This window comes from Odocoileus virginianus, chromosome 1, assembly GCF_023699985.2.
Source record: "Odocoileus virginianus isolate 20LAN1187 ecotype Illinois chromosome 1, Ovbor_1.2, whole genome shotgun sequence".
Taxonomy (NCBI): domain Eukaryota; kingdom Metazoa; phylum Chordata; class Mammalia; order Artiodactyla; family Cervidae; genus Odocoileus; species Odocoileus virginianus.
Window position 1 is genome coordinate 25,282,018 of NC_069674.1, and position 141,064 is coordinate 25,423,081.

Consider the following 141,064-nt stretch of genomic DNA (forward strand, 5'->3'; position numbering starts at 1 on the left):
GCTGTGATTATAGGTATATATGCATGCATACATTAATACAGTGTACTTGAGGTTGCCGATTGGGTACATATAAGTGGTTAAATACATGTGTGGATTCACACCTCTGTGGACACTGGTGTGTCCCTCTGCCTCCAGGTCTGTCATGGAAGTGAGGAAGGGAGAAAGGGAAAGAACATTTATTGGGTACCTGCTCTATACCAGATGCTTTACAATGTTTATCTTCTTTAATCCTCACAACAACTCTGTAGTATGGATGTTGCAATCTCCATTTTACAGATGAGGAAACTGGGACTCAGGACCTTTGGTAAGGTGCCAAAGCACATTGTTATAATTTGTGTTCCCAGTAACAATGTTTAATTCATGTCTGTGCTACTGTTTCCAAGATAGGACTCAGAAGTAAAGTACTGACTGAGCCCAGTTAAGAAGAAATATTAAGCAATCAGACTCTGGGTCAGTTCAGACTGAATACATTCGAATCCTATCTCTGCATCTTCATTGTGTGACTTGACATTATAGTGGATGCCCTGGGTGCATCAGCGCCTTTTTTTCAAAAATGTTACAAATTTCCCTTTACTAAGCAGTCAGGTCCAAACAACTTAATATTATATTCGAAAAGCATAGCCATTTGGAAAAAACAATGTATATAAGCTGAAAGAGAAAATATATTAACTCATTCTTAAATCACCACAGTTACTAATGGGGTATCTGTTGACTGTTGGGCCTTGCATTGCTTCTCTGTGAAATGAGTGAACATCACATCATTAATTTCATGTCAAAAAATCCAGTTTTGCAAAAAAAAAAAAAAAGACATCATTGGAAGGAATGTAGCACCATCTACTGTGAGAATGGTGAACTGCCTTGAACTAACAGTTCACATGATGCCTGACTGAGGTCAGGTTCTGTTGGATCCTTGAAATATTTTGAATATCCTGTGGAATCTCACTGTGGCAACTTGGGGCACTGTGGCACATAGTTTTTGCGAAATTGTGGTATTAGGGGCTATCCAAGGTCAGTTGGACAATTGACTTATTCTTTCTTTTTTTTTTTTTTTGATCTTGGAGTCATTTTAATGTATCATAATTTTGCATCATATTTTCTTACTTAAAAAAATCCAAATTAACTTTTAAATCTATCTTACAAATATTTTCCCAGATATCTTATTTCTCTTTTTTTTTTTGTTTTTTTTTAAATTTTAAATTTTTTTATTTTTTATTAGTTGGAGGCTAATTACTTTACAATATTGTAGTGGTTTTTGTCATAGATTGACATGAATCAGCCTGACTTATTCTTTCTATGCTTTGATTTCCTGTAATGTGGGGAATGACACCTAGCTGATAGGATTGTAATGAGGTATTTTTTATAATATTTGTTTTTCTTTATTTGGCAGTGCCGGGTCTTACTTGTGGCACACAGGATCTTCGATCTTTGTTGCTGCATGTGGGGTCTCTGGCTGTGGCATGCAGGATCTAGTTTCCTGACCAGGGATCAAACCCAGGCTCTCTACCTTGGGAGTGTGGAGTCTTAGACACTAGACCACCAGGGAAGTCCCCATTATGCTGTTTAAATGAGGTGTTTGTAACGCACGTACACAATGGGATTTGACATTCTACTTTGTGCTACTTTTGGAGTCACCTGGGAGAGTTAATATAACTCATGGTTGCCTGGAATCCTACCCACAGAGTCTGATGTATTTGGTTGGGGTGGGGCCCAACATGCAAGTTACTTTTTTAAACACCCCAGAAGATTTTAAAGTTTAGCCAAAGCTGAGAATCACTGACCTAGAACATAGTAAACAGGCTCTTTTAAAAATAAAAGTAGGAGATTCTCTGGTGGTCCAGTGGTTAAAACTGTGTGTGTGTGTGTCCACTGCAGGGGGCCTAGGTTCAAATCCTGGCTGGGGAACTAAGACCCCTCAAACCTTGTGATGTGGCCCAAAAAAAATAAAATAAAAGATAGTATTCTTGTTATGGTTAGGCAGAAAGAAGAGAAACCTAGGCCTGAATTCTAGAATTTCTTTCCCATTTAGAGTCTGTGTGTTCTTGGGCACATTACTTGCTATCTCTAAACCTCTTTTCTTCCATGTAAAATGATGAAAACGTTTGTCCAGCATTAATTCACAGGGCTATTATGATGTGTGAAGCAACGTGTGTGAAAGTGCTCTTTAATCTGTACAATATATATCAATGTGAGACATTGTGGGGACGTGGAGTATGTGATCTCTTTCCTCAATGAACTCCAGGACTCTTGAGGGCCACTGCCCTCTGCTGGTCTGTGCATCATGGTGTTAGTCATTCACTTGTGTCCGACTCTTTGGGACCCCATGGACTGTAGCCTAACAGACTCCTGTCCATGAGATTTCCTAGGCAAGGATACTGGAGTGGGTTGCCATTTCTTTCCCCAGGGTATCTTCCCGACCCAGGGATCAAATCCTGGTCTCCTGCACTGCAGGCAGATTCTTTACTGTCTTAGTTCAATTCAGTTCAGTTGCTCAGTCATGCCCAACTCTTTGTGACCATATGGACTGCAGCACGCCAGGCCTCCCTATCCATCTCCAACTCCCGGAACTTGCTCAAACTCATGTCCATCGAGTTGGTGATGCCATCCAACCATCTCATCCTCTGTCACCCCCTTCTCCTCCTGCCTTCAATCTTTCCCAGCATCAGGGTCTTTTCCAATGAGTCAGTTCTTTGCATCAGGTGGCCAAAGTATTGGAGTTTCAGCTTCAGCGTCAGTCCTTCCAATGAATATTCAGGACTGATTTCCTTTAGGATTGACTGGTTTGATCTCCTTGCAGCCCAAGGGACTCTCAAAATTCTGCTCCAACACCACAGTTCAAAAGCATGACTTCTTTGGCACTCAGCTTTCCTTATAGTCCAACTCTCACATCCATACATAACAACTGGAAAAACCATAGCCTTGACTAGATGGACTTTTGCTGGCAAAGTAATATCTCTGCTTTTTAATATCCTATCTAGGTTTGGTATAGCTTTTCTTGCAAAGAGCAAACATGTTTTAATTTCATGGCTGCAGTCACCATCTGCAGTGATTTTGGAGCCCAAGAAAATAAAGGCTGTCACAGTTTCTATTGTTTCCCCATCTCTTTCCCATGAAGTGATGGGACTGGATGCCATGATCTTAGTTTTTTGGATGTTGAGTTTTAAGCCAGCTTTTTCACTCTCCTCTTTCACTTTCATCAAGAGGCTCTTTAGTTCCTCTTCACTTTCTGCCATAAGGGTGGTGTTATCTGCATATCTGAGGTTATTGATATTTCTCCCATCAATATTGATTCCAGCTTGTGCTTCATCCAGCCTGACATTTCATATGATATACTCAGCATATAAATTAGATAAGCAGGGTGACAGTATACAGCCTTGACGTACTCCTTTTCCAATTTGGAACCAGTCCGTTTTTCCATGTCCAGTTCTAACTGTTGCTTCTTGTCCTGCACACCGATTTCTCAGGAGGTAAGTCAGATGGTCTGGTATTCCCATCTCTTTAAGAGTTTTCCACAGTTTGTTGTGATGCATACAGTCAAAGGCTTTGGCATAGTCAATAAAGCAAAAGTAAATATTTTTCTAGAACTTTCTTGCTTTTTCGATGATCCAGCGGATATTGGCAATTTGATCTCTGGTTCCTCTGCCTTTTCTAAATCCAGCTTGACCATCTTGAAATCCAGCTCGGTTCACACAATGCTGAAGCCTGGCTTGGAGAATTTTGAGCATTACTTTGCTAGCATGTGAGATGAGTGCAATTGTGTGGTAGTTTGAGCATTCTTTGGGATTGCCTTTCTTTGGGATTGGAATGAAGACTGACCTTTTCGAGTCCTGTGGCCACTGCTGAGTTTTCCAAATTTACTGTCTAGGCATGGTCAGAAGCTGAGATAGAGTGAGTTGGTAGTTACCAATGCAAACATATAAATGCAGTTGATTGTGGTTAAAGGAAAAAAAAATACTGAAAAAAAAACCACTAAAGAATTAGAATTGATTTAGGGAAATATATCATCAAGAACCAAGGTGACACTCAATTCAAATTGCATTTTGGGAATTATGCTTGAATAAGGAGTCTATCCAGAGCTTTAGAAGGGGTCTTTATAAGACGTGTGCTATTTGAGAGGGAGTCTGGGCTGCCCTCTGGGGAGATGGGAGAAGACCAGCTTCTGCTTGTGGAACAGGAGCAGCCATCAAGGTATTTAATGGCTGGTGATTTTTCTTCAAGATTATGTCGCAAAATCAGTTCCCCTCCCCTGAGAGAAGCAATAATCTAAATAATGAGTCTCATTTTAGAATTTTCTTGGGAGTAAAGCATTTGAAGACATTTTCATAGAAATTGGGGTGTGGGTGGTGGTTATTAAATAAGACCACACAAGACAGTTCTGTGTGCTGTGCACCATAAGGGACTTTAGATCCACAGCTGAGAGGGTGGGAACACATGGGCCCCTTCTCAGCAGCTGTGGGAGGCCCACAGCCTCTTTATGGAATCACTGCAGTACCGGAAAATTCCAGAAGGGAGCAGCCTTGTCTCAGCCCCATATGGGTTTGCATGTCACCAACAGACAATTTGTTTTGGAAAAGTTGAAGTGAATATTTACAGATTTTATTTATTTTTATTAGCCACTATACCACAATGCATAAAGTAATTACAAACTCGAGAACTAAAATCCTAACAAAAATTTAAAAACACATGAAAGCTAATCTTTGCTTGTTTGTGGTTCTTGGGCATAGATCTTAGCAAAAAGTTTCTCTAGATCTTTTAATCACAATTTGGACTTTTACTGATAGCATCTATATTTATACTGGGCTTATATATCAGCCATGCAAATTAGGTGTGCCTATGTCATGAAAAGGATGGCATTGAAATAGTTACTTTGTTAGGAGATAAAGCACTGGTTTTAGCCAGTTAGCAATAATACTTTATACTTTCACTCTAAACATACCCCAAGGTCAAGGGAAATTAAGTCCCAGGCCCTCAGAACTCACTCACTATAGACTCAGTATGAAAATGCACAGAGCTTCTTTTTAGCTCCAAGTATCATAATGGGGCTTCCCTTGTGGCTTAGCTGGTAAAGAATCTGCCTGCAATGTGGGAGACATGGGTTTTATCCCTGGATTGGGAAGATCCCCTGGAGAAGGGAAAGGCTGCCCACTCCAGTACCCTGGGCTGGAGAATCCCATGGACTGTCGCATGTATGGTCCATGGGGTCGCAAAGAGTTGGACATGACTGAGTGACTTTCACTTTCACTTTCATCATGATAACAGGTTTCCCAGGTGGCTCAGTGGTGAAGAATCTCCCTGGCCTGTCTATGTAGTAGACACAGGAAACACAGGTTCAATCCCTGAGTGGGGAAGATCCCCTGGAAAAGGAAATGGCAACCCACTCCAGTATTATTGCCTGGAGAATCCCCATGGACAGAGGAGCCAGTAGGATACAGTCCATGGGGTTGAAATAAGTCAGACACAACTGAGCACACACAGTCCCACACCCACTGTGATGATAATAGCTACTATTTATCAAACAAGTACTATGTGCCAGATGCTTCATTTATAAACTGTTCCTCATAGCACATTAATGGAGGTCATGATCATCCTCATTTTCCAGATGCAGAAACAACTCAGAGAATTTCTGCCCATGTTCACACAGCTGATATTGGGGGGAAAGAGAGAGGCCTCCTGTCTGCCCAGCTCATGATAATTCAAGACACGACTTAGCTGTTTTAGTCCTGGTAACTTTGTCTTGGAGACTCTTTGAGGCCTAGTCCCAGGCCTCAAGGCAGGACGGTGTAGAGGAGGTATCCTTTCCCATAACTCCTGCTCTATCTCACATGAGCTGCCCTGCCACTTTATGACCCTGAAGATCAGTGGGTACTTTGCACCCACTCCCAGAATGAAGGGCCTTGTCCATAGTCACAAATCAAGGGGAGTTAGGACAGGACTGGAATAACAATGTGAATCTGAGAGGTGAAGTAAGGGACAGAAGGACTGGATTTTCAGTCTACTGCTGGACCTTAATGGAAACTATGTTTTTATAAGTCACGTGGGCTCTTACTGAATCCAGGGAAAATATTAGCAGAGCTGCCTGCCGGTATAGTGGCAGGGACTCTGTACCCAGCCAAGGCTTTCTGCAGCACCTGTGAAAAGCATGTTGAAAATCTTGGATAAGACTAGCCTTTTGAATAATGTGATGCTCTATATGAACCCCTTTTCATTTACTGTTACCCTGCATCTTCTAAATTATCAATAGTTATGTGTTATATATATAGTAGGTATTAAAGCTGTTCACCAAATTTTTCCTCCTTTCTACCTTCTGGCCACATGCTAGGATTGCATTGCCTGGTCTCTGGTCCCTAGTGGTTGGGAGTGGCTATAGACAGGTTATCGCCAATCTGGTAGAAGTGGAAGTGATGGTGTCACTTCCAGGCCGGAGTGTTTAATTGCCTTTGTGAGCCCTTCTGAGCTCTCTTCCCCTCTGCACAGCAAGTGGCAACACTCCAGATAGTGACTGCTCCTTCAGCCTTAGTTTGGAGTGAGGAGAGCTTGGAGTAGAGGTCCCATTTGATCCACAGAGAATATGCAAAATAAATGAGAAAGAAACCTTTGCTATTTGAAGTCACTGGTGATTGGATTTTGCTCTTATTACTGCAACATGATCTGTGCTGTTCTGGCTGGCAGAGTGGATTCACAGGCCACTTGTTCTGAGTCAGGGTAGAGGAACTGGCTTATTTAAGGAGCGGTATGTATAGAAGAAGAGGAATGGATATTTGGAGACAGATTACAAATAAAAGGTGGTGCAGTGGTAAAGAATCCATCTGCCAATGTAGGAGACGCAAGAGACACGGATTCCTTCCCTGGGTCAGGAAGATCCCTTGGAGTAGGAAATAGCAACCCATTCCAGTATTCTTGCTTGGAAAATTCCATGGACAGAGGAACCTGGTGGGCCGTAGTCCAGGGGGTCTCAAAGAGCCGGACACAACTGAGCAGGCACATGCACACATCAGCTATGCCACTTACTCTAAGCATGATTTTAAGCAAATTTTAAAGCCCTCTTCATACGTATTCATATTAGAATGGCAAAAAGATAAGCAAGCAAAAACCCCTGACCATATCTAATGTTGGCAAGCATGCAGAGCAGTTAGAACTAGGGATGGAAAATTATATGGCCACTTTGGAAAACAGTTTAATTTCTTATAACATTAAACAACGGTTGTTGTGTATCCCATCAGTTCCACTCCTATTTACCCAAGAGATATGGAACTTTATGTTTAACATAAAAACCTGTAACCCTCATCCCTCAGTATCCTCAGAGGATTGGTTCCAGGACACCCTGCAGATTCCCAAATCCATGCATGCTCAAGTCTCTTACGTAAAATGGTGGAGAATTTACATATAACCTAGGCACATCCTCCCATATACTTTAAATCATCTCTAGATTACTTAGGTTAAGGAATACAATGTAAATAATTGTAAATACAATGTAAATACTATGTAAATAGTCTGCATGTGGCAAATTCAAGTTTTGCTTTTAGGAACTTTCTGGATTTTTTTTTCCAACATATGGATATCCAGTTGGCTGCATACTGTGGATACAGAGGGCGACTGTCATGAATGTTTGAAGTGAAGTGTTAATCACTCAGTCATGCCTGACTCTTTGCAACCCCACAGACTACAGCCCACCAGGCTCCTCTGTCCATGGGATTTTCCGGGTAAGGATACTAGAGTGGGTTGTCATTTCCTTCTCCAAGGGATCTTCCTGACCCAGAGATCAAACCCGGGACTCTTACACTGCGGGCAGATTCTTTACCGACTGAGCTATGAGGGAAGCATAGAGGTTCATTCATAATTACAGATGATTAGTGAATTAACAACCTGTGGTTGCAGGAACTCCTGATATAGGCAACAATCTGGATGAATCTCAAATGCATTATGCTAAGTGAAAAAGGTCAGACTTGAAGAGCTACACTTGTATGATTCCACTTCTAGGACACTCTGGAAACAACAAAGTCATGGAAACAGAAAACAGATTAGAGGCTGCCAGGGACCAGAGGTGGCAGTGGGGGACCGCTGGCTACAAAGAGGCAGCATAAAGTAATGGGAACTCTCTGATGTTTTTATTGTATTAGTGGTTATATGACTCTAAAAATAGTCAAAACTCAGAATTGCTTAGCAAAAAGAGTGAACTTTACAGTATATAAATAACATGTTTAAAGTGAATTGAGGGACTTCCTGGTGGTCCAGTGGCAAAAACTCCACACTCCTAATGCAGGGGGGCCTGGGTTCGACTCCTGGTCAGGGAACTTGATCCCGCATGCCACAACTAAGAGTTGGCATGCTCCAACAAAATAAACAAATAAACGAAATCCCGTATGTCACAACTAAAAATAATCTGCATACTGCAACAAAGATTGAAGATCCCCATGTGTCTCTGGGACAGTGAAGACCCAGTGCAGCCAAATAAGAATATAAATAAATAAAATATTAAAAAAAAATAAAGCAAATTGAAAGTTAGATAGAAGAGGCCCCATGTTGTTTGATGCCATTTATATGAAAAGTCCAGAATGGGAAAATTTATACACTGAAAGTAGATTAGTGGTTGCCAGAGGCTGGAGGGAGAGCGGAATGACTGTTAATGGGTGTGGGGTTTCTTTCGGAGGTGATAAGAATGTTCTGGATTTAGATAGCGGTGATGGTTGTATAAGCTTGTGAATATACTATAAACCACTGAATTGTAGACATTTTTAAAATTAATTTATTTGGAGGCTAATCACTTTACAATATTGTTGTGAGTTGTAGACTTTTAAATGAGTTTTATATGTGAATTACATTTCAATTTTAAAAAGTGAACTTAACCCATCCTCAGCCAGTTTCCTCATCTATAAAATGAATATTTATATCTGATAGGTAGCTGTGTGGAATGACTCAGTGCAAATAAAGAGTATAGCATGGTGGATGCTCAGTGGACAGTTAGCTTCTGCCAGGATGCTAGGTCCAGCTGAACCCCTTCGTGTGGTCTTGGAAAGACCAGTTCACTGCACTGAGCCTCATGTTTCTCATCTGCAAAGTGAAAGAGCTGGATCAGATGAACTCTCAATCCCTCCCAGTCTGGCAAGGACTTATGACACTCATTGATAGATGGAAATACTAAGAATAATAATGTGTTTGTGCAGCTTTTGACATTTGTCAAAGCACTTTCAAGTAACTGAACTTCATTTGTTATCTCACCTAGCGTTTAACATCTTCCATCACAATGACAATCAAGCTTCAGAAAAACAAATGATGAAGAGGCAGGAAGCAGAGGCCAAGATGTGGTGGGCTGGGGAGTGGACATACACTTATGCAGACAGGTCCCCGTTCAGCGTGGCTGCAGCAGCTACCACCTGCTTAAGCTGTTACAGGCATACTGCCCGGGGCTGGGACCAGGTGCCAAGGCCTGACTCTCCATGCCAGCCCCCAGTGAGGCTATGGCAGAGCTGTCAGTGAGCTGGCCATAGGCAGAAACCCACTCTACTACAGATCAGTGGTGATTTAAGTTTTCGAATCACTTCCTAAATATGCTCTTGGTCTTGGGAGAGTTCTTTTTGTTGGCTGGAAGCTAAGCAGAGCCTCTCCAGGCTTTTTAGGACCACAGATATGATGCCCCTTTTCCTTTTGTCAATGTATATAGGGAGAAGCCTAGAACTTCTTCTCAACTCAACCTCACCCTGGCCTGGGGTCCTCAGGCCACCTCTGCACCTTTGAGAGGAGAGGGCTGCTGCCTCCCCTTCTCACCTCCAAGCTTGCCTTCTGGTCCTCTGGTGCCTTAGCCCTCCCCAGCCAGCGGCCCTCAGCTGAGCTGCAGACGCACCTAAGGGAAGGGAAGGCAGTGCTGTGGATACAGGGCCTGCCTGTAGGTAACCAGGTGAGGCTGAAGCTTGTGAGGGGCCCTGGGGATTTGCCAAGGGGCCCAAGGTTTCAGAAGAGAGCTGGGCAGTCCTCACCCTGAGGAGGGAGCTGAGGTGGGAGCTGGAGTGCTTGGGGGGAGGGGTGGAAACAGGAGAGCAGATAACTTCTCTCCAAGCATCCCCCAGAGTGTCACTGGGGTGAATGCGTGGGGCAGGAGGGAGTCTAGCCGGTGGGAATCAGCAGGGTCTCAAGGCCTGGGAGCAGGAGGGAGGGGATGACACGCTCAGATGTGCCCTTGGATGAATTAGGCAAGTGGGAGGCTATGCCTGGGGATGGGGGGGAGGCTTGGAGAGGTGAGGTGGGTCTGGGGCTACCACTCCCCTCTCCTGTGACTGGGTCCTCCCCCTCATCTTCTTTCCCCCCCAGTATCCAGGCCTTCCCCCCATGGAGTAGGTAGGGGCCCCACTCACCTCTCTCCCCTGCTCTCTGTCCTGCAGCCCACTGTGACCTGGCAGGAGTCAAGACGCAGGGGCTGGCAGGCAGGGAGGCGGGGGTGGGGCTCTTTTCAAACTTGGGAAAGTTGGGCTCCAGCCCCCTACTCTCCCTGGAGAGGAATAACCTCCCCTTCCCACCTTCAGTTCCCTCAGGACACCCTGGGAACTGACAAGCACCCACAGTAGCCATTCCCCAGGCCAGGCAATGCAATGAACAGGGTGGGGGCCTGCCCTGGTGCCCTGGGCCCACGCTGACCCTACCAGTGCTCTGGGTCCCTCTGCTAGAGCCTCAGGCAAGAGGCAGGAGTGGGCTGGGGTGAAGGCCGGGGTTTGTTATGGCTGTGATGATGTCAGGGCCTCCCAGGCAGGAGAAAAGTGCAGTTCGCACATTGCTTACATTTTTCTTATGCAGCCAGGCTGGGAAATAGTTGGAAATAAAAGCATGGGAAGGTGGACAGGCTGTCCTCAAAGAAAAGCTTTTGGTGCCACCTGTGCCCCTTCAGGCGAGGGCATCTCAATGGGGGATCTGGTGCAGAGGATGCTGTGGGCGTGGGCATGAGGAGTTGCTGTGGTCTTGGCATAGATATTTACTGGACCAGTGACTTCTACCCACCACCGCAGCTCACACTCCAGGCTCACTCATACACCAATCCTGAGCAACAAGAACCTCGTCCTCACTGGAGACACAAAGGCAATCAATAACTGGGTGACACATGGCAAAGCTGTCAAGCTATTTAAGCCCTGGAGGCCAGGACTGGGACAAGGAGGGATGAGAAAAAATAGTCATGAGACCTTCATGTGGGTTGCACCTCCTCCCATTGGCCCCATCCTTGGATGTGGGTGGCTGGCAGGGGTGGGAGAGAGACCCAGGTTTGGACCTCTAATCTCTCTAATCTCCGGGGTGCTCCTTCTTCCCTGACCTCAGGCCCCTCCTTCTTAACATCTAGGGCACAGGTAGATGATTCCTTGCCATTGCAAAGCCTGCAGTTGCCTCTGGCACCCCGCAGGGTGCTTTCTCCAAGTCCAGGCAGCAAGCCATCTCAGCCAGCCGAGAACACCTGCCTTCTGCTCTCCTTTCCACCCTTTTCTGCCCCTGCTCCTGATGTTTTGCCTCCAGATCTTTTCTTCCCTAAATGTAGACTGGAGAGGAGAGACTCCAGGCAGTTAGATCAGACTCAGGAACAGGCTTTGTGATCATGCCTGGGGACCCTGGAACCTCTGTCCTTAGATCAGCGTCAGCCATCATCCTCATTGGACATTTATGGAGTGTCTGAGTGCAAAACTCGTGGTTCTCTCCCTCCGCCAGGTGAAATTTCCTTTCCATTTCACTTGCTCTGACAATACGGAAGATGTACCTGTCCCTGTTCCTCCCCTCCCTGCCCCTACCACTTTATGGTGACCTTAGCACAGTCAGCTGAAAGTTGCTGTTTCTATTGAACCTCTGGCTTCTCTTCCCCTAGTTAGTCTGTTGACTGATGCTGTTAATTTTGCGTTTGTGTTCTTTAGAACCTGATTCCATTTTCTACCAAGCTTTCTCTCCTTTTCTAGCTTGAGAAGCATAAGAGTGTGTGTGTATTTAGATTTCTATAGGGAGTTCTTTCAAATAAAGAAATAATGATGCTCCAGAGTAGGACAGCTGGATTCAGGACAGAAGGAAGTTTTCCTTTGAGTGATGCTTCTGATGGCAGATCCCAGTTCTGGGTGGGACCATGGCTCAGAGGAGGTGGACTACAGTGAAGACAACCCAGGGCCCGGGCAGCAGGAGGACTGGCTTCTTCTCCAACTCAGAGAGACCATCCCAGGATCTGCTCTCAAGTTTTCTCTGCTGCAATTTTCTCATATGTCACATGGAGATGTGGCACCACCAGGCTGACCCAACCCACAGACTGGGGAGTGGAGATAATGCTCCATCAGGGATGGCCTGCTCACTGTTCCAGAAACCTCCTAGCTCCCTTCACCTCAGCACTTTCCACCCATGCCATATTTCTTCCTTGGGATGTCCCCGCCAGGCCCCCTCCCTTCCTAAATCCTAACTTCTTCAAAGACCCAGGCAGGAACTTTTTTTCTCTGTGAAATTGTCCTTGATTACCCCAGCTATAGTGTTGGGTCTCTGCTTACAACTTCTGTCTGGCATTACCAACGAGCATGTAATTCCTTTATATTGGGGATTCTCAAATTTGGAGCTATTGACATTTTACTCTGGATAATTTTTTATTCCTCTGGCTGTGACAACCAAAAATGTCTTCAGACACCCCAAAAGGAATGCTGGGCCAAGACTGTCTCTAGCTGGGAACCATTACTTTATATTACTGTTTAGCTTTTAAAATGTCATTTTCTTTCAGTGCCCTAACGTGCTTAACACACTGCTATATGCATCAAGTGCTTCACAAATTTCTGTTGAACAAATCAATGCACACTTTGCAAATGTTAAAAGTGCAAGTAGGGAACTCTGTTCAATGTTGTGTGGCAGCCTGAATGGGAGGGAGGTTTTGGAGAGAATGAATACATGTGTATATATGGCTGAATGGATACATGGGTATATATGGTGAGGCTGGACTGCTGTGTACCTGAAACTTTCGCAACATTGTTAATTGGCTATACTCCAGAATCAAAAAGTTTTTTTAAGAAGTACAAGTGGAATCATTATGATAGCTACCTTTAGGATTGAGTTACACTTTTATGGGATGGCGATATTCATATTTGCTTCCAAAAGGTCAGTCCACTCTCTTCCCACCATTAGATCTTGAGGAACAACTGTTAGCAAGGAACTGCGCTATGTTGACTTCAGAAAACTTGTTATAATAAGTGGAGCCCACAATAAAAATATTTCTAAGCTAAACCGCTTATTTCAAGTGATATCTGGATCAAAATCTGAATCACAAAATAATCTACATTCTCTTTTGAATTCCCCTGCAATGGGCTATATACCTTGTATTAGATTCTCCACTGGTGCTGTCAGGTTCTGTACAAGAAGATGAGAGTTACTAGGAAGATATTTAAAAGCTGAAGTGTAAGAATAAACAGGCCCACTATCTTTCCTGGACGCCAGCAATCATCACTGTTTTCTATGCCTGTGGACAAACTGCTTAGTCTCCCTGAACCTTGGTTTCTCTGCCTGAGAAATAATAAATAATGGGAAGCAGAATTAATGAGAAACATATGCAAAGATCTATCCTAGTGTCTGATGCAAATATACTGAATAAACGTTGGTCTTCTCCCCTCCATTGGATTTCGTCCCATATTATAGTTAGAATTACTTTTTCTGCCTTCCCCTGTTGTAGGTAACTCTAAGGTAAGTGCTCTATTGAATTTCTCTTTGCATACCATTCTAACACCTAAGCACAGCACCTTGCCCATAGGAGGTGTTCCACACATTTTTCTTCTTTTTTTCTCTTCTTTGCCAAATGTTTTTGATGAATGGACTATGCACCTGACTTCAGGAAGTCTGGAAGGAAAAGAAATGCAGACACACTAGTACCTGGACTGACTGCCATCCTTCAATCTTATAGCCTTATGTTAATTGCATTCTAATCCTATAAAAGTATTTGATTCATATACTTTCAAGCTTTAAAAGACTTTGTAAGAGATCAAATCCAACACTCTCATTTCTCAGATGAGGAGGTCCAGTAAGGATACGTAGCTCTTTCATGTAACCAAAACCATCCATTGTCCTGTGGCTTTAGGAAAATTTAGTAGTTTTCTTTAGTTCTGATTTCTTCAAATAGTTCCTCTGGACTGGGGTCTCTCAACACCAGCACTACTGAAATTGGGGCTGGAAAATCCTTTGTTGTGGAGGGCTTCCTGTGCACTGTAGGAGTTGAGCAGCTTCTCTGGCCTCTACTCACCAGACACTAGTAAATCACTCCTCCCTCCTAAGTCATGACATTCAAAAATGTCCCCAGACATCACAAATATCCTAGAACCACTGATCTAGACTCTACTACAGGTAAAATCCTTTCAAATGACACACTGAGGCCCTCAGGTTATGGGATTGTCTTAATGACTAGTTGGCTAACAAACTTCATTTTAGCCCACAAGCTCCGGAGAACAGACAGAGCTGCTTTGTAGTGAGCACAGGTCTCAGTCACAGGGGGACCCACTCATCATGTATATGTGTCATTTAGTTTTCATATTCTTTATATTCTTTCATATTCTTTCATACTTCCAGGGACCTTTGAAGCGGACCCTGACATGTCTTTCTCAGAACAACTGACTATGTTCTGTGTGTTGCCCAGGAGTCTGGCCTGTGTGAAGGGCCATTCTGCCCGCCAGAGCCCTTCTTACATTGTGCTCTCACTGCCTGTTTGTCTTTCTGCCCCAGTGGACGTTAAGGTTCATGGCAGCAGAGACAATGACCATCTTGTTCACCATGTATTCTCAGCATCCAGTTGGCACATGGAGGTGCCAAATAAGCATTTATTTAATGAATATATAATAGAAATTACAACATATTTCATTTAGTTGTGGGTCAAAAGTGCAGAATATTTGTAATCATAGCTTACTCAGCTTAAAATTACACAGAATGCTTACCTGTATTATTCCATTAATGGCAAAGCATATGAGATATATATTATAACTCCATTTGTCAGATGAAGAGGGATGTCCCTAGTAGTCCAGTGCTTAAGACTCTAGGCTTCCACTGCAGAGGGTGTGGGTTCAATCCCTTGTTAGGGAGCTAAGATCCCATAAACCTCTTGACTCAGCCAAAAAATAAATAAATACGGAAACTGAGGCTCAGAGAAACATTGACTTAGGTAATTACATAGTAAAAAGCCTGAATTTGGACCAAGGCTCACCTAATTGCCAATCCTAGTCCTCTTTGCTATACCACCTCTCCTGTTTGGTCATAAACCTGTGTGTTGACTCCTCCTGTGTAAAGAATGATCCATTCACAAACAGGGACCAGAAAAATGACTTTATCACTGTGTACGATTTAGATTAGTCTGCTCTTGCCTCTTTGAGAAACCTGTAGGAACATGGTAATAATCTTGTTATACAAAATGGTCCTAGTCCATTCAGGCTACTGTAACAAAAATACCATAGACTGGGTGGCTTAAACAACAGCATTTCCCCCCTTCCCCCAGTCTGGAGGCTGAGAAGTCCCAGATCAAGCAGCTGGTAGATTTGATGTCCAGTGAGATCACACTTCCTGGTTCATAGACATGATATCCTTTCATGGCAGAGGGAGTGAGGGAGCTCTCTGAGATCTCTTTATTTATTTATTTTTTTGGGGGGGACTGGCTCTTTATTAGATTTAATTTTACTTAACTTATATTAATTCCATTTTCTTTTCTTTTTTATTTGCATCTTTTTTTTTCATTTATTTTTATTAGTTGGAGGCTAATTACTTTACAACATTGCAGTGGTTTTTGTCATACATTGACATGAATCAGCCATGGATTTACATGTATTCCCCATCCCAGTCCCCCCTCCCACCTCCCTCTCCACCCGATTCCTCTGGGTCTTCCCAGTGCACCAGGCCTGAGTACTTGTCTCATGCACCCAGCCTGGGCTGGTGATCTGTTTCACCCTAGATAATATACATGTTTCGATGCTGTTCTCTCGAAACATCCCACCCTCGCCTTCTCCCTCAGAGCCCAAAATTCTGTTCTGTACATCTGTGTCTCTTTTTCTGTTTTGCATATAGGGTTATCGTTACCATCTTTCTAAATTCCATATATATGCGTTAGTATACTGTATTGGTCTTTATCTTTCTGAGATCTCTTTAATAAGGACACTAATCCCACTCAGGGTTTCCACCCTCATGACCTAATCACTTCCCAAAAGTTCTGCCTCAAATGCCATCTCATTGGGGATTAGGTTTTAGTATATGACTTTTGAAGAAATACAAACATTCAGTCTATAGCAAAAATAATTGTCTATAATGGCATTCACAGTGGCAAGATTTCATGTATGGGTGAGTGTCAGAGAAACTGTGCTTTGATCTTGAATCTGAGGAGCAGGTGAGTACATGTATAGGAAAAGGTACCAGGCAGGATAAAACCCAAAGTCTTTTTATTGCATAAATTCAATTTCCTTTGTGAAATTGTTGCTGAAAGTTCTGACCCTTGACTCCGCCTCCTTTAAATGCATCTTAAAAAAAAATTTAAAAAATGCACAGCGTTTACCATTTGCTCCCTCAGGTTGTCATATTTTTGTAAAAATATATTTAATAAAACAGATTTTTTTAAACTGCTTATGTTCTATCTATTCTGTCTCCTTAAAGAAATTGCCTGAGGGGAAGGACGCTTATTTTTCCTTGCCAACTCTGCTAGGTGCTCAATTACTGCTGACAATGATGATAACAATTTTGAAAGAGGCAAAAGTATGCTTTTTAGTCAGTAGATGAACAGAGGTTTGCACACCTGTGTGCTCAGCCCCACTTCCTGGTTATGGGGTACCCCAGGCGAGGGAAAACAAGGTCCTTTTCCTTAAAGAGCCTGCAGTCTTATCTGTTCCTTCCTCAGACAATGACAGGTAAGGGCTAAGGGAAATCTGTATTCCTCCTGTCTAAGAGACTGTTGAACAGGCGAAGGGCTCGGTAGGCAAAGGCATATGGATAATCTCCCAGCCTATCTCGCCCTCCTGGAGGGGGGCATGGCAACCCACTCCAGTATTCTTGCCTGGAGAATCCCCACGGACAGAGGAGCCTTGCGGGGTCCACGGGGTCACAAAGAGCCGGACACGACTGAGCGACTAAGCACATGTCTTGCCCTGTCAAGGTAGGTCTGCGGCTGGCCGGTAGGAGGCGCTTCAAAGGACCGAGCCTCGGTTCGCAAGAAGAGGAATCCACAAAAGACGCGAAGAAAACCCCGGCTGCGCTCTTTTCTATTGATTTTCCCTTAGAAGGGGCCAGGAAAAACTGGAAGGTCCGGACAGCGGGAAAGGGGTGGAGGTCCTCTGCAGTTCAGCTTCCATCTCCCAGCATCCTGTGGCGGATCCGGGGATGGGAGAGACAGGCTGAATTTCGGTAGATGGGCCGGTGGGAAAGTTTTGCCAGCACAGCGGACTCCCTTCCCGGAGCAGACCCGGCCGCAGCACTGGAACCCCGCCCCCGGCGCGCAGGCTCCGCCTCGGCGGCCCCGCCCCTTCCCCGGACCCGACTCGGCTGCACTCACTCCCGAGCGGTGGCCCGGGAGCCTCCAGGCGAAGAGGTTCCCGCCCTCCCCGAGCCGCGGCCTCCGCATGGAGGAGCCGCGGGCTTTGCCAGCGGGGTCGGCGCCGCTCCCGCTGCCTCTGCAGGGAGGCGGAACCGCTGATATTTCGGAGCCCGGAGCCGGGCAGCACCCGGGACACGAGACGGCGGCGCAGCGGTACAGCGCCCGCCTGCTGCAGGCCGGCTACGAGCCCGAGAGGTGACGCCCAGGGCAGAGCGCGCGGGGCGCATCCGGGGCGGGCGCGGTGGCCCTGGGAACCGGGCAGCGCTGCTGGGGAGGGGAAGGACAGGTCCCACCACTCAAGCCCTCTTACCGCCTCAACCTCTAACTTCCTGAAACTGGGGTCAGACACCACGCACCCGGCTTTGGTTGGGGGATGCAGGCGGGCACTCTGGCGACGGCTCAGTGCTGAGTTGCACCCGGGAGCAGGTCGGAAGAAAACGATCCCTAAAATCTTAGCTCGGGGTCTGACCTCAACTACACACCCGATGACGGCTGGTCCAAGTGGCTCCAACTCGGGGGGGTTCAAACCGAACCTGTTGGAGTCCATCTCCAACTTTGCTTACTCCTCCTTAGCTGTCTCCTCCTAGAACTATCTTCAGAGTCTTACTGTCAGGGTGGATGTTCAGACGGATGACCCTCTCAGATCCTGGTGAGGACACCAGCCCCTGCTCCCCCATTCACTGAGGTCTGATGAGACTGCCGGTGCAGCTCACCCTAGGGTCTCTTTAAGATCCAAACCCGGCCCTGTCCTTACCCTGCTGGGGTCTGTAAAGGTCTTTGGAGGAAGAGTGGAGGTGTTGATCTGGGCCCCAGGGGACTGACTGAAAAGGAGACAGTGGCTAATCTCAGGATTGTATCGCAGCTTGAAATGCAACCCACTGTCCTTCCGGTCCAGAGGATTTGGACTTCTTTCTGTGTCCCATCTGTTGGTGCTCAGCAGCTTGGGGAGGTGACCTGGAAGCTGGGTTTTTTTTTTGGGGGGGGGGCGAGAGGGTTGGTGGTCTGGGGGAATTAGCTCTGCCCAGGGGCTGGCAGCTATTATGTAAGAACTTTTAACGGCTTAAGGGGCTGCTGTGTGAAACCTGGCCCCTCCTGCCCCAGAAGGCTGGCTCTCTAGAATTGACTCAGTTTCGAGCACCTGTATCCTTCCTGCCATCCTAGAAACGCAGCTACTGGGTCTCAGGGTCTAGGGCGACAGAGAGAGACATAGAAGGAGAGGGGCCCACAGGGGCTAGAGGGAGGCAGTGCCTCCGTTGGGGGCAGGTGTTGCAAGAGTGTCATTTTGGAACTCAGACCAGGGCCACGCGGGAGCATCCTTTCCGCAGACTGTGCTTCTGCACCTGTGCTATTGCCACCCCCACCAGATTCTGAAGAGCCAGTGTCCCACCTGAGACCCAGCCAGGTGGTGTAGTGAGATTCAAAACCTGCTGGTTAGACCTCCATCTGCCGGCTGTAGTTTAGAAACTGTGGGAGGAGGACAGGGTTCCATCAGAAGTCTAGGTTTGAGGCCAGAGTTATCGCTCCCTGGCTTGAACCTGGGCAAGCTAGGTCCCCTAAACCAGCTCAACAGTGTGAGTGTTAATGCTCCTCCCCGCAACTCCCACAACTCTCCCCTTGGAAGTGTTAAGAGACCTGCCTGGATATGGATGCCTGGCTGGGCACCATTCCCCCTGTGTCAGAGGGAGGGGCTTGATGGGGCTTGGCCTGCTCTCCTGATCCCAGCTGATAGGTGTGGAGCCTCAGGGGACCGCTGGCCCTTCCTCGAGCTGGGGACACCACTGGTTGCCTGGTGTCTCCTCCCTAGGGAGGAAGCAGCTGGGGAAGATCAGGAAGAGGGAGGAGGAAAGCTGAGGGTGGGGGTGGGAGGTGGATTAACAGTCTCTGGAAAAGGACAGCCTAACCCAGGGCTGAGCCCAGCAGCTTAGAGTAATGAGATGCCCGGACACAGGTCAAAGCAGGAGGAGGTGGGGGGCAGCAGAAAGGGAGTGGGGCTGTGAAGTCTGCCATGCTGGGAGGAGGACTCTCCCCACAACTCAGCCTGGTGGCAGCCCTCCTCTCCTTGTTCCGAGTTCGAGGCAAGGGCAAATGTCATACTGAGGTCACCTGAACTGGCAGACCCCAGCTGCTGTCCTGGGCCCCAGCCCTGGGGAAACCCTAGCCATCCATGACCCACGATTCAGGAGACAGTGACGCAGAGCAGACCACAGGGGCAGCCTGTGTGCTGTTCCTGCCATGCCCTTCTAGCTTCATCATTTTGTGGCTAGAAAGGTGCCCAGGACAGCGCTGAATGGCCAGTTGCTTCCTCTAGCCAGGCTCACCGCTCTGCCTCCAGGCAGCTACTAGGAGGTCCTCATGCTGGTGCCCTCAGAATAACCCCCTTCCCCATATGGCTCAGACCCTCTGCAGGAGTCTGTGAGTGCTGAGGGGTCAGGTATACCCTAGGCATTCCTGGCAAGCTGGCCCCAGCCCGCACTCAGCAGAGAACCCCAGCAGGCCTTCCTTCTCAACACCAGAGGGCTTCCAGGGGCCCCCATCAGGAGCCTCCTTCAGACTCCCCAGTTTGAGAGGGAAGCTTGGGAGTCTGTGGCTTTTCTGGTGCCCCTCAGTAAGAAAGAGGGCACAGTGGACATCTGTGAGTCCTCGGCAGCACTCTAGCCTCACGGCCTCATCGCTCTAGCTCTGTGGGAAGCCTCCCCTCCCCTATCACACAGATGGAACAGTCTCTGTTTTCCTGGCAGGGTCCCGGGGAGTCACTGAGGGAGGCTGGGCATCTCAGGGAGTCTCCCTTGGGCCCAGCTGCCACCACACTGGTGAGAGGTAAACAAACCCAGCCTCCAGGGCTGGGGACGGGGAGGACCACAGACAGCCGCCCTGCCAAGGAAAGGACAGGGTCCCTGGCCCACTTTTCCCTCATTTCACCAACAGTGAGCTGTAGGGACTAGAGGAGGATAGAGGGAGGAGAAGGTGGCATTTGGGCCTGGGGCAGGGAAGGGGCTGACATCTGCTTTCTGACTTCTGGTCAGGGAGTAGCATTAGCAGTTCTGGTCACATGAAGGGGAAAGGCTGGCTCCTCCCGTGGGAATCACCTAATCTTACTACCTTCATGTAGAAATCTGGGTATTGCTGGGCATCCAGGGCCACCAAATGTCTGCTTGGGGAAATTCTCAAGACTTCTCTAGCCTCTGTCCTAATTTGTATGTATACTTACTTGCCTAAGCCAGGCCTGTGGTTCTGCCCCACCCCCAGCTTTCCACCATGCTACCCTCCAAATAAAAGCAAACTTTGCTTTGGGGCTAAACCTCCCTGGTATCCACACTACTTTCTGAGCTGGGGATAATACAGGATGTCAGATTGAAGCATTAGATCAGGAACCAGGGGTAGTACCTGTCCCCAACCTCTCCTGAACTGTAGGTTTTGCCTCTGTAAAGCAGGGGTGGGGGGAGGACACCTAATAATTGGCAATTAGTAGATTGTAGAGAAAATGTGATCATTTATGAAAAATGCCTTGTAGACGGCAGAGGGCTCCAAAGCCACCCAAAGGTCAGGGATTGTTATTGTTCAGATGCCTTACCCCTAGGAATGATGCCCAGTTGTGGGGAGCAGGTGGGGGTGCACTGCAGAGAGAGTATACAACCTCAGACTCCAGTATGTTGGGCAGCTGTCGGCCCAAACCAGTTCCTCAGGGCTCTGGGCCCTGATTCGAGTCTGAGCCTTAGTCTTGGGGAAGATAAACCGTGTGAGAGGTTACCCTGGGACTAGGCAGCAGGGCCCCAGGGAGACTCGTGCCCTCGGGGTCGGTGGCCTGGGTGGCCCGGGATGCTGGCCCGGCTGGAGGCGCTGCGGGGAACCCAAGAGGCGGGACTTGGAGCGGCGGAGGGGGCGTGTCCCGGCCTGGCTCCGCCTCCTCCGCCGGTGAAGACACACGCCCTCCGCCGCCCCGGTCCCCAGCGGCCGCTGTGCCATTGCGGGCGGCCCTGGGCGTGCGCGCGGCTGCGGCGGCGGCGGCTGGGCTGGGCTCCGCGGGGCTCTTTGTGCTGCTGGGGGCGGAGGCGGCGGGCTCCTGAGGGAGGGGCGGGAGGAGCGGAGGTGCGGGGGAGGGCGGCTCCCCGGGCCCGCCCCGCCGCTGCCGCAGCCCCCGCCCCCGGCCCGCCCTGCCCGCGGCGGCAGCGTGGCCGTGGTGCGGCGTCAGCAGCAGCATCAGCAGCAGCCTCGGCGGCGGCAGCAGCAACAGCGGCGGCGGGGCGGCCCGCGCGGGTGTTTATGTCGGGTCGCGGTGTCTCCTGGCAGCATGGCGGACTACCTGATCAGCGGCGGCACCGGTTACGTGCCCGAGGACGGGCTCACTGCGCAGCAGCTGTTCGCCAACGCCGACGGCCTCACCTACAAGTAAGCGCTGGGGGCCTCAGCCCCACCTGGGCGCGCGCACTAACGCGCCGCGATCCTCCTAGGCCCCGGCCCTGCACGTGCGCCGCTCGCTCCTGGGTGACGCCCGCGTCCCCGGCCCGATTCGAGCCACTTGGGCAGCGGCGGGAGCTAACGGGGAGGGGTGGGCGGGTGCGGGCAGGGCCGGGCCAAGGAAGGAACGCGGCCGGCGCCGAGAGCAGACGGACGGACGTGGCACAGCGACATCGCGGCCCTCGGTGCCATGCCCCGTTTCTGCCTAGATCCGGGTCCGGCCTGCCCCCTTCCTCTTCCCTCGGGGCATCTTGGCCGCAAGAAGGGGGCATTGGGGGCGTGTGGGAACACGAGATGTGAGAGTTCTGGAGACTTTTCCCAGACCTTGGTCCAGGACACTCTCTCTCTCCCAGCGTCACCACGAGGGCAGGAGTCGGTGCAGGGGGTGGGGGTGGGCGGGGGAGGGGTGCTCAGGCAGCTGCTTGGGTGTTGCCCCCAGGAGATGCCCAGCTGGGCAGTTGGAATGGCACTTTTTTTCCACCCTCCAGTCCAGCCCTCTTTCCACGTGTGCCCCTGCCTGCGTCCAAGTTAGTACTGGTGTTCCCCACTTGGCTGGAGTATTCTTTGACGATCACCCACCCAAGCCCTCCCCACCCAGGATTTTTGAAGAAGACAAGACCATTTGCCTCTGGCTTAGTGTGTTTTTCCATGGGCCCTGGGCCAGTTGTCCTGCTGGCTGCAGGCCTGGTGCTAGCTCTTCTCTTGGCTGCAGGACTGTGTCCATGCCAGGAAAGAGCATCAGGGCCTGGGACTAGGGTGGAGCAGGGATGCTCTGAGCCAAGAGCATCCTTGCCTTGTCCCCTGCTAGCTCCTGCCTTTGCCTGTAAGCACTCCTGCCTGGCAGGCCGTTTCCCTGGACACCAGGATACCCAGTCACTCCTAAGGAGTGTTTCCTCTTGTCTGTGTAGCTGAGATGTGGGCCAGGCAAGGGATATGCATTTCTTCTGCCTCTAAGTGAGCCACAGAGGCCTCTTCACTGTACAGAAGGGCTGCCAGGGGACATGGGCAGTTAAGATTATTTCTTTGGTGGTCTTTGATGAAGTGGGGATAGAGTATATATATTTTTCCATGGTGTCTCGCAGGAACACTTCCCAGGGAGTCGTTCTACACCCTGGGGCAAATTAAAGACCCCACCCATCCCTTCCACCCTGTAGTTTTTCCTTCCTGCCCTGGGGTGCCTGCTGCTTTGCTTAGTCCAGTTGGGAGTGTTCCTGAACACCCTGAGACGTTTACTTTTGGGCGTGTCTGTCAAGGCCCTGAGATTGCAGGCCTCTCAGGGCTCCTGGGCTGTGACCCTGTGCTTTGCGGCATCCAGGCAGGCCTGTACCCCTCTTCTGGGGATTGCTGGGACCATGGCCCAGGTTGGTGTTGGCCACTGCCAGGCTTTGGCTGGGCCTCCTGTGTTGTGTCCCCTTCCTCTCGTTTCCCATCCCAGGCTGTGTCCATTGGTTGCTCCAGTCCAACTGGGCAGAGCGTTAGGGATGCCTGCTCTATTGGCATGCACCCCGTGCTCAGCCCCCTGGGGTCCCTTGGTGCCGTTCTGAGCCCTGTGTGACTCAGCAGCCCCGGCACTGGGCTGAGCAGCTTGCCCTGTGCTGTGTGGTGTTCATGCTGGGCGGCGCTCCTACGCTGTTCTCAGGTGCATTCTGTGTTTATTTATCATCTCCCAGTCTCCAAGACTGAGAAGTTTTCAAGGGCAGGCCCCATATCTGCTGTGTGCAGCCTTATGGGAATGTCTGGGTCCCTTGATGAACTCTGAGCCCTAAAGGCAATGGGTGTTTGGGGCCAGCTGCCCTGGTGGCAACCGGGACCGCAGTTTGTGCCACATTTGGCTCTAGCTCCCTGGGCTGAGGTTGACAAGATACTAGCAGGGGGCAGGAGGGTGGCTCAGTCCTGAACAGGTCACAGGGTTCAGATACTCTGCTCCTCTCCCCACCCACACACTGCTTCCCCTGGCTTGGCAGGCCCTGCCCCTTTCAGGGACCCCTCTTCACCCAGTAACGCTCACTTCCTTTCTTCACAGCGACTTCCTGATTCTCCCAGGATTCATAGACTTCACAGCTGATGAAGTGGTGAGTGAAGGGCAGAGGGGCTGTGTGTATGGTGTAGGACGCTGATCTCTGGCTCAGGGGTGTGGGAGAGAGATTTTTCTGGGAAAGGCGGTGGATGTAGCCATTTGTGCTGTGGGCAGTGGATTATGCCTGATGGGTTAGAGACAGGGATACAGTGGGATCCTGAAAGGTGGGTCTGGTCTGGGCCCTGCAGTAAAGTTTAGAACCAGGGAGGGTGTGGGGGTGGATGTAGGTGTGGCTGCTTTATTACTTACTGAATTTCCTCTGAAGTGCTAAGCAAAGATATCCTAGAAGCCAGTAAAATTATGGAGACTTTGGAAGAGGTGGACAGACTTGTTTGTGGGTCCATGACTTAGAAGAACTGGCGAGAGGATCTGAAGAAGTTGGATTGTGGTCTAAGACACGGAAACAGTGCTTCTCCTAACCAGCGGGGCTCAGGAATAAACTGAGTGAATGACCAATATCCTTTATACTATTAACATACGACAACCCAAATTTCCCTGGTGGCGCAGTGGATGAGAATCTGCATGCTAATGCAGGAGACACAGGTTCGATTATTGGTCCGGGAAGATTCCATACGCCTCAGAGCAACTAAGCCCGTGCACCACGACTGCTAAACCAGCGAGCCACAGCTACTGAGGCTGTGCACCTAAACCCTGTGCTCCGCAACAAGAAAAGCCACCGAAATGAGAAGCCCTCACACCACAGCGCAGAGTAGCCCCTGCTCACCACAACTAGAGAAAGCCCATGTGTAGCAAGGAAGACCCAGCACAGCCAAAAAAAGTTTTTTTAAATAATAAAATTAAAAAACATGCAACAACATTATAGGAGCCAAGAAGCTAAATGCTAATGGGTGTTAGTCATTTCATGGAAAAGTTATCCTATGATGAATTAGTACGCATTTTAAAAAAAGTTTTTCTGTTGCTGTTATCATTAATATTTATTCAGGTTTGATTCTTATGGAACACCAGAGGGCCTGAGTGTGCCCAGATCTTTTATAGGTTGGGGAAGCTCATATCCAGCTTGTGTAGTCAGTGGTGACCCAGACAGATTGTTAAGGGGACATTAGGACTATTCTGGATATTCCCTTTGTGATAGCAACCTGGAAGCCTGCTTGGTTTGGCTGTTCAGTTTCACAAAGTGAAAGTGAGCGGCCTGGCCTTGTGCTGGTGCTTCCCTGGTGGCTGAGATGGTAAAGAATGCCTGCAATGCAGAAGTCATAGGTCCAATCCCTGAGTCGGGAAGATCCCCTGGAGAAGGGAATGGCAACCCCCTCCAGTGCTCTTGCTTAGAGAATCCCTATGGACAGAGGGTCCTGGTTGGCCACAGTCCATGGGGTCGCAAAGATCTGGACACAGCTGAGCGACTAACAGTTGACTTTGTCCCAGATCCTGGGCAGAGTGCAAGGAAAAGAGGGATGGAAGAAGCCCACTGGCCATCAAGGGTCTCCTTCCTTTGGTCTACGTCAGGAGGCTGTGGCTCTTCTGCGCTAGGATAAGCGAGGAGAAGGGGGAGTTTTCTAGACTGCGGGGCCGAGGTTATCGGCCCGGCTCTGGGAATAGACTGTAGGGGTCTTTGAGTCTCCAGAAAGTTACGTAGCAAAGTCTGTGTCTGGGGGTTTAGGGGGCTAGGATCCGTAACTCTTAGCCTGAATCTCGGAGGAGTCTATGCTCCGACCTGATCTACTGCTCACGGGCAGATGCTTCCTGAATACTCTTGCCATCTTGACCTCTCCTTTGAGCTGTGGACAGGTAGTCACCTTCTCCCCTGGGTGGGCTGCCTAATAGACTCCTTCCCTTGCCTCCCTCTCACCAGGCCCCAGAATCTCCCACCTGGACCCGTCAGCAGCCTCCCTAGTGGTGTCTCTGTCTAGACCTTGTCACCCAGAATCCACATTGCAGCCTGAGCGACCTCTTTAAAACATGAATCAGATCGTGTCTTTCTTCTGCTTGTGGTCCTCCAGTGGCTTCTCATCGCAAAGTCAAATCCAAGCTCCTCTTCGAGGCTTTCAAGGCTACACATCCTTGCCCCCCTTCTCTGCCCATCTCTCTCCCTTTCCTCTGCCCTGCTAGCTTTTTCTTCCTTAAATGCACCACAGGAGAACTGGAATCAGAGACAGGGGTTCACACACAGTTCCCTCAGCCTGGAAAAACAGACTCCTGGACTTCTACTTAACTAGTTTCCCTTTGTCACCCCCTCAAGAAAGAGGTTTTTCCCACCACCACATTCTTCCTCCAGTGGTCACTTTGCCTCTTGCTTTTCTTTGGAGCCTTCATCCCAACTGGAGTCATCTTGGATATGTTTTGTGTGTGTCATTTTTCTTTCCAAGTAGAAGGTAAGCTCCAGAGGAGGTAGCAGAGACCTCATTCGCTTTGCTCACTGCTGTATCCCCAGGGCCTCTCCCGGTGCCAGGTACATGCAGGAGCTCAGTAAGTGTTTGTTGAATGAATGATAAAACTTTTCACGTAGACCGTGTCTCCATCCTCAGGACCTGACTTCAGCCCTGACTCGGAAGATCACATTGAAGACGCCACTCATCTCATCCCCCATGGACACTGTGACAGAGGCTGACATGGCCATTGCAATGGCTGTGAGTTGGGCACGTGGGTGGGGGCCGGGAGGACTTAGCAGGGTGGGCCGGACGTCAGGAGGAACTGCAGTCAGAGGTGGGGTTGGCAGAGTGAGAACGATTGGCCCCTGACTCTAACTGTACTTCCCTTCTACCCCAGCTGATGGGCGGTATCGGTTTCATTCACCACAACTGCACTCCAGAGTTCCAGGCCAATGAGGTGCGGAAGGTCAAGGCAAGTACCAGGCCCATTCCCAGGAAGAAGATGCCTTCTGGTGGTCCCCTGCCTCACGGACCCTCACCCCTCCCCAAACCCCCATTGCCAGCTCTGTGGGCCCATGTGCTCCCTGACTGATTCCTGTGGGGTCTTGTCTGGCCTTCCAGTGAGGGCACAGGGCTCAATTCTCATTTCCCCACTGGCTTCTTGCCCCAGTACATTCTGTCCCCTGTGGCCAGACTGTACACCATCTCCAGCTTTCTTCCAGCCTTTTCCTTCCCCTGTCTCTCTCCTCAGAAATTTGAACAGGGCTTCATCACGGACCCAGTGGTGCTAAGCCCCTCGCACACTGTGGGCGATGTGCTGGAGGCCAAGATCCGGCATGGCTTCTCAGGCATCCCCATCACTGAGACGGGCACCATGGGCAGCAAGCTGGTGGGCATCGTCACCTCCCGAGACATCGACTTTCTCGCTGAGAAGGACCACACCACCCTTCTCAGTGAGGTACCTGTGGGGCAGGGAGGGCGTGGCTGGGGCAGAGAGGACCCCAGATCTGGGGCCTCAGGCTGGTGCCTGTGACCAGGGACCAGAGGGAGGCCTGGCTCCCTTCTCTCTCACCTGCCAACCTGCAGGCAAATGTTCCTGGCCCCACAGGTGATGACCCCGCGGAATGAGCTGGTGGTGGCTCCGGCGGGTGTGACATTGAAAGAGGCAAATGAGATCCTGCAGCGCAGCAAGAAAGGTACCAGGGAGCAGTTGGGAAATGCACCCCCTTCCCACCAGAGCCCCCTGTTGCTTCACAGCTTTGCAGGTTGTCCCTGCAACCAGGCTGGGCCTTGGGGAAGGTCTGAATAACCTCAGACTGGAGCTTGATATCCGAGGTCTCTTTCCTGGTTTAGGAAATCCCATCCCTTATTTGGCGTCTTCACAGTATGGTTCTCAAAATAACTAGTTCTGTGAAACACTCATCATGAAGAAAGGGCAGTGTGGTCCTAGAAAGTCGGAAAATGCTTCTGTGTCCCCATCTTGCATAAGGAATTACTTTATCAAGGGCTCTGAGAGGTCCTAGAGTTAAAGTCATTTGACAGTGGGGCAGTTGACATACTATTCATTAGGTCCCTACGGGAGCCACTGGGAAATGCCCCCGTGGCCCAGGCTGGATTGTCTTCAGGGGTGGCAGTGGGCAGGACACGTGTTCCTCCCTGCAGGAGAGCCTCACGTTTGTGCCCTGGCTAGGAGGTTTCGACCACTGTGGCCTGTGGCCCAGCAGGTGAAGGGCTGCCAGTGCGCAGGAGCTGCCCACGGAGCCCGGCCTCGCCACAGGGCAGGAAGAGCTCCAGGAACCGGGTTTCTTTGCTTCCTGTTCGCTGGGCAGAGGGCCAGGTCCCTAGGAACACTTCCTGGGTGGTTGCTGCCACCTAGTGGTGGCTTTGGGTACTGCAGGGTAATGTCTGGCCTGGTCCCCTTTCATCCTCACTACCCATCTTACCCGACCTCCAGAAGCCTGCTCCTTCATCTCACTCCTGCGTTCCTTGTCAGGGAAGCTGCCCATTGTCAATGATCGAGACGAGTTAGTAGCCATCATTGCCCGCACTGACCTGAAGAAGAACCGGGACTACCCCCTGGCCTCCAAGGATTCCCACAAGCAGCTGCTGTGCGGGGCGGCTGTGGGCACCCGTGAGGATGACAAATACCGCCTGGACCTGCTCACCCAGGCGGGCGCTGATGTCATAGTGCTGGTAGGGGCACTGCCCTGGAGAAGGGGTGGTTCAGTAGAATCTGCACTTATGAAGAGCCAGCTTCACCTCTAATTAAGCCCAGTGTCAGAACTGGGAGGGTCACTGGGACTCTGACAGCTTAGAACAAACTGAGGACCCCCTGGGGGCTCTCTGCACTTACATAACTTGACCCTGATGTTTATCGTGCTCATTGAGTGCAATGGCTGACCAGGCGCTGCACTAAGAACTTTATGTAGGTGAACTCAGTTAATCCTCATTGATGTACAGTCACCAAGCCCATTTGTCAGGTGGGGAAACTGAGGTTCAAGAGGTTAAGTAATTTAGTTAGTTGGTGGGAACAGAATATGACCCCAGGTCCCATCTCTTTGCTGTGAGGACCGGTCCATATCGTGGGTATGAAGGGGCTTTGTCTGCCCTGCAACTATCCATGAGTGGTGCTTACCCTTTGCGGGGAAGGCAGGACCCTTTGAGAATCTGCTGAGAATTGTCTAGTGACTGCCCAGAAAAAGAGGTGCATTCTCATAGAGCTTTCATCGGTTTGTCCACTCAGAACCCCCGAAACCCCCCTCCCTCAGTGAGGGTCCTAAGCTTCCACCCCTCAGCTTTCCTGGTCCCCTTCCCACAGGACTCATCCCAAGGGAACTCCGTGTATCAGATTGCCATGGTACACTACATTAAGCAGAAGTACCCCCACCTCCAGGTGATTGGGGGGAATGGTGAGTGCAGGGTCCCTGCTCACATCCTGGCCCGCGCCCCCTCCCCGTGTAACCTCTCTGTATCATTTGGCATCCCCTGGTGGTGGCATTGCTCCTGGCATGGGAGGCGGGGGGCTGCAGAAATGGGCTTTGGTCACAGTAGGTGGGAGGTGTGGGGGGTGGGTATGGACTGGGGTCCCAGGACGCCCTTGGGCAGGGCAGAGGCAACGCATCCTGACACTCTTCTTGCCCTCTGACTGCCGCTCTCCCCAGTGGTGACAGCAGCTCAGGCCAAGAACCTGATTGACGCTGGTGTAGACGGGCTGCGTGTGGGCATGGGCTGTGGCTCCATCTGCATCACCCAGGAAGGTGAGTGTCAGGAGGAGCCTGAGTGGCTGCACTTCGAATGCCCCCCAGCTCTTATCAGGCCCTGGGGCCTCACTCTCCTGCCACAAGTGCGTGCAGAGCGCTCGCTCAGTCAGGCCCCTTCCTGGGGTTCAGAAGTGACCCAGGCTCAGACTGACTGTTTAGCCCCCTGACTTGCGGGAAGACAGGTATCTGAGGAGGTGACCGTGAGTTTTTGGTGTGTATCAGTTTGCTTCTCAGATTCTGGTCTAGGAAGCCCAATTGGCAGGCCCAGGACTGGGATATTTGGTCCCTCTAGTGAGGGTTATGTCTCCCAAATGCTGCTCAACCTGTTTGGTCTTTAAGCCTCTGCTTTTAACTGCCTGGGCTTCCCTGGTGGCTCAGATGGTTAAGAATCCACCTGCAATGTGGGAGACCAGGGTTCCATCCCAGTTTGGGAAGATCCCTGGAGGTGGACAAGGCAACCCACTCCATTCCACCTCTGTATTAGCTGACCTCTGAGGTGAGATGTAGGCTTTTTCTATAAATTAAGATATGTTAATTGAGCACCTGCTGTGTGTCAGGCGTTGTTCTAAATCTTGGGGATGCGAAAAGAACAAAACAGGTACAGGCAGAGGAGACTTCTTTTCTCCTTTATCTAGCCTTGCATCCATTCCCTAGATACAGGCCAGTTTCTTAGAATTCTCACTGAGAAATCGAATACTTAAGACCCTTGGACAATGAAGCTTAAAGAAATGCAAACCAATATCCCAAAGGAGGCTGTGAGTACCTAACCCTAGTAATGGTGAAGGGGAAGCTAGTGTGTGGAGAGAGGTGAGGCTGAGATCAGTACTGATGCAGCCGCTGGCATCCCCATAGGGCTTTTGTAGGTGAGGAGGTCCAGGTTCCTGGAATGACATTTATCCTAGTGCTATTGTTATTTTTATTCACCACGTGAATATCCAGAGCAGTCCTTTTTCCCAAGTGGAGGTTGGGCACCAGGAGTGAGGGGCCTGTAATTGGCCCCCGTTGCTGTTGACACCTGTCTCGTGTACCGTCCCCAGTGATGGCCTGTGGTCGGCCCCAGGGCACTGCCGTGTACAAGGTGGCTGAGTATGCCCGGCGCTTTGGGGTCCCAGTCATAGCCGACGGCGGCATCCAGACCGTGGGGCACGTGGTCAAGGCGCTGGCCCTTGGAGCCTCCACAGGTGAGGGGGCGGGTCCGCTGGGGATGGGGCAGGCCTGCAAGGGGTGGTCAGAGGGCCCGGGGGCTAGAGACACTGACCCACCCCCCCACCCCCCCCGACCGCCGCAGTGATGATGGGCTCCCTGCTCGCGGCTACCACGGAGGCCCCCGGCGAATACTTCTTCTCGGATGGTGTGAGACTCAAGAAGTACCGCGGCATGGGCTCTCTGGACGCCATGGAGAAGAGCAGCAGCAGCCAGAAACGCTACTTCAGGTGCATGCCCGCCCCACCCCCTCCCCGGCCTTGGGCCAGCACATCAGCTTCCAGTCCTTCAGGTCCGCACATACCTTCTGACTTCCCACAGTGGCTCCCAGTCTCCGTATTACAGCTCTGGAAACCGAGGCACAGGGCAACGAGTCGCAGGCCCGAGACAGTGCCGGGGCCGCCTGACTAGGAACGCACGCTTATTTATGCTGTAGCACAGAGAGTAGCAGCTTTAGAGGTCGTTCTGGGGCTTCCCAGGGGGCGCTGGTGGTAAAGAACACACCTGCCAATGCAGGAGACATAAGCAACACAGGTTCGATCCCTGGGTTGGGAAGATCTCCTGGAGGCCACAGCAACCCACTCCAGCATTCTTGCCTGGAGAATTCCGTGCACAGAGGAGCCTGGAGGGCTACAGTCCATGGGGTCACACAGAGTCGGACACAACTGAAGGACTGAGCATGCCTGCTGGCTAGTAGCCCCTCTGCCAGTACCCTCGAGAGGTGGAGTGGGGTCCCCTGAGCCCTGGGCAGTGGGGCTCAGTCTCCCCGCCCTCCATGCAGCGAGGGAGACAAGGTGAAGATCGCGCAGGGCGTCTCGGGCTCCATCCAGGACAAAGGCTCCATTCAGAAGTTCGTGCCCTACCTCATAGCGGGCATCCAGCACGGCTGCCAGGACATTGGGGCCCGGAGCCTGTCTGTCCTGCGGTAAGTGCGGCAGCTCGCGGGCCACAGGTGGGAGGCTAGTGGGAGGCTCCTGGCCCCCTCCCTCGCTTCCTTTCTCTGTCTCGATCTCTCCTTCCTGCTTGCTGCCCCTGACCGGCACCATCTCCCTGCTGGCAGGTCCATGATGTACTCAGGAGAGCTCAAGTTTGAGAAGCGGACCATGTCGGCCCAGATCGAGGGTGGTGTCCACGGCCTGCACTCGTAAGTGCGGAGGCCTCCTGGCCCTGGCTGGCTGGCCCTGGGTCAGGCAGGCGGAGCCGTGGTTTAGCGGCTGAGCCGAGGTTTCAGGGACGGAGGCTGCGGCAGGGTGGCCCCAGCACCCTCTCCTTTGGTGCCTGGCCCACCCTGGAACCCCGCCCTTTAGCCCCCCATGCAGGCAGGCCCTCCCCTCCCCTCGGGTGTCTCATCCCCCTACCCCGATCCGGGCACGGGAGATGTGACCACTTGCCCCTCCCGGCTTCCCAGCCCTTGCTTGCTCAGAAGCTTGGTGGCTGGTCGCAGGGCTGGCAGTGCTGGGCTCTCGCTGGTGGTGGCACCCAGCAGGCAGGTGGAGGCTGGGGGCGCAAGCCCTTGGTAGGGAGAAGGGTAGAGAGACCGATGCCAGGGCCAGCGCTGGGGCGACCGTGGGTGGGGGTAGCGCTAGTTGGCAGCAGTAGTTGCAGGCATGCAGCCCCGCCCTGATCAAGAGGGCCTGTCCCCCCAGGCAGAGGCAGGCATCTAACCTGTGTCTCTTTCTGCCCCATCCTCCCGTAGCTATACCTTTCTGCCGTGTAAGTAACTGCGCTGCCCGCGGCCAAGCGTAGAGTAGAGCAGGGGGCAGTCTGGGTGGGGCCTGGGCTCGGGTGGGTGGCGTTGGGCTGGGGGCGGAGCTGGGGTGTCATCATGGGACTTGGACCCTAGGACTAGCATCGTGGTGGGGGCAGCTGGCCTTGGCCTTCCCTGCAGGGGAAACATCCCCTCCTGGGGTGCAGAGAGGCGTCCCTGACCACAGGCCGGAGGCTGGCCTGTCTGGGACTGGACCCAGTGACCACAGGGGGCTCAGGCCACTGTGCCTGCAGGGGTGGGTGGAGACGTGAGCGGCAGAGCCCGGGCTTGGCCTGACCTCACCCTGTGAGGATAGGCCGTCCTGTCCTGAGCCACCTCCACCCCGGCCCTGAGGACAGACCCTCCACCAGCTGCGGCCCGAGGAGCATGGCTGTCTCTGGGCCTGGCTTGGCTCTTCCGGGAGCCTTGGCCTGAAGTGGATGAACAGAGGCACTGGGCTTGCTTCCCGTCCCTTCCCACACCCCACTCCCATCCCCTCCACCGTGGCTGAGGGGCAGGGGCTTCAGCAGCAGCTCACTGCCTCCCCTGAGAGCCTGGGGGCCACCTGGCAGCCCAGGGCCAGCCTGGGCAAGGGGCTCTGGGAAGGCGGGGCGCGCTTCCCGCTCGCCCACTCTGGGTTTTCGCTCTGCCTTTGTGCCCGCAGTTACGAGAAGCGGCTGTACTGAGGACGGCGCAGGCGGCCGAGGCAGCGGAGGGGGCGTGCCCCAGGGCCCCGCTTCCGGCGCAGCCTCCCTTCGTAACTGAGCAGTCCACAGACTTGCACTACTGGTTCCCCGGCTCCTTTTCCAGGGAGAGAGGCGGGGTGGGCCCTGGGTGTCCACGGCCCTTCCCTGGGCCTCCCCCCGCCCCCGCCCCCCCGCAGAGTCAGGACTGCTCCCGGGCTGGCCTGCCCTGGGAATCCTCCCAGGTCCCCCGTTCTTCAGCCCCCCTGAGCCCAGCCAGCCTGGACTCTCAGGCCCTGCGCCTGCCTCAGGTCTTTCTCGCTGCAGCCTGCTCCGGCCCGGCTCCCACCCCTGGGACCAGTGGCCCCTCCTGGCTTCTCCTTTAGGGCACCCCCACCCCCCCCCACCCCCACCGCAGAAATGGTGCTCTCCTGGCCTGCCTCCGGCCCCTTCCCAGGCTGCTGCGCCCTCAGCCGTGGGGCGCTAGTGGGCTCCTGATCCAGGCCGGAGGGAGGTCTCTGCCCCCTTCCCCTGGCCGGGACTCCCCAGCCCTGCCCCTCAGGCCGCCTGTCCCTGGCTCTGGGGAGGAGGCTGCCCACCATTCTCGACTGGCCCCCATCCCTCGGTGTACCATCCCCGACTTCTCCTCTCAGCTGCAGTCGAAGGCTTTAACTTTGCACACTTTGGGGGCCACAGTCGCGTCATTGTATGTTAAAATAATCTGAATAAATCAAGAGGTTTCAGTGCTTCTGCTGTCCTGTCTCTGTCCCCTGGACTGCTGGCCCGCATCCCAGCGGGGAGCCGGAGCCCAGAGCGCCGTCAGAGCCGGGCTTCGGGGGCCGCCAGGCCGAGCCCCCCCAGGAAGGTGACGAGGGTGCTGCTATACTCCAGGGGGTGCTGGCGCAGGTGGGCGGCATGGCGCGAGGTCGCCCAGGCCTGCACCCACACCGGCATGCCCAGCCGCTGCCAGGCAGCCAGCAGCTCCTGCAGGCGGGCACTGTCGCAGAGGGGATCGTCCAGGCTGTAGAAGACAAGCGTCGGGGGTCTGACCGGTGGCTGCCAGAATGCAGCCACTGCAGCCTCGTAATGCCGAATGGTGCAGCTGGGATACAGGTGGAAGTAGAACATGGCTGTGGCCCTGACCACTGGGCCCAGGGCCTGCGGCTTCATCAGCTGAGACACACCTGTGGGTTCCAGGAGGAGGGGGTTAGCACCTGTTGTCATAGGCAGCTCAGGCCCCGCCTCCTGGGAGTGGGGGACAGCACTGACACATGGACTGCTGAGGATCCCTAGAGCTTGGGGTCCTGGGACAGAAACATTGCCTTCTCTGCCTTTGTTGTAGTTGGTCAGTGGGCACCCAGCTGTCCCGCCTGGTACAGACACTATTCTGGGCAGAGGCAAGGAAGGTGGCCTGGGAATGCTCTAGTGGCAGGAAGGAGCAGAGGGCAGAAGGCCCTAGTTGTGAGTAGTGGAGAGCTGGAAACAGCCCCATGACTGCCAGGCCGGGGTGGCCTTAGCCCACACTTGGCCTGCTGGTCCCTGCCCTCTCCCAGGCCATTCCCAAAAGAGCCATGTGGTCAGGAGCCAGCCTTTCTCTCTGGTATTTTCCAGCTTTGTGACATCTTCAGGAATGAGAAGGAAAGATCTAAGTGGTAGGATTGTTGGGTGGGTTCAGAATTGGTTCAACAACTGCTTCTGGAGTTGTTGCAAAGTGACTGGGTCATTGAGAGTCCCCTGAGGCCTTATGCCCTGGATTCTGTGGCCGTAGTGAGCACCTTGGAGTCTGAGGTGACCTGGCTGGGTGGGAGAAGGAAATCCAGATACCCAGGGATGGTAAAAGGGGGATGGACCAGAACAGGGCCATGGACCTGGCCCTGTCTGACACAGGACCGTGTCTCACAGTTTGTCTTGCCCATTGCTTGACAAAAACCATACAGGGAGCAGTTTGACCAGCAATCGAAATGGAAAAGATCTAAGGGTTTTTAGAAAAATGCCAAGTCACTCTGCATCAAGGGTGAATTCTCCTTTTGAACTAGACCTAACTGGTCAATTAGAACTGACCCATGGGATGGTTTTGTTGTTTAGTTGTTAAAATGAAAGTGTTAGTCGCTCAGTCATGTCCAACTCTTTGTGATCCTATGAACTGTAGCCCACCAGGCTCCTCTGTCCATGGAATTCTCCAGGCAAGAATACTGGAGTGTGTAGCCAATCCCTTACTCCAGGGGATCTTCCCAACCTACCGGATCAGACCCAAGTATTCCACATTATAGGCAGATTCTTTACTAAATTGTGTCCAACTCTTTTGTGAGCAGTTACTTTGTTACTTGAGGTATGCTAGTTACTTTGGTCCTTCTAGAGAAAGTTAGAGCACTGTGGTCCTGAAACTATGCTGTGGATCAGAAACCACCTAGATCTAGAGTTCAGAGTCCCAGGCTCATGGAAGTAGAATTCAGCACCAGGTGATTCTGATACTCACCAGTTTCAGAATCACTGTTTTAGAGGAAACCTGTGCACCCAGTCACAGTTGGCTCTTGAACACTGCAGATTTTAGGGTGCTGACTCTCCACGAGGTTGAAACTCAGAGGTAACTTTATAGTCGGGCCTCCGTATCTGCAATTCCACATCTGAGAATTCAACCAACCTCAGATTGTAGTGCTATAATACATATTTACTGAAAAAAATCCCCATATAATGGACCTGCATAGCAGTTAAAACCCCTGTTGTTCATGGGTCAACTGTACATGATTGCTGAGACTCTTTCCAAAGCTTGTGTCCCAAGAAAAGAATTTCAAAAGGCACCACACCTATCTCATGGTCCCAATGTGGGGATTATGTGAGTATGTATGGAAAGTTACAGGTGCTTAGTAAATTAGCCCTAGTAGAGACTGGAGATAAAGGCGTGCCAGGCTGGACCCAGGCAGCACGTTCACTCTGGGTTGTATTTTCAGCCACAGTGGGGAAGGCCCAGGTGGGACAAGACGACTGATGCTCCAGGTAGGAAGATCACATCAGGTGGGACGGTCAGAGACCCAAGACGCCTCTGGGACACTTAGATCACAGGCCCATTGCTCTGCAGACCTGCCCATGCACCTGGAGTCCTTCCTGGCTTGTGTGGCCCAGGTGCCTCCTCACCCTCGGCCCAGCACACTCACCCAGCGCCATGCGGTCCAGGCTGCCCACCACCAGGCTGTCGAAAATATGGCCCCTCAGGCGCTGGGCCACGCCGCCGTGGTGCCCCAGGTCCCGGCCCATGAGCAGGAGCATCTGTGCAAAGGTGTAGCCGCCCAGGGAGAGCGCGTGCACCACCAGTGGGCGGCTGGCCAGGGCCCCAGACCCCCGCAGCAGCGCCAGCACCTGGGCAGCCCACCTCAGGCCCCGGCGCGGGCACAGAAAGTGGCTCAGCGAGCTCTCCACGGCCAGCACGTCGAAGCCGCGGGCCAGGTACAGCTGCAGGTACTGGCCCTGGGCAGCCGGCCTCGCCCCCAGCCAAGGCAGGAACAGGAGCAGTGGGCGGGGCCCTGGGGAACCCGCGGGGCCAGGCCTGGAGTACAGGTGGATGGAGCGGGAGAACCGGGTCACCGTCACATCGGCGGGGAGCAGCGGGGCCATGGCCGCACCCTGGAGGACAGAGGGAGGAGGAGTGGTAGGTGGGCCTCCACTCGCCCCGCGTTTCCCCCACACACATCCGCTCTCAGATGGCTGTGGCTGGGATTAGCTCTCGGAGGGCCCTTTAAGCTTCTGTGGTTCTAATACCCATCCGGGAGCTGGGTAGTTTGCCTGGAGAGGAGGGGCCAATACCCCAGCTGCCCTCAATCTCTCTCTCAATCTCTCCCCCACCCCTGCCAGCCAACTCTCCTCATACCCAGGAGTTGGGTCTGGAGAGGAGGAGGGGCCAGCCATGGGGGTCGGGGGAAAGGCAGCATCTCCCTTGACTCTTCAGAAGAGCTTTGGATCCCCACCCCTGCCTCTCTGCCTCTCTGCTTTACACACACACCATTTGGAGGTTGAGGGGCCAAGTCTATCCACCCCAGTGCACTCCCAGCAGCCCTTCTGCTGTCAGCTGAGGGGAGTTTGGAGTCAGAGGGTAGTACCAGAGTCAAAGCATGCAGGCCCCCCTACCCCGTAGCCTCTCCCGGGCCCCAGCTCCCCCACTCCGCTCCCCATACCTACTATCCTCAGGGCAGCACCCCTCACCTACAGGATGCGGACTCACCTCTGTCATTCTCCTTTCCCTTTCCTGTCACTCAGCTCCAGAGGGAAGGTGGGAGGGATTGGGACCTGGGAGACCTTTGTCCCCAACCTCCCGCTCCACCCCACCACCCTTAAGCCCACTGGCAACATGAGCTTCTGGGCTGGGAGCCAGGGTGTCTGGCTCACAAGTCAGCAACATCCCCAGCCCAGATAAAAGCCTGGGAGGAGGCATGTGGGTTGCAAGGTGCACTATTCCCCTGGGACAGGTAGGTAGCGACCAGCCTTTCCTTCTGGAAGTGCCTCCGCCTCAATTTTTCTGCTTGTGATCCTAGCCAGGGAAACAGGAGCCATCCACAGGCACCCCAACAGCCTCCTGTCTTTAGATCACCCCCCCACCCCCTCCACTCAGCAGCGGCTCCACCTCACCCTTCACCTTTCAGGGCAGGCTGACCTCGGGATGGCCGGGCACAGGGGCTGTCCTGGACAGGAATCCGACTCAGGAGACCTGGTCTCTCACGGAAGAGGGATTTCTTCTTCTCTGCTCTTCTGCGCTGCACCGAGGATTCCCTCTGAAGCAGGGTGATCGGAGGCTCCACGGTGGGGGGGTGGGGGGTGGGGTTGGTCTGACATGCCGTCAAGGTAGGTAGGCAGGTTCTCCCCAGGGAAGAAAAGGGGAGTCGGCACTAGAGCTTCCCGGGCTGAGCGGCTGGCAAGGAGGAGGGAGCCAGGAGGGGACGTTGCATAAGGACCTAGCTGTGACCTCGCACGTCATTCTCCCACCCCGTGTTAACCTCTTCCTCCCCACCCCGCCGCTGCTCTCGGTGGGAAGCGAAAGAATGAGAAGCAAAACGTGTGTCTGCCCTGCGGAGTCAGAGCTTCAGGAAGTCAGTTAAGGGGAGGGGTTCCCTTCGGACCCCGCACCGCCGGGAGTCCTGCTCCTCGGTCCTCGTCGTCCTCCGGGAAGGACACTGCTCCTTTCACTGCTCCTCGTGGTTCACAGTGCTTCCAGCTCCTTTCCGTTCTTCTGGGCTCTGGGAAAACCTAGGAACAAGAAGTAGGAAGGACTTTTCACGGTGGAGATGCGGGGGCGAGAAGAGGGGCGGGGCAGAGGGTGTTCCCTGCCGAGGGATGCGGGGACTCCCGCGTGTGGGTGCTTTAGGAGCAGTGGGGCACAGTATCCAGCAGGTGGCACCAGAATCCATCGACCTGCTGGACTCCAGGGAACCAGAGTGGGGCAGTTTCCTGGGCGACGGACAGCCTTTCTGAAAGCCCTGCCCTTGGCAACCGTCCCCTGGTTGTCCGTGTCCGTAGTAAAAATTTGGTTTCTGAAGGACAGGCTGGGGGTAAAATAATCTAATCTCAGAAAGGAGAGAGGCTGGCTGAGGACGGGAGAGGACTCTGAAAGACCCACTCTCTGTAGTCATTTATTGCTAAGGATGGGTCACTGCAGCAGGTGCATCCTACCGTTAGCTATACTGTAAGGCACTCACACGTATCCCTGTGTTGTGGATGGGGAGAATGAGGCTCAGAGAGACAAAGTGTCTTGCCCAGGTCACCAGTGATGAGAGGTGTGCCCAGTTAGGAAGCTGGGCCTGCCTGGATGACACTTCCCTTCCACTACACCTCCTGGTCCCATGTAAAGGGTCCAACCCCACAAGAGAAGCTGGCTGTGGGCCGTGCTTCTGGGGCCCAGACCTTTGGGAGACCAGGAGAGAGCAGTGAAGAGAAGTCCACCCCTTCCAGCCCAGCTGTTCTTGCCTGGCGTGGGTGAGGTCCCTCTCTATTCAGGGCTCCATCATCATGTAGGGGTCTCCCCTCTGTCAGAGGACCGCACAGTTGGGAGGGGAGGGGATTTAGGGTTTCTTGGGGGTTATGTGAACCCTCTAGGGAAACCAAAGACAGGTGAGCTCTCTAAGCAGGACACAAAGCTGGAGCCCAGGACTCTTCTGGGGAGAAGAATCAGGAAAGGACGCTTCAGCAGCTGTGCAGAGGAGAAAAACAACTTCTGCTGGGTCAAAGGACAGAGACTGGGGGACTTCCCTTGTGGTCCAGTGACTAAGACTCTAAGCTCCCATTGCAGGTTCAACCCATGGTCAGGGAACTAGATCCCACATGCCGCAACTAAGACCCAGTGCAGCCAAATAAATAAATATTGGTGGGGGGAGGACAGAGATTGGGAGGATTCAATCCAGTGATTGATTTGGCTCTCACTGCCTCGTGATCTCATATCTGTGCCTACTCCCCATCTCTGTCAGGATACAGAGTAGGGTCTCATGCTGAACAGAAGCAGCACCCCACTTCTGACTCTGTTAGGTGTCCAATGAAACAGAACCAATAGGACATATGTATATAGTATTTACTTATGCCTGAGAACCGGGAGAGCCATCCAGCCTGAGTCCAGTTCCGAAAACAGGAAGAGATCTATGTCTGAGCTCGAGGACTTAGGCAGAGAGAGCAAATGCTCTCTTAGCCATTTGTTGCTATTCTCTTCAGGCCTTCAGCAGATTGGGTGAAGCCCACCCACACTGGGAAGGGCAATCCACTTTATCAAGCCTAGCAGATTCAGGTGTTAATCCCATCCAGAAATACCTGCACAAACACCCAGAATGTGTGACCAAATATCTGGGGACCACATGGCCCAGTCAGGTTAACACATAATCACCACACTCCCTCACCATTCTCCCAGACCTGGGTCTCCTTAAACTTACCCCATCTCAGAAAATAGCAATTCCATTTTCCTAGTTGCTCAGATAAACAATAACAACCCCCACCCAAACTGTTGGAGCAACCCTCAATTCCTACACCCCATGTTTAATCCATCAGCAAATCCTGTCTTCACTGTATTCATAATATATCTTCAGTCTGACCACTTCCTCTGGTCTCTCCCATAGCAATGCTGGCCCAGGCCATTACCATCTCTTTCCTGGGTTCCTGCAGTGAGCTCCCATTCTCCCAGCCCCTGGTGTTGTCTCCCTACAGAATCTTCCCAATACAGCCTCCAGGTGATTCTTTTATTTTTTAAAAAAGCTTTTATTTATTTATTCGGCTGGACCAGGTCTTAGTTTCAGCATGCAGGATCGTTAGTTGTAGCATGCAAACTCCTAGTTGTGGCGTGTGGGATCTAGTTCCCTGACCAGGGATGGAACCCGGGCACCCTGCATTGGGAGTGCGGAGTGTTAGCCACTGGACTAACAGAGAAGTCCCAGGTGATTCTTTTAAAACATAAGCCAGAGCAACTCATGCCTCTGGTCAAAGCCTTTCAGAGGCCAGGCCCCCTTGGTGGCAAAGTAAAGCCCAGTCTTTCTTTTTTTTTCATTTCTTATAAATTTATTACATAATAATATTATAATTATTATCAATAATAACATAAGAAACATAGATGACTTGGGGTGTATCACAATGTCAGGTTCAGGAGGCCTCGGGACTGAAGCAGGCAGTGAAATCCCTCAGAAGGAACTCCATAGAAAAGGAGTGGCAAAGCAGAACTGACCCTGTAAAGTTAAAAACCCCAAGTGAATGGAACCCAAAACCCACAGGTGAGTGAGTGTGTGTGTGTGGCAGTCTGTTACAGTGCCGCTGTGTGTGTGGCCTGGTCTGTTAGTGAAAGGGTTCCTGCGTGTGAATCTGCCCAGGGAATGGGGCCAGTGGGCCAGGGCTGGGCAGGTGGGCACAGACAAGTGCAACCCCCGGCACACTTCTGTGCTGTGAAAACTTCTGTTTTTTAAAATTTTATTAAAAAAAAAAAGCTAGAAATGTAGACAGAAACTTGTGAGTGACATGGATGGAGCTTAGGTTTAAAAATATCCCGGGCCTCCCAGCTCACCGGTCAGCGCTGACTGTGAGGACTCACAGTAAGGGTAGGGTGCCCACTGGGGCCTTTGCCTTTCCCCAGGCGGTGGCCTGACTCTAGGGGTGCCTCTATGATCCCCTCCTAGAAGCCCAATGGGAGGGGCCCTGCCTCCCAGGACCCTAGGGGGCCTCTCCCAAGCAGCAAGGCTTCACCAAGAAGGCCCCCTCAGGCTCAGCGAGCAAAGCTCGGTCTACTGTGGCCTACAAGGCCCTGTGTGATCCGGCCCCACGATGCCAGGCCTTGTTTTCTATCCCTCTGCCCTCACCCGCTCCGATCCCACCGCACAAGCCTTGCTATCCTCCAGTGCTTCCACCAAGCCAGAGCCCTTCACTTCCCCAGAAACCCACAGGGCTCACTTCTTCGTGACCCTCGAGTCTCTAATCCAGCTGCATCTTGTGGGACAACCTTCTCTCTGACACCCTATACGGAAGAGCAAACCACCGCCCTAGCCCCTGCTGGCATTCCCTCTTCTTCCTGTGTTGTTTTCATGACAATCACGAACATACTCTCTGCATGAGCGAATGATTAAGTACAACACATATGCATCACCTAATACATACTGGTAAGTAGAAAAATGCTGAGATACAAAGATGGACAGGACACCATGTTCCCCTGGCGGAACTTGGCACCTGGCTGGGCAGATAAACTTGCTGTTCTATCTGTGGGCAGTGGCGTGTATACACATGATAACATATGATGCCCTTGGAGGGTTTGCCATATGCTGGGCACTGTGTAGGCATGTGTTATGTCATTTAATAGCCCCATGAAGTGTAGACTCTGTCCTCGATTCCAGAGGAGAGAACAGGCCCAGAGAGGCAAAGTGATTTGCCCAAGGTCACCCAGCTACTCAACCACAGAACTGACATTGTGACACCATCTCTTGCTCTCTAGCCCCCAAGCCCCTCCTCCTCCCACTTTCCCAGGGATCCCAGGGGTGGAGAACGAAAGAGAGGAGAGGAAGGGAGAGTTTTTTGCCCTACAGGAGAGAAGCAGAGTGGGACTGAGCCGGCAGGGGGCCCTGGGTGACCGGGCCCCTAGTCAGCCCCTGACGGCCCCCCCCCACCCCTTTACTCGTGTGGTCTCTGCAGCCCCGGGGGGTTGATGGGGCTCCCTCCCCTGGCACCAGCCTTCTCTGCCACACCCCCACCCTTGCCTGGGGCCTGGCTACACAGGGATCCCTTTCTGGCCCAGTGAGGCATGTAACCCCGGGCTGACAGGCGTCCGGATGCCAGGGCAGCTTGGCTGGCCAAGGGTGAGGTCACGGGCTGAGCACTCGGTGCACGGCCCTCTTCCCTCCCATCAGAGTCTCACTCCTCGCCCTGTGGGCTGCAAAATGCCCCCTGCAACCTCCCTCCTGCATCACAACCAGATATGGCCTTCCCGGCAAGGTCTGGTGTACTAGTTTACTGCGGCTGCTGTAACAAATTACCATGAATTTAGCTTCTAATAAAACAACACAAATGTTTTATCTTATAGTTCTGGAAGTCTGAAGTTGAAAATGGATCCTCCAGGGTGTGTTCCTTCTGGTTTTTATTTTTTTCTTTTTGGCTATGTTGCATGGCATGTGAGATCCTAGTTTCCTGACCAGGGATTCAAACCTGCATCCCCTGCATTGGAAGCAGGGAGTCTTAACCACTGAACCAACAGGGAAGTCCCAGGCTCTGTTCCTTCTGGAAGCCCTAGAAGAGAGAAAATTCCCTTGCTTTTTCTGGCTTCTAGAGACCACCTGAATTCTTTAGCTCTGGGCCCCTTCCTGCATCTTTAAAACCAGCAGTGCATCATCTTCAAACCACCCTGCCTTTCTGACCTCTGCTCCCACGGTCACATCTGCTCCGACTGACACTCCTGCCTCCCTGGAAAGTGAAAAGTGAAGTCGCTCAGTCATGTCTGACTCTTTGCAACCCCATGGAATGTGTAGCCCACCAGGCTCCTCCGTCCATGGAATTTTCCAGGCAAGAATACTGGAGTGGGTTGCCATTTCCTTCTCCAGGGGATCTTCGCAACCCAGGGATTGAACCCGGGTCCTCCACATTGCAGGCAGATGCTTTACCATCTGAGCCACCGGGGAAGCCTCCCTGGAGGACTCTTGTAATCATCACTCCACCCGGATAATCCATAACAATGGCCTGCCTTGAAATCCTTGATGTGGTCTCATCTGCAGAGTCCCTTTGGCCGTGTGAGAGTCACTGATTCCAGTGACTAGGATGTGGGCATTTTTGGAGGGCCATCATTCAGCTTACCTCCTCTGTGTTTATGGCCCTTTTACCTGAGCCTTGCTCTCTGCTAAATACGACAGACAAGGGACTTCCCTGGTGGTCCAGTGGCTAACATTCCCTGCTCCCAGTACAGGAGGCCCTGGGTTCAATCCCTGGTCGTGGAACTAGATTCCAAGTAAGAGTTCACATGCCACAACTTAAAGCTCCTGCGTGCCTCAGTGAAGATGGAAGACCCCCTGTGCTGCAACTAAGACCCAGTGCAGCCAAAGAAATGCACTGAAATGCAGTGGACACTATGTACCACACCATTCCTAAGAGGTGGTTCCAGGTCCCCCTGTATGATGGAGAGCTTGTAGACTCCAGAGCCTGTGGGATCACTGTGCTCCCAAGGCTGCTTCCCCAGGTTGGAAATGAACCCCTCCCTCATGGGAATTCCCACCGGCCCCCTGCTTTAGCTCTGAGCCCCTTGGGTTTGCATCTTGGTCTGGCCCACAGGCTGCCCTGAAGCAGGGGCTTGTGTCTTAGCTCCTGGGGCGCTGGCATGGGGCATGGAGGAGCAGGCACATGGGCAATGTCAGGATGGTAAGAAGAGAGAGGATTTTGTGGGCTGGGGATGTGGGCTCTGGCAGCCCCCCTGCCATGCATGTAAGGTTGTGTGTCTATTTTTCTGGGCTGAGGGAGCACCGGATTCTCAGAAGGGGGTTGACCTCCGAGGATCAACAAACCCTGCTCTGGCTGGTCCTCACCCACCTTGCCTGGGCTCCCTTCTCTGAAGCAGCCTTCTGCAAGGATTCACCTAGCACCAGGGGCTGAGGCCAAGGAGGCTGTGAGGAGCTGCTGGGATGAGGGTTGGTTCGTGGTGCACGCTCCCCTGCATTCAGTCCACGATTCAGTATTTTCTGCACTTCCACAGTACGGGGCTTCCCTGGTGACTCAGATGGTAAAGAATCTGCCTGCAATGCAAGAGACATGGGTTTGATCCCTGGGTTGGGAAGATCCCCTGGAGAAGGGCATGGCCACCCACTCCAGTATTCTTGCCTGGAGGATTCCATGGACAGAGGAGCCTGGTGGGCTACAGACCATGGGGTCGCAAGGAGTCGGACTCAACTGAGTGACTAACACTTGCACTTTCACACAGGATGTCACTCTCTGCCCTCCCCCCAGTCACCCCCACCTCTCCCCCACTCTCTGTATCTCAGTGTCCACTCTGACTTCCCTTATCACCTCCCAAGCCCCTGCCTGCCCCAAGGCTCCTGGCGGCCTCCACCCTTCAAGTTTTTCCTGTCCTTACCCTGCAGACATGACTTCACCCCCCTATCGGCATCGACCCAGCCCAAAGGGAAAAGTGAGCATTCCTCACAGCTCTGCCTGAGCCAAGACTAGAACACTGCCCTCCCGGTTCCCAAGTAAGGCTTCTTCAGACACATTATTAGTTGTTATTATTATTGTCACTGTTACTGTTAATGATAGAGTTTGATGAATCGCTTATTTCACATTGTGAAACAAGATGCTTGTTATAATCAATCTGCTCCAACTGCCTGAGGCAACAGTATTTCTGATTTGCCCCTCACCCTTGTCCTTTTTCCTAGAATAGTTTTGCAAGGAACTCCACCAGCCCCCCCTCCCACAGGCAACCTGATCAGAGGCTACACCTGTGCTGGGAGTAGGGCCCAGAGTGCAGAAACCCAGAGACCACGGGCCACTTGTACCCACAGCCTGTGTTTCCGGGCGAGGGGACCCCAGGGCATCCAACTGGGCAGCCCCAAGCTCGGAGCCTGTCCCGTCCCTCCTTCCTCACCCAGCCCAGGTGCTGTGGCAGGTGAGGTAGAAGTGAGTTCCCAGTGTCAACTTTACCATTTACATAATGAAGGCATCAGGTCTCAGGAAACAGGGAGGAGATCTGAGATGAGGACAGGAGATTGCTGTGAGGTTCCTCAGCCGGCTGCAGGAGGAGCCGGCCCTGGGTTGGGGCTGCTGGCTTCTCCTCTGGCGACAGAGGTAGAGTAGGGGGCCTCCCCCCATCCACGCTCTGACCAGACCTCACGTCAGTGCTGCCGCGGTGGCTGTGGTCATGTCCCCTCTGCCCCATGGGCCCCTCAGCTGCTTCTCTGCTCCTCCCAGCACCTGAGGGCTGGGGGCATCACCAGGAGGGGAAAGGTGACAGACAGAAGCACTTGGGCCTTGGATCTCCACTCCCCTGCTACGGAAAATGACTGGGTTCTCCTGGCCCTTGTGGGAAGGCTTCCTTCTGTCAAAAACCAAAGCCCAGCTGAGGTTTGCTCCAACCCCTGTTTGTGGGGGAGGAGGGGCCGAGTCCCAGTTGCGGCTCTCAACCTTTTGCCCTCACTGCCCTCTGATCCCGATCCTGGGTGGTCCCAGGGTCTGGGTAGGATGGGAGGGGCAGAGTAGGGACCTCGGCTCTAAGCAGGGCGTGTGCTTTTACACTGGGATGCTAGAACCAGGACACTTTTCCCTGGGGCCCACTCTGCCCTATAAAACTTAAACAGATCAACCTCACAGATGGTATCACCACTCCTACCAGCCGCAACCTCTTTACTTCTACCTGCTGGGAAGAGTGCACCTTGCTGTCCCTTCCTGGGTAGGAACCCTCCTCTCTCAGCCACTTCTGTCTCTTACTCGTTCTATCTGCTCCTGGTACCCCATCCCCCTCCAGTCTCCCCCAAAACTTCAACTCCTCCACTCACCCCAGAAGCTTTGTCAGCCCTGGAACCATAGCACCATGGTAATATGGCAGCAAACAGCTCCACAGTGTTTTGTGTGCCATTTCTATGTATCCAAAGCATTTTGGGGACTTCCCTGGTGGCTCAGTGGCTAAGACTCTGCCCTCCCAATGCAGGAGGCCTGGGTTCGAACCCTGGTCAGGGAACTAGGTCCCACATGCTGCAACTAAAGACTCAGTGCAGCCATATATATATATATATATATATATATATATATATATATATGCATTTCATGTATATGGACTCATCTAGTGGTTCCAGTTACTAGTTACTCTATGGAGGAAGGGTTGTTGTTGTCCCCATTTGGCAAATGAGGAGTCTGAATGACTGGAAAACAGTAAGGTTGAGTTAAGTCTAAGGACTGCGGAAATCAAGGCGCTAGAGAACCCCAAAGCAGACATTTGGCGACAGCTGCCTTGTCAAAAGATGAAAGCACTCTTCTTCTTTTTAAAAAATGCACAGTAATGTGTGCAGCAGACCTCCCTGACCCTTGTCCCAGTCACTCCTAATCCCCAAGAGCTAAAGACACAAAGAGATGAAATGCAGGGACTCGTGGGGGAGGCTCTCTGCCAAGCTGCCCCAGCTCCTCCACCCTGGGGGCCAGTTTGGTTCCTGGAGCCTCCTTCCTCTTACCACGCTGCTTCTCATTTGCCCCTATTTGCCTTCATCTCTCTTGGAGAAAACAGGCAATTAGCCGCAGGCACTGGCCTTCTGGGTGCTGGGGAGGTGTTCTGACTTTCTGGGCAGAGGAGCCCCCACCCCAGGCCTGAAACCTGACTCTTCTGGATGGTTCCTGCTGTGGCCCCTCCACCCTTCTGCCTCTGAGGGTCAAACCAAACTCCACTCTGAGGTGGTTGGCTCATGGCTGCCAGGGGCATCCCTGGAATGTGACCTCATCCTCTGTCTGCGGAGACGGGGTAGGAAGCCTCAGAGCAAGGTTCAGAGGGAGCGTTAGAGAACAGCCGGGCTCAGGAAGGCTGGACAGGGCAGTGTCAGAGGGAAGATGTTAGCCAGGCCACTGGGAGGAGCTGAGAGGGGTCCTAGTGTGGGACTCAGGGAGATTGTAGGATTCTTGGGTGATGGAGGTGTTGAAGGTGTTGAAGCACTTGCCTAGGTGATGCGTGTTGTATTGAATGTGAAAAGCTCTATTTTTCTGGTTAAAAAGTAATGTTTGGACAAATCACCGAGTTTTCACTGAGGGAAAGTATTTGCAAAAGATGTATCTGATAAAGGACTATTATCCGAAATATACAAAGAATGCTTAAAACTCAACAAGAAAAGGAAACAGCTCAATTTTAAAATGAGCCAAAGAGTTGAAAGACATCTCACTGAAGAATATGCAAAGGGGGGAAAAAAAAAGAAGATGCAAAGGAAAGGTGCTCAACATCCTATATTATCAGGGAATCCCAAACTAAAAAAACAATGAGATTCTATCACACATTTATTAGAAGGGCTAAAATCTGAAACGCTGACATCACCAAATGCTATTGAGCATGTGGAGAAACAGGAACTCTCATTCACTGCTGGTGGGAATGCAAAGTGGGAAGACTGGTTGTTTTAGAACACATTCTTACCATATGCTCTAACAATTGTGTTCCTTGGTATTTACCCAAATGAATTAAAAACATATGCCCATACAAAAACCTGCCTATGAATGTTTGTGGCAGCTCTATCATAACTGCAAAACTTGGGAGGTAACCGAGATGTTCTTTAGTTGGTGGATGGATAACTAAATGTGATAATGTGAGAAGGGATGACTAAACTGTGGTTCATCCAGACAATGGGATATCCTTCAGCACTAGAAAGAAAAGAGCTATTGAGCCATGAGACAAGGAGGAAACTTAGACACATATTTCTCAATGAAGGAAACTAGTTTGAAAAGGCTACATATTATATGATTTCAACCAAATGACATTTTTGAAAAGGCAAAAAGTATTTTGACCACCTGATGTGAAGAACTGACTCATTTGAAAAGACCCTGATGCTGGGAAAGATTGAGGTTCGAGGAGAAGGGGATGACAGAGGATGAGATGGTTCGATGGCATCACTGACTCAATAGACATGAGTTTGAGTAAACTCCAGGGGTTGGTGATGGACAGGCAGGCCTGGCATGCTGCAGTCCATGGGGTCACAAAGAGTTGGACACAACTGAGGGACTGAACTGAACTGAATGGAGACAGTGAAAGGATCAGTCATTGCCGGGGGCTGGGAACAGAAAGCAGTAATCTAGGTGAGACAGTGATGGTGACAGATGGTGGTGAGTGGTGACTGAGAAGGGGGCCTGGCTTTGCTGATGAGTTAGATGCAAGGGTGAGAGCAAGAGAGGAATCAGGAAAAACAGTTAGATTTTTGGTTAGTCAACTGAGGAGGGGAAAGTAGTAGTATTATATAAAATAGGAAAGAATGAGGGAGACTGAAGGGAAAGTTCTTTTGGTGGAGAGGTTGGCTGGTGTTTTGTGGGAAATGACTGGGGGAAAGAGCTGTGCTTTGGATATGACAAGAAGCATCTCTTAGTTGAGTAGAGATGTCAAGTAGGTGGTTAGACAATAGGAGTCTGGAGCCCAGAAGTCAGAGTTGGTATTTAAAGCCAAATTACCAGATGAGATTGCCTAAGCAAGACTATCTACCATCTGCGGAGGAGGCTTAGCAGCTGAGGAGGCGATCTGGGCAGGCATAGTGTCTCCAGAGCCAGAGGAGTGAGTGGCAGAGGAGAAAGTGATGGAGGGCGTCTGCTGTTTCAGGGAAGTCAAGAAAGAAGATTCCGGTCCACTGTACTTGGGTATTGACAGGAGCTGTTCCAGGAGTGCAGTGGGATGGAGGCCATGCTGGAGCAGGAGGTAAGGAAGTGGAGGTGATGGGGCAGACAGCTGGAGAAGTTCTGCCGTGAGGAGCAAAGCAGTGGGCCTGTTGCTTGGCTAGTGCTTCTTGCCTGTTGATTTTCTTGCTCTGTTGAGTTACATTAAAAAAAAAAATCATTGTGTATCGCTTACATGTGGAATCTTAAAAAGTTCAACAGGGATCTCCCTAGTGGTCCAGTGATTAAGTGGGTTTGATCCCTAGTGAGGGAGTTAAGATCCCACCCGCCTCTCGGCCAAAAAGCCAAAACATAAAACAGAAATACTGCTGTAACAAATTCAATAAAGACTTTAAAAATGGTCCATATAAAAAGTTTTTTAAAAAAATAAATAAAAATTAGAAGTACAACAAGCCAGTGAATATAGCATGTGGAATTTACAAAGTACAACAAACTAGTGAATATAACGTAAAAGAAGTAGACTCTCAGATATAGAGAACAAACTAGTGGTTATCAGTTGGGGCGCAGTATAGTGGTGGGGGGACTGGGAGGTTCAAAGTCCTGGATATAAGATAGGCTCAAGGATGTACTGTACAACATGGGAAATACAGCCATCATTTTGTAATAACTGTAAATGGAAAGTAACCTTTAAAATTGTATCATTGTAACTTTGTAATACAGTTTAATATTTATGTAAATGGATACATACTACCCGAGGAGCAAGTTTTTGCCATACACCCCATTTGCCACTCCTCTGTCCCCAAAAGTTGTTAAGTATTTTTACCTGTTATTCTTACAGCTGAGCTACAGAATAACTATTTCAAAATTTTAAAAAATCTCATTGATATTTTAATTGGAACAGTACTCAACGTATAAGTCAAGTTGGAAAGAATTAATGCTCTTATAAAACAGTGATAAGTTCTACCCAGAAACGAGATTTGTTTCTCCATTGATCAAGGTCTTTTTCAATTTATTCAGTTTTATTGAGGTACAAATTGACACATAAAATTGTAAGATAGGTAAGCATGTCATGTGATGATCTGGTACATGCACATTGTCGAAGGATTCTTTACAGTCTCTTATAGCTCTCATAAAGTTCTGTAGTTTTATTCACCTAGGTTTCTTCCATTTCCTGTTAAGTTTCTTTCTTTCCTTAATTCATTTTGCCTATATCAAATGGGATATTTCTCCCAAATCTTGTATAGAAAAGCTATTGATGGGGATATTTTGCTTTAACCTAATCACAGTTCTTTCTAATGGTTTTCCAAGTGTTTCACAGTATAATGCTATTTTGGCTTCTCATTTACTCTTTTCCAATATTTCATACTTAAGTTTCTTCTTCCTCCTTCTATTCCTCTTCACCTTCCTCCTCCTTTTTCTTCTTACCTTTTTACATCTCAATTTCGCTACAAATTGCAAAACAAAGTTGTGTTGGAGAAAGCATTGATAGAAGAATCTCTACTTCTAATTTTAATGAGAATTCCTCTTGTGTTTGACTGTTAAGTATGGGGTTAGCTGTTCTTTTGAAATATAATTTTTTTGAAATATAATTTTTATCAATAAAGGTGATATCCTCCCATTATTCTTTTTTGAATATCTTTTGAACATCTAGTAAAATGAGAAAATATATTTTTCTTAGTGGGCCTGTTGATATACTATTTAGTGCATTTAAATTTTTATTGAAAAAGGTATTGGTATCATGTATTCAAAAGAATTATAAACTTATATGTAAAAAAGAAAAAAATATATGTAATATTATAAAAACTATACTAAAATGGACACTCATATATCCGCCACATAAGGTAAATAGAATATGACCAGCATCTCATCTTTTATTTTGTTTTTCGGCCACACAGTGAGGCATGTGGGATCTTAGCTCCCTGATCAGGAATCAAACCCATACCCCCTGCAATGGAAGTGTGGAATCTTAACCATTGGATCACCAAGGAAGTCCCTCCTTTCCTTTGGGAGGAAGGGAGCATCTTAGAAGTTCCCTGAGTTCCCTTCATCCAGTCTTAACCACTCCCTGGTTATGGCCTCCCCTCCCCTAGGAAATGAGTCTCTTGATGTTTAGTCTAATCCCTTCCTTGCTTTTGTTTATGGTTTCACCACATCTGTGTATTTTCCTAAACAGAGCTGAGAAGGAAACATAATCCTAACTGTGAAAGGAAAGGCCAATCTTGCACTCTTCCAGGATGAGAGATGCTGAACAGAGCTTCTGGGTTTTGGTGTGACTTTGGCTTCCCTGAGAGTTTACAAAACCCTCTGCTGGGAATAACTGTGGACCACATCTTGAGGGAGTCCTGAAAAACACAGAGCTCACTGCGGTGAGAGCTGTAGTTGTGAACTAGACCTTGGACATCTGGATGGAATATGGTTAGGGTGGTAGGCTGCTCTGTGATCTCTGCTTCTTCTTCTTTTTAAAGACTTGTTATTTTATGTTGGTGTATATCTGATTCACAATGTCCTGATAGATTCAGGGGCACAGCAGAGCGACTCAGCCATACATATTCGTGTATCCATTTTCCCCCAACTCCCCTCCCATCCAGGCTTCCAGGCAGCAGTGTGTGCTCTCTGCTTCTGAGCTCACTCCCATCTGGTCTCAGCAGGTCACGATGGGACACTTCCTCAGCAGGTGTGGAAGGGTGAAGCCTCACTGTGCTCGGTCAAGACAAGGCAGGTACAAATACCGACTGCGGCAGGCTCACCCGGACATTCTGAGCTGAGAGCCTAAAGATGGTGTAAGGATCTGGGGTCAAGGATCTTGGTGACAACAACTGTCAATGTGTCCGTCTCTTGAGTCTGTCACGCTGCTCTGATCTGAACCCATGTCCCTTTACATGAGGCACACAGCTGACGCCCTGGAATCCCCCTTCACCATCTTCCCAGGAGAGCCCTTTGCCTTCTCGCCTGTGATGGATTTCCCATGCTTTCCAGAAAACCTGCATGAAAGAGAAACTTTTTGAAATCTTGTGTTTCTGAAAAATCCATATATTCTATCTTTTTACTTGATTGATAACTTGAATGGATTCAAATCCAAAGCCTTTCTTATATGTAATCCTTTGTATGTTACTTTTTTTTTTTTCTTTTTGAAAGTTTCTTGACTGTTTTCTTTAATTTGCTTGGGTATGGGTTTATTTTCATCCAACCAACCCTTATAATCCAGTAACTCATATCCTTCTGTTCTGGAAAATTTCCTCCAATTAGTTCATTGACGATTTCCTCCCTTTCATTTGTTTCTTTTTAGAATTTATATTGTTTCTATTTAGATTATTTCTATTATCCTGAAAGTGTCCTTTAAAGTTCTTATCAATAAGAATGTATTGTATAGCACAGGGAACTCTACTAAACCCTCTGTAATGGCGTATTTGGGAAAATAATCTTAAAAAGAATAGACATATGTATATGTATAACTGATTCACTTTGCTATACACCTGAAGCTATAATAACACATTGTAAATAAACTATATTCCAATTTTTAAAATGCTCTCATCTTTCCTCTCCTACATTCCTACATTTTCTATCTCTTTGTATGTTTGTTTTACTTTCCAGGGAGATTCAACCAGCTTTACCTGCCTGTCTTTCTATTGATGTTTTTGTTTCTGTTGTAATGATTTTATTTCTCAAGACATAATTGTTGCTTTTGCTATTCTCTGGATGTTTCTTTGTATAGCACCTTGTTCTTGTTTCATGATGCAGATCTTATCTCTCTAAGGATACTGTGGTCTTTTTGACCCTCTCTTCTCTCTGGGTAATCTGTTTCCTCGAAGTTACTTTTTCTGATTGTTTTGTTACTCTCTTCTGCGTTTGAAAATTCCCTAGATGTCTGGCAATCTTTGGCTATGATCAAGATTGTGGGGATGGGAGGGAGGCTAGTCAGAAACTCTGAGCTCAGAGAGAAGCTGGGTTTGCCACTGCAGCGTGGGCTAGCTGGGCTGTTTCTTATGTCAGTAACTTTAGGTCTTTCCTCTTGGACTGGTGAAATACCCCAGAGTAGTGCCGTCCAGTTTCCTGTCTAGGTCCTACTCCCAGCACTTGGAGAGCCTGATGGTGGCAGAAAGCTCAGCATCTCTGCATTTCACCATTCCATGTGGCAAGGTCAACTGATCCTTTGGATTTCAGTATTTTTCAGTGTGGTATCTCCATTCACAACTGTGCTCCATCCCAGACACCCTCTATCTTATCTTCAGAAGAAAACTCCCCAGACTGTGGCTGGGATATGAGAGGCGCTATTGCCCAGGAGTTTGGAGCTGGGGGAGAGATGGAGGGCTCTAACTGCCCATCCTGGTCCTTATCTTAACAACCTCTTCCACCTTTCACCTCTGGGAATCCATAGGTACCACGGAGAGGTTCTCTATGCCTCTGAGAATCTTGCAATGCAGATCTAGTCAGTTCTCAGTTCCCCCCACCCTGCGCCGTGACAGCTGACATGACTCTTTCCTTGGCGCTGATAAGTCAGTACTGGTCCGCCATTCTGCTTCAAAAATTCTGTGGCTGTTGTCTTTTCCCATGTTCTCTCTATCCTTGTGGGTTTACCTCTTGATTTAAAAAACCTCTTTATTGAAGTTTTAGTGGGGTTTTGGGAAGGAGTGAAAGTAGATGTACACATTCAATTACCATCTTAACCCAGAACCCTAACTTTCCTTTTCAATATGTTTTTAAAAATATAATCCCTGGGAATCACCTTCCTTGGTCATGAAGCGCTGTTATTTTAATGTACCAGGATATGTTTATTTCTGTCTTTCCATTTAGAAGTCTTTCTGTGAACATGATTAGCAGGAAATGAGCCTTTCTATGAGGAGAATTAAAGGAAAACGTCTCTAGTGGGATAACTTTTATTAAGTATATGAGAGAAGCCCAGAGGCTGGATCTCAGTATGTGGTCTCCAGGCATCCCCTAAATGACAAAGGGCGGGGGGAGTTTCCCTACTAGAGGAAGGACCCTATAGCAATCCCTGAGGGTGCATCTAGGGAATGCCCTTGGCAATGTTTTATTTAGAGACTCAGAATAATTCCCAGACTTCATCAGTGATGTGCCCGGGAAGGATGGGGAGTGTTCAGTCAGTGGCCTGGTTTTATCTTACATCAATTGGGGGGATTCTGTGATAAGAAAGTGAGCCCTGGATACTTTTCTGAAATGCTACCCATTGCCTATTTGGGCCCCAGAATCGTTCATTCATTTGTTATTCACTTTGCTAATACACGGTGAGCATGCCCCTGGGCTAAGTGCTATGCTGGCCGTACCTGAGACAGACCTGCCCTAGGTAACTCTTTAAGCGTCCACTCCCCAACCTTACAGAGCAGCAAGTTAGGGGGATCAGGGTAACATCCAAGGCTGTAATCTGGTGACACATTTTCTCTCTATGTGGCTTGTGATGAGGACTAAGTGAGGAGACGCCTAAGCACCCAGCATGGTGCTTGGCACACAGTAGGATGTCTGGGTTTTTCCAGGACAGCTTTATACGGTGCAGAGACCCCACTGTGTTTTATGTTCTCCTGATATTTTCAAATAGGAACATTTTGGGGATTTAGAGATTCAAGTCTACATAAACCAGCCAGTACTACTTAAATCAGTCACTGTGACAGAACCACAGGGTCCCTGAAGTGTTCACAGTAACTGCCCTGCTCTTGAATAATCTTCCACACTGGCTTGGGTGTTCCTATATTCCTGGGCTAACACTTTGACTTCACTGTTCTCCTCTTGCCCCTTATTAGAAACAAGTTGTAAACCACGTCTCACAAGGTAAGAGACATTTCTGAAACTTTAAGTTTTTTTTTTTTCTGAGAACTCAGTCTTAGCAAAAAGAAATATTACACACGGATTGAACCTTGGCTGTTCACCTATGAAATGTTGGAGGCACTTCCAACTGTTGAAAGCCACCAGGTGATGGAGAAGACAGCAGAGAGACTGAGTTCAGGTTGCCAAGCTGTGCCATCTTGAACAAATTCCTGAGTTATTTTTTTCCCCCAAGCCTTAATTTACCTATCTGTGAAATGGGTACACCCACAGAGTTGTTGTCAGGAACTAATGAAACAAGGGGTGTGGACGTGCTTATTACACTTTCCACTCACGGCTTAATAAACATAGTGGTTCTTCTTGCCCGGGTGCCACCATGGGCAGGCTGCCGTGTGTGCGCGCGCGCACGCGTGTGTGCACATGAGTGTGCACGCGGTGCTCTGGCCCGCGGTGTTTCCAGGGGAGGGCATGCGAGTGGTTGTGTGTGATGGGCTGCCCTGGGAGCGTGCGGCTGCCGGCACCAGGCTGAGAGCGCGGCACCGGCGCCCGCCCCGGCCGGCGGGCAGCGCTGAGTGAGTGAGCGCGCGTGGGGACGCAGGCACAGAGGCGGTGGCAGCGGCGGCTCGGGGCTGCGGTGCGCGCCCGCCTGCCGGCCGGGTGGGGGGCGGACCGCGGGCCGCGGGCCGGGGAAGGAGGAGGGGAGAGGGCGGGCGCGCGGGGCGGGAGCGCAGGAGGCGGGGAGGGCGGGCAGAGCGCGGCTGCCGCGGAGCCCGGCGCGGGCGGCTCTGCCGGGGAGCGAGGCTCGCAGCCAGGAGGCGGCGCGGCGGGTGGGAGCGCGGAGCCCGAGCCGGGCCGGGCTGCCCGCCTGGGGCCAGCGCTGCGGGCTGGGGTCGGGCCGCGCCAGAGCGGGGGCCGCGCGTCGGAGAAGCTGCCGTGACCGGGACGAGCCGAGGGGGCGTCGGGCGCTGGGAGCACCGGCCAGACTCGGTGGAGCGTCGCCCAGCCGGGCGCCTGGGTCGCCGCGACCGCCCCTTTTCGGGGGACTTGGCCGAGGAGATCCGCCTGCGGGAGAGGAGCAGGTCTGCCGTCTGGGCACGGGGAGAGGGAGGTGTGTGTGTGTGTGTTCGCGCGCGCGCGTGTACGTGTGTGCGCGCGTGTGCCTGTCTGTAGGGGTGGGTGTGTAGGAATGTGCTTGTGGAGGGGAGTGATGGTGTATGATGTGTATCTGTATTCTGAGTGTGCGAATGTGTGTGTAGGGGTGTGTGTGCCTCTGTGTCTGTGTATACTGTGTGTCTGTGAGGTAGGGTGTGTGTGTGTGTGTGCGTGTGTGAGACAGAGAGAGAGACTGAGCAGGCTGGAAGCTCACAGAGGTTGGATCTGAACCCATGTAGGAGGGAGGGGGCTTGGCAGGACTGAATGTGTGTGTGTTTGTGTGTGTGTGCACTTAGGCGCAGGGATGTGTGAAGGGTGAGTAGGTGAGTGTGGGTCAGGGTGCTAGGTGTGGCCGTGTGTGTGATGTAACTGGTGGATACGCGTGTGTGCCCCCTGGCTTCCCCTCCCCTTCCCCTTCCAGCTGTGTGCGCCTGGGGTGAGTCAGGCGTCTACTGCCGCCAGCCCTTGGTCCAGCTTGCCTGCCTGGCCATCTTCCCTCCAGGAAGCCAGAGATGGCCAAGCTGTCCCTCCCGCCAGTACTTCTAGGGTTAAGGGATGGCGAGCACGCCAAGCCCCAGGCAAGAGGGAAAAGGCTGAAGGGGCAGAGCTTCTGCCAGCCCCGGCCCCTGCTTCCCTGGCCAGAGCCGCCTTCTCCACCTCTGCCATCCTCACACTGCGCTTTATCCCTCCAGGCCTCCCTGGGTCTGAGTGAGAGTGAGGCTGGAGCAGGGGTGGGAGTAGGGGGACACTCATCTGTGAGGGGAGCTTGTTCACAGTTCTGTTACCAGAAGGGTGCTCGACACGTAGTGTGCTCGACACGTAGTAGGCCCCAGCAGACACTCTAGGGCAAAAGGAGGAAGAAGGGAAGAAAGGAAGGGAGGGGATCAGAGTCTAGGAGTCAAGTCCACGTGTTCTGCTATCAGTCAAGGGTGAGGGCAGCTGGATGCAGTCAGACCCCAGGCCTCAGACCGAGCAGGTGGGGGTGGGGGGTGGGCACTTAGGGAGAAGGAGCCTTGGCTGGAACGGAAGGGGAACTGCAGGGGAGAGACTGGTTCTGGGGCCTGAATGTTCAGCAAGAAGCTGGCCACTCTCCTCGGGCAGAAGCCTTTGTGTCTTGCCCCCACCACCTGCTTCTCCTGGATCCGCAGCCTCTCTTGGGGGCATCAGATTCCAACCCGCCAGGGCTCATAGCACCTCTCCTCTCTCCAGGACCTTCGTGCTCAAAGGTGCGGAAGACCCAAGCTCGCGGCCCCACCAGGTCATGGCAGGGTACGGCTATCTGGGGCTGGGGCTGTTCTGCTGGGTCCTGCTTGCTGTTCCTGCGGGCCCCCAGCCTGCCTCCTCTGTCCCAGGGGCCCCTCTCACCACTTTGACCCCTCCACCCCAGAGTGAGGCCTCTATGCTGTCTCTCAACCTGGGACTTAACTTCAAATTCCACCTTCGGGGACCGGCTGCTGTCTGGGGGAACCCTATCACGGAGACCCAGGCACTTTCTCCCAGGCCGAGCCGGGAGCCCAGGGCAGAGGCGGCCGATGGGCTGAGGACTGACCCGCTTTGGGAACTGCTGATGGGCTCTCTCGGAAACTCCCCGCCAGAGTGGGGCTCTGCAGAAGGCAGCTCTACTCCGCGGGCCTCCTCCCCGGCTCTGGAGTCCGCGTCCCTCCTCTCGGGGCCTGCTGATGGGCCCACTGTGCCCTATCGGCCCGGGATGGGCACTGTGACCTGGGACACTGCTCTGACAGCCACGGCAACTCCATCCAGTGCGCCCAGGCTCCGCCAGAGCGAGCTGGAGCTGAAGTTCAATGTGGCGTTGAGAGCAGGCGCGGCCCCCACGCTCGGGCATCGAACGCTGCCCCTGCTGCCCAGCCTGCGGGCCAGCCTGGCAGAGATTGCTGGGCGCCTGGGACCCTTTGGTGAGTACCCACCCCTTCCCAAGGAGAGCCGCTGCTGGGCCATCCGGCAGGTAGGAGGAAGCTTCAGCATGGGGCTCCTTTTGCAGGGTTCTTTGGCACTACACTGTCCCCGCTCCGGAACTTATCAGGCCCGAGTCCCCCAGGCCCAATTACATCCCCAGGCTCTGCCTCTGGAGTTTCAGATTCTCCAGGTGAGTGTCTATTTCACTGCAACAAACGTTTATAGAACATCTCTAAATGGCAGTGCCTCCTTTTTTCTCTGACTTAAGGGGAGCTTGCATTCCTTCTCCCAGGCCCTGGGATACAGCCACTGCTCCCATGGGGAAATGCCCTTTGGTCATACAAAATCTGGTTTGGCCCTTGTAGTTTAGCTTCTGGTATACACGTGGCTGGGCTTCCCTAGTAGCTCAGCTGGTAAAGAATCTACCTACAATGCAGGAGATGCTGGTTTGATTCCTGGGTTGGGAAGATCCCCCTGGAGAAGGGATTGGCTACCCACTCCAGTATTCTTGGGTTTCCCTGGTGGCTCAGACGGTAAAGAATCTGCCTGCAATGTCGGAGACCTGGGTTCGATCCCTAGGTTGGGAAAATCCCCTGGAGGAGGGCATGGCAACCCATTCCCGTATTCTTGCCTGGAGAGTCCCCGTGAACAGAGGAGCCTGGTGGGCTACAGTCCATGGGGGTCGCAAAGAGTCGCTGAGCGGTGAAGCACAGCACAGCACATACACGTGGCTGGGCTTTCTAGGTGGCGCTGGTGGTAAAGAACCCTGCTGCCAATGCGAGATGTAAGAGACGGGGTAACCCTGGGTGGGGAAGACCCCTGGGGAAAGAAATGGCAACCCACTCAGGTATTCTTGCCTGGAGGAGCCTGACGGGCTACAGTCCCTAGGGTTGCAAAGAGTCAGACACAACTGAAGCCACTTAGCGCACACACACGCATACATGTGGCTACAATTCCTGGGACAGTGTCCCCTTTTGGTCAAGCTCTGAGAAAGGACTTGATTTTCTCCAAAGTTCCAGAGGCCAATGCCTGGCTGGCACTCTAGCCCTATGTGCTCCCTTTGCAGGATTCTTTGGCACCACTCTGTCCCTGCCCCCATCCCCCCAGGAAAGAAAGCTCCCAAGTCCAAGGCCACTGGATCCAGCTGCTTCTCTAAGCTCTGCGTTAATTGCAACAGCATCATTAGGTAAGTGTCCAATTCATTTGAACTTGATTATTTATTGAGCACATACTACGTGCTAGCCATGCACTGACATTCTGGGATCCTTGTATTTGACTGTCATCATGATCACCATTCTCTTCATTATCACCATGGAGATGTACATAAATGGTCTGAGAGCAAGTGTTGCTGAGGATGGTCCCACAGAGTTAAATAGCAGTCCTCTGGGAGTTTTGTAATCATAGGCAGAGCAGGATGTAGACAAATGTATCAGGGCAAACAGACTCAGGAACTCCTTCATAATTTCCACAGCCTCAGTACTAACCCTGCCCTCCACTTGAGTCTGCCTGGCCTGCCTCCCACCCTCCCACTCTGAGCTTGGGGCTCTCTCCTTTGCTGTCTGATCTGACATGACATGCTGTCACATGTGGGCAGAGCAGGGCCCCTCATTGGGAAGACATCGAAGAGAAGACCCTGAGCAGACAGATGCCATCCTTGTCAAAGGAACCTTTCAGAACATGTGTAGAGACAAGCTGGTGGTGCAGATGAAAGACCAGGGGCTGTGGAATCTTGAGACCTGGCTTTGAATCCCAGTCTGCTTCCTAACTGGCTAGTCACCCCACCCTCTTTCCCGCTCCTCAATGATGGCTGGACAGGCTATTTAAATTCTTTGAGCCTTAATTTTCTCATATATCTAGGGTTTAGTAATAGTGCCTATTTTGCTATTGTAAAGCTTCCATGTAATGTAAATTTCGGGCATGAGGCTGGTCATGAAATATTAGCTCATTAAATAGTACCTGTTAACGTGGTTTCCCCCACATCGTGTTCCAAATACACTTCTAGGTATTCTTCTCAGACACTGCAACTGTGGCCCCAAAATGTGATGGGACAACACATACTGTAAAAGGCAGAGGACACGCTCCTTGGGGAGGGGTTCTGGTAGGTGAAGCCAAGGGAGACAGGCAAAGGGCCAGCTGTGACTGGTTGCCCCCCCACCCCCACCCCACACACACCAGGAACTGGTGCAGCAAAGGAAACCACTGGTCCCCAAGCTTCTTCCAGCTCTAGACTTAACACAGCAACTGACTGTTGACCACCTGACTGTTGCTCACTCCCTAGCAGTCCCAGCACTCCAGGGCATGTGGGTGGGAAGCCTGCCTTTCCCATCCAGCCCAGTGAGCAGCAGTGGCAGGATCTGCTGTGGAGCTGAGGGCAGGCTCTGTGGCCTCAAGGGAAGGAGGCTGGCTGGCGGTCTGTCAGCCTTGGTGACAGTGCTGGCCAGGCAGGTTTAATGAGTCTGGACAGTATCAGAGGCAGCCCGGCCGGCTGGTGGCCCCACCCTCCTTCCGCCGCCTCAATGATGGCTGCAGGAATCCAGTCTCTTCCTGGCTGTTCCTCCTGGATAAACCTCGGAGGGCTCCAGGCCTCCTGGAGGAAAGGCCAAAGGGTTTTTTGTTCACGCCAGTACCTTCTGAGGGGAGTAATGCCAAGTAGTTGGGGGATAAAGGAATCTCTCTGTATCTTCTCTAGGAACTTTCTAACCTAGGTACAGTTAACCTTTGGCCCTAGGGCTTCTCTTCTCTAGTTCCTCTTTGAACCTGAAAGAGGACTGTGAAAGAGCTGGCTTAAAACTCAACATTCAGAAGACTAAGATGATGGCATCCAGGCCCATCACTTCATGGCAAATAGATGGGGAAAAAGTGGAAGCAGTGACAGCCTTTATTTTCTTGGGCTCCAAAATCACTGTGGATGGTGCCTGCAGCCATGAAGTGAAAAGATGCTTGCTCCTTGGAAGAAAAGCTATGACAAACCTAGACAGCATACTAAAAAGCAGAGACATTACTTTGCCAACAAAGTTTTGTATAGTCAAAGCTATGGTTTTTCCAGTAGTCATGTGAGGGCATCTGAAGAGGCCAAAACATGAGGGTGAGGGAAAGTGTGTGTGTATTTGATCCCACTGCTGTCAGACTGGCTCTGCCCCACCCCATCCCACCAGCAAATCATCAGTTCCAGCTGAATGATTCTCCATTTAATTCACTGCTGTGTCTTCAGTAGGTGTTTGGGGATGGTCAGTCTATTCAAATGGTGTTCTTCAAACAAGGTTCACAGAGTGAGACAATGTGTTGATGTTCACTGATTTGGCTAATTGTTGACTTTATAAGGGACAACAGCCTTTTGTTAGTTAAATCAAGAATGAGTTTGAGGCCCCAGAAATGGTCACACTGACACAGACACACACCAGTGACTGATGGGTGATGAACATTAGCCCATAATGATGAGACCAACAGCAGTTGTATATCGAACGCTGATTATGCACCAGGCTCTCTGAAGAGCTTTGCACACATTGGCCATTTATCCTCATCACAGCCCTGCGCTCTTCCCCATTTCAGACTCGAGGCATGTGAAGGGACAGGAACCAGGGAACATGCTGCCACTGAGCAGGCAGCCTTCTGTAAATATATAATGTTTTGGCAGCTCCCTCTCTGCCCTCTCCAGTTGCCCAATTCTACCTTTCCCTCCCTTCTCTCCGGGACTGCTTTTGGGCCCTCTCACTCCTTTCCCTTGTTCTCAGGACTGCTCAGTTTTACATGTCCTCAGTTCAAGCTGGCACTGCCTGGGGTGGGGTGGGGGGTGATCCTGGGGCCTTCGTGTTTTGTCCCACCGAGGCAGGGCTGAGTATGGCCAAACAGTTGGGGCAGGGGTCTGCTTGTCAAGAGATCCTCCTTGCCTCATCTACACCTGTCTCCTGCACATCTCCCCCTCCCCAGCTGGCTCCCCCATCCTTCACCACGATCTTTCTGCCTCCATCCCTGCCCGCAGCTGTGCTTCTGCCCAGCCTGCTAGGTGGGGGAGGGAGGTTTAGTCTGAAGCGTCTTCCCTTGCTCCTTGGCCAGGAGGAAAATCTTTGGGTCTAGCTCTTTCTCACTCCTCTCTTGTTCCAGGAGAGTAGCATGGGGGATCTTAGTCCTCACACTCTCTTACCTGACTTTCCTTTCCTCGGGGGATGTGTGGAACTGGAGCCCGAGTTAGCCCGAGCCCCCAGGGCACCTGAGGGGCTCACTTGCTAGGATGGCGTTTTGTCCCACTATGATCCCCACAGATGTTCCTTCCTGGGAGTTCAAGGGTAGTCTTGAGACCTAGGGGAGTGATCTCAATGGCATCTTCTGTAAAAGGGGTGAAAACCAAAGGAGTCTTAAGGGCCTCAGACTAACGGCTTGTAGTTGAGTCAGGATGGGGACCATGGCCACTGGTAGGCTGAGGGTTGGAGGTATAGCAGGCAGGAAGGCCAGTGAATATGAAAGATTGCTGGGGACAGGAGGGTTGTATCAGTTCCTCTGCTGTGTGTGTGCGCGTGCACATGTACCCGTGGTGGCCTTCCCTGAAGACACTGGGAGAAGGGGGAAGCTTTTGAAAACAGGCTGGAGAAGCGCCTTCCAGCACCAAGGTGTGATATGGGGGTCAGGGGTGCAGAACAAGAGATAAGCAAAGTAGTATTATGAACTTGCTGTGCCATCAAGAAGAGGGGCTCAAACTGGTGCTCAGATCTGGATTTTAGATGCAGCTCTGCTAATGTGTAACTTTGGACAAGTCACTTTGCCTCTAGGCGCAGCCTCAATATCTTCATCTGGCATGTATTCAGTGAGTATCTGCTGAACACCAACTCTGTGCCAGGACGTTTTAGGGAGGAGTATTTTAGTGAGCAAAGCAAACAAAAATCCTTGTTCTCATGACCTCTCCTTCCTGGCAGGAGGGTTCAGTTAGAGGGGGCTTCTTCTATAGCTCCCTCCACTTATAAAATTCTGTGACCTCTTAAGAAAAACCCTTTTCAGTGGAATCACAGTGTACTGAACAAAGCTGGGAGCTGGGCCTGCATGGGATGAGGGGAGGGGATGAAAGCTGAAACTGTAAGAGTTTGATATGGGAGGGGTGGCCAGGTCCCTGAATCTCCTATTTATGACAAGTCCTTCCTGGATGTCAGGAGGACTCCCACTGGCATACAGGCTACTGGCTGTATGGTGGGTAAGGGGAGGGTTGCACGAATGCCTCAGACGAACATTCTTTGCCCACAGAGTCCACCACCCCCACCTCTGGCCTGGACGACCCCTCTCCTGCCAGCCTTGGGAACCTTTCGGTGCAGCCAGAGTGTGGGCCAGGGTCCTGCAGTATCAGAGAGCGGCCTGAACGCGAGGGGCAGCTGCCTGCAGCCCCCCTGCCCCTCTTCTTCCTGACCCTGGAGGCCGACTGGGCAGAGGCCAAGGCTCGCTGGGGTCTGGCCTGGGAGGCCCACGTGTACGGGGTAGGCGCGCTCTTCGGCCTGGTGGCCCTGCTGGCGCTGCTGGCGCTGGCCCTCCTTCCCTGGCGCTGCCCACCCGGCGCCCCCTGCCTGGCGCTGCTGGACATGCTCCTGCTCTCGGCCGGGACCACGCGGGCCTTCCCGCTCTTCTACGACGCCTACGGGCACCGCGACCGGCTGCCGGCGCTGGCCTGGCTGCTGCTGCAGGACCTCCCGCTGCCCTGCCTGGCCGCCGGCCTGGGCCTGGCCTGCCTGCTGCTGGCCCGGCCGCGCCCGCCGCGCTGCCCCGCCGGCCTGGCCGCGCTGCTGCTCCTGGGGTTGGGGCTGGCGGCCGCCGCCGCCCTCGGGAGCGCCGCCCACCGCCCGCTGCGGGCTCTGCGGCTCGCCTCCCGCGGGCTGCACGCCTTCCTCGCCGCCCTCCTTTCCGGGTTGCTCCTGGCGCTGTCCTGCTGGGGGGGCCGGCGGCGGCGGGCCGGAGCGCCCCTGGGAGGGGCCGGCTTCAAGGGCGCCACGCCTCTCCCGCAGGCGCGCAGCCCCTTCGGCCCGCGCGAGTCCTGGAGGCGAGCGGCGCGCACGGCCCCGGTGGCCGGCACCTTCGGGCTGCTGAGCGGAGCTCTGCAGGGCTACGAGGTGCTGCACGCCCTGGGCTACGGCGGCCAACCTGGCCTGGAGGGGCCCTGGCCCTGGTGGGCCTTCCAGCTCGGCCTGCGCTTAGGCGAGGTGGGCGTTGCGCTCCCGTTGGCGCTGCTGGGCCTCTACCCGGCGCTCTGCAGTTCCCGCGTGCCGCCGCGCTGCTGGGCCAAGCTCTTCCGCCTGTCCCCGGGCCACGCCGCCCCGCTGCTGCCCGGAGGCTGGGTCACTGGGGCTCCGGACAAGAAGCCGCTGGGGAGCTCCATCGCGCGTGGCGACGCGGAACTGCTGCAGCTGTGCGCCCTGGCCGGACCGGGCCCCGACCTCCTCCTCCAGGGAGGAGGCTGCCGGAGCTTCGATGGCGCGGCCGCCCACCCGGCGCCTTCCCCGGCCTCGTCTCCCTGCAGCGATGACACCGTGGACTTCCGCCCGCCCTCCCCCATCAACCTGAGGCGCAGCATCGAAGAGGCCCTCTGCAGCGAAGCCCTGCTGGCGCCCGGCCTCTTCCAGGTCCCGGCCTTCGGGGAAGCTCTGCCTAGCCTTGGCGTCTACCGCACCGCCTCGCTGGGGGCTCAGACCGGGGCCGGGCCCCTTGGGAGGTCTGGGGAGGCCCCTGGCTCCCCGGCACCCCGCGAGCTCCCCTCTTCTGGGACCTGGCCCGCGGGCAGCAGCGCCTCCTCCGGCTCGCTGTGCGGACTCTCGCGGGACAGCTCGTCCGTGCTCCTATGCTCCAGCCCGGACAGGGCCCCGCGCTGTCCGCTGGTCTGCGTCCTCAGCCCTCCGCGGCCCTCAGGAAGCAGCCCCAGCCTCCCGGCCTCAGGATCCTACCAGGCCCTGTCCCCACCCTCCCGCGACTCCCCAGAACCTGCTCCTGAGCTGCAGGCCGAAGAGGCCTTGCTGCAGGAGCAATTCCTGGACGCCTGCCGACAGATTGACGAGCTGAGCATGGGCAGCGACACCATAGACCTGTGAAGAGGTGGCCCCCTAGCCACCCTCGATCGCACGCCCCCTTCTGGCGCCTGTTCTGCCCCCCATCCCCCCACCCGAGACCTGCACACTGTAACCCTTCCCCAATCCTGCCTGGCTCAGATACCTCTCCCGGCTTCCTTTCCCATCCGGAGAACCCTGGATGGGTGGGTCAGCAGCCAGGCTCTGTTGATGGGGAACTATCCACCTTCTCTGGAGCCCTGGGGCGTTGATGCCCTCAGCTGCAATACTAGGCTGGCAGGGGTCCCACTGTCCTTGGCATTCACCAGCAATAAAGCTCCAAGGTGCTCCACTCCAGACCACCACTTCCCACTCTGGTGCTGAGTGAGAGGGGCTGTCCTTAGAAGACCTCAGGACCCACCTCTGTCCCCAGACCCACCTCAGCTACGCCCAGGAATCCCACCCCTGCTGAGTGAGACTCCCATGTCCTCCACATGATCCTTCCCCGTAGAAGAGTCCATGGCCCATCTAGGAGACTCTGCAGCAGTCAGGTGGGAGAAGAGCGCTTTCAGAGTTAATTTATCAATAAAATATTTTCAGAGGAGAAAGGTCTGACCTTCTTGGTAAAGCCTAGGTAGGCAACAGCAGCAGCGGTTCTGCGAGAACAGGAAGAGAAGCAGTGTTTGGGTGGGGTGGGTCCATCTCAGACCCGAGTGACTCCTGACCGAAACGAGTCTGGTCCTCCACACGACCTTCCCCATAGATGGCTCCATGGTCCATCGGCACGAGTGAAGCTCCATGGTCCATCGGCATGAGTGAAGCTCCTGGGAGTGGCCCCTTGAAGATCCTTTTGACTCCCCAGGAAGTGGCTTTTCAGAGATGGAACACAGCCCTGGGAGGTGAGGCAGAAACTCTGCAGTAGTTGGTTGAAATGTCTGTATTCCTAGGGACCTGGCTTCATATCCTGGGGGACAACTGGTTAGGGACTAGTTAGTGGCAAAGTCCTTCATGGAAACGTTGATATGCATCTCAAGAGTATGACCACTTTGAGCTGGGATTCTCAGCAATCTCCCTGACACATACCCAGAGGAATTCACAGAGGCCTTTTGGATTCACAGAAGAAATTGCTCGCTCCATCTTCAAGTCTGCACTCACAACCCTCTTCCCTGGACAACATTCATCTCCCACAGGTGCAGAGCCTCCCTGGGGAAAGCCTGTCTTCCCCAAGCCCCAGCTCCATCCTACCCACCAAAGCAGAACTCACAGTGCAGAGACCCATGAATACATCCAGCCACCAGGCGCTCTGTAATCCCTCCCTTGTCCAGGGCATTTGGCTCTGAGCATTTGTGTGCATTTGTCATTTGGCTCAAACGCAGTAAGTTCAGAGTGGCACTAAAACAGAGTTGTAGATTTTAGAACGAAATTCTGGCAGTGTTTTTGGCAGATGTCCTGCACACCATAGGGAGGCCCACAGGGGCACACATTCTAGGCTTGAAGTGGAAAAACAGGAATAGGAATGGTTTTTCTTCCAGCTCTGCCCATCAGCTCATGAGGATTTGAGCAGGGAAGCAAGGGAGCCAAGAGGGAAGCAGGCTGGGAGGGGGTGGGGGGCTCACCAGACCAGGTCTAATGCTCTAGTGGAAGAATTACAGCACTGCTCAGCTTGCCCCTGAAGCTCTGTCTTGACTGAAAAGAGCGTCCAGGGCTTGGAACCTCAGAAGGAGAAGGGGAGTAAGTGAGGGTCACAGTAGGGAAGAAAATGAGAGGAGGATAGGGCAGGCACTGCTGAGGGATGGGACCCAAGTGGTTCTGACTGTGTCTCCTCCATCACCTGGCTCAGCTTGGCTCAGAAATTCCTGCTGCATCGTCACTCTGGGCTGAGGCCCAGAGAACTGCCATCCTGCTAATTACAGGCATTTCTCACTGGTGTCGTAGTGGCTGTAGTGGCCCCAGCCTCAGAGCTGCTTTGTGTCATGGAAGGAGTGCTTGCTGCTCTGAGAAATTGTTTCCTTTCTTCCCCACGTACACCTCCATCTGCCTCTGCTCATGCTCAACTCCTCTCTGCTGTCTCTCCTCATTGTAATGCTTGCCAGCTGCTCTCACTCACTCTTCCCACCATGGGTCCTTGAGTTCAGGCACACACCTCCCAGCAAAGCAGTCCAAGACCCACGTACCTCCAGTCACTCTCTCTGTCTCTCTCACACACACACACAAACACACATACATACACACAGGCTCCTTTTCTGTCTGGACATTCAGAATGGGGCTGGTGAGTTGGGGGTGGGGTGGGGGAATAGAGCCTGGTGTCCATCAGCTCCATCACTTCTTTGGTTTTCCTCAGTGAGAATCGCCTAAGCCCTTTGACTTGATCAAGAGGCTGAGGCTTTGGTGAGACAACCCTTCCCTTTTATCTCATGCCTCAGCCCTTCCTAACCCAAAGCAGTTTCCCAGAAGAGCCTGGGTAGACCAGGATGTAATATATACACCCTCAGTTCCAGTTCTTAGTGCTGTCGGAGATTGAGAGACAAACTCATTTTCATTCAATCTCTTTAAAACATTTTATTGGGTTCTTACAATGCGCTAGATGCTGGGAGTAAAAAGGGGACCTCGGTGGACAACAGTCCTGAACTTGTGAAGCTGAAGCTCTTTGGGGGAAAGCAGATATTAAAGAGGACATCATATAAGTAATTCCAATAGCACAAATAATTAAATACAATGGTGAAAAGTGCTAAGAATGAGAAGTACGCAGTATTATTAGAATGTTTAGCTTGCAAGCGGGAATGGAGCCAAAAGGATGGAGCTTGGGAGAGGCTGGCTGAGTACAGCCCAGCCCTCTCCTACTTCCTTTCCAGGCTCCTACAAATGATGGATGAGAGAGAGTCCAGCAGTTTATTTCCCCTGGAAGCCACATTGCTGATGTGGTGCAGGGTACCACGACTCGTGCTATTTAATAAAGAACCCTGCATGTGTCCTGGAAGATGAATGAGCAAATATTCCTGATTGAAGAACTGCATGGCCTTCCTGATATGAGTGGATAGGAGAGGATGGGGCTGAGGCTGAGGCTGGGAGACTGAGATGGGGAGCGAGGTCTGAAAGTTGGGAAGAGTACAAAGGGTCAGCTGCACTGTTTTCCTTCTCTAGAGGCAAGGAACTCCTCTGCACTGTGGGTGGCTGCTGCCCTCTGATGGGCACAGGACCACAGTTTCTTTTTGTTCTGTAGGGAAGGTTTGGGTCCAAAGCATCTCCAACTTAACACTGTAGGGGGTGTCCCAAAGGGAAGCTGGAGCAGCCTTCTCAGGATTCTTTCCCTAGTGCACACTGCAGCCAGGATTGGGAAGGTGTCCCCATGGCTATGGCCCTGACGCTGGTAATTTAGACTTTGGGTATGAAATTTTGATTTCTAAGGTGGTGAGGGGGCAGGAGAGGAGGAGAAAATAAAGGAGAAATGTGGAATTGCAAACCCATTTTATTCAAAGGGTCAATTTTCCTTTGTCTATTTGTCTGTCTTTATCCTGGATGGAATTAACCCATCCATACCCTTATAAATCTGTTTCATATTTCAATACTTCCTCCACTGAGTTATGTGTTTAAAAATAACTGTGGCATTTTCTTTCAAGCATAAAATACTTGTAGTTAGGGTTTCATAAATCTAATGTTAAACATTTCCCCTTCCCCCCCATCGCTATCAACCAGTTATCCACCAATCCAAAATGTGTGGAAAGTAGATGGGGTTTGAGGAGAAAGGGAAACCCTTTTCACTGTACCTTTTGTAATTTTGAATGTTCTACCTGCCCTGTGTTCCGCTATACTGTTTAAAAATAATTACTAAAAAATCTCATTGGGTACTTTAGTTCTGTACAAATGTTCTGCAGGGTGCTGCAGTCTTGCACACAGGTCAGTTCCTGAGCCCAATGGGATGGCAAACACTGTGTTCCAGGTTCCAGAAGCACCCAGATCTCCTGGCCAATGAGATTACACATCCTTGGGCCCATCCAATAAGCTGACCTGAGGAAAGCTGTCTCTGGGAAGACCTGGGTTCTAGGTCTGTGTTAGCTGGACGTATTGCTTGTTCTGGGTGTGTTCTCTTGTGATCTTCCATAGTGCAGGTTTTGATTTACTTGTAAATTTTTTTTTGTACTGATGTTTGTCTATGTCCACAAGACTATTCTCCATGAAGGCAGGAGCTCTGTCTTTTTTTTAGCTCATCAATTTTATCTTTAGTGCCTGGCACATAGTAGGAGCTCAGTAAATATTTTTTGAAAGAATGATTATGTATGACCTGTGCCAATTTGAACCTTAATAGCTATAATTTGTCAGCGAAGTGTTAAAGACACAGATACAGTTATTTGTTAAAATGTGACAGATGTCTCATATTCTCTGAGAACTGGAGATTTGTTCGAATGATATATGTGATTACTTGTGTTTACTTGCATTATGACTGTGTTTTATGGACCTAATCTGGGTGCTCCTGGATCCTGGGACACAGACACTTTAGAAAATATTTATTAAATATCCACTATATGTCAGATCTTGGGTTAGACCCAGAGCAAAAACAGCTTCTCCGGCCTGCCTTGCTGAGTTTGGTATCGATCCCCAGCAGGTTAGACTGTAATAAGCCTAGAAACTAAGCGAAGCCAAATCTCCCTACAGAGGCGGGGGCGGTACTTGGGTTAGGGGGTGGAGCCTCGCTCAAGAAGCTCCGCCCTCAGGCTGCACGATTTTTTTCTTCCCTTCCGGAATGGTTTTTCCCTTTCTACTACGTTTTCCTCCGGACTCTTTTGAGTGACGCGCAATTCCGGAGTCTCCCGGCAACTTTAGTAAGCGTGGTCCGCTGCCTAAAGCCAGTTACTTGACTCGCGTGCGCGACGCTGCGTTCCTGCTTCTCGGCCTCATGGCCGGGCTGACCCTGTTTGTGGGCCGCCTCCCGCCCTCGGCTCGCAGCGAGCAGCTGGAGGAGCTATTCAGTCAGGTGGGGCCGGTCAAGCAGTGCTTCGTGGTGACTGAAAAAGGTAGGGGGTGGGGCGATCGAGAACAGAGAGTTGGGGTTCCTGGGAGCCGGATGGGGGCAGAGGACATTCTCCCAGCCTTAAGTGAGCTCTTAAATGAAAGGCCTTGGAAGTTGAATTTCTTTTCCAAACGGACTCTACTCTAGATAAATCCATAGGAACTGTTTATGAAAGTCAAGTTAGCCACTTAAGTTTATGTAGGCTTCCTGTTTATTATGCGCGCTCACAAATAAGATCTCATTTATTATTGAATAATTTAATAAATGGGATGGACAGCGTGATGGAGAGGGAGGCCTGGCGTGCTGCAGTCCATGGGGTTGCAAAGAGTCAGACACGACTAGGCGACTGAACTGAACTCAATAAAACACCACTAAGACTTACTGAGAAGCAGCTGATTGTCAGGTGCGGTGCTTGAGTTTCATCTGTTACCTCTTTTAATTTCCCCATCAGTCTTCTTGGGTGGAGAGTAAACTCCATTTTACAGATGAGAAATCTAGGGCTTAGGGAAATATAGTAACTTCAGCTTAAGTTCGTACTGCTAGAAAGCAGTGGATTCAGAATTTGATCACCAGACCCCGAGCTCTTAACCAGTATGTTATTCATTCACCCATTTATGTATTCCGTAAATGTTAATTGAATGTTTACTAGGTTCCAGGCAACTGTTGTAGATCCTCGGGATACAGTAGTGCACAGACCAAAAGTCTTGCTCTGTGTTCAGGATGTGGAAGACAGCCAGTGAGCAAAATATATAGTGATGATGGTAAAAAATATTGAGGAGAAAAATAAGTCAGGGAAGAAAGATAGGGAGCCTCTGTAGGTGTGTGTGGTGGTGGCGGGGAAGCTGTAGAGGAGTGAAGAATAGACAGGGGAAACCTTACTGATGTGAGAGAATGAACTTGTGTTTCTCAGTGCAAGGAACAGCTTAGGCAGAGTTAGCTCAAGGATACTGAAGAGGAGTGCGTATAGTATATTGGAGGAATATAAACGAGTCCAGGTTTACTGGAGTGCTCTGAGTGAAGGAAAGAGAATTAGCGGGTGCCACCTGGTCCTTCCAGATCATGTAGGACCCTTACAGGCCATCAGAAGGACTTTGACTTTTACTCTGAGATAGGAAACCACTGATTTTGACTTGAGCCACGGGAAGTATTTACTGACTTGTGGGGTACTGCCATATGCCTCTCATTCTATTTGATATTCATGGCATCACTATGAAGGAGGGTTAGCATGTATTAGAATGAGTAAGAATTGTAAGGGTTTTAATTGTAGAAGCATTTGTTCTTCTTACCTAGACTATACTACATGGCACCTGATGTTGCCCAGAACACAAATTTAGCTTCCTTTCACGTCATCAATCTGTCGCTGTAGGTGGCTACCTTCTTGCCTTTCAGGCTAGCAACTGGTTTGAAGTAATATCTTGGGTACCCCTCTTTTCCCGCATTGTACCAGAGTGTGTGAGTAGGCAGGCTAACAGTGTGCTAATAATCACTCCATCGTTATCTTCTGTTTTGTTAGTAACAGAAATTAGATTTAAGATCATTGACATGGCTCTGATTGCTGTACACACAGCTGGGGCCTTTATCATTTTAAGTATAGATATGGGCGAATGAGAGTGCTGGTCAGCAGTGTTTCTTAAACGGCAGATCATTGTCTGTTTGTGGGTCTTGAGTGGTTCATGACTGGAGTTTTTTTTTTTTTTTTAAATGAAGTAGTATATCTATATATGTATGGTAAAGGAGAAGTTTTCATAAGACTTTTTTTTTCCCCCCCAGTATATAAACAACTGGGTCCACTATAAATTACATTTGTTACTGTGGCTTGTCCAACCAGTCTGAGAAACACTGCTCTACTATTTTGATTGAGTTCCAGGGAAGAGCAGGCCTTTGAATGGGAATTCTCCTTTGGGTCCTCGGAATATAGGCTACGTGTAACCTTACCTGTAGCTTATGTACATAGTCAGCATCTTTAACAAAAGCTCCTATTCCCTTTAAACAGCAACAACAAAAGAACTGTGCTTTTCTGTCTAGACAGTTGAATGTGTTGAGTACTCTACTTCCAAGGATGGGAGGGAGGGGGTGGCGGATGAGGTCTTACCCGTAGTGGTGACTTGAACTTGCCACATACCCTCTTTAAGATGGGAATAATTTCACGGTATTGTTGTAACTGTTTATAATGAACAGTGTTTTTGTGAGTACATGCTTTTATTTTGTCAGCAAATTCCTTCACGTTTCAGCTGCTTTTTATTTTTGGTTGTACTGATCAGGAAGGGCCCTGATTTTTCTTGTTCTTGTTTTCTGAAAGGTGAGTGGGCAGGCTTTTGTGAGAAGGAGTTTCAAGGATAAAGAAATACAGTATGCTCTCCTAGTGCCAGGTGTCAACTTTAACCAGTTTATGTGGCTCAGCGTCCTGTGTTAGAAGGCTTGCACGCTAAAGCAGGTTAGGGTATAGTTGTAAAGGAGAGCATGTGGAGTTTTGTTTCTTTTTTGGGTAGCAGGCAGACTGCTTGGTCTGTCTTTTTCTTCTTTGATGCAGTAAATTACTTAAAATTTTACTACACAAAAATATTAAACTAAAAAAAAAAAAGCATACCAGAAGGGGCAAAGGTGGGTTACAGTTGACATTTGCAACTGTTCATCTTCAACGATTCCTTTGGAAAAAAAACAATGACAATATTGGCTTTTCCCTTCTTGGTATGTTCTGACAAAATGAGATAAGAGATTTACAGCTGCTTTGGAAAGGTTTAATTTGATATTGATTTCTAAGGCTTGGTAATACCGGTAATAGTATCTGCAGGCTCCTGAAGCAGTGTTTATTGTTTGAGGTTCTTTTCTCAGGGCCCCCCACATTCATTGCTGATCTGTTCTCTCTTCTGAGGAGGGGTAACTGAATTATTTCATTGTAGGTTTTGAAGCTACCATACTTATTTTTCCTACCTTCTCTGATGATGTTTTGTTCTGTGTGATGTTGAGTTCTTCTTTGGAGGTGTAATGCATATTATGAGTCCTCCATATTCTTGAGATTACCAGGAAAGATGGAAGAAAGGGAGCTAACAGCCAAGACACCACATTAGAAGAGGAAGCCTAAGGAGATGGGGGGGCCTCTCATGTTAATCTTGTCTCTTTCCCTCTTGAGAACTTTGGCCGACTGATAACTGGCTGGCCTGGTTGTATATCTGCCAGTTTCGGGCTGTGAGAGTTTACTGGTTTAGAGATCTTGGCTTACTGTTAATCCTTCCCCTCCATACTGTTCCAGGGAGTAAGGCATGTCGAGGCTTCGGCTATGTCACTTTTTCTATGTTGGAGGATGTTCAGAGGGCCCTCAAGGAGATTACTACCTTTGAAGGCTGCAAGATCAACGTGACCATTGCCAAGAAAAAACTGAGAAATAAGTCCAAGGAAAAGGGGAAAACTGGTGAGTTTCTAGTAACTGAAAGGAGTTTTCCCCCAGGATTGAGGAGACTGTGGATTGGCTGGGGGTAGCATCTAGACTTAAAAGCTTCCTGAATCTTCTTTTGATGTCCACAGTCATCCAGTGTGTTTTGTTACTCATTTTAGTCTTTTGCTTACTTATGAGTTTGGAAAACCTGGTGTTGCTGGGCATTGCCATACTTAACCCTGTGATAAATGCTTTCTGTTGCTAGTACTTCTTTCCTGTGATATTCTGGGCTGAGAGGATCACATAGTTACTTCGTTGCCTGTTATTTTTCAGAAAATTCAGAGTCCCCAGAAAAGGAGCTGAAGCCTAAAAAAGCCAAAGTGGCAGATAAGAAAGCCAGATTAATTATTCGAAACCTGAGCTTTAAGGTAAGAGAGAGAAAACTAACAGTGAGTGTTCTGAAGGCTCTTGGAGCCAAGGCCTGCTTGTTGGTTGAACTCCCCACCGGGGTGGTATAATTGGGCTTCATTCCTCCTGGGAATGAACTTTAGCAGCGTTGAATTCAGAAAATGGGCCTATATAAACAAGAATTTATTGAGGACAGAAAGCATGAAGATGTCTTCCTTTTGTGGAAATTACTGCTGAGATTGGGAGAGGAGGACAAACTCTCTCATGTCTGTCCTTTTTACCTTTTAGGTACAAAGCAAGATGTCCTCTGTTTGGGAATGTTTGATGTCCTAGTCTCAAGATTTTAAAAGGAGTAAAAATACTCAAACTCTTCCCAGTGAACTAATTTAATAGTTGATGTTTTATATTTATTTGCCATGATAACATCTCTTTCTTTCTCACTTTCTGCTTCAGTGCTCAGAAGATGACTTGAAGACAGTATTTTCTCAGTTTGGAACTATACTGGAAGTAAACATCCCCAGGAAACCAGGTACCTGCCAACCTTTTTTTCGTGTGGATTAGATTATTTTACATAATGGTGTTTTTCCATGTCACCTTTCAACTAAGCACTATTTGAAATAGAAATATAAGGTTCGGGTCATACTCTCCAAGCCCCAGGTGATATGATATATATAAAGTATAGTGCCTGACACAGAACAATGTTTATTCCCCAGATGGTGTTTTTAATTAGATCAGAACTCCTTTTAGAAGATGAGTTTAATGCATTGCTCTCCCGAGCCTGTGTCAGGCTAATGTTAGCAGGATAAAGGCTCTTGCTTTGGGCAAGGGGCTGACTGGCTGGCAGGGTTTGAGCCTTCTCGCCAGTCCAGGTTGCTGTATAGTCCTTCTTAGTGTCTGTTGGTCCCTCCTGCTACCTCTGATGTCTTTGTTATGTTTGCACACAGATGGAAAGATGCGTGGTTTTGCTTTTGTTCAGTTTAAAAACCTCCTGGAAGCAGGAAAGGCTCTCAAAGGCATGAACATGAAAGAGATAAAAGGTAAGTTTTCTTTGCCCATACCATTGACTCAGATATTTCTGGTGTTCATGCAGGTTAATGCAGTAACCCACTTTCTACATTTCCGAAAGGTGTTTGCCTTGTTGAGAGTCTCACTCACTGCTAATATAGAAGCTGCTTTAGTGAGCTGTTTCTAGGACTTGATCTTGGAGTTAAACTCGACAGGACCCTTGCCAGCCTTCTCTTTTTCGTTTTTTGGTGATGAGTGTCCTTTAAATCTCTTAATGAAAAACCATCACTGAAATAATCATTGATAAACAGGCAGATTGCTGTCTAGGGGATGTGGGATTAGCACATTCTTCCCTCTTGATTATGATCCCTATTCAGCATATGTGGGCTCCTAAACTCACCTTGAGGTTACTCTGGGTATTGATTTACCAGGTACTATGCCTAAAGAAGGGATTGGCTTGAAGACTTCCTAACTTCTGAGTAACGTGAAGTTTATTCCAGAATGTCTGTTTTCCCTCTTGTTAATATAACTGGAAACTTGATCTAACTGGAAGCACTGTTCTAATGCTTTATTTTTTTAAGTCTATCTTATCCCAAGTGTAGTGACTGTAGAAACACAAAACTTCTGTTAAAAAAGGTTAAGGGTTGAAAGAATAGACACCTACCAGGAGTTTTGTTTTAGGACCAACAGGCTCTGAATCTTCAGTTTACCTGCCTCCTTTGGTTCCATTACTTTCTTTGATGACTAGGGAGTTGTTAGGAAATAGGAATGTTAAAGAGAAGCACGCCTTTCTGATGCTACTTTTGTGCCTTACAGGGCGGACAGTGGCTGTGGATTGGGCCGTGGCAAAGGATAAATATAAAAACACACAGTCTGCTTCTGTCCCAGGTAAGACGCAGTGATGCTGAGTAGGAGGGGTTGTGTGTCCCAACTGTGTGTCAGCCCGCATTGTACCATCTGGTGATCTGGTCCCCAAACAGGACCTTTTGAGTCTAAGCTTACTCCTCAATGTGGATGTGAGTAGTGGGGCCCAAGTTCATTGTCCCTACTGCTTGCTGTCCTTTCTCAGCTTTCATAATACGGAGTGATGGAACATTGTAAATAGGGAAGCTTAAGACTTGAGTTTTATTTAGAAAGCAGTTGGCTTTTAAGCCACCAGGAGCTCAGAGAACAGAACTCACAGAGGTTAAAGCTCATGGCTGGGCTCGAGAGTGTTCCCTGTGCGGGCCTGGCACACAGTGGTGGGCTGTTTGCAGAGGCTCAGTTGCTGAGCCACGTTAACCTTAAGGCTTCTGATGAATGGAACGGCCTCCAAGGAAACCTCAGGGTTGAGGGGTTTTTGTTGCCTTTTTTTTTTTTCTCATACTTTCTCCTGTTGGGTAGAATAAGAAAAATATATGAGCATCTGTAAGACCATAGGAACCAGTAACTTGGGGTGTTAGGTACTCTTGTTTAAATGACCTTGTTTTGGATACTTGATGAATTCCTAACTTTCTTTATTGACTGTGAAGGTGAGAAGAGACCTGAACATCAGGAATTGGGTCAAGAGAATGGCAGGGAAGAAGAGGATATGGAGGAGGAGGAGAATGAGAGTGATTATGATGATGACGAGGAGGAGGAGGAGGATAAAGAATCAAAGCTGCCCAAGCCTGTACAGATTCACAAGAGGTAAGTGGCTCAGTGTGTTCTGAGACAACAGAGGAAGATTCAGGACTGTCCCTAAGAGGAAGATGGTATCTTTCCCTGGCCCCAACGTTGGAGAATTGGCATGAGTGGTGAAGTTGGATAGGACCCCCTCTCAGCCCAGAACCTCAGTTCTGATCTGTGCCGTTGCAGAGCAGTCAGGAGGCCGGCACCTCCAGAAAGCAGTGACGAGGAGCATTCTGAGGACGACAGCGACCTGGAGGAAAGGGATAGTATTGATGGTGGAGAGGACCTGGCTCAGAGTGATACCAGCAGTGAAGAGCAAGAGGAGGAAGGTTTGCCTGGACTTTTTGTAAACACCTTTAAATTTAAAATAGTTTACTGAGAAATGGGCATCAGTTCCACTCAGGCCTCTTTTTAAATAGGACCTTAAGATGTCCTGTCAAACTTGTGTTTAAATGCTGAAAGTGAAACCTTTATATTCCTTTCTTCTAAAGATATTTTTGTTTTTTAAATGAGTTTGGAGTGGTTTTGAGGATTAAAATTCTTAGGGAATTTAAAACCTAGCTTACTGCTGAGGTCTTGCCTCTTTTTCTCTCTGAATTATCCATGTTGAATGAATAACTGGATAAACAGGATATTGGATCCTGCCACCAAAGTAGGTCCTCTTTCATTAAATTTAATTATTTTGTTTTTGTACTAAAATTACATTCTGTTAAATGTGACAAACTCATTTTTCCATCCCTGTTGTCTGTAAACAACAAATTATATGAAGTAGATTTGAAAACCCAAAGAGGGTGTTTTTTCCCTCAGTGATTAAGTGACATTATTTGAAGTGTCTACCGTGTTAGCAGTGGAGAGGGAAATGGCAACCCATTCCAGTATCCTTGCCTGGGAAATCCCATGGACAGAGGAGCCTGGCGGGCTGCGGCTCTTGGGGTCGCAAAAGAGTCAGACACAACACAGTTACTAAAACAACAACAACAACAACATTAGCAAACCCCGGAAACTCAGCTTATTATGTGCTACTCAGAATCAGAGGTACTTGAATCACTGACACCTTCCAAGATGGAGACTAACAACAGCAGTAAAGTAATCCATTATTATAGCAACAGACTACTGAATTCAGAATTTTTTATCTGGAAAAGCTCAGTTCTTTTTAGCAGTCATCTCTGCCTTTTATTGCATGGGCTTAGGAGTCAAATCACATGGGTTCAAGTCCTGACTTTTCTATTTCCAGCTGTATGGGTCTGGTCAAGTCCTTGCCTCTAGTGTCCTCATTACTTCGTCTGTGATTGGATATTAGAGGTCCTCATCTCCTGACATTTAGAAGAGTACCTTCCCTGCAGTAGACACTCAGTGGTATTAGTTGCCTTTGTTGCTGCTGTCTTCTTTTTATGGCCTGCTCCTCCAACAGTTTTCTAAAAAATGTGTGAATCTCATCAAGTTAGATGTGAAATGGCTGCTGATAGAATCTTCTGGCTTTAGCAGTAACTAGGATGGATGTAGAGGCAGTTTTTGAATTCTGCTAACTAGAATGTAATCTTGGCATTCCACTACTCCATTCAGTTCAGCAAAACAAGTCCCCTCTCCTCTTCATTCACTTAAAAGAAACACTTATTGAACACCTACTAATGTTAAACTTTGAACTGAAAAAAAAAAAATCCTTGTTCTCCTGGAACTTTTGATCTGGCTCCATGACTTTCAGTCACAAAGAATTGGCAAGAAAACAAGCAAAGACCAACAAACACTTCTGCATTTGCAGTTTTTTTCTTAATGTAGATAAACAAATTTGGAACTGATGAATGAATGTTATTTCTGTGCATACCCTTCCACATTGTGTGTAAATAAATGCCCATTGCTCTTTGAACTGTTGGAATAGATGCTGCATGTGACAGTGATTTTTGAACCTGTCAGGATAGAAAAATGTACCTTTTCATTTTTAACTGTTGTTCAGTTGCTCAGTTGTGTTTGCCCCTTTGCGACCCCATGGACTGCAGCACGCCTGGCTTCTCTGTCCTTCACCATCTCCCAGAGTTTGCTCAAATTCATGTCCATTGGTGATGCCATCCAACCGTCTCATCCTTTGTCGTCCCCTTCTCCCGCCTTCAATCTTTCCCAGCATCAGGCTCTTTTCCAGGGTCAGTTCTTTGCATCAGGTGGCCAAAGTATTGGAGCTTCAGCATCAGTCCTTCCAATGAATATTCGGGACTGATCTTTAGAATTGACTGGTTTGATCTCCTTGCAGTTCAAGAAACTCTCAAGAGTGTTCTCCAACACCACAGTTCAAAAGCATCAATTCTTCAGGGCTCAGCTTTCTTTATGGTCCAACTGATTTCTCTGTAGCTCAGATGGTAAAGAATCTGCTTGCAATGCAGGAGACTCGGGTTCGATCCCTGGGTCGGGAAGACTCTTTGGAGAAGGGAATGGCAACCCACTCCAGTATTCTTGCTTGGAGAATTCCATGGACGCAGGAGCCTGGCGAGCTACAGTCTGTGGGGCCACAAAGAGTCAGACGCAACTGAGTGACTAACATTACTACTCCTCACATCCATACATCTGACTACTGGAAAAACCATAGCTTTGACTATATAGACCTTTGTCAGGAAAGTGATGTCTCTGCTTTTTAATACGCTGTCCAGGTTTGTCATAGCTTTTTTCCCAGGGAGCAAGCATCTTGATGGCTGCATTCACCATCTGCAGTGATTTTGGAACCCAAGAAAATAAAATATGTCACTGATTCAACTTTTTCCCCATCTGTTTGGCATGAAGTGATGGGACTAGATACCATGAGCTTAGTTTTTTGACTGTTGAGTTTTAGGCCTGCTTTTTCACTCTCCTTTTCACCCTCTTAAAGGGCTCTTTAGTTCCTCTTCTGTTTCTGCCATTAGAGTGGCATCATGTGCATATCTGAGGTTGTTGATATTTTTTCTGATATACACACCTTGATTTATTCAGACAGCAGATAGATATTCAGAATGCCTGCAGTGCTGGATACTGGGTGAACAGGAGTGAATTAAGAAAATAAAACCCCATGATTCCTAGAGATCACAGTTGTAGCTTGTTTAGCAACGAGTTTCAAATCCTGTCTTTGCTCCTTTCTTGAGGTATGACTCTGGGACAAGTTATTTAACCTCTTTATACCTCAGTTTCGTCATCTATAAAATGGCTGTAATAGCCACATAGGGTTGCGAAGATTAAATTATTTGTATTACTAATGACTACCAGTATTATCACTGTTACTGTTCTGTGCCAGCAGTGGAGTATAAACAACAATTTTGAATTGAAATGGGGATAAAGAACCTCCTGGGGCATTTTGTAAAACTGTAACCAAACCATATTACTACTTTCATCAAGAATGTTGGGTTTAAACTCCACTTATTTATTGAGTGAGGCAGGTCATTATGGAATCAAGAGTGGTCAATAAGTGATCCTTTATTTTCTTTTGAGGTTTTTATTCACTAATCAGGTCTTCCTTCTCCCTTTTTTTTAAGTCTGGCATGTTGATTCGACCATATGAGAAATCTGAGGAAATAAACTTTTTCTGTGAGGGGAGAATGGTAGACACCTTAGAAGCAAAGAAGCTCTTACACTGAGAGATCTCAGTTCTACAACCAGATTCAGCTGTCTCTTCTTTCACTTGAAAAAATGACTGATAGACAATAATGAGAGAAAATTAATTTAAAATATATGTATGGTGCAAAAGGGTGTAATGCAGAAAGTACAAGTTCCTCACCAATTCTCCCAGTAGTCCCCCAAAGTAACCTCTGTTATTTCTTTTGTATCCTTCCAGAAATTTTCTTCATATATATAAGCATACATGTCAATTCTTAAAATCAATGAATCTCCCTTAAGCCCAAATCTACAGCCACTTAAGGCCCTTCCCCAGAGACAACCTGACGGGCTATAATCCATGGAGTCACAAGAGTTGGACACAACTTAGTGACTAAATCACCAGACAACCAGTGTTTCTTGTGTATCTGAGGATAGTTAATATAGTACTTCTGTAAGCTAAAACATGAATGTATATGCACTGGTATAAAGTATAATGTATATTTGTCTATGTGAATGTATTTTTTTTTCTCTTCGGATGTTCTACATTTTACATTTCTAGAAGGTTTACCGTCAGACAGTGTATGGGAATCTCTCTCTGTCTCTTTTCCCCCCACACCCTTACCACAATGGATTTTGTCTATCTTTTTTGATTTTTGCCAATCTTCAGTGAAAAATAGTATCTCATTTCTGGTGATATATCTTTCTTCAATTATGAGTAAGTTTGAGCATTTTCATATATTTAGTTGTGTATCCTTTGTTCATTTTTAATTGGATTTCTTCTTAATTTATGTAAGATCTTTTATTTAACAACTTAGCTCTTTGTTGTAAGGCTTGCACTAGTCTTAAGTTCAGTTTGTTGCTTCTTTTTACTTTGGATATAGAAGTCTCAAAGAAGAAGAAGAAGAAGAGGAAATTACCTTCTGATGTGAATGAAGGGAAGACTGTCTTTATCAGGTATGACTTTCTGTCTAGAGAACTGCTATTTCTGTTGCCTTCTAAGTTTTTCTTCTCTTCTTCCTTCCTCCCTTCCTTTCTTCTTCTTTTTAAAAGTTAGATGCATGTAAGACTATCAGCACATCTGCCTAGGAATGTAGCACACAATGAGAAAAGTGTAGGAGAATCAACTATACACAGGAGATAAACAGCAGGGGTCTGTATCTTGTCCTTGTTTAGATTTCATTCTTTGTAATTGGGGTGGCGTCATTGGAACAAATGAATTCTTCAACTGTTATTAATAGAAGCATCTTGCTTCTGGCCTTTGTTTTAGGGTGAGTGCAGGGGAGGGATTATACCTCTTGTCCCAAGTTAATTCTCTCCTCATGTCTGACTGATCTAAAGTCACGTCCATAAAGTGAAGCATCCCATCTGTTTCCTGGAAAACCGAGAGAGGGGGATACTGTATCATGTTGCCTTTGCTGTTTCCATTGTACTGACTACTGTAGATTGGCATTTTCAGGAAGTCGGGATGTCTTTGGCACACCTCAATGGCCTTTTCGTCCTTTCTTAAGTACCATTTTGCTAGGGCTCTGTGGGTCTTATTTTAGAGATTTCTGTTTTATTCTCTTGTACAGTCTTTTAAAGATGGTTTTCATTATGCAAGTAATTTACGTTTATTGTGGGAAATTTAGGAAATGAATAGGCAAAAAGACATACACACAAAATTAACTTTCATCACTACTCAAGGAATACCCACGCTTGTGTTCATATCATAAATACTTAACAAGGATGATTTCAGCTTATACATGCTGTGCTGTAGCCCATTTTCTTCCTTTATAGCACGTCTCTCCATTTTTTTTTTTACTGTGTTATTTGGAATTTCCATATAAATAATTTCATGTTTGTAGAGGATTCTGTGTAATAGGAATGAGGAATATCACACTTAGAAGCCTGTGACCTCAGTACCAAAGATTCCCTTCTTTCCACATCTTTTTAATTTAAAGAGAACTTAGGTAAGTAAAGGGATGGAAGAGAGAAGGCTATGAACACGATGAGGCAAATTAGAAGCAATAATGTAGCTAGGATGTGTCTTATTGCAGAAAATCTTTTTTATCTTGGTTGCTTAATAAGATAAAACTGTTTATAGAGCTGTTAGTTGAGCAAAAGAGAAGTAAAATTATAGATATTTATTTGGAATTCTTTTTCTTGCCCCTGGAAGGCTGTGCATAACTTGGTTAGGAATCTTTACACTGTGTTGAAATTTAGTTGAACAAAATCTCCTTCCAACATTTTTTAATCCCATCAAGGGAAATAGTAGTTTTCTTTCTCTCTCTCTCTCTCTTTTTTTTGTACATAGCTAATAAACTTTACCATGTTTGGTTTTGAGTTACTGTTTTGAAGAGTTTTCTGACTTCTGTGAAATTTTAACTGAAACCTAGATTTCATAGGAGTACAGAGGAGACATTGAGAGACGTTTGACTTCTCATTTGCTGTCAGTCTTTTGGTTGTAAGGAAAACTAATTTTGGCCAATTTAAGTGAAAAACCTGGTTTGTTGGATGAACTTTAGGGTAGCTCACAGAATCAGAGTTGTCAAAGAGCAAACCTCAAGAAGGGACCTTTGTTGTGGAAGACTGCGTGATCCTTTCTCTGAAGACACTCATTCTTGTTTTATCCCTTGTAAGGTATAACATGTATTCTGTAAAGTATGTGTACAATCCAGTAACATTTTTCATATATATAGCCACAGATATACATATACCTTTATATGTGGAGATACATATATATGTTACAGAACATTTTCAGCTCCCCACACTGCTGTTTTGAGGTGAATCTGTATCTACAACTTCTGGTCTTTGTATATGTGTGTTCAAGTTTTATATTCCTGGGAGAGAGAATCTGACTAACAGAGGAGGGTCAGTCGGTTACGGCCGATGGGCACAGTCATACGTCGGTGGCCTGGCTAGTGGGGGTCACCCCTTGGTGCTATCCTTGGGGAGGGTAGTTCCCAGGAACCACTTCAGATGATGTCTGACTCACTCACCTTGTACTGGAACACAGGGTCTCACTTTTGTAATTGACCTCTCTTGTGACCTGATTGTCCTCCATAGAAACCTGTCCTTCGACTCAGAGGAAGAAGACCTTGGGGAGCTCCTGCAGCAATTTGGAGATCTTAAATATGTCCGTATCGTCTTGCATCCAGACACAGAACATTCTAAAGGTATTTGCTGTCATCTGGTCAGGCCCAAAAGGATTGAGACCACTGTCGTGGGCACTGACTAGCTTACATGATAGCATAATGTGTGCCACTCTGAGGCGTCCACCTTCATCCAGGTTTCTGTGATCCGTAGAAGCTCCAAGGACATTCTGAGGTTGTCTTCCAGTGATGTCAAACTCAGCATCTGTCATGGTGCTGCCAGCCATAATTTTGTCTAAGCTTTTTAAGCTCTTGCTTATTTACTTTAGGGTAATGAATTCCATTTGTTGTTCTTTGAATTTCAAATGTGATAGCATCTCATGGGTATTAATCATTCCACAGTGCTTGAAATTACTGAGATATTTTTCAGTTGCTTTTGTTAGTGAGGGAAGCTGATGGAAATTTGTTGCAATGCCAACAGTCAAAAGGAAAAGCAGAAGTGCTGCCTTGGTGGTGCTGTTTTTTTTTCCCCCTAAGCTATTTCTTTTGAGCTTAAAGGTTGACCACTCCTCATTCTGATATACTGTTGTTAGATAGCATCTTTTCAACCCATTCATAATCTTTGATTTTATCAAGTGCAGTTGTTCTGCTAAAGCAGTGACTTTTTAATTCATTCTGGTCCTTGATCCCTTTGAGATCTAGCAAGAACTCTGAACCCTATCCTCATAAAAATGCCATTTCTGAGTGTTTTGGAGCTCTCTGGAGCCTATCTGTGGATTAATTACCTCCATTCTAAATCTTCTTATTTTCCGGTTTGATGAAACCTAATCATTTTTAGTTTTTATATAGCTATAGAAGATGTAAAATTAGGTAGTATAATGGAAAAAAGACTAAACTGCTTTCTGGAGGTTAGGGGTCTAATCCCAGCTAAATCACCAGCTGGGTGATTTTTTGGCACCCATTTAACCACTGTGGGCTTTCGTTCCTTATCTGTAAAATGAATGGGTTCAACTATAGAAATCATTTAAGGTGCCTTTAGCTCTGATACTCAATTATACTTCTTGAACCTTCTCCATTTTTATTTTTCTGAAAATGGGCAACTAGAATTGCATAGAATGTTGCAGTACTGTCCGATACTGCTTGACTCTGATCATCTCTTTTATCTGTTTCTGAGTGCCCTAATGTGTTGAGTTGACGTTTTTAGAATGGAGTCTGTGGTTGAATTGCTCAATCTCTTTCTTGGTCTGTTAATGTTAGCTGAGAGTTAATGGTTTTAATAAGCATAGTTTTGTGTTTTTTTCCCCATGATACATTGTCTTTCCCTAGCTCATATTAGATTTTCCTGGCACTTTTTCTGCCTACTCACACAGCCTTGGCCACCTCCTACCCCTCATCCCTGTCAGCTGCTATTTTACTGCCTGGAAGGGCTAAGTATTATCTGAAGATTTTTAGGGAAGTGTTAAAACTGACTCAGTAGTTACCCTGGAAATTCCCACGATAACATTCTTACCCATTCAGAGAGAAGAACCCACCTTATTTTCTTCATATTAAACTTCTTTCAGTATTACTTGTTGCTTCCTATTGAGTATCTACTAATGGTGGATGTTATGGTAGGTGCTTTGGATGTAGAAACAGCCAAGAAACATGGGCTTTCTTCCTGAGACGTTCAAGTCTTTTGGGGAAGATGCTCCCTGACATTCATAATAGAAATGGAGTGGAGGATGGCTGGGGTAGAGTGCGGGGCAGGGGAGGGATGCGGGGGTTCTTAGCTCTGCCTGCAGGAGGCAGGAAAGACCTCATAGATGAGGCCTTTGGGTTGGCCTGCACGTGTGTCTTTGCAGTTAGTCGGCTGCCATTCATTCTTAGAGGGGCAAAAGGTCTGTGCCTCAGTAGCTCTGGGAAATGTGGCACTGCCTTCCTCTGTGAGGGAAGAATTAAGGTTTATAGGAATGCTAACAAAGTATTATGGAACTTAATTTTTTTTTTTGAGTTTATTGTAAAGTGAACTTTTTTTTTTCCTTATAAAAGCTGCTTTTTATCAAAAGCAAAAGATTTGGATAGTTGATAGGCCCTGCCTCTAACCAGTGAAAGGTATGACTGGAAATTCTATAGCAGGAGTCAAAAGTCGAGCTCATGACTTTCCAGTTCACCAGTATATTCATGGGATAGAGGCCAGGGACTTTTACTCCAGGAGCTGGACCTGCCCTCATCTGATGCCTCCTAAGTGATTCTGATGACAGATCTGTAGTTTCAGGCTTAAGTGGTTGCTGCTGCTGCTGCTTTTTTTTTTTTTTTAGTCCTCTAACAAGCATGTAGAAAGTGATACTGAAACATTAGGCTGGAATTTCTCTAGTATTTCTTGTGGCTATTTCTCATTGCATGAGATGGTGCGACTAAAGTTTCTAAGAAGCATTAGAAAAGATGAAGGAAGTAATAATAAAATTTCATTATGAGCAGGTGTGCTGTCTTGCCGGTCTTGAACCCCTGGTGCTGGACACAGTGCTTTTTAGTTAAGTTTCATTGTACTTAACAAAAGGATGCTACTGCCCCTTCTACTTCATGTCAGGCTGCCGCCATGCATAGTGTTGTCTTTGGCTTCCAGGTGGGCCATGGGAGTTTGGGATCTCACTTAGTTTTGTCTCTCTGTGCAGGCTGTGCGTTTGCCCAGTTCATGACTCAAGAAGCAGCCCAGAAATGCCTTGAAGCTGCTTTTCCAGAGGCTGAGGTAAGGAAGACATTTCCTTTACTCTGTAACTTAGGTGTTAGTAGCTCCCAGGGGCAACAGCTGATATTTCCACAAAACTTTATTATTATTATTGTCAATGATATAAAAATAATAAAGCTAAGACTTATTGAACATATAACGTGTGTTAGGACTTCCTTGGTGTCTCAGATGGTAAAGAATCTGCCTACAATGTGGGAAACCTGGGTTCGATCCCTGGGTGGGGAAAAGCCCCTGGAGGAGGGCATGGCAACCCAGTCCAGTATTCTTGCCTGGAGAATCCCATGGACAGAGGAGCCTGGTGGGCTACTGTCCATGGGGTCACAAAGAGTTGGACACGACTGAGCGACTAAGTACAGCACAGTGTGTGTTAGGCACTGAGCTTTCCATGCATGACCTTGTTTAATCCTCACATCAGCCCTATAGTTGTTTGTAAGGTAAGTAATCATATCATTATCCTTTATAGGTGAGGAAGCAGGTATAATAATCTATATTATGGATCAGTTTCTGTATATCAGTCTCTATCCTAGGCTGATGGCGTGAAAGACTGGGACAAGAAGGGATTAAGGCCATCTATGAAGTGGAGTAAATGTTTGAGAGAGAAAGTGTGTAGGTGATAGAGAATTTTTTGTATATTCTATAACCAAGTATAAATTGTTTTGAGCTAAGTTATCGTATATTGCCATTGTCTCTTAAATTCTCATGAGTAGAGTTATAACTATCATTTTCATTAGCTTTCTTTAGCATACTAAAAATTACAGATCGTTTTTCTTAATTTGGTCCTACTTTGGGACTAATCAACTCCCTGAAAACAAGTGAACATGTGGCCTTCGAGCAGCTGTGCTAAATACTGTTCGGCTCAGTGATCCACTTGCATGTGGCTGGCCTAAAACATCCTAGCGGCAGGGGTCCACACAATAGTGGGGGTTTGCTGTTTTCCCTTTCCTTGGTGCTCCTTCTCAGGTGCTTAGTTTCTACTCATCATGAATTTTAAGAGAGAGGTCTCAATCTGTTTCAGGGTGGTGGACTTAAACTGGATGGCCGGCAGCTTAAGGTTGACTTGGCAGTGACCCGTGATGAGGCTGCAAAACTCCGGACAAAGAAGGTGAAGAAGCCGACAGGGACCCGTAACCTCTACCTGGCCCGAGAAGGCTGTGAGTAGTGGCAGGGAGGGGGGAACCAGGATTTGGAGTAGCTGGCCACTTGCCATGAGAGTGACCCGGCAGTAGTATGTTTGGAGCATGTTTCAAATTAAAAATCCTGCGTCCTCTTTAACAGTGGTATATTATTATTATTCCACTTCAGCAGATGTAGCTTTCTGTTAGAAAGCCTTCACCCAGTTCATGGAGTAGCCAGTCCCCGTTCTCCTTTCTGACTGCCTTTAGACCTCTTCATCAGAGTTTATCAGGGCAAAGAGGGAGGAAAAACCCAAATTACCTTTGTCCCTTGTCATAATTTCTGATGGGTTTTCTGAAGGAGTTAAAAATTATGACTAAAATTACTCTTTTGGACTACTCATGGATTTTAAATATGCACTGAGTACCTTTCCCTTAGTGTCAGAAAGATAATCAGAAATTAGCTTTAATTAAGACAAAAGAGAGAATTCCTTCCTTTGGGTCACACAGTATTGCCACCTGCTGCACCTTACCGCCCAAGCTAGCAAATGGGAGGCCTTTAGCCTTTGAGACTGGGCCCTGTGTTAACAGTGTGGCTGTTCTCTTGGTTGGCCTACCACGCCGCTTAGCAATGGCTCCCAAATACATGAGCAGGGAGATTTCCAAGGACAGGTCATCGGTAGAGCATATTGGCATTCCAAATGCCTAAAATGTACTTATTTCCAGAACTTCCTTTAGGCCTTCCCATCTGACTTTGGGCACAGCATGAAATTTTTTGAAGGGAAGGAAGAAGAGGAACAAAATCACAAAATGTTCAGAGTTTTAGTCCTTGAGAGCAGCTCATAGACAAGAACTTAGCCCTGTAGCCTATTTCTGGACCTACCCAGATACCACTGTGTCCTGGCCAGCATAGTCCTCTGGGCCCTCTTCAGAGAGCTTGCATCATTCACATCACATTCCTCTTATTGCTCAGTGAAAATTCCCTTGCTGATGTCTTGGCCTTTTTCCCTCTTTCTGCAGTGATTCGTGCTGGGACGAAGGCTGCGGAGGGTGTGAGTGCTGCAGATATGGCCAAGAGAGAACGAGTGAGTATATTAGGCACCAGCTTCAAGTTCTGCAGGCCTTGATATAAATCGATAAATAATAATACTAAAGGTGCTCATCAGAGAGCCAAGCAAGTATCGGTCACAGGTGCTACTTACACTACTGTTAGAAAGCAGGTGTACGGGTGGAACAGCCACTAACCCGACGTTAAACATAATATCTTGTCAACATATGTACTGGGTCTTATTCTTTGTTTTCGTAATGCCCAACAGTCTGTGTTTGCCAGATAGTATGCTTCTAGATCATGAAATAGACACTTAGAGGCTCAGGCTATATATAATTAGGTGGCAGTATAAATGCAGAATAACATGAGAAAGGAAGGTCATTGTGGGCTAGAGTAAACAGGGAGGGAAGTGTGGATGTGAGTCTTGGAAGGGAGAGATAAGATGTATTTTGGTGGAGGGAGGGCGGTACCTCCAGATTATGAAATCATTTAAGGAAAATCCCATATTATGGGATTTCTAGTGATAACTGATACTGTTGAGTTCCTTTGCTGCTTGGCAATCTTTGTTCCAATAATTTTTACTTTTGCCCATGTTGCTTACTTTCACAAAGCTAAGCCAGCCTGGAAGGGTAAAGATGCATGATCATTAATAGCATTAGCTCTGGAACCTGGAAGTGCAAAAGCTGATGGACAGAGATGAGAATATAGTGACAGCCGGAGGCAGCATGTCTTTTCTGTGTGCAGGTCCTAGACTAGTGTCCTCGACAGTTTTTGGTAGTGAACATCTGGAGATCATGGTATGTGGGGGGCATTGGATGCCCTTTTCTGATCACAATGCGATAGTGACACATTTAATTCTCCTTAAGGTGAATTTTCCTAGCAAAAGGCTCACTCGATTATATGCATTATAGTTAAACAGCGGACACAGCTTTTCCTGGGAGAAAAGTTGCACTGTTGAATTTAAGCATGATAACCCTTCAAATAGCCTTTTTAATATTTGTTTCCAGGGTATTTATTTTGTGAGTTGCTCTAATAGTACCTTTACCAAATAAGAAGTGGCAAAAATGAAACTTGATAAAAGTTTAACTTAAAACTTTTTTCTATCAACTATATGTCAATAACAATCAAGATATATAAAAACCTTAAAAAAAAACAAAAACTTTTTTCTACTGAGCTGCTTTTAAGAAACAAGTCAGGAGAAGAAGGTCACCCTTTCACTTTAGAGATAGGTTGTCCTGGGGCCAGTGCTTTGTGCAACATAGGTGAGGCTCTGGAAACTATTTCTATTGACGTTTCTTTGCCTCAAGGTGGCAGAGTTGAGACAAGACAGTATTCTGTCATGTATTCTTTAAGTAAATCCATTTCCTTTTGGAAGGACTAAATAATGTTTGAATTGGTGGATAGGTAAGGGCTTGGCATAGATGTTAACCACAGTATTATTTATTATTTGCTCTGGGCCAGATTTGAGCTTGCGATTTTATGCATATTGCCTTATTTCAGCCTCACATCAGTACTGAAAAATCGGTATTATATTTTGATCTGCAGTTCTACCCTGTAGGTGAAATTATTGAGGCTTAAAAAGTGTTACGTAACTTCTTGAATTCAGCCCGACTGCAGAGCCCATGATCTTATCACCCACCCACCTTCTTGCCTCCTCGAACCTTTCTTTCCCTGTGTGCTGGGCATCATCAAAAGGCTGCAGTGTGGGTGATTTCCCATATTTTTTCTAGGTGTGTGGTTACTAGATGGGGTCATGGTTCTTTCCTGTTGGAGAATTATGTGCCTGTATCTTTAAAGGGTGGATTGTACTGTTAACAATTTGTTGTTCTTTCAGTTCGAGCTGCTGAAGCATCAGAAACTCAAGGACCAAAATATCTTTGTCTCCCGGACCAGGCTATGCCTGCACAATCTCCCAAAGGCCGTGGATGACAAGCAGCTCAGAAAGCTGCTGCTGAATGCCACCAGAGGGGAGAAGGCGGTGCGCATCAAGGAGGTGAGAGTTGGCCCTTCCCACTCAGGACTTTGGCGCTCATCCTGGGTCAGAGCACATGTTTAGTTCAGGCTGTGGTGCTAGTGGGTTTCCCTGGTGGCTCAGCAATAAAGAATCCACCTGCGTTGCAGGAGACATGGGAGACGCAGGTTCAATCCCTGGATCAGGAAGATCCCCTGGAGGAGGACATGGCAACCCACTCATTCTTGCCTGGGATATCCCATGGGCGGGGGAGCTTGGCGGGCTGCAGTCCAGGGCGTCGCAAAGAGTCAGACACAACGGACGTGACTGAGCATGCACGCTCATCGTGCTAGTAGATTGACAGATTTTCTTTTGGGCTCATTGTCAGCAGACAAGACTAAGTTTGGTGATTTTCTTGGTTTGTGGGGGTTTAAAAAACTTTTTTCCCTCTTCTAAGAACTGTTTTTCACATCTGACCAAGTTGCAGCAGAATGTGCAGAAGTATCTGTGCTCATGACTTAATTTAGCAAGCATCAGACACCCGCTGCATTCTCAGCATTATACCAGGTGCTGTAATGTTAGTTTTCTTGCAGAGAAAATAATCCATGTCCTCTGCTCTTTAGAGGAGCATTTCACTGCCATTTAGGCTCTTGCGCTGTAGGAAGTTCTCAGCACCCTGTGGTGAGCACGGGGAATCACTCGGGTCTTCAGCAGCTGTTAGACAAACTCTGGATTCACACCAGGACTTCTCAGGCTCTGTGTGACTACAGAAACCTCTGTCCTGCCCCCACGGCACCCCTGCACTCCTGCTGTGGCATTTATTACCACACTGTCCTGTGATTGTTGGTCAGTCATTTCTCCCAGCCGCACTGAGCTCTCTGAGAGCAGGTGTCATCTCATTGTTCCCAGTGGTTGGCGTAGTACCTGGCACATAGTCATCTCTTGATCAGTGTTTATTGAATAAGTAGCATAGCCAGTATGACGAATCTGCTTTGCTCTGATTCATCACCGTACACTATTTTCCTACTCCTGGAAATCCTCTTCAAAACATGATATTGCCATTCGGAGAATTATAGGAGAGAATGTGAACATAGCTGATGCCACTCTTGGTAAAACCATTCAAAGAGTTACTGTCATAGGAGTCAGTTGTGTAATTTCTCATCAGCATCGGCAGTACTTAGTAAGAGTCTGCATATCTAACACCTGTCATCGCTTAGAGACATGTATGTGTGTTTAACAGGATTTGCATTATATTGAATTTTCTTTTTAAATCTTTTGTACGTGTAAGTATAGTGTTTCAGCTAAGATAGTAAGCTTTTTGGAGATAAGAGCCTCATTTTATGCTTTTCTTATTTTAAATGAATACCTAATCATTTTACTATACACTGAAAGCTAACAACATTGTAAATCAACTATACTTCAATAAAAGTTTTTTATAAAGCAAGAAAAATCAGTTATATTTCTTTTGAAATACAATCCAAATTTCTTAATCACTAAGAAAACTAAGGAAGAAAAGAGTATCAAGACTCAGTTTCTGTGGCTCTGTTACAAAACATGCCAGATGAGCCACAGGTTAATACAATGTAAATGGTCATCTCAAAAATAAAAGTAACCTACCAGTAGTGCCGAGAGATGGAATATTTAGTAGCATCTCCACTGAAGATATTTCCACATTGTTTTGAGTGTAGAGTTTTAATGTTTCGCTGAGGTGCATCTTCATCACATACCATTTCATTGATGCTGTGCTCAACCAGTCTGCCGTCCGCTGTGGGCCAGTATCTCTTGATTGCCCCTCCTCTGGCTGTGGGTGGTAATCACTTCACCTGCTTAGTACTGTCCTGACTCAGTTCTTTCATTCTTCTACTTTGGTCAAAAGACTGTCAGCTTCTTTGCCTTGGGCATCAGTCATAACTCTGAAGGTCCAGAATAAATCCAGATCCAGGCGGGTAAATTCTCAAATTGGCAAAAGCTGCCATTTTTATGTAGGTTGCTCAGTAGCTGTGGTCCTGCCAGGTGTGCACTGACTCCGTCATCACCTGCTCCCAGAAAATGGACTAGAGGCCTTTGGAATGGTCTCACCATCCACTTTGCCTCTGAGCTTGAAGTCGAGGGTGCTGTGCCATGCTGCATCGAGGCGAAGCCCTGGGCCGGGCCTGGGGGAGGCAGCTGAGGAGACTGGAGGGCTGTGCAGCGTGTCCGGCTGCCTATATGCTTTTCTCGATTTCCCTGCAGTACATGGCACCGTTCTAGGCACACAATAGATACTGGACATATACCAAATGCGGCATCCACATGTCCCCAATACCTAGACTTCTCTATTTCCTGACAACCACAGCTTCCTGGGAGTAAAACCATGTAAATGATCAGTTTTCCCAAAATACCCTACCATTCCTCAGTGCCCCAAGATGCCTGGTACAGCTTAAAGTTTTAGGAGAAAATCATGCCAGAAGAGATCTGAGCTCTGAGCAAATACAACTGAAGCTTCTCCCTGTATTTCTGAGGCTGTTTGTTGGTCAGGGTCTTCCTCATGCCTGAACTTTATTATCTATCAGGCCTTCATCCTTCCCTTCTTCAGTAATATCTCTTCTGAGTGGTTTCTTCATTAGGAGACTTGCAGACAGCACTTCAGGCTCGGTGCTGATTTATACAATCCCAAGTACTGTGTACCTCTCTGCTTGTATGTGCTGTCATGTCAGCAGTTAGCCATTAAAATTCTTCCTTGGGAAGTTTATCTACTTGCTTATTTGGAGGTCTGTGTGCTGCTGCTGCTGCTAAGTCGCGTCAGTCGTGTCCAACTCTGTGCGACCCCATAGACGGCAGCCCATCAGGCTCATCCGCCCCTGGGATTCTCCAGGCAAGAACACTGGAGTGGGTTGCCATTTCCTTCTCCAATGCATGAAAGTGAAAAGTGAAAGTGAAGTCGCTCAGTCGTGTCCAACTCTTAGCGACCCCATGGACTACAGCCTACCAGACTCCTCCGTCCATGGGATTTTCCAGGCAAGACTACTGGAGTGGGTTGCCGTTGCCTTCTCCAGAGGTCTGTGTAGATGTCTGTAAACCCTTAAAAAGCAATAAAATACCTATTTAATGTGTGCTGTGCTCTCAGTAGGTATATTCTAATAAAACAGACATTCATAAGTGTTACTCCAGTAAAACTCTTGTGATGGTGATATAGATGAAGACTGTTTCAATGACCTGATTTCTTGTTGAGGCTGTTAAAGATCTTTATCCTCTAACTACTGATTCTTTTCCTCACTCTACTGGTAGTGTCGGGTGATGCGAGACCTGAAAGGAGCTTATGGGAAAATTAAGGGTCAGTCCTTGGGCTACGCCTTTGCAGAGTTCCAGGAGCACGAGCATGCCCTGGCAGCCCTACGCCACATCAACAACAATCCGGAGATCTTCGGGCCTCAGAAAGTGAGCCTTGTCCTGTGAGGGGAATGTGTCCTCCGGGGGCCATTTATGGGAAGCCCTCTGACATTTGTGTGGTGGGTAAGAGTGGCAAGGCCTTGGAGAAGTGAGCGGTGATTCAGGTGATGAGATGATTGGAGGGAACTCTAAATTGGGTAGTCTGCTTGCAGAACCGGCCCCTTGCCTTTAAGGAGAGGGAAGTGAGCATCACCCTCTGACTTGCAAGCAAGAGGGTAGTGGGGGCAGGGGTGGCAAGCATCTCAGCTCATTGCCTGCAAAGATTAAGAAATCAAATGAATGATAGTCTGTCTCCTCCTGCTGCAGAGACCAATAGTGGAGTTCTCTTTGGAAGATCGAAGGAAACTTAAAGTCAAGGAACTGAGGATCCAGCGCAGCCAGGTACAGAATTGAAATTTTTTTCTTTTCTCTTCGTTTTTTTAATTGTGGTAATATATGCATCACATAAACTCTACTGTTTTTAAGCATACAGTTCAATTTTTTTTCAGACCATATTTAAACTCTTGTTTTGTTCAGTTGTGGTTCTGTTCTCTTGAATTAGGTCTCTGCCTTGCAAGGTTCTTGGTTACCCTTTCCTCTTAGTTTCCTAGAACTCTTCAGGCCGTCTCTTTTCTGCTGGCCGGGCCGGTAATATCTCCACAGAAGGAAAGGGACAGGAGAACCAGCCCGATGCTGTTACCAGTCAGCAGTGTTTGTACTGCAGTGTTTGGTGATGGTACATGTCAAAATTAATAGCCAAGGTTAAGTTGTACATTACCTGTAGATTTCAGCTATCTCTTTTTTCATCTTGTATGCTCCAGAAGTGTGATGCCTGGTAGTTCTAGTACTGTTTCTAATCTAGTGTAATGTAGAGGAACTCTGGGAACAGGAAGACTCATGTTCAAACTCAGACTCTGCCCCTTTCTGAGTTCCTTAGCAAGTTAGGACCCCTCTCAGCTTCAGCTTCTAGTTTATAAAAATAGGTGTAATATCATCTGCGTTTAACACGTGTAAGTTGTCTCACAGACTACACATTAGTACTCATTCTCTTGTCCATCATGCCACAGGACATAGAAGGCCAGGTTATTCTTGATACCATAACTCTTACAGATCTCATCCATATTGTACCTTGACTTGCATGTATACCAAACATTTGATGTGTTCTGGGTCTTTGTGGTGTATATCATGAGCTTGACCCATAGAAGAGGAGTTTCAGTGATTCATCCCATGACCCTAGGTTGAAAAAACCTGGGTTCTGCTTATTATTCAAGGCAGCTTTGTTATTGTAGTTATAGAATTATTTAGTGCCTCAATCAGAGGTGATTCTGTAACTTCTGGCTTTAAAAAAAAATTCAGGTGGCCTTATTTATTATCTGCACTTATGTACATACCCATCTTTCTGTGCCCCTTTCCCCTGACTCAGGGATACATCTACTCAGTTTCCATATTCATATTCCCCAAGTAGCATTTCCCCACCTCTCTCAAAAGAGATCAGACTTTATTATTTGTGCTTTCATGAACTTCCTTAGACTCTTTTTTAGTTTTATACTTGGTTTATATCTCTTTTCTCCACTGGGTTGTGAGTCCTAAAAAGTAGACCCTTCATTCTTTCATCTGTACACTTACCACTTAGAGACTGGCTCATAAGAGGCATAAATTAATAATAGATATTTGTTCTCCCACTATGCCTATTTAGATTTCTGAGGTGAAAAGGACAGAATAACATTCTTATTACTGCATTGATTTCACATGAATCTTCTTTGTCTTCCCCCACTTGTGCAAAATAAATATGCAACATACTTTATGTCCTCCTTCTCATGTCTTTTCCTTATCTTCATTTCATTTATTTTTTTCTCTAAGGTTCTTCCTTTTTTTTAATGTGAATTTGAGTTTCTAACCTATCATTTTATCTCTCTTAATAAGTTCATTTAGTATTTCTTGTGATGCAGGTCTACCAGTGATAAATTTCCTTACTTTTTTTGGAGGTGAGTAGGTGCCTCACCAAGTGGCTTGCAGGATCCTAGTTCCCTGATCAGGAATCAACCTAGGGCCCTGGCGGTGAGAGCATCAAGTTCTAACTACTGGGCCCTAGGGAATCCCCAGATTTCTTTAATTTTTGTTTGTCTGGGAAAGTTTTGTTTTTCCTTCACTTTTGAAGGATAATTACATGGATACTGAACTCTAGGTTGGTGATTCCCCTGCCCCACACACATAATTTAAACACTGTATTCTGTTTTCTTCTTGCTTACATGGTTTCTGAAGGGAAATCCAGTGTAATCTTAACTTTGTTTCTCTGTGGGTAACGAGTTTTCCCCACCTCTGGGGAAAGATTTTTCTCCTTGATTTCTTGCAGTTTGATATGATATGCCTAGATGTACATTTTTTTTATTTGATCCTGTTTGGTGTTTGTCTGAGCTTCCTGAATCTGTGGTTTAGTGTCTGTTGTTAAGTTTGAAAATCTTCAACTCTCATTACTTCAGATATTTCTTCTCATTCCCATTACACCTTTGCCCCATGCTGCTGGGCCTTTCTTGTTTGTTTTCTGCTGGCTTTTGAGTTTAGGGTGTACCTACACTATCCCCTCATTTCTGCATGGTTGTTTTGTGTCCCCTACCCAGTATCCCTCTGTTACGCTGTCAGGGCCTGTGAACTATTTGTGTTCACTTTCTTAAAGTCTCTAACTATTTGGGGGAAGAATTCCCGTTCTCTCACCAGACTCAGTCCTCTTCTGCTGAGTGTTTCCAGCGAATAAATCTCACCTAGTAACCAAGTAGCATTCTCTCGTCTTCTGCAGCAAAAAGTGAAATCCAAGCCTGGAACTGGTGAGCCCCAGCAGGTACCGCCAGAGCCTGGGAAAAAGCAGCAACAGAAAGCAGCTCAGAACCACATGCAGGAGCAAGGCCAGGCCTCCGTGCAGCGGAAGGGGCCGGCGGGCTCTGTCTCGTGGGCAGGGTTCCAGACCCAGGCCGAAGTGGAGCACGTGGAGCTGCCTGATGGGAAGAAGAGAAGAAAGGTCCTGGCGCTCCCTTCACACCGAGGCCCCAAAATCAGGTGAGAAGTGGGATGGCTTCTCAGAGGGTTTGTCTTACTTCACCAGTTTTCCTCTTTGAGGCTTTTGTGTGGATAAAAGGGATGCTGGTTGCGCCAGTCCTGCAAGCAGTATCTCTGTGCCGGCAGTCACTCTTGGACCAAATGGAGGCCAGAACAGGACTGGCGTTGGGCGCCTCAGCAGAGCCTTCCAGGATGGGCTCTCATGCCGTTTTTCTCCTCCTCTGAAGCGCTTCCTCTCGTCTTGATGGCTGTCTCTGAGGCCCACCTACTTGAGGTTTCTGTCTGGAACAACAGATTAATGCTGTCAACAAAAATCAATCTTTAAGAAATTTTTGTTAAGTAAACAATGGTTTTTGAAAGTCCCTTGAGGTTTTTAAGCCAAAGCAAAAGACAAGTATACAAATGTTGAGCCCTAGGACATTTTGTTGCAGTATCCCTTGATTTCTCAGGGGCTTAGAAAGAGCCAGTATAAGAAGAGACATTTTATCTTTTGGGCTGAGAAAACCTCAGGAGTGCCAATTAGAGGAAGAACTCAGGGTGACACTTGACCATGTTGTTTCAGGTTGCGGGACAAAGGCAAAATGAAGCCTCTCCCTCCCAAGAAGCCAAAGCCCCAGACAAACCACCAGAAACAAGAGAAGCAGAAATTATCTTCCAAGAAGGTAAGTTCTGTAGGCCCTGAGGCTTTGGTATAGCACAGCTCTGTCAGGGTCGGCAGCCACTTGAGCCTTGATTAGTTAAGCAAAGGAAAAGGCTTCTTCTAGATTTCAGTTATGTACAGGGCTGCAGATGTGGAGGTATACAGTCCTAAAAGTAGGGAGAAGAATACAATGAACCCCATGTATTTGTCACTCTGCTTCAACAATTATCTTGTTTTACCTACACACCCCCCACCTCATCCTGTGAGTATGTTACAGTGAACTCTACCTCACTTGTAGATGTACCCCATGTAGAAGTGAGGTATATTGCACAGAAAAATATCTCAGGATTCATCTCCAGCTGATCAGGCCTTAAACACATATATGGTGGCTCAGATAGTAAAGAATCTGCCTGCAGGGTGGGAGACCCGGGTTTGATCCCTGGGTTGGGAAGATCCCCCTAGAGAAGGGAATGGCTATCCACTCCAGTCTTCTTGCCTGGAGAATTCCACAAACAGCAGAAGCCTGGCAGGCTGCAGTCCATGGGGTCACAAAGATTGGGACACGACTGAGCGACTAACACTTGCTTTCACTTTAAACACAGATGTACACAGACATATGTTATGCCATTATCACATCTAATGAAATTAATAAGAAACCCTTACTAGCTAATATATGGCCCATGTTAAAACATTCCCAGTTACCTCAAAAATACATATTTTTAAGTTGGCTTGTATAAATTGGGTTCCAAACCAAAAACTGGGATCTTACTTCCTCAGCCAGGGATTGAAGCGGTGCCGCAGCAGTGAAAGTGTCCAGTCCTGACCACTGGACCGCCAGGGAATTGCCTGTACTTGGTTTTTAAATCTCTTAAATCTTTTTACCCCTATAATATCCAGTCTTCCTTACTACACCCTTTTTTTCATGCCATTAATTTGCTGGATCAGCCAGGTCCTTGGCCTTTTAGAATATATTACCTTTTAAATTTAGCTGCTTTCTTCCTTGTTGCTATCATTTAACTTGTTCCTGTAATACCCCATGTTGCTTACAAGACATTAGATCCAGAGCCTTGATTGGATTTAGGTTGTTTTCTTGGTGAGAGTATTTCATAGGTGATGCTGTGTGCTTTCTATTGTATTGTACCATAAGGTGCATAGTGTCTGGTTGCCTCATTTTTTTTTTTTTTTTACTTTTTATTTTATATTCGATTATAGCCGATTAACACTGTTGTGATAGTTTTAGGTGGACAGCAAAGGGACTCGGCCCTACATATACATGTATCCATTGTATACATGGATCCAGGCTGCCACATAACATTGAGCAGAATTCCCTGTGCAATGCAGTAGGACCTTGTTGGTTATCCATTTTAAACAATGCTACAACGTGTGCGTGTCAGTCCACACTCCCTAACTGCCCCATCGCCCCACTCTTCCTCCCTTGGTTCCCCCATTTTTAGTGATGCTCTGATTCATCAGTAGCCTTAGAAATTGTCTGCTTCACCCCTCCATTTGTAAAGTCTCAGCATCCATTGATGATTGCTGTTTATTTAGATCTGTATTCAGTACGAGTTGCAGAATGGTAATTTCTTAATTTTATCAACCCTTATGTGTTTTTTAAGTAAAATTCTAGAAAAAAGAGCCTTCCCTTATCAACTGTTTGGTTACCATGGAATACCATTTGTGTAGGAAAAGAAAGGTAATTGCTTGCTTTTTTTTTTCTTTTTATCAGTTCCCAGAGTAATGAGTTGTTGCCCTGCCAGCCCTATCTGAGAAAGTAAGGTTTTGTAGCATTGGGAATTCCCGAGTTTCTGTGTACTTGACGTGTTTTGGCCAGACGCAATCGCTGTTCTGTCCCGCCTGAGGCCAGCAGAAGCGCTTCCGGTTGATCCTGAGTCCCGACATAGCCTTGCCTATGCTGGTGTCCTTGCTTCTAACACCGGGATTTCCCCACTTACCTGTCACTTTATCAGTCCTGGCATTAGCTTCCAAGGGGCCCTGGCTCGTTTTAGTAGAAAGTGGCGGTCAGACGTTCTTGATCACTTCCGGTCAAATTTTCTTTTTTCCTTGCCTGGTCCCTTTATTTTAAGTGTACAAGATGCATTTGCCTTCTCATCCTACTCAAGAAATCTGTGTCTCTGGGCAGCCTCTGACCCAGCTGACTATCTTATGGAGGTCTCTTTGAAGCCCTGTAATCCTTGGTGAAGGAAAGGGCAAGCGAGACCATCTGGACTCGAGGCTGACTCATCCTTGAGGAGATCTGTGTGAGCATTTGGGAGTTGGAGTGGGAGCGGTGTTTTAATGGGGCCCTTCTCTTAGGCATTCCTGGTCTGTTTTCTCACCGATGGACAATCGTTTTGGGATCACTCCCTAGAAGTCCCTCATGTGGTGGACAAGATCTCTGAACCTAACTCTCCCTTGGCTGGCCTGAGGGTAAGGTAATGCTTAATGCTTGAAACTGATTATCTTATGTTTCCTTTCCTTTCATTTGTAGGTACCTAGAAAAAAAGCTAAAGGAAATAAGACGGAAGTTCGCTTCAACCAGCTGGTGGAACAATATAAGCAGAAATTATTGGGACCTTCTAAAGGAGCTCCTCTTGCAAAGCGGAGCAAATGGTTTGACAGTTGATGATGCTAGAAGACTGGGTAAGGAACCGGATTGTGTGCATCTTGGTAATGCTTCCCCGCCCCCGCCATTTGTCACTTACTGAGGGAAGAAGCCCCCGAGAGCGCTGCCACTTCGGGATGTGAACGTTTGGACTTTGGTTCCTCCTGTGCGTGGTTAGCTAACCACAAAGAGGAATATCAGAAAAACATGTGACGCTTCTTACATATTCTGAGTGAAGTTGTGTCTATTAGTTCTTAACCCATTTTAATTGTGTTTCTCAAATGGAAGCAATTATAAAAAGCATTCTTGACTGCCAAAGTTTTAAGATGTATATTTTGTTAAGTGACTTCTCTAAATGAGATAATTTGTGGCTTTTTAAATAACAGACTCTCATTTGTAATATATGTGACTCCTTTATTATAATTTATAAATGTCTTTAATATTCCCAACTCTCATTCAGTCATGTAGGCTTACATACTGCAGGAATTAAGAAAGAGCAGAGAAAAATGATTTCCAATCTAATCTCTGAGGGTGGGAGAAACTTGGAAAGTAATTGAGGGCATGGGGCCTGGCCAGGAGCAGCGCTTGATAATTGTCTGCCAAGTGAGTGGGGAGTAGCTGGTAGTTAACTTGAAGTCAGTTTGCAGTGGCCCACAGACACCAGCCTGGCTGGTGCTAGCCTGCATTTCCTGTCTTCCAGCACCGCCTCTTGAGGACTCAGAGACGTAGTGGGTAGTGAAGAGAGCAGTGAGCAGGAGGCCAGAGAAAGAGTTGGAAATACAGCTCAGAGTTCTTAGTTCCCCAGTCAAGTCCTGTGCTATAAGAGATGCTTTTTTCAGAACCATTGTTGACCTAGGGATATCACTATTTCATTGCAGTACCATTGCTGACCTAGGGATATCACTATTTCATTGCAGTATCTTGGGAAACCCTGAATGCTCAGAAATGCTCGTAACTGGCTTAATGATGGGTAAAAGAGAGACCATGAAAATGCTGAAAGCTTTTGGAGAGAACTCTGTTTCCAGAGTTACCTTGAGACTGTGTGACTGGGGAATCTGAAACGTCCTGGCAGCAGCTTGTCAGCCCATCAACCCTAGGATGGCCTGTATTCTGTGGGCAGAGTTAGACCTGTTATTAAGGGTGTGTTAATACATAGAATATCCACAGCCTGTCTGTCCTCTCCTCTGTTTTCCCTTGTCCAACTCTCTGCCCACCAGACAGTTTTTCCCCTGTTGTCCAAATATCTATAAATTAACCTTTAAAAATAATCTTAACATTTAGGATAGAAAACAGTTGGTGTTCCTTCAGATAGCTTTGCCAGATTTTCTCAGATCCAGATGTTTCTCCTGACAGGTTTAGCAACCCAGTATGTTTAAAAACATCATTCAGTTGCCTGAAAAGTTCTTTAAAAAGTTCTAGGGTGAATCATCCGCTTTCTCAACACCCAGATTCCTTGTGTGACATCCTCCTCGGGGGCACGTTACCACTGTTTATCTGGGCAGCATCTTATGCTTGCCTTGGGGGTTTTAATGCAAGGAGGATTGTGCCCACTTCTTCACTTCAGAGCCTGATGTTTCATGAAATGGAATTTTCTGAATTAAACATGAAAGTGGACTTATGGACTCCTTGGTTCAAAAACAACATCAAGACAAACATTTCATTTAACATCCAAGACTAAAGGCTGTCAGTCAGGACTGTCAAGAGTCAGTTGATTTTCTGGCTCGATTATACAGCAGCTTGACTCAGAGATCCTTCTCTTAAATAAAGAGTCTTAAGATTGTGTACTGGCTGTTTCTTTGCTTTTTTTTTTTTATAAGGGGGTGGTGTAAGTGGGAGACTCTATTGATGTGAAGACTCCGCTTTGATCCACAATGTACAAGTCCCTTCCTCTAGACTTCGCCTGCGGCAAGGATTCTGCCTCCACTGTCTTGAAGTGAGGTTTGCAACTCCCTCTGTTACAAAGTCAGGGCATGTGAAGTTGTTCTTGGAAATACTTCCAAATGTCCTCTGGTGTGTTTTTGTCTTGAAAAGAGGTTTTTCAACTAAAAATTCAGAGTACAGAACCTCAAGGCTCCAGAGAGCTCCTTCTCACCATGTTTGACCTTCAGTCATCTGAGGAAGCAGGAGGTCACATACGCCTCTGTGAGTGCTGACCACTCAGAATCTTCACTTCACAGGCCCTCTGGCTGACCCATATAGCTAGTTCATTGCTTAATATTCCTGTCACCCGCTTTTTGAGAAGTGACTGACAGGCTTCTGCCAATTTTGTTGTGTATCTGGCGACGCTGCCCACCCAACTTGGAAAGTTCCTGAGACTCTTCCATGGACTGCTCCATCATGGCAGTAGCCACGTCATCAGACTGAGGATCCCGAGGTAAGATTGCATTTCCGTTTATCTCAGGTGATGCTCAACTGTGCTTTCTCTCACTCAGCCAGCACTGGCGCTTAGAGGGCCAGGGTAAGGTTGCTTTGTGACCTTTGGGCAGAGTAAAAGTTCCAGACCTCCCTTTGCCCACGGTTGACTAATTTAGAAATTACACAGATGCACTGTCTTATTTTGGTTCTTTTGTTCTTGTCCTGATGCCTCTTCCTCTCCAGGATTAATTGTGGAGTCCAGGACTGCTCATTGATTGGGATGTTATTCAGTGGCCTGGCGGTGGATGAGTTATAGGTACATCTACAGTGACTTTGGCTTTTGATTCTGAACTGGTGTTTGGCTGCAGACGGGCTTCTGTGTTTGTGGAGTAATATAGTGGGAAGAATGTGAAGGACAGACTGACTTGAGCTCGGTAACCAATTCTGAGAAGGAAACTGCAGTCACCAGAATAACCTTTTGGACCACCCCCAAATAGAGCATCTTGATGGATGGTAAATCCAATTTTCTTTGGGCTTGTCCATGCCGCCCAGAGCCTGCTGCCTTTTGTCAGACATAAGACTTCACTGCTGCAGAGTCGTCCCGGTATCTCCTTCCCTGGCCTTTTGACAGAAGGGAAATCCTTTTTGTCCTTGAGGGCAGGGACTATATTTTACACTTTTCTATATACCCTGCAATACTTAACAATGATTTACCCATAGTAAGAATTCATTTAATTCCATTGAACTCCCTGGAACAGAAGGCCATCTGTTCCAGGGTTTAGCGGGGTTTGTGAAGGACAGCAGAGTCATTTCCTGGGGTGATGTATGTGAAAGGGATCCAAAATACAAAGTGATAGAAAAAGAATAATAAACTGTTGGTCACAGTCCCTTGAGCATGCCACCTGTGTTCTCTTTGCTGTCCCTTGTCTATGCCAGTTTGTCCCTCTCCACTCATATCCACCATTTCTCCCTGGGAACTTCTCTAGCGCAGGGCACTGCAGTCCCTTCCCTGGTCCCTGACACTTTCTGGTTGGTGTCCTACTCTTTCTTCGGTATATGCAACTAGCTTACTTGTCATTTCTTTGGGTCTGACCTCCCTGAGTAGACTGAACCCATGATGGCAATCCCAGCCCCAGGGCATGGCCGATGGTGCCCTTAGTGATTGCTAATAAGGATGATGAAGATAAGGGTACAGCAGTCACCTGCTGGAGTGACCTCTCCCCAGCCTGTCATTTAAAGTATTTCCTTTCTTCTTTCTAGTTCAGCCTTGTTCCTCAGTAGGTGCTCAGCTAATGTCAGTTCCTGTCTCTCATTTTCATCTTCCCTGCACTACTGTCTGAGCCTCAGTCCACCAGCAACCTCCCTCAGATGTTGCTTAATCTGCCTTGTGGCCGGCGCCCATCCCATTCCTGTCCCCCTCTGTGTGAGGGACTCCCAGCCTTTGTGTACAGGGCCGTACATTAAAGGCTGTGTGCAGAAACCCTATTAAGAAGCTGATTCTCAAGTGTCACCTTCTCACTCTCAACCTCACTATTTTCTCCTCTTCTTTTCCTCTGTCCTGGGTCTGCCACTCCATTGTCTGCATGCATTTTTCAACCAAAAGATACTCAGGTTTTTGATGAGGTTTTCCCCTTGGAAGCTACTGCAGGATCGATGCTTTCTATTTTAGCCTGTGTTGGGGAAGACCCTATAGTGGCAGTTGGCACCTCAGATGGAGGAAGAAGTCCAGAACATTGTTCCTATATTACCTGCAATGAGAGGATTTAGGTGTACCCTTCTTATAAGATAGTGTAATATTGTGATTTATAACTTGAAATATATATTTGGTCTTCGTCCCGGTTCATGGAACAGAGGTCCTAAAATTCTTGGAACTTCCTGTGCAGGGAGCAGTAGAGGTGTCTTGTTATAAGGTGACTTTTGGAAAGTCCCTAAAGATGCCAGTGGAGCCAACCCAGCAATCAGAGGATTGGAATTTTCAGGCCTCACCTCCCATCTCCCATCCAGGGAAATGGGCTGAAGACTCAGTCATCAATGGCCAATCAATCACGCCTCTTTGAGGAAGCCTCCATAAAAACCTGGAAGAACAAGGTTCTGAGGACTTCTGGGTTGACGAACATGTGAAAGGAGACATGGGGAGGGTGGCTCACTTGGAGAGGGCATGGAAGCCCCCTGCCCCTTCTCAACGCTTTGTCCTGTGCATCTCTTCCATCTGGCTGTTCCTGAGTTGCATCCTCTTATGATTAACTGGTAATCTAGTTTCTCTGGGTTCTGTGAGCTGCTCTAGCAAATTAGGAGGGGGTCACTGGAACCTCTGATTGGTCAGAAGCACAGGTAACATCCTGAATGTGTGATTGGTTTCTGGATTTGGGGGTGGGGAGCAGTCTTAGGGAACTGGGTCTTTAATCTGCGGGATCTGATGCTCTCTCCAAGTAGATACTGTCAGAATTCAGTTAGAATGTAGGACACCCAGCTGGTGTTGGAGAATTGCTTAGTGGGGAAAAACACACACACTTTGGAGTTGGATGCAAAATTGTAGTTAGAATTATAGACAATGTTCTTTTAAAAGTACCCCAACAAATGCCATTCCTCCAGGAGTGCATGGCCATCAGTTGCTGGAGTATGTGTACTTGTCCTGCCCTCACGATACCGCTGCTGCAGGGCCCTAGGGGGCAAAGTAGGCCTGAATCTTTAGAGGTGGGTAACGCCACAAAGCAAGCTCCGGGAGATGGTGAAGGACAGGGAGGCCTGGCGTGCTGCAGTCCATGGGGTCGCAAAGAGTTGGGCGCGACTGAACAACAACAGTGCCACAAAGGAAAGGAAGAACAACTCCGAGGCAGAGTGCTCGGGCTCCTCTCAAGCCAGCAGGGTCAACTCTGGTGTAACTCCCTCGTTACATCAGACCCCAGACCCACCTTATGTGTTAGGCAGACCAGAGAGCACCGTCTCTTTCAGAGACGGCAAATTGAGGCCCTGACTGGGATGCGAGCCCAGATCATCTGACACCCAGGCCAGTGCTCTGTCCTCCTCTGATCTTTGCTGCCACCCAACCTACTCTGCCCCCCCTCAGGGCCTCCATGGCCCCCTTTGCATAAAGGAGAGTTTTTTGAAGGAACGTGGACTTCCCTTGTCTTGGCTGTCACCAGCTGTGGGAGGATGTGGCCCAGAGGAGCTCGTGACTGTTGAGAGGGGCGGGGCCACAGCCACACGGGCCTCTGGATCAAAATAGTGGAGTGTAGGCAAAGGCAGGGCTGGGGGCGGCCAGTCAACTTCATCCTGGGGCTCCAGGCTTTCTTGGGGCCATCCACCCCATGGGAGTGTGCAGATAAAACCCTAGGGAGAAGTAAAAGGTGTCATGGTGGGCCCCTTCATCCCCTCCTGGCTTGAAGCTTTTCTAATGATGGGGAAGATGCCATGAAGAAAAACATCTCGTTTTTTGGTCCAAGCCAAACAGCAGGTGGGACCCTAGTTCCCTGACCTGGGATCCAACCCGTGCCCCCTGCTGCAGTGAATGCCAGAGAAGTCCAACAAAAACAATCACAACATTTTTTTCTTTTTTGCCTGCACCACTTGACACGTAGGATCTTATCCCCCGCCCCCGCCCCAGGGATTGAATCCATGCTCCCTGCAATGGATGCACAGGGTCTTAACCAGTAGACCACCAGGGAAGTCCACATTGCATTTCTCATTTCCCTTCCTGGCCCTTTCCAGGCAGGGTGAGGACAGCCCAGTCATTTGACAATAGATGAAGCTTGCCTGAGGGAAGGTGGTCTGGCTGTGACAGGCATTTAATTCAGTTTTGCAGCGTTGTGATCATGGCCGCCTTGGTGGTTGCTGGGTTTGGGCATTGCTCCTTTCTCATGAAGACTGGCTGGGCAGGGCTCTCGTATTGCTCATCTCAGGTGATCTTCACAACAATCCTGGCTTGGATTCCCGGGGTGATTGTTCCCATTCCTGTCTCACAGCTGACGGAGACAGAATGACACTGTCTAGGAACCCTTGGCAGCTGAGACAGGACCAGAGCAGGTCTCTGACCTGGCCCAAGGCTCTGTCTCTGGGGACTCTAAAAGGAACTTTTATTTGAAAATACTTTTTCCTGGGCACACCATGTGTCTTTAGGGTAAAAAAAAATGGTTTCTTTTTTTCAAATTACATGATAAGAAAAGGAAGGACTTCTTCATCGTCACACGTTCTTTGGAAGCAGTGAACAGTTTAAAGTCCTTTGCTTCCCAGCTCCTTTCCCCCCAACCCCAGGGCAGTAGACTACAGTCTTCACATCTTTCTGTAGTTGTTTTCCTCTCTCTGTGTCCCCCTCTTCTCTCTCTCTTTGGCTACCAGAAGCCAGATGTACTCGTATACATCAAAACAGGTGAAAACTGTTTTTTTTTTTTCGAGAGAACTTGAGCGCCTGCACTTATTTTATGATTTCTTTAGCAGTCGCCAGGGCTCCATACCTTCTCTTTGCACTGGGGCTGTAAATACCAAAAGGGCAGATTGACTACTCAAGTTTTATAACTGCCTTTCCGGGAATTCTGCAGACATCTCCATTCCCCTGGAGGTCAGATAATGACTATTTATTTTCCATCGAATGAAAACCTCTAGGGAGAGCCATGGCAATTTGACGAGGGCTATTAAAGGGATGTTAGGATTGAAGTGGCTGCGCAGGAAATCACAGACCCTTGCTCCCGTCTTTGGGGACAGCTGCCAGCCGGGCTTTCCTGCCTGTGGCCAGCTGTGTGCGGGTGCAGCTGGCGAAGGGGAAGAACCCTTTGCGCCTCTTTCTCTCTGCAAGAGGATGGATGCACTAAACTCAAATATATAATGGTTCATAGCAGCAGCAGACAATTCGTGAGCACATACTCTGTGTCAGGCATGTACTGAGGATTATCCTGTTGAGTACAATGCATATCCTGTCCCTAGCCATAAGGCCAGTGACAAGAACAGGACAGAAGGGACTTAAATCTGTATAGGAAGGCTAGAGGTCCCTTTCCCTCCACTTGCAGACCTTCTGGGACGGGGAGCTCAGTGTCTGCCACAAACACCCCTTGCATCGTCACACAGCTTGGAATACATGTTCACACTTGACTAATTAGCTGAGAACCCAGGGCACCTATGATGCTCTTCATGGTGCCCTTGAAAATCTATTACTGGGCCAGCCTTCTGTGCTAGGGTGTGAGCTGCAGGAGGGTGGGTAGGGTGGGGTGACTTTCCTTCCATCTGCCCAACCCCAGGCATACTTGGTAGCTAGCAGGCACTTAAGAGAATGCATTGAGGGTGCCCTCCAGAGGTGGCCCCCAACAGGTCCTCTGTCTTTTCAGGAGGCATGAATTTTCTAGGGCTAGGATGGTATTGGGGGAGCATCCACACAACTCTCAGGGCCCTGCTGCAGGGCCTCTGGGGTTTGAGCTCCCTGGTGAGATTTAGGCAATTTAGGGCTTTAACAAGGGACCCATGTTCTACTTTCCCAAGGAAGCAGTGAAAGATCTGAGCAGTTCTAAGCAGGCGAGGGACAAAAGGGGAAAAGATTCGAGGGATCCTCCCCAGAGATTACAAATTCTGGAGGACAGGAAGCACTGGAAAACTCACCCTCTGCCCACCTTCACAGTCCCACTTCCCAGAATAAAAGGCCAAGGGACAAAGGGGTGGTCTTGGACAAATCATTCAGGCTCTCCAGTCTTCTATTTGAAAGTGAAAGTGAACTCAGTCATGTCTGACTCTTTGTGACCTCATGGACTGTAGCCCACCAGGCTCCTCCATCCATGGAATTTTCCAGGCAAGAGTACTGGAGTGGGTTGCCATTTCCTTCTCCAGGGGATCTTCCCAACCCAGGGATCAAACCCAGGTCTCCCACATTACAGGCAGATGCTTTACCATCTGAGCCAGTAGAGGCAATAAAGCCACTTTGCAAAATTGTTAGCACTAAGTGAATGAAAGTGCTATTGGAGGGGAGTGTGGAAGTTGAAGGTGGGGACCTGCAGCATCTGGGGAAGAAGGTCTGTAGGAAGTCTTTTGCCCTCAATGACCTGAGTGAATTCACAGGGAAGAGGAGGAAGGATGATTGCCCCAGAAGGACTTTGCCCACCTCCAGAGAACTGGCTAATTTCCACCTCTCTCCTGCCTGGAGTCCAGAGCCCAGAGCCCACTGCCTGTCCTTACGGGAGGGGTGGCCTCACCTCTGCAGGGAGACCCAGATACGTGGGTGAGGCTCTGCTCTCGGGGCAACCTGCCCTCATTGGAGACAGTCCTGCCTCCAAAATTGCCAGGAGGATGAGTCTGTCTTGTCTGGATGTTTTATCTCTGTAAGGAGTTGGCTATGCCATTTGAGGAGGTCTGTGGGTAGGAGTGCTATAAGGAGACAGAAAAGATGGGGCACCCAAGCCACCCTACTTCCTCTTTTGCTCGGGGCAATCATTGCTAACTCATCATGTCACTCCTGCCATCCAGCCTCAAGATGCTTTTCAACAAAACAGTCCAGGCAACCATATCAACAATTGAAGCTGGCATGTGAGGGGATGCCCTCTTGCCAATTTTGCTGTAAGGGAACAGTCTTCTTTGTCAAAACATAACCCAATATTAGTTATTAATATTGGGTTAACTAATAACTAGCATTATTAAGTTCCTGTTTTTTTCCAGCCATTGTGTAGAGTTTCATGAGCATAAGTGCCTTCAGTCTCCACAAGGTCAGGAGGTGGATGCTGTTAGCATGCTTATTTAATGATCTTGTGAGGCCTGAGAGAGGTCAGACCTTCTTTCACTCAGCAAGTATAAATTGATCACCTCTAGGAGTGACAGATGGCACTGAAGAGAACTGAGCTCCTACCACCATGGAGCTCACATTCTAGACACCAAGCCCCAATTTAAAAGATACTGCTCCTCTGTCCCTCCTAATCTAGGTCTTCAGCAACTGAGTTCCCTTCCCTAGAGGCACCAACATCAGGGTTTCCTGTGGATCCTTCTAGAGAGATTCTGTACTGACAAGCACCTAGGTAAGTACAGTGGAGAACATTGCACTTGGTGATTTCCACCAAGGTTTTTCCTTTTTATGACATCTCTTGGAGACATTCCATTCTTTTTCATGGCTGCTTAGCATTTGATTGTATTTTTTTTTTACCAGCACTTATTTACCCTGCTCCTTATTTGGTGGCAATTCCATTGGTTTCTAATCTTTGCTATTACAAACTGCTAAAAAGAGAAACCTTGCATGTACATCACTGTATTAATAAGGTTTTTAATTTTCTCTGGGCTTCCCTGATAGCTCAGTTGGTAAAGAATCCACCCATAATGCAGGAGAGCCCAGTTTGATTTCTGGGTTAGGAAGATCCACTGGAGAAGGGATAAGCTGCCCACCACAGTATTCTTGGGCTTCCCTTGTGGCTCAGCTGGTAAAGAATCTGCTTGCAACGCGGGAGACCTGGGTTCAATTTCATGACACTTTGACATGCAGGGCTTGATCACCTGGCTTGACATGTGGCATGATCATCCTGCCCCTTTCAGGGTTGTTGTTGTTGTTTAGTCGCCCAGTTGTGTCAGACCTTTTCAGGGTTAGCTGATTCCTAAAGACAGTGAACAACTCAACGGAGAGCATGCCTTTCATATGTAAACCAGTCAATCCAAGCCAACCACCTCCTTGGCCTAGCTCACACATCAAGTCAATATTCCCCCTGCCCCTGGTACCCAGGACCAGGTACCTAACAACTAGGGGCCACCCTTTTAGCCTAGAACCTGCAGAAATTATTCAGACTAGCCAATCGTAACTCTATCTGCTCTGGCTTGCCTTGTCTTTCTCATGGAAACCATAATAAAAGCTTGTGCAAAAAAAAAAAATAAAAGCTTGTGCCCATTCTTTCTCCTCATTCTTGTCTTCTAACTGACCCTGGAGCTTTCTGCATGACCCTACCTGGCATAGCATGCATGCTGCGTCCCCTTGAGAATTGTTAAGTAACAAACTCGTCTCTTAAAAAAACAGTTGTCATGGTAAATGTATGAAGTGATGGATGTGTTAACTAACCTTATTGTGTTAATCATTTCACAATATAGACATATATCAAATCATCATGTTGTATACCTTAAGCTTATACAATGTTGCATGTCAATCATATTTAACTAAAACTGGAAGAAGAAAAAAAGCAATTGTCTCCATGTCTATCATCTCACCATGTCTGATTAAAATAAATCCCAAGTTCATTTAAAAACAGTCCTTTTGTGCATGTGCAGCCCTTGCTGTCAGTTAAAGGGACAATTTGAGCAATTCTTTAATGGCAACCCACTCCAGTATTCTTGCCTGGAGAATCCCCATGGACAGAGGAGCCTGCCCAGAGATGGGCTACAGTCCATGGGCTTGCAAAGAGTCAGACATGGCTGGGGAACTAACACTTGTTTGACTCCAAGGAAGGAGTGCTTATGCATAGAGAAAAGGAAAAAAAAAAGCCAGAAGAGGTATTTGAAAATAAACGTTTTTTAATGCTAAAAATAATACATGCTCAGTAGAAAAAATCTGAAAAATGCAGAAGAAAACTTAAAAAATTAAAAGCAACCATTCGTCAAAAAGTTAAACATGTAATTATCACATAATCCAGCAACTCTATTCCTAGGTATATGCCCCCCAAAAATTGAAACCAGAGACTTAGATACTTGTACACTAATGTTAACAGTATCATTATTCATAAGAGCCAAAGGGGAAAACAATTCAAAAGTCCACCAAAGGATAGATGGATAAACAAAATGTGGCATGTAAGTTACATACAATGGAATATCAGCTATAAAAAGGAATGATATTCTGATGCATGCTATAACATGAATGAATCTTAAAAACATTGTGCCAAGTGTCTTAGTCCATTCAGGCTGCTAAAACAAAGTACCATTGAATGGGTGGCTTATAAGCAACAGAAAATTATTTCTTACAGACCTGGAGGCTGGAAGTCCAAAATCATGGCACCTGCAGATCCCGTGTCTGCATGCTGAGTTGCTTCAGTCACGTCCAACTCTTTGCAACCCTGTGGACTCTCGCCCACCAGGCTCCTCCATTCATAGGGTTCTCCAGGCAAGAATCCTGGAGTGGATTTCCATGCCCTCCTCCAGATGATCTTCCCGATCCAGGGATCAAACACAAGTCTCTTGATCTTCCTGCATTGGCAGGTGGATTCTGTACCACTAACACACCCTGAGTGAGAGTCCAATTTCCTACTGATGGCCCCCTTCTCACAGTAACTTCACATGACTGAAGGGGCGAGGGAGCTCTCTGGGGTCTCGTATAAGCGCACCAATCTCCTTCATGAGTGCTCCACCCTTATGACCTAGTCACCTCCCAAAGTTCCCATCTCTCAATATTACCACATCAAGGGTTAATATTTCAATATATGAATTTTGGGGGGATATAAACATTCAATTCACTGCACTAAGTAAAATAAGCCACAAAAGGAAAATACTGTTTGACTCCATGTATATAATAAAGTACCTAGAAGAGGCAAACTCATAGAGACGGAAAATAGAATAGGGGTTACCAAGGACTATGCAGAAGGGAGCGTGGGAGCATAGGGAGTCATTGTTTAAAAGACATGAGTCTCTGTATAAATTCTGGAAATAGTGGTGATGATCACACAGCATTGTCAATGTACTTAATGCCACTAAGTTATTAACCTAAAGATGATTACATGGTAAATATTATGCTATATGTATATTTTACCACAATAAAAAATTAAAACATCCCTAAATCATGCTGACCAGAAGAGAAGATAAATATTCTGGCTTATTTTAATCCATTTTTTTCCCCTGCATTTCTGTGTTTTATAAAGATTAGTTTATAATATACATATAATAGTGAGCTTTTTGGTCTTAGATTTTTATTGTGACTATTTCATTAATTAAATTGAAATCACCACCTTTAGTGATTGCATAATTTAACATTACATAGTCGTGCAGGATTCCCCTGCTTTTGGACAGTGGTGGTGCAGTGGTAAGGAGTCTGCTTGCCAATGTAAGAGATGCAAGATACACCGGCTTTTATCCCTGGGTTAGGGAAGATCCCCTGGAGTAGGAAATGGCAACCCACTCCAGTATTCTTGCCTGGGAAATTCCATGGACAGAGGAGCCTGGCAGGCTACAGTCCATAGGGTCGCAAAGAGTTGGACACGACTGAGCACAAGGATATTTCTAATTTGTCATTATTATAAATTATGCAGGAATGAACATCTTCAAAGGTAAATATTTGCCTAAATTTGATTTGTTTCCTTAAGCTAGACTTTTAGAAGAATTTCTTTATCAAGGGTATGAATTTTAAATATCTATTTATACCTAGCCTCAGAATGCATTCTTAAAAATGTAATTTAAACTTTGAACAGTATTATTGGGGGCATACAAGTTTACTGTACCCTTATCTGTATTAAGTAGTATCACATGGTTAATTTGAAAGGCAAAATTTACCATCTTTTAATTTATATGAATTTGATTATTAATAGGTTTAAATATTTTTTATGTTTATAGTCATTTGCATTCTGTGAGTTTTCTGTTTGTGTTCACCTGATTTTCTACTGGGTTTTAAAGTTCTTATATATTAAGAATAATGTCCACTTACAAACCGAAAAGACAACCTTCAGAATGGGAAAATATTTGCATATGAAACAACTGACAAGGGATTAATCTCCAAAATATACAAACAGCTCATGCAGCTCAATATAAAAAAAACAAACAGCACAATGAAAGAAATGGGTGGAAGACCTAACTAGACATTTCTCCAAAGAAGAGACACAGATGGCCAACAAACACATGAAGATGATCAACATCACTAATTATTAGAGAAATATAAATCAAAACTACAGTGAAGTATAACCTCACACTGATCAAAATGGCCATCATAAAAAAAATCTACAAACAATAAATTCTGTAGAGGATAAAGAGAAAAGGGAACCCTTCTACAATGCTGGTGGCAATGTAAATTGGTACAGTCACTATGTAGAACAGTATAGAGGTTCCTCAAAAAATGAAAAATAGGGCTACAATGACCCAATAATACCACTACTGGGCATATACCCAGAGAAAACCATAAATTAAAAATATACCTGCATCCCAATGTTCATTGCAGCATTATTTACAATATCTGGGACATGTAATCAACTTAAATGTCCATCAACAGAGGAACAAGGAAGATGTGGTACATATGTACAGTGGAATGTTACTCAGCCATAAAAAGGAATGAAATAGTGCCATTTGCAGCAACATGGATAAACCTAGAGATTGTCATAGAGGGAAGTTAGCCAGAAAGAGAAAAACATATATAGTATAATACTGCTTATATGTGGTATATGTGGTGAAAATGTTTGTCAATCAGTCATGTCCGACTCCTCGTGACCCCACAGACTGTAGCCCGCCAGGCTCTCTATCCATGGAATTCTCCAGGCAAGAATACTGGAGTGGGATTCCCTTCTCCAGGGGATCTTCCCAACCTAAGGATTGAACCCAGGACTCCTGCATTGTGGGCAGATTCTTCATTGCCTGATCCACCAAGGAAGAAAACTGGTAGTGATGAACTTATTTGCAAAGCAGAAATAGAGACACAGATGTAGAGAACAAACATGGTACCAAGTGGGGAAGAGGGGTGGGTGAGATAAACTGGGAGATTGACATGTATACACTACTATGCATAAAATAGATCACTAATGAGAACCTACTGCTTAGCACAGGGAATCCAGTCAATGCTCTGTGGTGACCTAAACAGAAAGGAAATTTAAAAAGGAGGGGATACATGTGCACATAAACTGATTCACTTTGCTGTGCAGTAGAAATGAATGCAGCACTGTAAAGCAACTATACTCCAATAAAAAATTAAAAAAAAAGAATAATGGTCACTTATGTTGTAGCAATTATATCTTTTCCTAGTTTGTCATTTACCATTTAGTTTTTGGTAAAGCTATTTTTTATGTTTTTAAGTTTTTAAATGTATAACAAATATTGATTTTCTCTTTGGATTTTTTTTCCATCACTTTTATGCTTATTAAGTCCTTATTGCTTTTGGAAGCACATGCATTTTTCACCTATATTTCCGCTAAAAATTTAAACAGTTCTAGTTTATACACGATGTTAGTTTCCTTGGGCTTATGTAACTAAGTACCATGAAGTAGGTGGTTTATTTTTGTTTGATCTTTTGGTGTTCATGGCACCATGAACCATGCAGGATCTTAGGTCCCCAACCAGGGATTGAACCTGTGTCCCCTGCATTGGGAGCTCGGAGTCTTAACCACTGGACTCCAGGGAAGTGTCAAGAACTGTCTCACAGTTTTGGAGGCTAGAAGTCCGGTGATGGTAGGGCCACACACCCTCTGAAATCTCTAGGGAAGAGTCCTTCCTTGCCTCTTCCTGCTCTGGTAGCCCCAGATGTTTCTTGGTTTGCAGCTTTGCATAACTCCCATCTCTGCTTCTGTCTTCACATGCCACCTTCTTGTAAGGATACCAGTCCTACTGAATTAGGGACCCATCCTACGCCAGTATAGACCTTATCTTAATTAATTACGTATGCAGTGATCCTATTTTCAGACAAGGTCACATTCCAAGGTGCTGGGGGTTAGGGTATATATGTTCAACCCATAACATTGAATTCTTTCATCATCTGGAATTTACTTATTTGGATGAGTGGTGTGAAAGAAGGTATAACTTTTCCTCCCGAATAGTTAGTTAACCAGCGGTCTCCATATTATTTATCAAATGATGCTGCCTCTTCTGACAGGATTGCAGTCCCCTTGACCTGTCTGCCAATTCTTGCATTATTTCAGCTTCATTATGTATTTACTAGCTGGTGGGACGAGATTCCTTTTCATTCCTCTATACATTTTTTTCTTAACTGTTCTTGCCTATGTGTTTCTTCTGAGTAAACTTTAGGATGAGTCTGGCATGTTTAACAAGAAAATGACAAACCTCCTTGGACTTTTAATTGGACTGTGTTTAATTTATAGGTTGAGCTTTCGGTACAGTCACTCTTCTCACTTAGGAACATGTCATGCCTTTTCTAACTATTTCATATGTGTTAGAAAAGTTTATATATTTTTAAGAACTAGTTTTCCTGTTTCCCACACTTGTTGGTAAGGTCAATCTTGGGTGTTTTCATTACTGTTATTGTTTTTCAACTGATTTCTCTGCTCCCTCTATCCATCCACCCTCATTGTATTTTCTAATTGGTTGTGGCTAGTTGATGAGGAAGCTATTGAATTTTGCATGCAGCCACTTTATTAAATTCGCCTGTTAGTTCTAATAGCTTTTCCATTTATTCTTGTAGGCTCTCTGGAGTCTTTTGCACAGACCAATTCAGATGAATAATTAACTCTGTAGCTGAATCAATGACCTTCCCTAAATTGGGTCTCTTATAAATTTAGGAGTTTGACTGAAAGAGAATGCTGTTTAAATTCAGCGTGAATAGGGGTCTTAGAATGTTCTGGTAGTCTCTAGAAAACTTACATTCTTTCATTCATAATTTCACTGCTCAAGATCTGTCTTAAAAAGTTATTATAACTGTGAACAAAAGAATTTAGGAATCAAGACATGCATTGCAATGTTTTTTATTTATCACAGTGAGCAGGGAGGCAACTAAATGATTAACATTTGCAGGTTGGTTAGGTCAATGCTTACTTTGTTTCCACCTGTCTCCTAATCCTCTTATTCTACCCACTCCACCTCTTGCTCAGCTGCAGCTTCTTCAATCCCACAGAAAGCTCTGATTGTATTTCAGAATCTGTCTACAGGGATACTTGCCCTGCTCAGAGTTCAGTTCCCGCTCAGAACTCAGCCTCTCCCTCCTCCGGCTAGGTCAGGCTGGTGGGAAACTCTAGAGACAGAGATCTGTGTCTGATTATTGGGGAGACTTTGAGAGCAGCATCTGCCAGGCAGTGAGGGAAGAGGAGTGGGCAGGAGGCGACTTGAACTGTGATATAGTTACAACAGAGTCACCAGCTAATCCATGGGGAGACCTAAAGCTGGGAGGGCCCTTCAGAGTTGTTCCAAGTAGAGGGAAGGGGGCTCTGGCATCCCCCACGTGCACCAGTCATTGGGAGGGGGCTGTGCTTTGAGTGGGGGGGGGGAATCTTTGGGGGAGGACAGCTCCTGGAAAGACACCCAGCTGTGAGCAGTCACTCTGCCAGCTGGGAAACAAATGTCTTCATCTGGAAGGGCACTGGATGGCTGGGATGCTTCATTTTATGAGTCAACTTGACTCAGTCACAGGGTGCCCAGAAATTTATTTGGTAAGTATTATTCTGGGTGTGTCTGTGAGGGTGTTTATGGATGAGAAACATCATTGGATGTTAATTTCCAATTAACATCATGGGAAAAGACCCTGATGCTGGGAAAGATTGAGGGCAGAAGGAGAAGGGGCCTACAGAGGATGAAATGGTTTGAGGGCTTGATGACTCAATGGACATGAGTTTGAGCAAGCTCTGGGAGATAGTGAAAGACAGGGAAGCTTGGCGTGCTTCAGTTCATGGGGTCACAAAGAGTCGGACACGACTGAGTGACGACAACAGCGAGACCGAGTAAAGCAGATTTCCCTCCCCAGGGTGGGTGGGCCTCATCCAATCTGTTGAAAGCTGGAATAAAATAGAAAACTGGGTGGTAAGGGATTCTTTCTCTGCCTTTCTTTGAGCTGGGGTATCAGTCTTCAGCCTTCAGACTCAGCCCAGGTCTGGGACTTACACCACTGACTGGTCTCTAGCTTGCTAACTTCAGATCTTGGACTTCTCAGCATCCATAGTTGCAGGAACCAATTTCTTACAGTAATTGTAAATGAGATAGATAGTATGACTGTATTCATATCTATATCTGTGTCTACATCTCCTATTGGTTCTGTTTCTCAGTGGTGCACTGTAGGATTCATATACCTGCTGTGGTGAATTAAAGACGGCTGCAAAGGACTTCCCTGGTAATCCGGTGGTTAAGACTCCTCCTGCCGAGGCAGGGGACATGGGTTCCATCCCTGATTCAGTAAGACCCCACATGCTACAGGCAACTAAGTCCATGCGCCACAACCACTGAACCCATGCTCTGGAGCCTGTGCTTTGCAGCAGGAGAAACGACCACAGTGAGAAGCCTGCAGACCACAAGCAGAGAAACCCTCCTCTCTGAAACAAAGACCCAGTGCAGTAAAAAAAAAAAAAAAAAAAGGATTAAAAAAAAAAAAAAGAAGGCTGCCAATTCTTTGCTGCTCCATCCACTGAGAGGTGGGAAGTATTTTCATTTCTTCTATATGAGATGGCTCAGTGACAGCTTTTGTATTAGTCAGGGTTCTTCAGACTGGAGACAGAGATCTATTGATCACCAAGACGTATTATGGAGAATTGGCTCATGTGACTATGGAGGCTGAGAAGTCTCACAGTCTGTAATCTGCAAGGTGGAGACCCAGGAAAGACGGTGGTGCAATTTAGTTCAAGTCTAAAGGCCTAGGAAGCAGGGGAGCCAGTGGGATAAAGCCAGTATGAGGGCAAGAGAATATGAAATGAGACTTTCCAGCTCCAGTAGTAAGGCAGAAAAAAGCATCAAATTCCTCTTTCTTCCTCCCCCCCCCTTTTTTTCTATTCAGGTCCTTTACTGAGTCCACTGATTCAAATGCTAACCTCATCCAGAAACCACCTCACGGACACATCCAGACACAATGTTTAATCTGGGCACCCATGGTCAGTCAAGCCGACACATGAAAGTAAATTAGCCATCACACACAGCCTTTAAAATAACATGAAATGCTCAATACCATAGAGAATGTCTTATCATCTACTGTTAAGAGAAATAAGCTGGGCACAAAAGTAAGACTACAGTGTGAGCTCAACCACGTGAAGGAAAAGAAGCAACCGAGAAGCTTGGAAGACAATATGCTGAAGTTTTACTAGTGGTCACTTCCAGGTAAGGGACACTCCACAATCGTTTTTTGTCATCTTTGTATTTTTTTGAATTTTTCATCTTTTCTACAATAAGCATGTATAGTGATAAGGAAAAGATTTCAGAAAGCAAACTCTGAGGGCTTGGACAGTGTTGGCATCTCTTTGGTCCCCAGAAGTCAGTGTTAGGGGGCATCAGAGAGCCTCCAGCCATGACCACCTGGGTGACCCTCAGATGGGCCAGCAGCCGCAGCCCGCTCCTCTGTGTGGAGCAGCCCCCTCAAATGGGAGAATCAAGCTGCTGCAGGGCCAGACTGGGGTGTGGGGACTCCTATAGGGTTCCCCCTGCTGTGACCCACCATAGGAGGGAAGGGCAGTCACAGGAGGCCTGGGCCTCGGCTCCCTCTGCACCACCTCCCTTCACACAGCTGAGGGGGATGCCAGGAGCTGCCGGGTCAACCCTGTGAACACACCTGGGACACAGCTCCATCCTGTGCAAGCTGGGGGAGAAGCAGAGAGAGGCATGGAGATGGTGTGTGTGTGTGTGTGCATGTGTGTGAGTGTGTGTGTGTGTGTGTGCGCGCGCGCTCGGAGGATGCTGACTTTGCAGGGGAACCCGTGCGGCAGGGGAGGCCCTTGTCTGTGGTGAGTTCCTGCAGCCGCCACACCAAGACCTGGACTTCATCTGCCTCCCTAAGTCTCTCTGATGTGGAGCTGCCAGGGAGAACCATAGGCCACAGAAGAAAGGCCACAGATAAAATCTAAATCAAATAGAACCCCAGACCTTCTCCTTTCTAAATTCCCAAACACAATTAAAAACCAAACACTTCTTGGGGACAAATACCAACCTTGACAAAAATGACCTGTGGGCAACTTTATTTTTGATTCACCATAGAATAATTTCTATCTGTTTTTAAAACGAAAGTGAAAGTCGCTCAGTCGCATCCGACTCTTTGCAACCCCATGGACTATACAGTTCATGGAATTCTCCAGGCCAGAATACTGGAGTGGGTAGCTGTTCCCTTCTCCAGGGGATCTTCCCAACCAAGGGATTGAACCCAGGTCTCCTGTATTGCAGGCGGATTCTTTACCAGTTGAGCTACCAGGGAAGCCCGTGTTTTTTAAAAATATTCATTTGATTTATTATTTATTTGGCTATGCTGGGTCTTAGTTGCCCACAGGCACATGGGGATCTTCAGGCTTCACTGTAGCACGCAGATTCTTTTTAGTTGTGATATGTGATATGCGGAATCTTTTTTATTTTAGTTGTGGCATGTGGGATCTAGTTCCCTGACCAGGGATTTAACCTGGACCCCTGCACTGGGAGTGTGGAGTCTTAGCCACTGGACCACCAGGGAAGTCCCCATGGGCAACTTTAGAGTTACCTGGTTCCCAGTCTCAGATGAGTAAGAGTAGAAATGGTTTCCTGCACCAAAGGGGCAACCAAATGGGAAAGAAATTTCACTTGCCCCCAGGAAAGAGAGAGCAGCTTCTGGCTGCTGCTATTGCTAAGTCGCTTCAGTCGTGTCCGACTCTGTGCGACCCCATAGACGGCACCCCACCAGGCTCCTCTGTCCCTGGGATTCTCCAGGCAAGAATACTGGAGTGGGTTGCCATTTCCTTCTCCAAAGCATGAAAGGGAAAAGTGAAAGTGAAGTTGCTCAGTTGTGTCCAACTCTTCGTGATCCCATGGACTGTAGCCTACCAGGCCCCTCTGTCCATGGGATTTTCCAGGCAAGAGTACTGGAGTGGGTTACCATTTCCTTCTCCAGCAGCTTCTGGACTCATGTAAAAATGAATGAATACCTTTCCACCTTTTCCCTCCCTCCAGTCCTGACCTGCCATCAGGCTGTTGTCATACTACCCTGGCTTTCCAAACAATGGGCTCACAAGTGAATTCAGAAGCCCCAAGACAATACTCTTTAAACAAACATCATTGGTCTTCCTTAGGCCTAGTCTACTAGGGAAATAATACGAAAAATGTCTAGTCTGAGGTGTGGGATCCTGTTACTATAGTATTAGTGCCTATGGCATTTAGTGTCCACAATATTTAGTGACTGTTGTATTTGGCATCTACCATAGTTAGGGACCACATTACTGATTGGCAGTAGAACCTGGTGACCTCCTGGAATTCAGTGATTAAGAATGTGCTCTGAGTTCTGACATATGACCCTGCAATCCCACTCCTGGGCATATATCTGGAGAAAAACATGATTTGAAAGGATACATGCACCTCAATGTTCATTGCAGCACTATTCGCAATAGCCAAGACATGGAACCATCCTGAACATCTATTGACAGAAGAATGAATATAGAAGATATGATACATATATACAACGGAATAATACTGAGCCATTGAAAAGAATGAAATAATACCATTTGTAGTAACAGAGATGGATCTAGAGATTGTCACACTGAGTGAAATAAGTCAGACAGAGGAGGAGAAATATCGTATGACATCCCTTAAATGTGGAATCTAAAAAAAGAAATGATACAAATGAAATCATTTACAAAACAGAAGGAGACTCACAGACTTAGAATGAACTTATGGTTGGCTGAGGGGAAGGATGGGGCTAAGGAACAGTTAGGGCATTTGGGATGGACATGTGCACACTGCTATATTTAAAATTGATAACAAACTAGGACCTGCTATATAGCCAATGGAACTCTGTTCAATGATATGTGGTAGCCTGGATGGGAGGGAAGTTTGGGGGAGAATGGATACATGCATATGTGTGACTGAATCCCTCCGATGTTCACTGGAAACTATCACAACATTGTTAACTGGCTATATTCCAATAGAAAATAAAAAGTTTAAAAAAAAAAGGGGGGGGGTTAAAGTAAAAAGGATAAAAAATGTGCTCTGAGTCACCTTCGCTGTCTCTGAGCAAACTGCCCTCCCAGCAGTTCTTCTGTCTGCCCTGTCAGTTCAACCGCTCCCTGGGCCAATGCCCTCTGCTCATAAGCAATCTTTCATTCCCTTGGCACAGCTTCATTTAAAAATATATACTTCTGTGCAGCATCCGAGAGATTCTTCTGCTGTTCTTCTAAGTTCAGCTGTTTCTGAGTCATTTCCTCCACTTCTCTCCGCCTTCCACCCCTGCCTGGCCCCCAGCTGAAGCTCTTCTGACAATGAAATCTGGCTTTTTCCATCTCCGGCCTCAACCTCCAGAACCAGAATGTGATTTGGCACAAGTTTTGGGACAAGATGGGACGAGTGTTTATCCAAAGGATCACAGCGACTGAGCTCTGAGTTGGCGAGAGGAGAGCCACGTGCTGTGACTTCAGCCCTAGGGTCCGTGGGGGACAGGTGTGGAGTGACAGGCTCAAACTCTGTGGGTGAAGGAGGGTGGGTGGCCCATGCCCACCCCTTGGCCAGTGGTGTCAGGCAGGGGCCTCTGGAAACCCAAGGTCTTGACTGATACAGTGGACATAATAGCATCCCTCACTCCAAGGGCTGTGATGCAGTTGGAACGGGTCCCGGGGTCGGCTCATTGGACAGTGCTAGTTTGGTGGCCTGCACTCCTAGCTGCAGGATTAACTGAGTGGTGGCAAGCTCAAGGCTCATTGAACTGACGGGTGGAGCAGCCACGCCCCTTGGGGTAATTCGAGAAGCAAAGGAAATGTTCTTTCCACCTTTTCTCCACCAACCAGAAAACTTTCCATTGAGAGCTGGAAGTCCACTGGTGAAGAGTTCATTGTGCTCATATCTCCTTCCCTTTCCCATTTGAAATTTAAAATCTATCTGGAAGGGAAACACATCAACCAATCGGTGAGAACTCTTTTTATTAATAATTATTAGTAATTAACAAATAAAATGTGCTTAGTTCTACAAACACTGAGTGAGCACCTGCTGACTTACTATATACGAGACACTGGGCCAGGCACCATAAATTTGAGTGAGTAAGATATGGTTTCAGTGGGAAGGAGGCTCAAGAGGGAGGGAATATATGTATATTTACGGCTGATTCACATTGTTGTATGGTAGAAACCAACACAACATTGTACAGCAATTATGCTCCAATTAGAAATAAATTAAAAAAAAAAAGAAAGATATGGTTTCTGCAACTTGGCAGAACTTCCCACCATTCCTTCACTCCCAGAGCTTGAGGAGGGGTTCCTGGGTCCCTGTTTGGGTCCTTGGAGGAGTCAGACTTGTCTCCTTGAGATTCTGTCCTAGATCCTACCTTCTGGCTGATGCTTCCCTTTGAAGCCTCCTGCCTCACTGTAGCCCAGAGAGCAGACACTCATGCCTGGGAGCTGTGGTCCCAGTGCGCTGATAGAATGGCCCTTTTCACTCCTCATTTTCTTGCTTACCCTTTGTCCTGTGATTTGGGACACATTCTGAAGCGTCTGATAATTTCCGACTTCTATGACAATTTAAGAATTGCAAAGGCAGCAATTAAGCCTGGTCCCTGGGGTAATTTAGATTCTCAATCAAGCCTTTTAGGCTTTTTGATTAAAATAGAGACATTTAATATCATTAAATGATGCCCCCAAACATCCTCCAGCTTTACACATTAGTCTCCCTTTCTTGCCTTCTCAAAGAATACTTTTATTTTCTCTCTTGGATCCTTTTCTCCCTCCCTCCCTCTCCCTTTTCCTTTCTCTTTCTTCTCCATGTCCTGCCACAATCCTGGGAGACACCAGCGTCCAAGGAAATGACCTGTTGCACTGCTAGCCTCTCACATCCTTGCCTCCTCACCCGCAGGGTCCTCTCCTCCATCCCAGCCCCTGCTGTGGATTTTGGCTGTCCCCTGATAACACCTGCAGTCAATGTGCCCACTGGCTGCAGCTGCCGCCCTTTCAGCTCACCTGCTTGGTCACCTGAAACACCCTGCTCCTTAGGTCCTTGGGGACCACCATCCCATAACGCCTCTGTGCTATCTCCATCCCCCCATTTCCACTGTCTTCACATGCTTCCCTTCCCAGCTCAGATCCCACACTCCAGCTCCAAGCGCCAGACTCCCTCTGTCTCTTGTCCTTCCCTTGAAAGCTCCTGGCAAACCTCCAACCATCAACAAAGGTAGCCAACGACTTTCCATAATGCTTGGCAGGCAGGCCGTGAAGACCTGGTGTCCATCACAGTGGGGCCCAGCAGTCTCACTAGCCCATATTTCCAGTTAACTGTTGCTTCTGTCCTCCAGAAAGACTACTTCACCCCCTCAGACTCTGACAAGCTGGCCAGCCCAGTGGTATGCCAGCAGACTTTTGAAAAGGGTCCCTGGAGGAGGCAGGGAAAGCCCTGCTTTGTAGTGTTTCCTGATTCCCACTGTATAAATACTCCCATGGTGGCCTATTTCAAGCTACTGACAGGGCACCATTTACCATAAATGTAATATCCTTAAGAGCTGAGTATGTGTGTGCTTCGTCACTTAGTCATGTCCTACTCTTTGTGACCCCATGGGATGTAGCCCACCAGGCTCCTCTGGTCATGGGATCCTCCAGGCAAGAATACTGGATTCCCTTCTCCAGAGGATCTTCCCAAACCAGGGATCGAACCTAGATCTCCTGCACTGCTGGCAGATTCTCTCCTGAAATGGAGTAAAATAATTAGGAAGTGATGAGTTTATAGTATTTATCTTTAAAAATATAGCTTATTTAATTGTAATATATATAATTTAATTTTTAATTATTTTTATTTTAAAATCCATCTGTCTATTTTTTATTCTTTGGTCGCGCTGAACAGCATGTGGGATCTTAGTTCCTTGTCCAGGGATAAATACCTCGCCTCCTACATGGGCAGCGTGGAGTCTTAACCACTGGACCCCCAGGAAAGTCTTGATTTAATTTTTTAAATATTTTATTAAAAAAATTTTTATTTTGCAATAATTGCACATTCACACACAGCTGTAGGAAATAATACAGAGAGAACCATTATACCTTATACCCTTCACCTACCTTGGACCTGCTTCTTCTTCCTTTCTGTTTCGCATCCCTCCTCCCATCTGAGGCCAGAATACCAGATACCATGAATTCTGGCTCCACCCAGGTCCTTAGAAATCTCTGCACAACTTTTATCTCTTGCCTCTTGGGGATCTCAGAATTCCCTACTTCCCTTAGTCCTCTCTTGGGTTCTCCCTGCTTCCTCAAACTTTTCTCAAGAATCGCTTCCATGTTTTCCTCCTCCGTCTACTCCAGTCTTCAGGTCGTGGTGCCAATCTGACCTTCTCAGGGTCACCTGTTACTGACCTCTCCCGGGATCCTGTGGATACATGCGTGTGCCCATTGGCTGGGCCCCCAGTAGTGTTCACATGGCTGATCACTCCCTGTTCTCAAGACATGCCCTCCCTTAGACCCCCATGGGCCCCTCACATCTAGTTGGCTCCTGATTTCCCCTTCTCAGGCTCCCTGAAAGGCCTCTTCCTCATTTAGTGCTCAGGTACTGGGTTCCCAAAGGCTCTGGCTGGCCTCTCCCTCTCCTTGGAGTGGGGTGGCTCCCTCACTCCCAAGGCCTCAGGAACTCGCATGCTGCTGCCTTCAGGGTCTTCCTGCCAGCCCAGGTCTCCTCCTGAATGCTGTTCTGCTAGAGCCGGTCGTCCCCCTGAGGACTTTGCAGGCTCCACCTGCTCCAAGTGGGTGGAACGCGGTTCCTCTGCCCCTGCTCCCCCGGCTTCTTCCTCCCAATAAATGACCCCAACCTCACCTGCCCTGGCACCTCACCCTCAACTCCTTCCTCTCCTTATCCCTCCCTTCACAATCCCCAAGCTCTGTCAGCTCTGCCCCTCTCTCCCCCTCAAATCCTGCTTTTCTCCTTCCCTGCTGCTCCTGGGTCAGGTTCCCACAGTCCCTCATCTGGGCAGCAGCAGCCTCCTAACTAGTCTTCCCAGCCTCCATTCAATGCATCCTCCACTGCGGCCAGAACCATCTTCCCAAAGCACCAATGTGACCATGTCACTCTCTAGCTTCAAACCTTTGGCTGGTTTCCATGGTCCTCTGATCAAGCCCCTCTGAAGGTGGTTCTGCAGGCTCTGGTCTTGCCCAACTCCCCCTTTTGTCCCATGAGAGCTGATTTTCATTCAGATGCTCAGTCGGCCTCGGGCTGCCCCCTCACCTTAAAAAACATTGAGATATAATTCACATACCTTACAATTCACCATTTTAGAGTATAAAATTCAGTGGTTTTTCATATATAAGTATCTCCTGCTTTTTGAAAGCTTGCTTTAGTCACCTCACTTTTATGAAAGAGTTGTGTTAGTACCTGTTTTCACTAATGGAAAGCAATCCCAAGTGGACAAAAAGAGGTGAAAAACAAAAACGGGGCTCAGTGTTGGTTTTGCAGCAGGTGGTTACAGAGGCAGCGCACACCCTGAGCCATGAGAGAGGCCCTGCCAACTCCCTTCCTGGCAACTACACTCAGCATCAAGCTGCCATAGCTTTACATTGTGTCTGTGAGCATCTGTGCTTTAACCTGATTTATTCTATGCATCCATTAGCTGGATGTGTCCTAAGGTAATTGCTTCTTTGCTTTATGCCATCTTGGCTAACAAAAGGTTTCATAGGAACACTTTACTTTTGGATGTTGGGGGACACCTGTATTCACAAGGGTGTGTGATCATCCTCACTGTTTAATTTTGCGACATTTTTATCACCCCAGAAAGAAATCTGAACCCCTCAGCAGTCGTTCTTTATAAGCCCCATCATCCCAACCACTAATATGCTTTCTTTCTCCATGAATTTGTCAATTCTGAACATTTTATGTCAATGGAATCATACAGGCATCATGTTTTCAAGGTTCTAGAGTCTCTCTCCTGCACTGGGAATTTCAGAACACTTACTCTGTTTCCTCCTTTGCCTGCAGACTCCCTCCTCAGCCTTCGGTTCTTGCTCACCTCGTCTTTGGGAGAGCCCTTCTCTCTTTTTTTTTATTTTAATTATTTACTTGGCCATGCCAGGTCTTAGTTGTGGCACTCAGGCTCTTCAATTTTCATTGCAGCATGAAGATCTTTAGTTGTGGCATGTGAACACTCCGTTGTGGCATGAGGGATCTGGTTCCCTGACCAGGGATCAAAACTGGGCCCCTTGCTTTGGGCGCATGAATTCTTAGCCACTGGACCACCAGGGAAATCCCTGGGGAGCCCTTTTCTGCCGCAAATACCAGACCCCTAGGTTTGATTGAGACCCCTGCTTTATGCCACAGTAGTTTCACTTCTTTTAGCATAATCCTCATCATGTTGTAACTACTTATCTAACTGTTATGACCTATATTGTTATTATTACCTAATTTATTATTAGATTGTTATTACTTATCTGTTCTCACACTAGATCCACTGTAAGTTTCATCAGGGCAAGGATCGCTGTCCTGTTTACTCCTAAAGCCCTAGGGCCTGGGACATAAAAGCCCTCAATAGACACGTGCTACATATAAAAAGTTAGTCTAGGTCTCTGGGGTCTTTGGCAGGGTCCATTGGTAAGTTAGCCTCACTGTGCAGCCAGTTCTTTTCCTGCCTTTCTCCTCCCTGACCTCTGGATGGAATTAGGGGTGTGTAGGAAAGGGCTTTGGACAAGACCCCGTATCTCAGAGAATCTGGGACGGGGGAGGGAAAGCTGCCAGCCCCAGAGCTGGAGCAGGTTTTGTGAAGAGACGTTCAGGAGAGACAAAGCACGAGGGACCAGGCTGTAAGCTCCTGTGTGTCTTTGCCTCCCCATCTGCTGTGCTGGGGGAGAAGGAAGTGCCCAATATGTGTCTGGTGAATGAATTAATGGAGACAGATAGGTCTTGGCTTTGGGATTTGCAGCTCAGAGCACCCTGATTCCCTCTGTGGTTCTGCAGAGCCAGGCTGAGGTTCTACCCAGAGCCTGGCATATTGCACTGTATCTACCCTTCCTGCCCATGCTGGCACCGTGTGGGCCTCAAGGCAGTCCCCCAGAGGGGAGCTGTGCCCCAAGAGCTGTGTTGGGCCCAAGGAGGAGAGGATGGAATCCTAGAGGCTGGGCTAAAGACTGCTGGATCCTAGGCTGAAAATGCAGCTGTCACCCTGGGGAGGTTTACAGGATGTAGTCCTCCCCAAAAGCTCTCTTACAGGAGGAGGCATCTGCCCTTCACATCAGCGATGGCTCAGAAGCAAAGCTGGGGACCTTGTTTCCAGGAGGTTCAGTTTTGTGGCCCATCTGAATCTTGATCACTGTCATTTATGGTTCTGTCAAATGATCACTGGGGGATATTTCTTTAAAAGGTGTAAATGCTGCTCAAACTGTCCCTGAATTGGAAGGTGGGGGTGAGAGACAAGGAATGGTGAAGATCTGCATGTTTGGTCAGTTATTCATTCTTGAGGCTTGTACATCTCTCCTCTGATTCTCATGCCATTGGGGTGAGCTGTGTATTATCAACCCTGTTGCAGATGAGGCAATGGAGGCTCCAAATGCCTGGAGTTGCTGAGAAGGCTGGGAACAGTATTCGACTGAGTGAGTGAGTGAAAGTTGCTCAGTCATGTCTGACTCTTTGCGACCCCATGGACTATACAGTCCATGGAATTCTCCAGGCCAGAATACTGGAGTGGGTAGCCTTTCCCTTCTCCAGTGATCTTCTCAACCCAGGAATTGAACCGAGGTCTCCCACAATGCAGGCAGAGTCTTTACCAGCTGAGCTATCAGGGAAGCCCTTGTATTCAGCTGGGATGGAATCAAAGTTTCCAGACTCTAAGTCCTTTGCACTTCTCTCTAGCAGCCCCTTTCCAATGTTGCTATGAGAAGGGGGGACCCCCTTGTCTTCAAGTGGGGCAAGAAAAAGGGTCTTAAGAAGTAGCCCAAACTGCAGAAGTCCAAGCTGGAGGGATTGGTTTACTCAGCAGCCCCACCCCCACCCCCAGCTCTTTGCAGATTACTGTCTACTGGGCAAGTTGCTCACCTGGGCAGGTTGGGTTGGGGTTTTGTGAGCCTGGGAAGAGGCTGCAGCATTGAAGGAGGAGAAAGAAGAGATCCTAGGTGAGCCTACTCAGTTGAATGGAAGAGAAACAAAGCCCACGTGGGAGGGGGATCTCCCACAGCTGGGGGTGCTGTGGTTGTGCCCAGAGTGAGCATTTCTTGGGAAGGGATGCTCTTCTACAGTGTTAGTTCAGGGCTCATGGGGCTAAGATTATATACCAACTATAGCAGATGAAAACCGGGGGGCCCAGTTACATTTGAATTTCAGATAAAATGGATCATTTTTAGTACAAGTATATCCCAGATAAACAATAGATAAATCTTTAGTATAAGTAAGTCCCAAATAGTGCGTGGGACATAGACTTTTAGACCTGAGTGTAGGGTAGGATTTTTGCGGGCAAGATTCTTCCAAATGTCCCTTCAAATCTTCATGCTCAGATGAAAAAGTCACTGGTTTACTGTTACTATTTTATTACTATTGCTCCGGTGGGCTGCTGATGGTAACAAGTTGGGTAATAGGACCTACTGAGAGTTTTAGTAAGAACAAAGCGCATTGTACAGCACTGTGTTAAAGGGTCTGAAGTGATCCAAGTCCAAAGAGCTGGGAATGAGCTTCAGAAAAGGGAGCCAAGGGGCTGGCAAGCAGGCGGGCAGGTGGGGCGCCTGGGAGACCACAGGTGACTGGTGCCTGCTCTCCCCCGCCAGCGCCCTTGCACCAGCCCTGGGCAGGAGCAGATGTCTACTTGTCTGGGCAGAAAAGGGGGCCCAAAGCACAGGTCGCCATATCGCAGAGCTGGCCTGGGTGAAGGGAAAGTCGCTCAGTCGTCTCCAACTCTTTGGGACCCCATGGACTCTATACTCCATGGAATTCTCCAGGCCAGAATACTGGAGTGGGTAACTGTTCCCTTCTCCAGGGGATCTTCCCAACCGAGGGATCGAACCCTGATCTCTCATATTGCAGGCCTATTCGTAACCAGCTGAACCACCGGGGAAGCTGGCCTGGGGGATGCAGCTATAGGGATCTGGGTGCGCCCCAGACAGTCTCTCTTTCTCTTCACTCCATCTGCGTCGCTGGGCTCAACATTGCTGACTCAAGGGAAGAAGGAAAAAGAGAACGTGGGGGAAAGCCAGCAGACAAAACCAACAAGAAAAGGAAGTTTGCTGATCAGGTGAAATTCTCTCCTGACACCCAGCAAGTTGAGCACGTGACTGGACGTCAGCAGGGGCCGAGGCGGGGCATTTTTTTTTGCGGTAAACCTGGCCATTCTTCTCGTTGCCTCCCGAGGCCCGGGGCAGGAATCTGGAAGACTCCTATAGAAGACAGGCCTGAGACCCTCCAGGACCAGGTCAGAGGAGGGGTGACGGCAACCAGTCTCCTGTCTATGGCCAGAGAAACGGGTACAGGGTGGGCTTCCCGAAGAGCAGGGTGCGGGGGTCACAAAGGCATTTCTGGAAATAAATTCCATCCAGGACAAAAGGAAAATGAAAGGGGCAACTCAAAGTCTCATGAGGATTTGGGGGTGGGCTGTCTACTCCGACTCCGCTCTCCCTCTGTGAGGTGCCTAATCTCCCTCTGAGAGAAACAGCGGCCTCATCGCCAGAAATGAGACCTGGGAAGAGAGAGAAAAGATAACGTGGCTGGTAAAGCCCCTCTGTCTTGCTCCCCCCGTTCCATGCCCACTCCAGGCAGCCCTGGCTTTTCCTAGCAGGGCACTGATTATGCACCAGAGCCCATGAGAACAGTTTTCCATGCATTATCTCATTCATCAGCACAACCAACCCTGGAAAGCAGGCAGTTACCATCCCCTGGGCTGGGGGAGATGGAGTAACTTGCCCGATTCACACAACTGGCAAAGGCGCCTGCCTGTGAGTCCAGCTTTTAACCCTCAACCATCCCGTTTCTCGTTGGACCCAGATAAAGCTTCAGCTTCCTTCTCAGCACAGCAGTGTGGATGGCCACTACCCACAGACCTAAGTTGGCACAAGAAATACAGCTGTTTTCGAGATGTGTTATATTGGCGTGTTGGCTCAGATGCAAGTTGTGGCTGCAGGATGATTGGACCCAGGCTGTAGAAGGGCCTCACCTCTCACCTGTAATTTTATGTATGGAATCATAGAATAATAAACCTAGAATAGGCAAAATATGGACTGTAGCATGTGGATTTTTCAGATGAAGAAGCTGAGGCCCAGAGACGCGAATAGGCTTGCCCAGGGACGCCCAGCCTCAAGATTAGAATCTGATATCTGGCATCCCAGGGCGGGGCCCTTGATTAACTCTTCCTGAAGTCTACACTGCTGCCTGCAAGTCCAGACCTCGCTTCCGGCCAGACCTCTTTCAGCGGGGTTTGGAAGTCTGCAGGCAGAGCCGGAGCCCAGCGCCTGAGCCCGCGGCGGCGCGGTTTCTGGACGGGAACAGGCCAGCGGGAGAGGCGGTGGAGAAGCTCCCGTGGCCGAACTCGGGTCTTGGAGGACCAGGTCGGACGACCCCGGTCAAACGCCCCCTGGCGGTGAGAACCGAGGGAGGGCGCTGGGCCTCGCCCGGCCCCAACATCTGGGCATGTTTGAGAGAGGAGAATGAAGCACCGTTTGTTGGGCAGCCACCAGGCGCTGGCCAAAAATCCTTGTCAGATCACCTTGAAGGATTGACAGCCAGACATCGTAGACCCACAGCCTTCCCAGCCCAGGTCCCAGGGCAACCTGGTTCCTGTCTAGCCAGGGCTAGATGGCCCCGAAGCTGCCTTTTCAGATGCTTGACACCGGATTACAAAATGTGGCAGACCTCCGTTCCACGCAAACTTCCTCATAAAAGCCCCTTCTCTGCTGTTTACCCTCATCAGATATTGTATTAGTTCAACAACTTTTTACATATAAGGAAATGTGAACAGTGATCACATAAACCTCAGTAGCAGGCATACCAGAGAACACCATGACACCCCACTCCAGTACTCTTGCCTGGGAAATCCCATGGATGGAGGAGCCTGGTGGGCTGCCGTCTGTGGGGTCACTAAGAGTTGGACACGACTGAGCGATTTCACTTTCCCTTTTCACTTTCATGTATTGGAGAAGGAAATGGCAACCCACTCCAGTGTTCTTGCCTGGAGAATCCCAGGGACGGGGGAGCCTGGTGGGCTGCCGTCAACGGGGTCGCACGGAGTCGGACACGACTAAAACAACTTGGCAGCAGCAGCAGCAGGCATACACCTGGGCATGTGAGAAGGGCGTGCTCAGGCTTGGGGTGAGGATAGGAAAGGCTCCCACGGGTGGAACCTCCAGTGGTTCCCCAGGTCTGTGATTTCCTCTTTCTCGCTACAGTGGGAGCAGTGAGTGGGCTGGAGAGCTGCTCTGACTTGCCCCCGCTCACCCCAGCTAAAGTGAAAGGGGACCCTGAGCCAGATACCAGTATCCTGATTCAGGCCAGCCTGTGATTTATTGAGGGGTACTCCTCAAATTCCTCCCCCCAGATCCATCAGTATTCCTAAAACACTGCTGTTATAGGCCCCCAACCCCATCTACTGCAGGAGGGTTTGGGTGTTTCCAGAATGTCCTCTTTAATCACACTGGAAGGAACTCTTCACTTGTCACTAGTACTTGTAGAGGATTCTGACACCCGCAGAGGTGAGGGAGTCGGGGAGTTCTGGCAGGGACACTGGGACCCCAGAGATCACCTTGGTGTGCTTCCTACAGCTCTGGGAGGCTCTTCTTCCTTCTGTGCAGCTGTCTGCCCAGCTAGAGTAGGAGCTCCTCTGCTTGCTACTATTTGCTGTTGTTTCCCTTGAGTCTGCAACAGTGCCTGGCACATAGTAGGCACTCAGGAAATGTTTGCCAAACAACTCCTTTTACCCCAGCTCCTCACATTTAATTTAATTGGCTTGACTCAGAATTTAATTGGCCTGACCCAGAACCTGCCAGGAGTGGCTAAAGAGCTGCCCTTCACATTCCTCCGTCAACCCTCCCCCCCCACCCCCCAACCCCAGGAAGCCACAGGACTCCTCTAGAAATGTTTTTTTCTCCATAAGTTAGGCTCCAGTGAGGGAGTTCAGAATTCCTGAAACAGCCAGTGTGCCTTTGGGCATAAATGCTTGGCCTGCCAGCTTCCCAATGTGTCTATGAAAGGCATCCATCAAGCAGCTCTCCTGGCCTGGCGGGGCTGGGCGGGAAGCTCCACACCCCCAGGATGCTTCCTAGAACCCCTTGGGGCTGCCTGTTCCAGGGCCAGGGCCGCTTCCTTCTCCTGGGGCCCGCCTGTGGGCCGCAGCTGGCCCCTGAGACAGCAGCTGCTTGTCCTTCCCCCTGGGCTGGGGACACATCTGCATTTGGCAGTGCCCAGATTGAGCCCTATTACCCTCCTTGCTGACTGTGCAGGAGCAGAACATTTTCTCCAGCCCCCACCCCCCCCCCCTCCTCTGGGAAAACAAAGCCGGATGTTCCCACAGCCAAGGTCCTCACTAACCAAGGAGGTGATGGCCATGTCCAGTTCTTGGAAGAGCGAGGCCAGAGTGTGTTCTTAGGAGGGCAGGAAGGCACCAAGGGATCTCAAAGCTCCCCAGATGGGGCAAGTGGAGCAAGGCTGTGAGGCTAAGTGATGCAACCGGAACAACAGGAGACTGAGGGGAAATTAGAGAGAGAAAGGGATGGGGGAGGAGGAGAAAAGTCTGATTTGCAGATTTTATTTCTATTGTCTTTGAAGTTAGACTTCAAGTGAAATCAGGAGCACAAAACAACAAAGAAGCAGGAAAAGCTGAGAGATCAGGCAGCTGGGTGTGCTCTGGGGACTCACAGGGAGACTTGCTCCATGCTCCACCCCACGCCAAAGGCAGAATACCAGGAGTCACCCCGCCTTAGGGACACCTCCGGGGACTCTGACAGAGGGGCTTCCTGGTGCCTGCATTATGCTAGGAGATAGTAACATCTTGGAAGGCAGGGACCTGGCTCTGGTTTATTTCTGTGTCTACCATGCCTAGTACAGAACCTGACAGGCATTAGTTGCTCAGTAAATAATAGCTATGTCCTGGGAGTTGTGCAGAGTCTTTTGCACATGTAAATTCATCTTATCCTTTCACAAGGTTATGAGATAGATATTATTATCTTCGTTTTACAGAAAAGAAAATGGGAGCACAAAGGGGTTTAGCTACTTGCTCAAGGACACACAGTTAAAAAGCATCAGAGTTGGGATTCAGAGCCAAGAAGACTGATTGGAAAGACTGTTCTTACTCACCACCATACTCTACACTCTTGAAAGAAAAAGAGAGCAAAAAGAAAGAAAATATCTTAGTCATGGAATTGAAAGAGATCCCGGGGTTCACTTAAATCAAGCTCTTTGTTTAATCAGTTAAGGTTTAGACAAGAGAAGAGATTTGCACTAGCCAGCTATTGGCAGAGCCAGAATTAGAACCTGAATCTCCAGACTTCTGGCCCTGGAGCTTGTCTTGGAAGAGAACAACCAGTGTCCTCCAGGGTTTGTAAACCAACTATTTAATAGAACCAGTGTCCACTAGGCTTGAGGAAACAGTGGAAACCAGACCTTCCTCTCTCTCCCCAGCCCTCCCCACCAACTTGTTCTGGCCATGCTGGCTCCCTAGGGCAGATCTGAGTTCTCCAGGCCATGGTTACCCAGCTCAGCCGGAAGATGGTGAGGCTGCCGGTCTCTAGGAGGCAGGCAGGAGGTGTCCCGGAGGGAAGATGTTCAGGCCAACCCTTGGAACGTGGGATCTGTCTGAGGCACAATACTCCATGGCCCAGCCCAGGACATGAGGGTGTCCCGTGTGGACGTGCTGTGCTTAGATTGCAGCATAAATTCCCAGTTCTCTGGCATCCTGATTGCTTACAATTTCCAGGGTAATTTTTCTCCCAGGGCATTTGTTCTGGATCCCTGTCTGATACATAAGATATCACTTTTGATTCAACATATTTAAAACTCATTTTTCCCCTAGACAAGACAAATTGAATTTGTCTTCCCATATGGGGCCTTTCAAAAAGATTGGTGCTGAGATGCGCTGGGTTCCCAGAGTGATGTAGTTTGATTAGTCCTGACATTCTTTCCCCACTTATGGGGGGGTAGGTAATTGCAGATATTACAGCTGGGAGAAGGTGTGATTGGGTTTTTCTCCTATGGGGGAAAAACAAATTCTTTCACATGGATGAGTTTTTGGCATCTGCTGTATGTCTCTGCTGCGAGGCAGAACCTTCTAGAATAGAAACCTCCCAGCACAGCCTAATGGTCCAGGGAAGCCTTTAGTTCAAGCTGGGGGTGGAGGGGCAGGGTGAGCTGACTGGCTCCTTCTTTTCTGGCCCACACAGGTTTTGAAAAGCCTTGTCTGGGACTTCTCTGGTGGTCCCATGGTTAAGACTTCACACTCCCAATGCCAGGAGCCTGGGTTTACTCCCTGGTCAAGGAACTAGATCCCACATGCTGCAACTAAGAGTTTGCATACCAAAATGAAAAGATTTTGCATGCTGCAAGTAAGGATTCCACATGATGCAACAAAAATCTGAGATCCTGAGTGCCACAGTTAAGACCTAGTGGAGCCAAATAAATAAATATGTTTTTAAAATGGGGGAAAAAAAGAAAAAGAAAAGCCTTGTCCAGATAGTGCTGGTAAAGCTTTCTGACCTACTGAATCCCACTGTGGGGTGTGGGGTCAACCCCAGATGCTCCTGATGCTGGGCTGCCTCCTCTCCCGCCTGCCATTCTGCAACTTTGACAATGAGTTCCAGGGACAGGACTGGAAGGGCAGAGGCAGGGTCTGCAGAGTCAGGGGGCAGCCTTTATCTTGTCTGCCTGTGCTTTGCTTCAGACACCGGTAGAGGGTCTGGATGAGAGGGTCCCTTGAGGTTTCTAGGGGCAGGCCAAAGAAGGGGGTGGGGGTGCCCAAGTCCCCAGAGTCTCTTCCTCTCATGTCAGGAGGCACTGTCTTCTCTGGCCACCATGTCCCCTAGCAGAATCCGTGAGTTGTGAGGAGGCCAAGGGGGATGGCCAGCTGTCTCTCTGAGGGGGCTTGTCAAGAGAGGAGGAGAGGCCTTGAGGAAAAGGCCAGGGGCTGGGTGGGAGGGGGAGAAGCGAGGCCTTCGACGGGAAGCCTCCAGCGTATCAGGCTGGAGTTTCCACCCAGCCTGGGACTTCCCCAGTGCTCCAGACCCTGCTAGACTTGTCCCCTCCCTCTCTGTGACCACAGCACCAGTCCTACCCCCGGTCCAGCTACCGGTCTCTTTGAGGAGAGAAGGAGCTGGAAACTTGTGGAGTAGTTCCATAGCGGGGCCAAACACGCTTGCGGGTGACCCCTCGTGCCGACATGCCGGGCTGGGCTCTAGTCATGGCTCTTGAGGGCCCTGTGACCCAGTGTTTGTTCTTGGGTCCTTCCAAGCTCCTGCCGTGTGCATACTGCAAACTAATACCGCTGGGGTGTTAGCTGATTAACTCTGCAGCAATAAAGTCCAATCTTGTTAAATAAAGGAAGCCTTGAATAAATGTCTGCTGTTCCTGCCAATATTTTCCTGCTGCCCCAGCCAACATAGCTCTGTGACCTTCAGCCAGTCACTTAACCTCTCTGAGTCTATTTCGTACCTAAAGAAAATAAGTACAATACTATACTCCTTCACCCTGGTTTTTGTGGGGATCAAACATAATAATGTGTGTGAAGGTCTTTTTCAGATGTCAAGAAGCTATTCCCCTATAAGGGATCATTACTGATCATCATGCTTATTGTAATGTGCCCAGAACCACTGTACCTTACAATATAAAGTGTCAGCAGCAGGAGTTCCATTATAAGGGAGGAAAAAAGGAACCAATTTTCCCAGTGGAAAAGAGTGACCCCAGAAAGAGCAGAGAGACCAATAAAATAACCCCAACAAGAGCGATGACAACTTGCATCACTTCATGTCAAGGCTCAGTTCGGTATAACTGATAAGAAAATGTTTCCCATTAGAGGAGAAATTTTCAGCACCAAAAACAACCATTCCATGTTTTTCTAAGCCTAGGGTCAAAGGCTATTTTTTATCTGTTGCTATGTAATTGAAGTTAAAGGACTTCCCAGGTGGCACTGGTGGTAAAAAGATGAGACCCAGGTTTGATCCCTGGGTTGGGAGGATCCCCTGGAGTAGGAAATAGCAACCCACTCCAGTATTCTTGCTTGGAAAATTCCATGGACAGAGAAGCCTGGTGGGCTACAGTGCATGGGGCCACAAACAGTTGGACACGACAGAGCACAGCACACAGTTGAAGTTAAGAGTCAGTCGGAGATGGTTTTAGATCTCTGTACAAAAAGTAAGGGGTCAAAGTGAGTCCCCCCTCTTCCCTTTCTCAGAAAGAAATCCTAACTGGAACAAGGCTCTGGAAGGCTGTCAGGAATCAGAGAAGCCAGGACAGAGATGCTCAGAGCATTCCTGGAGGAGATTATTTATTGTTTCTATCTTCCTAAAGTCCATTCCTGTTTCTCTTTTTGGTAATAGAACCCCCCTTATGCCAACTAAGATTGACTTATTCCCCAGTTTCTGGAATGACTCAAATCTGACCAATCAGAATACTGTATCTTCTGGGCCACAGTGATTAGCTCAGCAAGGGGCATGTGATCCAAGCCAGGCCAATGACAGTAAGTCCTGGGACTTCTGTTAGAGTAATTAGGAAGATGTTCTCTTCTTTGGGTGGGTCCTCCAAACTGGAATATAGAAGCCTGGAGTTTTTGTGGTCACCTTTGCTACCAGTCTAAGAATGATGCCAATGTTGAAGGAAGCAGAATTGAGAGATTGAGAACGATTCTTGTTGACATGGTTTCAGCACTCTGGTTCAGCTGCACAGGAAAGGCAAGGCAAGGCAGGGCAAAGGAGATATGTTCCAAGGTCCAGAGTGGGTGCCTGAAGTCACAGATTGTACAGGACCCTGTGTATACTATGCTTTTTCCCATCCATACATACCCATGGCAAAGTTTAATTTATAAATTAGGCACTGTAAGAGATGAACAACAATGATTAATAATAATATATAAAATTTTAACAGTATAGTCTAATAGAAGTTATGTGAATGTGGTCTCTCTCATCATCAAAATATTAATATCTTATTGTACAAATTTAATACCTTTTCCATCTTATCTAAGCACTGACCTTTCACTGTGGCCATACCTTTTGCAGTTTGAGGTATGCCAGCAAAACTAGCACACATTTCTTTTTCCTTCTTCACTATTCCATGGGTAGAAGATTCATTCTTCCTGCAGATCTTAGCAACCTCAGCATACAATTTTTTCCCTTTCCTTATTAGATCTAGAACTTTCACCTGAAGGAAACACTGTATGGTTTCTCTTTGGCATATCTGAATTGCCAGTGTCACTACTGTTGCACTTTGGGACCACAGTTAAGTAAAACAAGAGTTCCTTGAACATAAGCATTGAAATACTTGGACAGTGGATCTGAAAACTGAGATGGCTACTAAGAGACTAATCAGAGGATACTTGGGACAAAGGAATGATTCATGTCCTGGGCAAGAGATTTCATCCCACTACTCAGAATGGTGAGCAATTTAAACCTTTTGAATTATTTCTGGAATTTTCCATGCAGTATTTTCAGACCCCAGTTGACTGAAAGTAATTGAAATCTTGGGAAACTGCTGATAAGGGGCGGGGTAGGAGGGGACTACTGTAGGTATATCCAGCCTGGGTGTTGCAAGTCTGAAGATTCAGGTTCTAATCCTCAAATGGGAGCCTTTGAGCAAGTCTTGTGATACCTTTAAGCCTTGGTTGTTGTTATTTAGTTGCTAAGTCATGTCTGACTCTTTGCCACTCTATGGAGTGTAGCCTGCCAGGCTCCTCGGTCCATGGGATTTCCCAGACAAGAATATTGGAGTGGGTTGCCATTTCCTTCTCCAGAGGGCCTTCCCAACGCAGGGATCAAATCTGTCTGTTGCTTGGCAGGTGGATTCTTTACCACTGAGCCACCTGGGCCTTGGTAGCCTTTTCCAATACATGGGATAAATAACAAACACTCTGCCACGCCGCTCCAAGGATAGGACGGTCATCAATCCCTCCTTCCTGAAGTGTGGAAGGAGTTTCCTGGGCTGTTTTCCATGATCTCCAAGTAATTTGTGGGTTTTGAGGGTCAGTTCCACATTTTGTGTTGACCAAGGACCAAGCTCACATGAGGAAGGGAGGGGCTTCCCTTTCTGTGACTGGGGTTGGCGGGAGGGCGGGGAGGCTCTGCTTCCTGTGACTAGTGCTGCACCCGCTGGGTCTCCCTCAGACGAATACATGCATTTTATAAATGGAAGAGGCGAAGCTGTGAGGATTGGCGTTCCCTCAGGATTTATGGCCAAAAAAGGGGTTGTCAAGGCAACTTCCAGAGAAGGCAATGGCAACCCATTCCAGGACTCTTGCCTGGAAAATCCCATGGACGGAGGAACCTGGTAGGCTGCGGTCCATGGGGTCGCTAAGAGTCGGATACGACTGGGTAACTTCACTTTCCCTTTTCACTTTCATGCATTGGAGAAGGAAATGGCAACCCACTCCAGTGTTCTTGCCTGGAGAATCCCAGGGACAGGGGAGCCTGGTGGGCTGCCGTCTCTGGGGTCGCACAGAGTCGGACACGACTGAAGTGACTTAGCAGCAGCAGCAGCAAGGCAACTTCAGAATTGGTGGTGGTGGTGGCTTTTTTTCAGTTTATTCTATTTCACTGCACGAGGTCTTATAATAGTTGTGGAATGTGGGATCTTTAGTTGTGGCGTGTGGGGTCTAGTTCCCTGACCAGGGATCGAACCCAGGCCGCCCAGCATTGGGAGCACAGTCTTAGCCACTGGGCTACCAGGGAAGTCCCCAGGACTGGTTTTCTGACCTGTGATATTTCTGGAGGCCTTCTGCCTGGGATAAAAGGCAGGTCTTCAACAGGAAGGCCCTGCCTGAGGTTTGGCAGCCCTGAGTGCCCAGGGCCTGACTTTGGCCCAAGGACGTCAGGAAACACACCTTCCAAACAGGGCCTACCCCTCTCTTCACTCCCTGAATCTCCTGAAGCTTATATGGAAGGTGTGGGTGTGTGTTGGGGGGTGAGGAGTGTACTGGGGTGGGGCACAGGTCTGAAGGAAAAGGAATGAACCTCCCAGGGCTGTGACCTGATGCAGAGCCCTAGGGACAAGGTTCTGATGGTTGGGATGAAGAATCGTTTTGTTTGTTTGTTTTTTCTCAACTGGTAAAGAATCTGCCTGCAATGAGGGAGACCTGGGTTTGATCCCTGGGTTGGGAAGATCCCCTAGAGAAGGGAAAGGCTACCCACTGCAGTATTCTGGCCTGGAGAATTCCATGGACTGTAGAGTCCATGGGTTCACAAAGAGTCGGACACAACTGAGCGACTTTCACTGACTCACTTGTTTGTTTTGAACAAGAGTTGATTCATTAGCTTTCTTGGATCATTTTACATAAGTGACCCCCCACTTGGCTTATATTGGAGAAGGAAATGGCAACCCACTCCAGTACTCTTGCCTGGAAAATCCCATAGATGGAGGGGCCTGGTGGGCTACAGTCCACGGGGTCACGAAGAGTTGGGCATGACTGAGCGGCTTCACTGTCACTTTTCACTTTCACGCATTGGAGAAGGAAATGGCAACCCCCTCCAGTGTTCCTGCCTGGAGAATCCCAGGGACGGGGGAGCCTGGTGGGCTGCCGTCAATGGGGTCGCACAGAGTCAGACACGACTGAAGTGACTTAGCAGCAGCAGCAGCAGCTGGCTTATATGAAGTGCCAAAATGTCTGAATCTCTCTGCTGGTGGTTTAGTCGCTCAGTTGTGTCCAACTGTTTGTGATTCCATGGACTGTAGCCCTCCAGGCTCCTCTGTCCATGGGATTTCCAGGCAAGGATACTGGAGTGGGATGCCATTTCCTTCTCCAGGTGAATCTTTTTTTTTTTTTTAATGATAACTTAATTGGGAAAGAGACAAGAATCCTGTTTTCCTTCACAAATGGGCTGAGGGCTTCACTCTATACAGTATGTTTAATATGGAGGAGTAACTGAACAGAGGGAGGACTATGATTTCCCTGGGGGAGGGGAAGGGAAGGCTCATGGCTTCCTTGGCATCCTGGGGCCCAGCAAGGAAGGGGCAGAGCTCACAGCCCTGATTTCTGTTCTTCTTTCTTTTTTTTAACCAGCATCAGAACTTGCCTTGCCAGCATCTTCAGCTGGCTCTTAACCACTTTCTCCTTGTTTGATTTGCTAAATGTCTGTTTTAGTCAGTGTTCCACACCTGCTCGGACAGTCTACCATTCCCCCAGGCCCTGGGACATCTGCCAGGTGGTGACATCACATGTGACGTTAAATGCAGCTCGGCTCCACGTGGCATCCTCACTCTCCCTCCTCCCTCCACCACCTCCTTCCTTCCAAGAATGCAGATGCCCAGACAGTGGAGGGGCTGGACTGAGTGACCCTTCCCCTGCAAATATTTATTCTGGAAATTTTACCCCAAAGTAAAGGACCTGGTATAATGAACTCTTATGTACACACCACCCAGCTTTAACAATGATCAACATTGTGCTGATCTTGTTTATGTAAGTTCATGTGTATATATATATATATGCATACTATACATACATATGTACATAATATATTATTACACAGCTTGCTTATTTAACTTCATGTATATGTATATACATACTATGCTTATATATGTATATATATACATAATAAATAAAAGGATATATTTCTTCCTGAAGTATTTTAAAATAAATCCCAGGTATCACTGTATTTCACCCTAAACTACTGCAGTTTGACTCTCTAATGAATAAGAAAACTTTAAAAAATAATTAATCACCATGCCATCATTAGAGCTAAGAAAATTAATAAGAATTCCTTGTCATCATCTAAAACAGAATCCACAGTCAAATTTCTGTCCATTGCCTCAAAGCAGTCTTTCACAGTTGGTTTAGATCTCTATCTTTGAACTCAAAAAGAAGTTTGCTGAGCAAATTCAGAGTGAGCAGAATTCTAATGAAAATTCTAATTTAAAGGATAGGACTGTCTTCAGGTTTTTTGCAGAATTGGTTTACATGTAAATAATGGGCTTAGTATATGAAAGCCTCAATTTCTTTGGTCACCAAGCAGGAACGGGAGGCCTGCATTGTGTCAGACGCTATAGCCGGGCATTGAGCAAGGTGAGCCGGACCTCAGAAGCTCACTCCTCAGAGTGGGATGTGGCTGTGAAAGCCACGAAAAAGGGTTCCCTGTGAACTATGCAGAGGAGCAAAGAGGCTGTGAGTGTTTGGTGGAAGGAAGAAATGCCAATATTAGCTCCTATTTTTGTAAGAAGACATTTTACCCAGAAAATATTCAACAATCGAGACTCCTTTGATTTGGCCTGATTATCCCTCCAGCCAGTTATCATCAGGTGATGCCATGGGTTGAATGTCTGTGTCCCCCCACCCCCACATTCATATGTTAAATCCAAGTGCCATGTCATGGTGTTAAAAGCTGGGGCCTTTGCCTGATGATTAAGTCGTGAGGGTGGAGTCCTCAAGAACGGGATTAGTGTCCTTATTAAAGAGAATTTAAAAAAAAAATTCAA

The 141,064-nt window shown here is 48.2% G+C and overlaps 4 protein-coding genes and 1 long non-coding RNA gene across 7 annotated transcripts; 4 read left to right on the top strand and 1 right to left on the bottom strand.

Moving 5' to 3' along the window:
• Positions 1–17,523: 17,523 nt before the first annotated feature.
• Positions 17,524–34,025, top strand: IMPDH1 (inosine monophosphate dehydrogenase 1). Of its 2 annotated transcripts, XM_070466075.1 has the most exons (16): positions 17,524–17,722; positions 21,815–21,913; positions 24,006–24,054; positions 26,543–26,644; positions 26,784–26,858; positions 27,138–27,344; positions 27,495–27,582; positions 28,380–28,579; positions 29,205–29,295; positions 29,548–29,643; positions 30,684–30,827; positions 30,935–31,079; positions 31,631–31,774; positions 31,910–31,993; positions 32,546–32,562; positions 33,261–34,025. In XM_070466075.1, exons 1-16 carry the CDS (start codon positions 17,553–17,555, stop codon positions 33,359–33,361), a joined length of 1,812 nt encoding a protein of 603 aa, XP_070322176.1. In that variant the 5' UTR covers positions 17,524–17,552; the 3' UTR covers positions 33,362–34,025. The 2 variants fall into 2 exon arrangements, with proteins under 2 accessions (XP_070322176.1, XP_020770551.2); XM_020914892.2 differs by lacking the exon at positions 32,546–32,562 and having other exon boundaries at positions 17,527–17,722.
• Positions 30,549–38,554, bottom strand: LOC139034718 (transmembrane protein 53-like). Its single transcript, XM_070466097.1, has 3 exons — positions 37,922–38,554; positions 36,432–36,897; positions 30,549–34,463 (listed from the first exon to the last, which is right to left on the bottom strand). The coding sequence occupies exons 2-3, from the start codon at positions 36,886–36,888 to the stop codon at positions 34,099–34,101; spliced, it is 822 nt and encodes a 273-aa protein (XP_070322198.1). The 5' UTR covers positions 36,889–36,897; positions 37,922–38,554; the 3' UTR covers positions 30,549–34,098.
• A 16,694-nt stretch (positions 38,555–55,248) lies between these two features.
• On the top strand, positions 55,249–65,491 carry PRRT4 (proline rich transmembrane protein 4). Of its 2 annotated transcripts, none has more exons than XM_070466103.1 (5): positions 55,249–55,379; positions 57,169–57,872; positions 57,959–58,063; positions 58,940–59,059; positions 63,103–65,491. In XM_070466103.1, exons 1-5 carry the CDS (start codon positions 55,276–55,278, stop codon positions 64,926–64,928), a joined length of 2,859 nt encoding a protein of 952 aa, XP_070322204.1. In that variant the 5' UTR covers positions 55,249–55,275; the 3' UTR covers positions 64,929–65,491. The 2 variants fall into 2 exon arrangements, with proteins under 2 accessions (XP_070322204.1, XP_070322215.1); XM_070466114.1 differs by lacking the exon at positions 55,249–55,379 and adding an exon at positions 55,562–55,886.
• Positions 65,492–69,653: 4,162 nt separating this feature from the next.
• Positions 69,654–101,265, top strand: RBM28 (RNA binding motif protein 28). The gene is made up of 19 exons (XM_020914893.2): positions 69,654–69,892; positions 73,139–73,297; positions 73,595–73,689; positions 74,123–74,198; positions 74,614–74,706; positions 75,491–75,562; positions 76,186–76,342; positions 76,511–76,653; positions 80,755–80,827; positions 82,919–83,028; positions 85,596–85,669; positions 86,685–86,820; positions 87,802–87,866; positions 89,664–89,822; positions 93,048–93,197; positions 93,516–93,590; positions 95,983–96,239; positions 96,802–96,901; positions 99,368–101,265. The coding sequence occupies exons 1-19, from the start codon at positions 69,775–69,777 to the stop codon at positions 99,500–99,502; spliced, it is 2,247 nt and encodes a 748-aa protein (XP_020770552.2). The 5' UTR covers positions 69,654–69,774; the 3' UTR covers positions 99,503–101,265.
• Positions 101,266–128,841: 27,576 nt separating this feature from the next.
• LOC139035569 (uncharacterized) lies at positions 128,842–129,678 on the top strand. The gene is made up of 2 exons (XR_011488176.1): positions 128,842–128,940; positions 129,458–129,678. It is a non-coding gene; the product is annotated as an uncharacterized lncRNA (long non-coding RNA).
• Positions 129,679–141,064: the final 11,386 nt, after the last annotated feature.

Coding starts and splice junctions, on each gene's coding strand:
- IMPDH1 (XM_070466075.1), top strand. CDS start 17,553: ATGGAGGAGCCGCGGGCTTTGCCAGCGGGGTCGGCGCCGCTCCCGCTG. Junction 24,055..26,542: donor ACTTCACAGCTGATGAAGTG/GTGAGTGAAGGG, acceptor CTCCATCCTCAG/GACCTGACTTCAGCCCTGAC. Junction 31,775..31,909: donor CGGAGCCTGTCTGTCCTGCG/GTAAGTGCGGCA, acceptor CCCTGCTGGCAG/GTCCATGATGTACTCAGGAG.
- LOC139034718 (XM_070466097.1), bottom strand. CDS start 36,888: ATGGCCCCGCTGCTCCCCGCCGATGTGACGGTGACCCGGTTCTCCCGC. Junction 34,464..36,431: donor CCTGGACCGCATGGCGCTGG/GTGAGTGTGCTG, acceptor TGGAACCCACAG/GTGTGTCTCAGCTGATGAAG.
- PRRT4 (XM_070466103.1), top strand. CDS start 55,276: ATGCGAGTGGTTGTGTGTGATGGGCTGCCCTGGGAGCGTGCGGCTGCC. Junction 58,064..58,939: donor TGGAGTTTCAGATTCTCCAG/GTGAGTGTCTAT, acceptor CTCCCTTTGCAG/GATTCTTTGGCACCACTCTG. Junction 59,060..63,102: donor AATTGCAACAGCATCATTAG/GTAAGTGTCCAA, acceptor CTTTGCCCACAG/AGTCCACCACCCCCACCTCT.
- RBM28 (XM_020914893.2), top strand. CDS start 69,775: ATGGCCGGGCTGACCCTGTTTGTGGGCCGCCTCCCGCCCTCGGCTCGC. Junction 73,690..74,122: donor TTCGAAACCTGAGCTTTAAG/GTAAGAGAGAGA, acceptor TTTCTGCTTCAG/TGCTCAGAAGATGACTTGAA. Junction 96,240..96,801: donor CACCGAGGCCCCAAAATCAG/GTGAGAAGTGGG, acceptor ATGTTGTTTCAG/GTTGCGGGACAAAGGCAAAA.